General features: G+C 37.8%; 3 protein-coding genes and 2 long non-coding RNA genes across 7 annotated transcripts; 3 read left to right on the top strand and 2 right to left on the bottom strand.

Annotated features, from left to right (window-relative positions):
• Window positions 1-3,973: 3,973 nt before the first annotated feature.
• Window positions 3,974-4,577, bottom strand: LOC122197988 (uncharacterized). Its single transcript, XR_006191784.1, has 2 exons — window positions 4,331-4,577; window positions 3,974-4,175 (listed from the first exon to the last, which is right to left on the bottom strand). It is a non-coding gene; the product is annotated as an uncharacterized LOC122197988 (long non-coding RNA).
• Window positions 4,578-4,786: 209 nt separating this feature from the next.
• On the top strand, window positions 4,787-6,359 carry LOC122197987 (uncharacterized). Its single transcript, XR_006191783.2, has 2 exons — window positions 4,787-5,233; window positions 5,340-6,359. It is a non-coding gene; the product is annotated as an uncharacterized LOC122197987 (long non-coding RNA).
• A 38,001-nt stretch (window positions 6,360-44,360) lies between these two features.
• On the bottom strand, window positions 44,361-46,552 carry LOC111892355 (uncharacterized). Its single transcript, XM_023888409.3, has 2 exons — window positions 45,772-46,552; window positions 44,361-45,044 (listed from the first exon to the last, which is right to left on the bottom strand). The coding sequence occupies exons 1-2, from the start codon at window positions 46,353-46,355 to the stop codon at window positions 44,600-44,602; spliced, it is 1,029 nt and encodes a 342-aa protein (XP_023744177.1). The 5' UTR covers window positions 46,356-46,552; the 3' UTR covers window positions 44,361-44,599.
• A 42,320-nt stretch (window positions 46,553-88,872) lies between these two features.
• Window positions 88,873-94,495, top strand: LOC111894346 (uncharacterized). 3 transcript variants are annotated; one of them, XM_023890422.3, is made up of 12 exons: window positions 88,873-89,060; window positions 89,152-91,625; window positions 91,720-91,848; window positions 91,938-92,093; window positions 92,155-92,488; window positions 92,574-92,713; window positions 92,794-93,009; window positions 93,112-93,408; window positions 93,488-93,635; window positions 93,717-93,850; window positions 93,940-94,026; window positions 94,165-94,495. In XM_023890422.3, exons 2-12 carry the CDS (start codon window positions 89,169-89,171, stop codon window positions 94,249-94,251), a joined length of 4,185 nt encoding a protein of 1,394 aa, XP_023746190.2. In that variant the 5' UTR covers window positions 88,873-89,060; window positions 89,152-89,168; the 3' UTR covers window positions 94,252-94,495. The 3 variants fall into 3 exon arrangements, with proteins under 3 accessions (XP_023746190.2, XP_023746189.2, XP_052620112.1); XM_023890421.3 differs by having other exon boundaries at window positions 89,132-91,625; XM_052764152.1 differs by having other exon boundaries at window positions 88,873-91,625.
• A 7,897-nt stretch (window positions 94,496-102,392) lies between these two features.
• LOC111894349 (HIPL1 protein) lies at window positions 102,393-104,913 on the top strand. Its single transcript, XM_052771541.1, has 6 exons — window positions 102,393-102,483; window positions 102,930-103,453; window positions 103,540-103,756; window positions 103,851-104,032; window positions 104,102-104,343; window positions 104,431-104,913. Exons 1-6 carry the CDS (start codon window positions 102,393-102,395, stop codon window positions 104,816-104,818), a joined length of 1,644 nt encoding a protein of 547 aa, XP_052627501.1. The 3' UTR covers window positions 104,819-104,913.
• The last annotated feature ends 39,266 nt before the right edge of the window (window positions 104,914-144,179 follow it).

Raw genomic sequence — 144,179 nt, 5'->3', positions numbered from 1 at the left:
AGCTTGAAACAATAAAGCTCAAATCGAGCCGAACTCGAGCTCGAGCCCCTCATAACTTAAACGAGCCCGAGTCAAGTCTGGCCAAGCTCTGGTTCGGCTCGACTCGTTTACCCCCTTAGATATCATATCACTAATTATAATGTCATATCATAATAATTATGCAAAGTCATCATAAATTAACCTGCAAGAGTCGGTTATTAGTTGGTAACATTTAAATAAAACGTATAGGTTGCTGATGTTTTTTGTACAAATACCTTATTTGGATGGTGTTTTTTTAACATATCATACTTGGTGTTTTTTGAACGATTTTAAAACATAGTTATCCTCCTAAGTTATTTTTTCTCTTAATTAATTTTTGCCGGTAAATACTGATTACCATAAAGTTACATTTAAACAAAATACGTAGTTCGTTGGTTTTTTTTTTATGAAAGTCTTCTTTAGATGTTTTTTAAATATACCAAACTTTAATGATATTTTATGAATGATTTTAAAATATAATTATACTTATATTTCTCTTTTGTTTGAATGATTTTAAAACATAATTATAGTTATATTTCTAATTTGTTAACGAGGCAACCAAAAGGGTTTATCCACTTTGTCTTGAATTTGTATGGTTACGTTTTAAGAGTGTAAATTGGTACATCTAAAGATACACAAAGTACAAGTTGAAAATGAAAAAGAAGAATATCTAAAAGACATGATCCGTAGAAATTGAATGCTTTAGGGAGCAGTGACACATGGTGCTCACTACACCCATGGTCCTGCTTGCTATCTAAATTATTGCTCATTAAAGGTAGGCCTATCAAACAGAAAGAGAATGCTACATTTATCTTAATAATTATTTTAGAAATCTTTGTAATATTATTATGTTTTAAATGTTTAAATATCCTGTAATTCTTAAAAAAAGATTAAGGATATTTTTATATATAGAGAAATACATATGGTTAAAAATAGCAAAATGATTGATGTTAATCATAAGTCTTATAATAAACTAAAAAGATTAATACGTAACGTTGTTATTATTTTAAACCAAAATAAAAGTATTTATATCAAATGGTAATATCTCAATGATATGTTAGAGCATTGAGTATGGACAACAAGATGTAACACCAAATTGTACGATCTCGTATGCCATATAAACAAATGGTGTTATAACACCAAATGGGGAAATGGACAACAAGATGTAACACTAACTTTTTTAGAATAAATATGTTTTATTTTTGATTTTTTTTTTCGAATTTGGTTTTTTTTCTTTTTTTGTTTTTTTTTCTTTTTACGTATTTTTAATCACTAAAATAAATATATTTTTATAAAATATAAAATTTTAAAACAAAACAAAAAAAGACATAATATTTAAAATTCAAAATTACGATTACAATTAAAAAAAACATAATGTCAAACCTAAAATCATAACTAAAATATCATTCAAATTACTCAAAAAATCTTAATTAACCCAAATATTTCTTCTTAATTTGTTCCTTCATTGCTTGTAGCACCGCTAGATTCTCAGACACCAAACCTTCATCGTTCGTCCGAAGAATTGACAACTGATGTGTCATTAGTTCCCTCTCTTTTTGTTCATGCTTCTCCCATGTCTGTCTTTCTAGTAATGTTTTAAAAACCGGTTTTTTAGTTAAATCGGTGTGGTGATCGGTTCCCTATTCAACCGATCCAACCGGTTTCAATATTTTTAATATTTTTTCCTATTTTCTTATACATACATACATATATAAATCATGAATTTGATGTTTACAAACACAAATATTAAAAAAAATACACATAAAAATAAGTTGTAAATGAATCTAAATACATTAAAATAACATATAACCATAAGTTTTAGTGTTTTACATCAACTCATATACGTCAAAAAGAAAATAAAATATAATACCGAAACAAAATATAGTTGTAGATGAATACAAACACATAAAAAACTTTATAACATTTATCATATGTTTTTATTTAAAGAAAACTAAATAGATTTGAAAAAAAGTTACCAAATTTTATTTTGTAAATGGTTTTTTTATGTGTTTTTATTCGGTTTAACCGGTTCAACTAGTTTATTTTGAGCGGTTCAACCAGGTTTTTCTAAAAACCGGCCGGTTCCATCTGGTTCAAAAATCAACATAAAACCGGTGATAGTTGAACCGCTCCCTCCCCCGGTTCCCGGTCCAACCGGTTCGACCGGCCGGTTCAAACCGGTTTTTAAAACATTGCTTTCTAGGAACTCCAATGACGACGTTTCAAGTCATTTTTTTCTTTTATTAATAAATTGTGTTCGTCGAATTTCGCTCTCATTTCCGTCGCGTCTTTTGCTTTCGCCTCAACCTCCTCCGCGGGTCTGGGCGGTCGTCATAGTGGGGATATCTCGTCGATATCATTTTGGATCTCATCGTTGTCAGCGTTTAGGTCGATGTGAGTCTTTGCGTCTGACACGTCGACCGAGCTCGAATTGCGAGACCTTTTGGATTGAACCTCCGACGATGTAGGCGTTTTATTCCACTTTGGATCCGCTCACAACAACTCCCATGATTTTTCAAACTCGAAAACATGTGCCATTTCGACCCGGTATTGTTCTTTTGCAGCTTTGAACAAATCAAAGTCGTTGGTTCCGCTGTGCTGTTGCGCCTCAACCCGATTGTAAATACCATTGAATTTGCTGCGCCGCTTAGTTATTTGACCTCATTTGCTGCTCAACATGTCATTGTTGCGATACAGTTTTTCTTCAAAATAGCATGAAACTTGTCGCGCACCGCCCCCCAATAAGCTCATTTTTTCATTCCATTTCCGCGGAGTTCGGTTTGAAGTAGTACACCAAGTCGCCGTCAAAGCATATTCCTCCTCCAGTGTCCACCATTATGGAATGTCTGCATTTTCTGTTTCAACCGTTATCGATTTCCCTTTCGATTTTCCTTTCCCTTTCCCTCTCCTACTACCTCTCGCTTCCACTTCAACTGATGGTTGTGTTGTAGGTGGTGGATGGTTGGTTGTTTGTTGCGTCGAAGCAAAAATAGGGAAAATATTTTGTTGTAAATTTGGGTTTTGACCGACTAGATTTTGTTGAAGGTATGGTGAGTTGAGAAATTGCAGTGGTGATGAAGCGGGATTGAAAACGACGTTTTGGTATGGGATTTGTGATGATCCTTGAGACGATAAAATGTTGAAATAATTTTTATAACCCGCAAATCCGAGAGACAAGATTGTGCTTGGTTGTGTGTTTGGGTTTGATGATAGAGGTTTTGCTTCATTTTTTGATTGGGGTTCGCCCCGTCATAACATTGTTTCTGGCGTCCAACTCAGTCACCACGAGCATGAGATGTGCCCACATCGAGCACTCTTAGCGATGGGTTACACATAAATAAAAATATATAATTTTTTTATCCATAACTATTATTAATTATGTTTATATTTATATTAATTTAATTTTAAACAACTTTTTGGTCTTTTTAATCATAATGGGTTTTCAAATTCCAACCATAATTTTTAAAATAACCTAAATTTTTTATTTTATGTAATATTTTATTCTATTTAATTTTTAGTTAAATCTATTTTTAATGTAACTTATTGCTATTGTAAATCAAGTTACAATTACTCATTTGAATATTTTTATTTATTTAAAGATAATCTTTAAGAAATTTTTTAGTTCATTTAACATCGTGTTTTTATCCGTGGTGCACACTAATAAAAATATATATAAATTTTGATTTAATGTATTGTTATATTGGTATTTTCCAATTTGGATCATGATGGTTTATCAAAAATCGATTTAGTTAAATACTTTGATTTAATGTTATTTATTCGATTGAAGTAAATAAATTGTTAAAAAATATATTTTTATACAGTAAATATTTATTTGATAAAAGTAAAATTACTGTTAGAAAATATGTATTACTCCATAATATTTATCTGATTCTTTTCCTTGTAAACGGTTAAAAACCATAGCAATATCATATATATTGAGTAAAAAACCATAACGAGAAGCTAAAAACTAGAATAGTGATTACAAGGAAAATGAGAGAAATAAAGTACATAAGACATTGCATAAAAAGCATGAACCAAAGCCAAACAACCATAAACAATAGTACTATATATCAACAGAACCTCCAATGAACTGTCAGTGCCAACTCAAACAATATGAACCCGTCCCATATAACCTCCAATAAGCCGTCAAAATCAAGCTATAAGTACGAAAGTTGCAAGCGATCAAAATGAAACATCAAAGTCAACATGATATTAACATCGAGAATAACATCCAATGAATATGAAGGAGCACCACCGATATATGTAAGAAAGATTTAGTACATGTATTTGTGAAAATAATCAAAGTACGTACATTCATAACTCGTTGAATGATCTAAGAGTGCAATGAAAGGCACACGTAATAACCATGCCATATGCGTCAATTCCAATGTAACTTTTGTTTTGAATACATTAGAGGAATCGAAGTACCTTCGCATCTTGTTAAATGGCTTAGATCTTCCACATCAGTCTCTCAATACTCTTGCAAAGAAAAAACGAAAGGTCACACGTGTATTCTTTTTTCAAACTGTGAAAGCCTTTCAAAAGGCTATGTGGTCCCACAATTTATTAAATCTTTTATTTCATATTTGTTTTTATATTGATTATGGGGTATTAAAAACTTATTGAATATATATATATATATATATATATATATATATATATATATATATATATATATATATATATCTTACTACCTTATAAAAGAAATTTTACTATTTCCAAAAATAGATTGAATATAATAATATTATTTTTTAAGACGTCCAAACCATTAAGCTGATAGTACAAGTAATCATCAATAAAATAATAATATTTTTTAAGTCGTACAAAACATAAAGAATGAAGTACAGTTAACCACTGCATATCGGTAATTAGGAGGTTTGACCAAGTTCTTTAGTCCTCATGATAGTCGTGAAGAAACCTAAGATCTCGGCAAAAATCTTTCATTTCATGGCCCCCTCCCCTATATCCGTCATTCTCCGTCGCAGAAATCATCTCGTTTCTTTTTCTACTAAACGAGTTTTCTTCCTCCAGTAAAAGAAACCCTAAGACCACTCAAATCTTCAACATATTGATGCCGCCTCCCCCACCTTCGTCTTCTCCATCAATGTCCTCCATGTCCCACTCAAGCTTTTGTTTAATCGTCTCTATCGGATTCCTGAAGCCATCACCTCTTCCATCGCACCTTACTATTCTTCACGATTATTCTTGGTTTCAGGTATTGGGTTTACCATTCCCTCAGTCAAAATAAATATTTTTTCTAATAGATCTAGCCATTATCTCAAGTAAGTATTGGATTTTTTTTTCTTTTTTTTTTTTTGTAGATCTAACAATTCCGTTTAATAGTTAGAGGTAGCTTTCTTTACAAGTTTATACAACATTCACTCCGCTTATCCGACTCTGCCATGATCATTGCAATTTCGTGAACAAATGAAATTATAAGTGATGGTGGTGTAAGATACCATAACCCCTTATAAAATCATTTCAAGAAGAAGATGAAGAGAAGAAGACAAAGAGAAGAAGACAACAACATTGAGCGATGGTAGTGTAAAATCTTGAATCCCCCTTTCAATCGCTTTCTCTCTCGACTCATCAAATCATCGACGACCTGGTAAGATATACTATATTGTTTGTCGTTAGTAATGGCTTGGATGGATGTTACGATGGGAGGTCTTGGGTCTGTATGAAATTTTGTTATATCTGTGTATCCATAATTTCATTTGTAATTTTATCTCAAATTTCTTTGTATTCTGATTTCTTGGTATTTTGGTTTTTTTCATATAAACGATTTAGGTCATTCGGTAGACTTTGGATCTGGATGGAGGTTAGGAAGATAGATATAAGCACATCGAGAAGCACCAACATGATCTAGAGGAGAAGTAATGGACTCGAAATACGAAAAGAGAAGAGGGGAAGCAGATCTCTGTTCTTTCTTCTTCTTCTTCTTCTTCTCTGTTTTATCTTTTTGTTGACATAAACACAAACACAGATTTGTATTGAAAATCTAATTACACTTGGTTCACTGTGTTTTTGTTTATGATTTTAGTCCTCTCTTACGTAAATTAGGGCATTTTTTAATTGTCAATACTTATTTTTCTTGCATTTCAGGATTTAATAATGAAGCTGATGGTGAAAAGAACAAAAATATATGTACCAGATAATTAGAGTAGGTAATTTCATATCCTGGTAAGAACATCTTTGATCATTGCACACTCTCCATCAATTTTTATTTATTTTTATTTAAGTTTATTTTCCAAATATTTGTTGGTACTGAAACATGTTTTGCATACGTGTGTATTGTCACTCAGTTACAAGATATGTGAATGAAATATTTTTAGAACTGATTGCATTTTGTATAATTTTGTAGTGGCAGATTGTGAACGATTCATTGTTTGAAATAATTAGTCTATGTTGAAGCAAATTTGATTGTTTAATGTTGCAGGTCATCAATTTCTCTTGCCTATTCATGTGTAGAAATGGTTTTACTACATTTTATTAATAAGGTTTAAGGGTATGTCAAATTTACGTTTTTAATTCATAATTTTTCCAAAATGGTGGATGCCTTATACAAATGGCATGACCAAGTTGCAATCTACGATTTTTGGCTGACCAGTGCATTGCTTTTCTAAGATGAATGAGTTTTTTCACAAGAATATCAATTTTTTGTTAGATGGGTACGATGAGTTTGACATTTTGTAACCTGTTCAAGTTCTGAAAATTTATTTAAAATTTGGTATCAAATTTGGAAGTTAAAGAAGTTTTGATGTTGATCAAAAACAGTGAATAAAGTGTTTAGGTAAATATTTCAAGGTTAAATTTGACTTTTTCTATAATCCATGGCATGTATAAGTTTTCATTTGGTTTTAAAGGTGAATAGGAATTTCAAATTGTAGAAGAGTAAGTTTGAGTTTGGTCTTAACAGTAGCTGTCATGTAGTGAGCTCTAGATGATTCAACAAATATGATTATTGTTTCTTCTAAGGCCATTTTCAAATTTAATTGGTTTTATAATGATTTTGTAGTATTCAAATTTCCTACAAGACGGTGGTGCTATTCATTTACATTGTTTTACTTATTTTTGATGGTTTACTTTCATCTGAATAATATTTAAATTGTATCATCTGTTTTTTCCGTGGAATATATACCACCTTTGTAGACATGGGTGGAGAGCTTCATGTGGGTTTTTACCTTTGGAAAATGACACATAAAGCATGTTAAAAGGATATCATGTGAGCTTTTAGTAAATTGCATTTTGATTTACTATTTAAACATTTTAGGAAACTGTTGGAATCAAATATAATATCTCTATAACGACAAATTGATATTCGATATAATATGGTACATGAATATAAAGAGAATTCGTAGCAACTTTAAAAGAGCATGTGTAGATTTATAATAATATATAGAAATCAAAGTATGATTACATCCACAAATTTTATTCTAAAAATTACAAAAATAGTAAAAAATTATGACCATCATAAATGCATAATGGTTGTTGAGTTTTGATTGAATATTTGTTTCTTAATGTTACATATAAATAAAACTCATTTTTAATTATTTTCAACACAAAAAATAATTTTTGTTTCAATCCTTTATAATAACTTATTTTTTTATTTAACCGAAAACATTAACATATTTTATGAAATTTAGCAAAAAAAAAAACATTATTGCACCACCACTTTCAAAAATCAATATCCCTAATAGTTGAAATGAAACTAATTGTCAAAAAAATTATTTTCCGCCACCGCATCATTAAATAAAACCGAAGCAATTCATAACCTCAGAAAAGAAACTATTCCGCCCCTGCTTCTATATATTTAGCTTCAAACTCTTCGTCAAAAAGAACAATTCGACACAAAACAATTTGCCAAAAGGATAAAACGAACTATCTGACATGAAAATAAAACTAATTGTTGCATGAAAACTATTTATCGAAAGGAACTATTTGGCGCCGCTGCATCGCGCGGGTATTCTACTTGTGTGTGTGTATGTGTGTATATATATATATATATATATATATATATATATATATATATATATATATATATATATATATATATATATATATATATATATATATATATATATATATATATATATATAAGTAGGTTCATGCGAAAAAATAAATATCTTGCGAAAATGCGAAAACATATTTTCTCTTATAAAAATCAAACACATGCACTTTAAAAATTAAATTTATTAGCAATAAATTAAAGATAATAAATTTACATTTGAAGGTGTTATGGCAATATTGATTTTAAGGTGATTTTTACAACTGTTTTATTTTCGTATCATTCACCATTTTTAAATTCAAGTTTTCATAATAAAAATATCAAAAAAACATGTTTTGCTTATATGAAACAATTTCTCATGTATCATCGATTATCATTATCTGTTCAAAGTTCAGATGGATTCTTGTCCAAAATATAAGGTTAATGTGACACAATCTCATAGGTTTTCCTTGTTTTTGCAAATTATTTGCATTTTCGCATGAGCCCTCCCATATATATATATATATATATATATATATATATATATATATATATATATATATATATATATATAGAGAGAGAGAGAGAGAGAGAGAGAGAGTTGGATTTATATATAAATTATAATTATTGTATGAGTGTTTGGCTAAATCTCAATCATTTGGTAGGAGGTACTTTCGAAATTTTCTAATAAACCAATTTATTATCCGTAATTAAGATACTAAGAATTTATTATCAATTAAATAAATAACCTAAAATAAAATCTATATTTATGGAATAGTAAAACATCGTCATCCCCTCGTCACAACCTTACCATGCCACCATTAACCACCACAACAGCCAATCACCATTACCTACGGCAACCACCTCAAAATTGTTGGTTAAAGATAGAACAAATACAAGCATACATAAGAAGGATAAGATCGTCACCATGGCCCAACATCACCCTTGTTCGTTATTATTCTTTGAGTATACACCTGTAATCTAGAAGAAAAATATTCTCAATGTTTGATGGCTCGTGTACCGAATTGATGGTTTATGTTCTATGATTCGTGTATTGTATCAAAGCAATATTCTCTATGTACTAGGTTAAATTCTAATCGACAATGAAGTAAACGATTTTATGATTCAATGAGTATGAAACCCACTCTACCTCAAATTCCTGATTCCGCGTTTGCAATTTTCGATTGCCACAATGCTCATGTTTGATTCTTTTCTGATTCAAGTTCTATTTTCTGCGTTAAGTTCAAATTCATGCCCCTAGGAGACCGAAGACTGGAGACTACCTTGTATTCTTTTCTTTCATTGAGAGTGAGACCAAAAATTCCGACTTCTTTTCTTTCCCTGATCGCATGGTCTCTTTTTTCTTTCCCTAACATCAATTGAAGGTATTTTTATGATTGATTCGTGATTTTGATATTATGAATTCCAGTTTTATGAATTTATAGCATTGTATTTCAATCTACACTACAATTATACGCATAAGATTAGTAAACTACATTCACTCTTTGGGGCTTCAAGTTAGAATTATGTTTGAACTTTCAGCAGCTTGTTTTCAAAAAACATTGTATTTGATTTTTTTTAAAAGGCTTATTTGTAGTGTCTTTTAGACTAATAAATTTGATTATAATAGGATAGAGCATTAAATTTTCTTTCTAGCATAATTATTTTTTTAGAAGTTATTTATCATCCAAACCTTACCTCGTTGAGGAAGTTAGTGATGAATGCATCTTTAAATTTGCTTGTAAATTCAATTTGTTTGTAGATGTATTGTTTCTAAACCAAAGCTACTAAGCATTTTGTTTTAGTACGTTATTTGAGATGTCCTTTTATTGAAACTAGAAATGAGGCCCGTGCGTTGCACGGGTCGGATCTTTTTTATTGGTGTTTTGTGCGAGTTACGAAAGTAAGATGCTATAATGTCATTCAAATACAATACAACTAGATAAATTGAAGAGTATAATGTCCTAATGTAAGAAAAGAAAGTAATCAAATAAATTAGTTTACGTTGTTGTTTTTTGCATTTAACGCTTTTAGCTGATAGTAAAAACATTTTGAGTCGAAATGTCATTCCTCATAACTTGAATAAAGCCACCTGAAGAAAAAAAAACATACTTTCTATTATTATCGTATTGACATTTTTGTTGGATGCAATTGTGCATACTAATAAAAAGGTTACGATATCCACCCTTATCCTGGGACCATTTTCCCAATTGCCATTTTTTAAATTAAAGCTAACGTTGCTGGTTTTGTCAACTTGAAGCCCATGTGGCTCAAATAACTACAGCAAAAACAATAATTATTTAGGGAAAATTATAAAATATAAAGTACAATGCCCATACTGGTGGCAAAATTTAAGTACATTGCTGTTTTTGTAGAGACATGTAAGTACATTACTGTTTCATTAATTACCACATTATAGATTGCCTTGAGTTTCAAAAGCTTCTTGAGCGGTATATAACTGACAACAAAACTCTGTTAACTACTCCTATGTGTAAACTGTAAAAATTCACATACATAATATTTATAATCATCATAAGAATTTGAAAAAAGATAATGAAAAATACCAATATTGTATACCATACCCCTGAAGGGTGGTTGTGTGTTTGACATGAGGTTATTTATCATCATACGAATCCATCTGAGAATATAAAAGGAAATATAACAACAAATTATCATCATGAATATTGTATGATATGATTTAAGAAAATGACTTTCAGATGTGCTTTTTACCTCAACATGAGTTGTAGCTATATTCAATCTGGTTTTCTATTTGTTAAAGTAAAAAAAGATATAAACTTTATCATAAGCCCAAGATTTAAAAGAAAATGTCTGAGAGGGGTATTTGTGTAATTCACCGTAGTTGGTAGACTGGTTTTTTGACATTCTGTTGGACATTGAGGGATAAGAAGTACTTGAATAGATTTACGAAAAGAGTGCCGATATTAAATGCGACATTATATATAGGAAAAGTTGAAGAATCAATTGAATGACATGAATTAGAGGGTGTTTCGGATTGCTTGTTTAAAATGTTTATTAGCTTATTGCGGGATGATACCAGTAATATTTATTTCGGTGTGGTATCAGAATTTTTAACTTATTAGAAACTCCTTATAAATAGGGAAAGCTAAATTACAATTTTGCCCTTAATTTAAATAACAAAAAGGTCAATAATATGAGAAATATCTAATTTGGTTATTTTACATCTATAAGCAAAATTGTAAATTGTCAAATACTGAAAAACAATTTATCAATTTATTACGTTGTGGAATTGTATAAGTCAATCCGGTAATAAATAATGAAAAACAATTTATCAATTTATTAATTTTTGAATAATAATTGAGAACTAACTGAAAAAAAATGTACTCACTGATATCATACATTCCAGCTTTAATAGCTGCAGCTAAATCAGCAACTGTAGGAAGACCAGATGAACAGAGGAACAATCTGTTGGATTAGTGTCTAAGTCCATAACTATTTTGGTATGTACTTGACCTGATTATGAGCATAGTCCTTTTGGGTTGCCTTCACCATAGCAATATGTAGGATGAATTAAGGAGAGAAAGGTTTAAATATGATTTATTAATATATTATGAGAATAATATATTAAAGGAGAAATCATATTGTTTAATTAATATTAGTCAAGAATTAATTAAGAATTAATTTTGTGGCTAAAAGAGATTAATTAAATTCAGGGGACTGGACTGCAATTATTGGATAATTAAGTTATTGGGCTAAGGAATGCTAAAGGAACAAGGGGTGAACGAAGTTATGATGGGAGCCCATCATATTTTCGTCCATGGCCTTATCCAGAAGGTTCCATGGGATGCTTAGAGTTTAAACTGTCCATTAGGGTTTTGACTGAAACCCTAGCAGCCCACACAAGTATATAAATGTAACGCCTGTGTTTCCAGGCTTGCCATTTTTAGCAATGTAATGGTCTAGGTTAACCTTTGTAACCCGTTGTGAAATAATAAGATTGTATTATTTGAGTATTGTGTGTTTTGTGTTTAATTGCTTAATTATGTGGTTTGATTAATTAAGAATAAAAATAAGCGTCAAAAATTTAAGTGTAAATAAACTTAATATCTTTGGTTAATGTTGTAGTAGTTGAAACGAGGTTTCCGAATATATATAGAACGCCCAAATCTGACTTCGTATGAGGAAGTTATGATTCATCGAAGTTCCGGCTTAGCGGTATGCAGCCTGAAATACTCGATTTGAGATCGAGCGGTTTTTAGCCGAAGCAATCTAAATGAGAATCGAAGATCTCATTGTTGGTATCAAAGCGATAAACAGTTAGGCGAGAACGGACGTCAAACGAAGAAGTTATGAAATTATAACGAAAGTTTCTGTCCCGGCCTATTAAAAATAATTAATAAAAATAAAGTCAAAATTAGCCGACGAAGTCTAAACGAAAGTTGTAGAGCGTGGTCTCACCTTTCCGTGGATATAAAGAACGTCGAAAACGGAGTTCGTATGAAGAAGTTATGAATTTCCGAAGTTTATTAATCATTTTGTATTTAAATTTAATTATAAAATCGGAAGCCTTATCCGAAGACGAGTCACCGGTGTGATCCGGAGTACGCCCTGCGTACGAGGGTACGCTACCGCGTACTCAGCATAGTGTCGACACTTCGGATGACGCATGCAGTGACGATTTCGGAAGCAGTACGCGCTGCGTACTGCAGTACTCCCCGCGTACTCCGAGGCTCCAGCCTCTATAAAAGGGATCCGAAGGCAGCCGAGAGTTTTGTTCATTTCTTCTCTTCTCTCTCCCGTTTTGCATCGTTTTGCGTGCCAGAAATACCCCGAAGCCCCGGTATCATACTCTAGCCCCGAGGCAAGTCCCGAGATCCCGAAGATCCCGAGAAGTGCGGTTCCCGAGTCGAAGCTCTGCCCGCGAAAAGTTCGATTTTTGTGAAGATCTTCCAGATCTGTGGAGGATTACTACTTCTATAAGCCGTAGTGCTGTCGGATCATCTTCTGATCAAGGGAGTGTGTAGTTATTTTCTTCCAAATACAATAATATGAAGTATTTTATATAAAATACGTGCTATGTGTATATATTTGGTTGTGTTATGTGTGAATGTGTATTCACTCTCTTCTATCTTATAGATCTGATTATTTCTCTATGAGATATGTGTTATGTGTGTGTGCCTCATCTGTTATGTGATATATGTGTTGATTAAAGCATGCTATACAGGTTTTTAAACTATGTATACAAATGTATATTTTTATCTACTAATATGTTGGGTAGAACATGGGTAGATAGTTGGTGTGTAATAAACAGATGAGAGGCCTCGTTGTTGTTTGATTTAGTCATCTAGCGGAGTTTAGATGACGACCACATACTTTTCTAGATAGTCTTGTGGAAACATTAGCAGGTTCGCCACCTGTAGGTGTTAATGAACTTGGGTGTTCATTCGCTGTACTCCATCCCCCTCATGGTTGCCTTATTTGACTTATATTGCTGAGGTACCCCCGAAGCATGTGTTGTCGCCCCGATGAAATATTCTTAGACTAGGTCCCTTATGTTAGTTGTTTTAGGGACATTAAAGTGAGAATAACGGGAATGGGTAATTGGGTTATTGTTGGTTGGTGAAAATTAAATATGATATTTATTGTGGGTTGAAAACCCTATATGCTCACCAGGCTCCCAAGCCTGACCCACTCAGTTTTAAATTGTATTACAGGAAGTGGCGGAAGGGCATGAGATGGATGAACCATCAAGTTGTTTTGTTTACAAGTCTACATATGTTTATATTTGTTATATGACTTGTAATGTATTCGTTTATGCTTATTGGTCTGTATCGAAACATGACACCCCGAGTTTTGATTATAATGAAAATACATTTCTTTTATGAAATGCTTCGGTAAACATTGTTTTATCATGTTTTGTTTTTGGGAACAAATTACGCAACTCTTTCAAATCAAAAGGATTTACTCTAAACATATTTAAAAGCATAAATGAAAATCGGTCTTTTCTGGCCGAGATTTTGGGGATGTCACAGTTGGTATCAGAGCATTAGTTTAAGCGAACTAGGAATTTGTAGGATTTCTAGACTTAAACTTAGAATGCTAAGTGAAATTTTGAGATGTGTGTCTGTTGTGATTTAGACACGAGCACTAGTTATTTTAGGAAAGTTGCCTAAAATGCTTTTATGTGCTAAATGTTATATGTTGCCATATATGATATTATTTGTTCGGATCTATGGTCTGTTGCCGACCGGATCTAGAAACCTTATGTGTGTAGGATTCTAAGCGTACGTCTACGATATTAGAACTAGCATGTAAACGTTTCGGAGTGATAAGGATGATTTGAATATCAATCGTGATTGAGGATCTAATTTCACCTTATTCGGTGTGTAGATCAAAATGGTGAGAACAAGAAGTGGAGTTGGAAATGCTGACGAAAACAGGAATCAACCACCAGTGATTGAGCCAATACCTGTCGTAGCAGCAGCACCTGAGCCAATGACCATGGCTGGTGTGCAATTGATGATTCAGACGATGTTGGATCGTCAGATGGATGAAACGAGACGGTTGCTTCAACAGAATCGTGAAGAACTGTCGATTCGTGTGGAAGAGCCTGAATTAAATGAAGGGCACTCGGAAGGTGGAAACTTCAGTGGGTCTGTTGGTCCAGCCAACCCACCGATAGTTAGGCAAGATAACCGTGAAGGAAGGAATGATGGAATGGGATGCAAGTACAAGGACTTTTTGACTTGCAAACCATCGACCTTCAATGGAAAGGAGGATCCGATTGGGGTTATGGATTGGATCTCCGAAATGGAGCTAGCCTTCATGACATGTGGCTGCAAAGGTAAGTTGCAAACTATCTATGCTGTGCGTCAATTCCGAGGTGGAGCCGTTCGTTGGTGGAACACTCTAGGGAAGACCTTAAGCCCTAATGAGCCACTGTAATTGTCATGGTCAGAGTTCTTGGTGCAGTTCAAGCGCAAGTTCTGCTCGGCTCAAAATCTGTTGGAGTTGGAGAACAAGTTTCTGACATTGACGAAAGGCAGCATGTCAATTGATGAATACACCAATAACTTCACCGATAAGATGGAGTTTGCCTTGCGTATCGTTCCAGATGAGCTGACAAAGGTGGATCGGTATGCGAAGGGACTCCCATGGGAGTACGAGGTGCCAGTACGTCAGGCACTTACTCTAGAGGCAGCTATCTGGGCTGCCAAGTCTGTGGAGAACATGATCAAGGGGAGAACCACCGAAAAGGTTGATGTTGGTGAGAAAAGGAAGTTTGAAGGAACATCTGGTTCCGGTAAGAAAGGAAAATTTTCAAAATCTGATTCGAAAAAGTTTGGGGGAAAAGGAGGCGAAGCAAAGTGGTGTGATAAGTGTAAGAAAAAGCACTTTGGGACATATAGCGAGGATGTGACCTGCTACAAGTGTGGAAAGGTCGAACATTTTGCCAATGAATGTCCGAACAACAAAAGGATGTGTTTTGGGTGTAATGAAGAGGGGCATATTTTGAAAGACTGTCCGAAGAAGAAGGAGGCAGCGAAGCCCAACATTCCACCAAAGCTGAAGGCGAGAGCCTTCCAGATGACACTTGAGGCTGCGAAAGATGAAGCTGGTGTCGCTTCAGGTACCTTTCTCGTAAACAAAGTACCTGCTCATATATTGTTTGATTCTGGAGCCAACTACTCCTTTATTTCGCATGAGTTTGGTAGAAAGCTAGCTTTGCCTATTGATAGACTAGATAATGCTTTATTAGTCGAAGTAGCTAGTGGCAAGTTTGTACCTGTTAGCCATCGTATGAAAAACATCTTGATCGACCTTAATGGGAATAAGTTTCACGAGGCGTTATTGCCTATCGAACTTAATGGTTTCGACATCGTCTTGGGAATGGATTGGCTTAGCGCCAATGATGCCGAAATTTTATGCAAGAAAAAGATAGTTAAAGTAAACCCGCCTGGAAAAGATTCGTTTATGGTGTATGGGGACAAACGGCGAGTGAATTCTGGGATCATTTCTCTAATGAAAGCCAGAAAGTGTTTGACCAAGGGATGTACATCATATTTAGCATTTGTGATTGATGCTAAGAAGGAAAAGAAGGTGATGCAGAGCATTCCAGTGGTGTGTGATTTTCCGGAAGTGTTCCCCGAGGATCTTCCTGGATTACCACCTGATAGACAAGTGGAGTTCAGAATAGACTTGTTACCAGGAACCACGCCAATAGCAAAAGCACCTTATCGATTAGCACCGACGGAGATGAAGGAGCTGATGATGCAACTTCAGGAGTTGTTGGACAAGGGTTTCATTAGACCTAGTTCATCGCCCTGGGGAGCTCCGGTGTTATTTGTGAAGAAGAAAGATGGAAGTATGAGAATGTGCATCGATTACAGAGAGCTGAACAAGGCAACAATAAAGAATAGATATCCGTTGCCGAGGATTCATGACCTATTTGATCAATTGCAAGGTTCGAGCTATTTCTCGAAGATCGATCTAAGGTCAGGATATCATCAGCTAAAAGTAAGAGAGCAAGATATCGAGAAGACTGCATTCAGAACTAGATATGGACACTACGAGTTCTTGGTTATGTTGTTTGGACTAACCAATGCTCCGGCAGCGTTCATGGATTTGATGAATAGGGTTTGTAACCCGTTCCTTGATAAATCTGTGATAGTGTTCATAGACGACATTTTGATTTACTCGAAAAGCATGGAGGAGCATGGCAGACACTTGCGAGAAGTGTTAGAAATCTTGAAGAAGGAGAAGTTGTATGCTAAGTTCTCCAAATGTGATTTTTGGATTCGTGAAGTCCAATTCTTGGGTCACGTGGTCAACCAAGAAGGGATAATGGTTGATCCAGCGAAGATCGAAGCTGTGACGAAGTGGGAACAACCGAAAAGTCCCACGGAGATTCGAAGCTTTTTGGGATTAGCCGGATATTACCGCAGGTTTATCCAAGGCTTTTCTTCGATTGCTACTCCATTGACAGCTTTGACCCACAAAGGAGCTACTTATGCTTGGAGTGAGAAGCATAAAGAAGCCTTCGAGAAGTTAAAGAAGAAGTTATGCGAGGCACCGATACTTTCTCTACCCGATGGAGTTGAAGACTTCGTTGTTTATAGCGATGCGTCTGGTGTTGGATTGGGTTGTGTTTTGACCCAAAGAGAAAAGGTGATAGCATATGCGTCTCGACAGCTGAAAGAGCATGAAAAGAATTACCCGACTCATGATTTGGAGTTGGCAGCGGTAGTTTTCACTCTGAAAATATGGAGGCATTACCTCTATGGCACGAAGTGCAAACTTTTCACTGATCATAAGAGTCTCCAATACCTCTTTAATCGGAAAGAATTGAATATGAGGCAACGACGCTGGCTAGAATTACTTAAAGACTACGACTGCGAGATACTTTACCACCCCGGTAAAGCTAATGTTGTTGCCGATGCTCTCAGTCGGAAGGTCAATCTTGAAAGGAAGAGGCCAAGAGTGTTGAGAATTGAAGTTGTCTCGACCATTGTGGAAAGTATAAAGAAAGCTCAAGAGGAAGCTTCTGAGAAAAATGACCGAAAGGAGGAACGTTTGGGTAAAACGTTGGTGTTTGGTACTAACGGTCATGGACTGAAGGTATTTCAAGATCGTATTTGGGTACCTAAGTCAGGAGGAATTAGGGATCTTCTGATGGAAGAAGCTCACAAAACCATGTACTCAATTCATCCAGGTAGCACTAAAATGTATAGGGACCTGAAACCCTACTACTGGTGGCCGACGATGAAGCTTGATGTTGCAAAGTATGTGGCCGAGTGTGTGACTTGTGCGAGAGTCAAGACACAACATCAGAAACCTTACGGGAGTTTAGAACCATTGTCTGTGCCTATGGGTAAGTGGGAAGACATTGCTATGGATTTTGTCACTAAACTACCCAGAACAAAGAATGGTCACGACACGATTTGGGTGGTCGTTGATCGATTCACTAAGAGTGCGCATTTCATAGCAGCCAAGGAGAAATGGTCTATGGAAAAGCTTGCAAATTCTTATGTGAAGGAAATTGTGAGGCTTCACGGTGTTCCGTTAACGATTGTATCGGATCGTGATAGCCGTTTCACCTCAAGGTTTTGGAAAAGTCTACAAGAGGAAATGGGTACCAAGTTATGTTTAAGCACAGCTTACCATCCGCAGACTGATGGTCAGAGTGAAAGAACAATACAAACACTTGAAGATATGCTGAGAGCATGTACCTTGGAATTCCTAGGTAATTGGGATGAACATTTACCGTTGGTAGAATTTTCCTATAATAATAGTTTTCACTCGAGCATTAAGATGGCACCTTATCAAGCTTTGTATGGACAGAAGTGTCGTACGCCGACTTGTTGGCTTGAGGCTAGGGAAAAGCAGTTTATGGGACCGGAGATGGTTCATCAAACTGCTAAAAAGTTGAAAATAATTAGGGAAAGAATGTTAGCAGCTCAAGATCGTCAAAAGAGCTATGCTGACAAGAAGCGAAGACCGATGACTTTTGAGGTTGGAGATTCGGTTTTGCTTAAAGTCTCGTCGTGGCAGGGACTTATAAGATTTGGTAAAAGGGGAAAGTTGAGTCCAAGGTTTATTGGACCGTTTAAAGTCCTTCAGAGGATTGGGAACCAAGCTTACAAGCTCGAATTACCCGAAGAACTGAATGGAATTCACAACACCTTTCATGTGTGTTATTTGAGGAAGTTCACGGGAGAAGTTCCCGATATAATTCCAATTTCTGAATTGAGAATTGTTGAGAACAAAAGGTTGATTGAAGAACCAGAGGTAATTGTTGACCGAAAGACTAAGAAGTTGCGACTCAAAATGGTTGGGTTAGTGCTTGTCCAATGGAAACACGCGAATGGGTCGAATCTCACCTGGGAGACGGAGGGTGATATGTTGAGTCGCTATCCGCATTTGTTTGTCGATGTGTGATTCCGGGGACGGAATCATTCTAAGGTGGAGAGAATTGTAACGCCTGTGTTTCCAGGCTTGCCATTTTTAGCAATGTAATGGTCTAGGTTAACCTTTGTAACCCGTTGTGAAATAATAAGATTGTATTATTTGAGTATTGTGTGTTTTGTGTTTAATTGCTTAATTATGTGGTTTGATTAATTAAGAATAAAAATAAGCGTCAAAAATTTAAGTGTAAATAAACTTAATATCTTTGGTTAATGTTGTAGTAGTTGAAACGAGGTTTCCGAATATATATATAGAACGCCCAAATCTGACTTCGTATGAGGAAGTTATGATTCATCGAAGTTCCGGCTTAGCGGTATGCAGCCTGAAATACTCGATTTGAGATCGAGCGGTTTTTAGCCGAAGCAATCTAAATGAGAATCGAAGATCTCATTGTTGGTATCAAAGCGATAAAAAGTTAGGCGAGAACAGACGTCAAACGAAGAAGTTATGAAATTATAACGAAAGTTTCTGTCCCGGCCTATTAAAAATAATTAATAAAAATAAAGTCAAAATTAGCCGACGGAGTCTAAACGAAAGTTGTAGAGCGTGGTCTCACCTTTCCGTGGATATAAAGAACGTCGACAACGGAGTTCGTATGAAGAAGTTATGAATTTCCGAAGTTTATTAATCATTTTGTATTTAAATTTAATTATAAAATCGGAAGCCTTATCCGAAGACGAGTCACCGGTGTGATCCGGAGTACGCCCTGCGTACGAGGGTACGCTACCGCGTACTCAGCATAGTGTCGACACTTCGGATGACGCATGCAGTGACGATTTCGGAAGCAGTACGCGCTGCGTACTGCAGTACTCCCCGCGTACTCCGAGGCTCCAGCCTCTATAAAAGGGATCCGAAGGCAGCCGAGAGTTTTGTTCATTTCTTCTCTTCTCTCTCCCGTTTTGCATCGTTTTGCATGCCAGAAATACCCCGAAGCCCCGGTATCATACTCTAGCCCCGAGGCAAGTCTCGAGATCCCGAAGATCCCGAGAAGTGTGGTTCCCTAGTCGAAGCTCTGCCCGCGAAAAGTTCGATTTTTGTGAAGATCTTCCAGATCTGTGGAGGATTACTACTTCTATAAGCCGTAGTGCTGTCGGATCATCTTCTGATCAAGGGAGTGTGTAGTTATTTTCTTCCAAATACAATAATATGAAGTATTTTATATAAAATACGTGCTATGTGTATATATTTGGTTGTGTTATGTGTGAATGTGTATTCACTCTCTTCTATCTTATAGATCTGATTATTTCTCTATGAGATATGTGTTATGTGTGTGTGCCTCATCTGTTATGTGATATATGTGTTGATTAAAGCATGCTATACAGGTTTTTAAACTATGTATACAAATGTATATTTTTATCTACTAATATGTTGGGTAGAACATGGGTAGATAGTTGGTGTGTAATAAACAGATGAGAGGCCTCGTTGTTGTTTGATTTAGTCATCTAGCGGAGTTTAGATGACGACCACATACTTTTCTAGATAGTCTTGTGGAAACATTAGCAGGTTCGCCACCTGTAGGTGTTAATGAACTTGGGTGTTCATTCGCTGTACTCCATCCCCCTCATGGTTGCCTTATTTGACTTATATTGCTGAGGTACCCCCGAAGCATGTGTTGTCGCCCCGATGAAATATTCTTAGACTAGGTCCCTTATGTTAGTTGTTTTAGGGACATTAAAGTGAGAATAACGGGAATGGGTAATTGGGTTATTGTTGGTTGGTGAAAATTAAATATGATATTTATTGTGGGTTGAAAACCCTATATGCTCACCAGGCTCCCAAGCCTGACCCACTCAGTTTTAAATTGTATTACAGGAAGTGGCGGAAGGGCATGAGATGGATGAACCATCAAGTTGTTTTGTTTACAAGTCTGCATATGTTTATATTTGTTATATGACTTGTAATGTATTCGTTTATGCTTATTGGTCTGTATCGGAACATGACACCCCGAGTTTTGATTATAATGAAAATACATTTCTTTTATGAAATGCTTCGGTAAACATTGTTTTATCATGTTTTGTTTTTGGGAACAAATTACGCAACTCTTTCAAATCAAAAGGATTTACTCTGAAAATATTTAAAAGCATAAATGAAAATCGGTCTTTTCTGGCCGAGATTTTGGGGATGTCACAATAAAGGACCCCTTAGGCCCCAAAAACGTGGACAACTGATTCTCTAGGGTTTCTAGCCGTTTTTGGGCAGCCTCCTTTCTTCTCCTCTTCATCCAAGTTGTATATGGTGTTTGTGACTCCATTAGAGGTGCAGCACTTGAGGCACTAAGCTTTTGAAGTCAATCCAAGCAAGGAATTGATTGTTATTGCTATATAACAATCAAAGGTAATTCTCTAAACCCTAATTCAGTTTATAATATGTTAGATCTAAGTTTATTAGTCTTGGATTCACTGCATGTACAATAGAGAAACCTAGATCCAAGCATTAGGGTTTGTATGAGCACATAGGATTGTTCTTATGCCTAAAACCCATCACAATCCTAATTGGCACGGTTTCTGAAACAATAGTTGATTCAAATGGGGTTTTTGGTTAATCAAATAAGTATGAAGGAAAGAAACCTACCAGTTGGTTTGGTGCATGATGTGCAAAAGCGGTTAGAAGAAGCAACAGCAGTTGCAGCAATGGACAACGGAGTTAGGTGACGAAACCTGCCGAAATATCAACATGAAATGTATTATATTGTCTAAGGAAGTTTTTTTATGGTGTTCATAATAGTCGGGAATGACCCACTTAAAGATTATTTTTCAAAAACGAAAATATTTTTGGAATATTTGCTTTATTATTAACTTTCAACATGATTAGTTTAGTTAGTTTCCCGAAAATAAATGCATATAATCACCGGAAGGTCACCCTTGCCCAAATCGAAAACGATCAAATGGTTTTTGATCTTATTCAACTTTGTGCAAGATCATGGAGAACAATCTCTCTGATACCCCCAAAAAAATTAGGTTACAAATTAGATCTGGAAAGGTAAAAAAATATAATAAAAAACCTGGAAAGTTACAAATTAGACTCTTATCTGCAAATAAAAATTCAGCCTATACTTAAATTGACATTGTTTAACTGCATACAAACATCAAAAACTACTACAAATGAGCATACGGAGGATCCAAGAAACGAAAGGTAAATTTGCACCAATGTAATTTTCTAAATCTGTACTAAAAAAACACTTGTTGTCAATAATTACGTCAAATTAAAAGCATAAGATTGAAAATTACCTCAACAGAAGATTTTGTAGCGTGTTCAAAAAACCCCTGCAACCTCCTCCAGAACTTGTGCAAGAGATAACATAAATCAAATATGAAACACATAACAATATAAGAATTAAAAACGATACTATGGATGAAGAAAAATTTAATAGTTGAGTACTGAGATAGAAACTCTAACGAATGGTTATAGGTTCTTACTGTCAACTCAGTGCATCTCTCTTCTTCCTACAGCCTCTTCATAAACTGCATCAAGTTTGTTTCTGGCATGTTCCTAAGAAGAACATGAACAAAAAAACTTTAGTTTAGCAAACCTTCAATAGTGCAGTTGTTAAGGTACTGCAAAGTGAAAGTCATCCTTGAAATAATTAAAAAGAAAATTCATATACTGATTAAAAGTCTGAAGAATTTAAATAGAAATTTATATATTGAAAGATCAAGGTTACCTTTAAGAAACCCTAAAAATATGTGGTGGTGGCTGGAATTAAGGTTAAGACAAATAGTCTTCAATTACTGTACACAATGGCAACTCATGTCATTAGAAGCTATAACAAATCCTACATTCCAAATTGAAATGGATGAGAAATTGTAGAAATTGGTCAACTATGGTATGGATCAACAGCATATTTGACATACAAATGTAATGACCGTAGATCCGGGCTAGTCAATTTAGAGATAATAGGGGTCGAAAACGAATTTTCGACAAAAGATTATTTAGAACAAATAATCTTAACCAAGTTGTAGAATATGTCTCAAGGGTTCCGTAGAAATAAAGAACGCCGAAATCCGAGTTATAACGAAGAAGTTATGACCCGTCGAAGTTTCACGACAAAACCGGCACGGCACCAAGAAGCGTAAATAGTGAATTTACGATAGAGTGACTTTTAGCCTTAGCGATCTAAACAAAAGTTGTAGAAAATGTTAAACCGAGAGTGTCCATAAAAAGAACGCCCAAATCTGACTTCGTATGAGGAAGTTATGATTTTTTTAAGATTTGGCATAGCGGTGCATGGCCCGAAACTCGAAATTTAGTTTGAGCGGTTTTTGGCTTACACGACCTAAATGAGAGTTTAATATCTCATTAATAGGAACTGAACGACAAAAAGATAAACGAAAACGGAGTCCGTATGTAAAAGTTATGAATTTTACGCGGACATTTAACAATGTAATCACCTCCTACTGTTAAATTTAAGATCGGTCGAGAATTAGCCGACAGAGTAAAAAGGAAAGTTGTAGATTTATTTTTACCTATGCGTGGATATAAATAACGTCAAAAACGGAGCTCGTATGCAAAAGTTATGGACGAAGCTTAGTCTCCACTTTTCGAGCGCTGCAAATTCGATACAGTTTTGTAAATCAGAGATAGATTGAGAATTAGCCAACGTGGTCTCAATGAAACTTGTAGTACTCGTAAATACCAACACATGGATATAAATATCAACAAAAACGAAGATCTTATACGAAAGTTATGGACAAAGCTTAGTCTCTACTTTTCAAGTGCGACGAATTCGATACAGTTTTTGTAAATATGAGATAGAAGGAGAATTAGCCGACGGGGTCTAAATGAAAGTTGTAGTACACGTAAATACCAATGCATGTATATAAAGAACGTAGAAAATGGAGCTCGTACGCGAAAGATACGGACGATGATTGGAGACTACTTTACTATAAAATTCCTATAAATAAGAGATGAAATCTTCATAATTTCTTCACACCATAAGCCTTTCTTTCTCTCTCTAACTTCTATCTAACCTCTCTAAACCACTCCCAAGTCTAGGGAACCTCCCTAGCACGAGAAGAAAGCCCCGAAGCGCCCGACGGCTCCGAGAAGAAAAGCTTTCGGCTCAGAAACGCTGCTTCAGCAAAGCCCGATTTCTAATAAAAACCCGATGTTTTGTCGAGGAAAATTATTTTGAGATAACGAAGCGTTGTCTGAGTTTGGAATCACCACCTAATCAGGTGAGTGCGTGGTCCCTTTCATCTTACACATAGATATGAAGTATTCTATATAAATTACGTGTTATGTGTGCGTATTATCTGAATACTTGTTGTCTATGATGGATGAATGATTTTATACATGTTTTAAATGATTTAAATATATATTTATTTTATATCTACAAATATGTTGGGATAAAACATGGGTAGATGAAATAGTTGGTGTGTGGTGAAATAAAATGATGAGAGATAGGTGATGATAGGAAGGTGATGATAATTAGGAGATGGATAGGTGATGATGAATCGGTGATGTAGGATGAAAGATACTATAACTTTGTCTGGCAATTTGGAGATGTAGTCATCTACTAGAGTATAGATGGCGACCACGGACTATTCTAGACAACCCGTGGAAACACCAGCAGACTTATAACATGTAGGTGATGAATTACGAGTCCAGGTGATGTTGTGACTGTATATTCATGTGATGATACTCTAACCCTTACTATGAATTACGAGTTCAGGCGATGTTGTAACTACGTATTCATGCGATGATGCCCTAACCCTTGTTGGGCATGTATTGAAGGAGTAATCCCTGAATCAATATTGTCTATGCGATGTAGGCGATGATCCTTAGGGAGAGTCCTTAGGAACAAACATATAAGGAAATGTGATGTAAGGAGATGATATGATGTAGGAGACGATCCTTAGGATAAATCCTTAGGGAAGGTACTTAGGAATAAAGAAGATAATGGGGATGGGTAATTGGGTTAATTGTTTGATGATTAAATATAATAATTATATTATTGTGGGTTGAAAACCCTATGTACTCACCAGGTTTCCCAACCTGACCCACTCAGTTTACTTGTATCACAGGTCACGAGGTGAAGTTACATTACACTGAGAGATTAAGGAGATATAGATCACTAGTGTAAATGACTGTAAGTTCTGTTTATGCTTATGTTTCTGTATTGATGATGACATCCCAAATGTTTTAAAATGAATAAAAATACATTTCTTTGGAAATGCTTTGATAATGAAATTATCATTTTTTTCTGGGACCAAATTTCGCAACGCTTTTATTAAAAGAGATACTCTGATTTTTATAAAGAATAAACAAAATCGGTCCTTTCTGGTTGTGAAAATGGGGATGTCATAACAACCATGTAGATAGAAAGAGAGGAAGAGAGAATCGATACCATGGGGAGAGTAAGCAAAGTAACCTCTGTAAGTGCAGATGTGATCGCCTGCTTTAATCGCACCCTTTTAAACTCTATCGGGAAGAAGCCCTATATTTCTCCTTCCTTCCATTCATCCTCTTGCAAATTGTAACCAAAATCCAACATAAAATAAAACGATGCACTCAACCACGTTGAGATGTGGCCAGATTTCAACAAAAATTACACAAATGAATAAACCATTTGCACCGTTTTCCATGTGTTCTCTCACACGCACAGTTGGACAGATATTATTGGTGGGTAAGACACAAATCTACAACCAATTAGGGTTTAAAAGCCATTAAGCTACCTGAGAAGATGGAGGCGACAACAATTTCCAAAGGGGGCTAACCACGACGATGAACACCTAGGAAACAGAGAAGATGAACGACAATCAGAACGAAAACATTTGAAGAGCTCAACAAAACATAACGCCGACAATAGGAAATCGAGGAGCCGACGACCATTCAGATTGGGAAGTGGAAGCAATCGGCAAACATCCATGAAAGAAGAGATATAGAGAACTCGTCAGAGTCTTATGTGGTAGAAGCGGACTCGCCGGCATCGGCTACAGCGGAATCGAATAGTTGAATAGCAGATTCGGTGGTGGGCTCCGATGATTCTGAAACTCGGTGTTTATGGTAGGACTTGGTGGAGGTTGATGATTCTCAGAAGAAGAAGAAACGTCGGAGAAAGCGGAGGGAAGATGGTTAGGCAAGAATAGGAGAAGAGGTTGTAATAGAGGTCGATGAAGTAGTCAGGATCGGTGAAGAAGAAGATAGGAGAAGATCAGAGGTTTTGTGCTGAGGAAGATAAAGCGAATGGAAGGATCGGGAACAAAAAGGCCTAACCCCTGTGGTAACCCGAGGAACAGTACCCTGGTCAGGTACTGTTCCTAACTTTCATTTCCTTAATATATATATATATATATATATATATATATATATATATATATATATATATATATATATATATATATATATTAATAATCTAAACACAAACGTATAAACAGAGGACCATTCTTGCCAAAAGCCACATAAGTTTATTATATATATATATATATATATATATATATATATATATATATATATATATATATATATATATATATATATATTAATAATCTGAACACAAACGTATAAACAGAGGACCATTCTTGCCAAAAGCCACATAAGTTTATTATTCCTAAAAAGTGCTCTCCTTTAATATATATATATATATATATATATATATATATATATATATATATATATATATATATATATTAATAATTTGAACACAAACACATAAACAGACGTCCATTCTTGCCAAAAGCCACATAAGTTTACTATTCCTAAAAAGTGTCCTCCTTTTATATATATATATATATATATATATATATATATATATATATATATATATATATATATATATATAAGAATTTATGTACCTTGTACTTGCATCTTTAGATATTTAGGTCTTATTTTTTCACTTCTCTACATGATAAAAACAGGAAAAAGAGATGTTGGTTGTGATGTAAGGTATTCTTTAAGAATAGAATACTACACCAGTGTATTCTTTAAGAGAGTTCTGCTTTGTTTGTTTTTTTTATCAGAGATTCTACTTGTTTCAAACTATCAAATGAAATATTTGAATATATTAAGCGATTTTTGAAATGTTCTCATTATTTTATGTGATGAAGTTAACAAATGTTGTGGCCTTGTATGGATCCGCTGACCAATCATGCTCTTTTTTTTAGAATGAGCATTCTTTCATAATGTTCTCTCCAGATTTGTGAACTAGATGATAGGAAAAATATGTTTTTTTTGTGATTTAAATTTTTTTCCTAATTAAAAAATATATAATCTTGGTACAAGATGTTCTAATTTTTCTCTTTCTTGTTTACATGGAGAAAATAGAAGTTTTAATGGAATGATTTGTTGGTTTAGGTTCAAATGTGAAAAATATAAAGATTGATCATCAAACAAATTCTTCAAGAATGATGACAGATTATTCAAGAATAATGACAAAAAATTTCAAGACTGGTGATAAATTCTTCAAGAATAATGACAGATTTTTCAAGAATATAGTATATATTATAATTTTTTTGTACATTTTTTTATGAATGATGACATATTCTTAAAGAACGTAATGTATTATAGAAGGTTTCTATATTCTTCGAAAATGATTTATATAAATATTCTTGATTTTTGTTATAAAACTGGTTGTTTTTTATGTGTTTTAGGTAAAACAAATAAACCAGAACACAATTCCTAAGTTCACATGCAACCTACTTTGGATCTATGTTTTAACTATTGAACATATAACTTTGTATTGCAAAACAAGAACCCTAGAGGAGAGAGGCTATTTTTGAAAATAACAAACTAGGGTTTAGGAGTTACATACCTTTCAATTGTTATAGCAAACAATTGATAATCCTCTTGATCTTGATCTTGATCTTGATTTTCTTGGAAGCTTAGCACCACAAATGTAATGCCTCTAATGGAATCACACCCAAGAACTAGCAAGAAGGAAACTAGAAGGAGAGAGAGGGAGGGAGTATGCAATTTTCGGCCTAGGGTTTCTTCCAAGGTACGAGTGGCCAAATTTAGGAGCTGGGAGGCTCCTTATATAGCTGAGGGATCTAGGGCTTAGGGAAAACCCTAATACTCCTTTGCTTGGGGCCTAAGATAATCCAAGGCCTTATCCAAGCCCCCTTGGACGAAATCCTTAGGGTTTCCCCTATATATTTCGTCCACCTCCTTCCAAGGAGGTTCTGGAGCCTTCCACCCAACTATCTGATAATTGCAAACTAGTCCCTGCACTTTATAATTAATACTTTTAACCCCAAAATTAATTCTGATTAATTTATGGCTAACTATTAATTAAACATAATGATTTGTAATTAATATATCATTTTCATAACATATTAATAAATCATTTATATTAATTTATTAATCTCATAATAAATTAATATCTATCCTTTTATGATATCCTTGTCCGGTTGCTAGGTTTAAGGGCAACCCAAAAGGACTGTGCTGCTATCAATTCAAGTACATACCAATTATAGTTATGGGCTTAGACACCTAATCCAACAATCTCCCACTTAGATAAGTCTATAACTATAATTGCTAGTATGACTTCTAAATTTGACCAGTAAATTATAGCTTCCAAAAGCTGCTACCGAACTCTGACCCAGTCAGTTACGTGTCCTAAGATAAGTGATCACATGACCCTTCGTTCTACTAGATATCTCTAGACATAAGACATGGAATACAATCAATCTCTTTGTCCAAAATCTATGTTTCCTGATTTCTGATTTGTGATGATATAGGACTTCTAATCGAACACATCAATTTAGTCCTGGCTAGGCCCAGCACAAAAGTCAACACCAAATCATCGAGGGGCCCATAGATATTGCTTTTTCCATTAGGGCAAAAGGAACGAATAAACATTGAATCATATGATTGTATCTTTTACTCATCAAACCATACATGACAATATGTTTTATAACACCAAGTTACTGATGCGTTTTCGTATCACCAATGCATAGCCGACTTGCAAATTACAACTCATATATCTCTGTTTCAAGATCATAGATATTATCATCTCAGTATTACTCGTGATGAATTCCATGAAGTAATACTCTAAGCGTGGGTTTATCCAATACTCAAATCTTACTCTTTGAGTACTCATGAACATTGCAGCAATTCTATTGCTATGTCTAATTGTCTATCCTTAGACAATCTGCAATCCAATTCATGATAGTCTTAATTCACTACTTACTTCCAATAGTACGACCGACTATAGAGGTTCAAATAACCCAGTTATCCTGGAAGTCAAAACATGCAAAGTGAAACGCAATAATAATATTAATCTTATATGGCCCCAAAGCATTTGAGCATAAATAAAAAACACTTTTATTTAAACACCATATTGATTACTCATTATTCATTGCTTACTGTTTCAGAAAATCAACTCATTACTTGAATTACAACAACAGTTGTCTCATGCTCCAAGCATGCACACTTTGGTTTCCTATGGTCCATACTTTGTGAAATAGATCAATTGAAAAACTTTTCATCTCACAATCCCCAATCCATATTATTAGAATAAGAATACCAAATTCTTACCACTTATAGAATATGTCAGATTCTAACATTTTATGCAATGATTCTTTCGTAAAGTCATAGCACAAAAGTTACCAAGACTCGACTAATAAAATTACAAGGTATTCTATCGGAAATTGTTACAAGACAATTCCATAGACGTGAAGTCTCACATTCAAAGTATATTCCTTTGAACATCCTTCTCGCATAAAAGTTTCTAATCTAGACATATTTCTTAATATCTAACTCCCATTAATGGAAACATTTCCATATTTGCCATATGACAACTCATTATTAATAGAATCTTATCTATTCATAATAATGTCAATATAGTCCATTCAGTACTATCCTTCCAACTACTCACAAGCGACAAATCCTCAGTGAACCTCAGATTGTCCTTTGATAGTTGTTTAATTATTTTAGTCAAAACCAATTCTAGTCCCTTTTTCCCTCTTAATGCCCTAGGCATTTGGAAAATTTTAGAATGGTCAAGTATTATAGCATTTTCAATAGATCCTATACCCAAAGCATATGGGACACGATGCATAATGTCTTACATAAAGATATGATACTTTATCAATCTTCTGCCATAATATTTTATGTGTCACGTTCTCACAATTCAAACTATGAAGAGGGATGTCGTAATCATAATCGAAATTTGAGAACACACTATGTATCCTTTGACTAAATTTATTAAAATTTCTCAATCTAAGCTTTAGATTTTGAAACAAAGTATAATATTCTCTCCCTTAATTATAGCAAAACAACTTTTCAACCATTTCAACTTTGCAAAGTGAATCTTTATTTTCTATAATTAATATTTCTAACTTGCAATACTTACCATAATAATCATGCTCCCACTAACATGATGATTATTTTCTTACCAGCATAACACTTATGCTCCCACTAGCTTTGACATGTATTCAGAAAAAAAAAATAAACTTCCAGAGAACAATGCTTATTGAATTCCTTAAGTTCATATTTCTAATGCCTAATGCTTTGATAAGCCTTTATCAAAGCTTCTTAAACTCATACACCTTTTCCTTAGAAAGCTCATATGTGTGTCTAGACAAATTCAGAACTTATGTCACTAAGTCCCAAATGTTCAGACTAATTGCCAAATCTCACAATTCGAACAATGGAAAGGGATGTCGTAACCATAATCAAATTTGAGAACACAATTTCCACAATCACTATCTTCTTAAAATCTCTCTCAGTGAAAGCATTTCCTCATAGTCATTTTCATGAAGGAGGTAATCTTATGACACTTAGATTTTGTGGTGTATAAGTTCGTATCCATGTGAATTTGTCAAAACCAAAGTTTGTGACAAATCCAAACTCATATGGACTGAACTTTCTTAATCTTGATTTCTTGCCCTATGGTAACACGAGTGCCCACCATGTCTTCCAAGTGATTTAGCAACTCATCCTTACTTATCAATGTACTTTCCATTGATCATGGTGCTTTGTCTTTATGCATTCACATGAGAACTCATAGAACTCACATGCATAATTAACTCAATTGGAATGGCACAGAAAAGGAGTATGTCATCCACGATAGGCTGTAAACCTCAAGTCGTGTGTTAGTGATGATTGATAAGGTTTTTTCTTGATTTGTTCTTGAAATCCTTTTCAAAATCATTAAAACTCCCACTGACCTCTTGACATATATGATTCTCTTGTCAGGAAACTTTCCTAGACAAAACAAATATTCAAGAGTTAGTGTAGTTCTTATCAAGACAAAACACTTCACAAAATTTGTCCTAGTTGGTCTTTGTCTTATCCAAGACATCACAACTTACCAATTTTAAATGTGCAAGAATAAGAAAACTTTTCAAAATTCCACATTTGATGAGTGTTATAAACCTTCTCGAGACTTGTCACTCAATTCACAATCTTGGAGTATAACTCTAAGACTTGATGTTGGAACAAAGTATGATTGACTTCTTGATTTTAACTATTTCCACAATTCTCGATTCCTCTTCTTAGACATGCAAATGCACTAAGACTCACTTAAAGGATCAATTGAGATATGGTTCCTAATCATTAAGACTTATCATAAAACACAATAAAAGGTACTCTCTCTTCTTCTTAGAATAGAGAAACTTTTATCTTTCTGCCTACTTGATTCTTCTTATTCATTCTGCTATTGTTTGAAACTCTTTCGATCAACTCAGAATTATACTCAGTCTTATAAGTATAACCATATTTACTAAACTTTAGTAAATCATGATGAATATTTTTATCACTCTTGTGGTGGACTTGATCAACGCACAACCTAGTGTACTTGATCTCCTAGTCCTTCTCTTGAAACTTTGCCAAAGAATTAGTCTAATTTCCAAATATGAAGTTTCTCATTCATCATCCAACCTAGTTGTATGATTTCAATTTTCTGTCCAATTAAAACTTGGGCGATGAGAATCTTTCCTCATTTGGCAAATTCTCGACATTTCCACAAATAACATAATTAAGAATCAAATCCATTCATTGTAGTAATACATAAATATCAACTTTTCACAACGATTTCATTGCAAGGATATATATAAAATTATTCAAACCAAAATTTCTTTTATTCATAAAAGCAGCGGAAAACATGTCCTTACAATGCAAAATCAACTGAAAAAATATGTATTCAAATATTCCTAACAAATCTATCATAACTTTCTAAGCTCAAAATCTGATCTTCGAATCCATGCGACGGTGATCCATTTCTTCGTGATCAGACTCATCTTGCTTTTCCATCAAGCTTCCTCTCTTTTCTTTGATCCTGCAAAACATTCAAATGTAATCTTATCACATTACATATTAAGAATCAATGAATAGGAACTTAATGGAGTTAGACAGTGGATTTTACCTGAAGCAGAGCCATATTCCTTGACTCTCCCATCTCTTGGACTCTTCAGGTTCTCAGGGCAGATTTGTATCCAACTCCCCTTCTCTTGGCAGCAGAAACAGGTGGGTTCTTTTGGAATGTCCTTGAAAGCATGGTTGGTTGATTCACCAAACAATTATGATCCATTGCTTTTCCAAATCATTTCTGATTCAGCAGCAATAAGCATGTAAGTTAGGTCAATGAGGGTGGCGTCAAGATCCATCATATAATACTCTCTTTTAAAGTTATTATATGATTCAGGGAGTGACTGAAGAACCCAGTCCACAGCCAACTTCTTGGGAAAGGTCTCACCTAACATTATCAACCCATCGATGTGTGATTTCATCCCTAGGACGTGAGCACACATGGGTTTACCATCTTCATGTTTCATTGCCAATAGGGCTTTAGTGATATTGAACTTTTCAATCCTTCGGTCTTGTGGGTTTGGGAGAACATCGGGAGGAGGTGGAGGAAGTGGAATCAAGTTAGTGCACATGGCAGGGATTGATCTTTCACCTTCATTGTGGAACAGACTTTGAGCAGGAATACCTTTTCCTTTAGATTCGAGAAGACCATGGTTAGATTCAGACATCGACAAAAGCGGGAGAAAATCCAAGTTAGTTGATAAGAATCCTTGATGTAACACCCAAATGAAACATCGAGGCTAGGATCCATCACAACATTCCACAAATTGGAAGAGGGATGCCGTAATCCAATTTGCAGAATATTTGAAGGTAGGTAAATGACGATTTACCAATTTCCACCATGAAAAACGAAAAAGAAGGTTAAGTTTTAAATGTATTGGAAACTCCTAGATCTTTTGAGATACATTGAAACTATTCAATGACATGTTTTAATCTCGGATTATGCTCTTCTATTTGTGACTGGGATGCCGAGGATCACAAACAAGATGTGAATAACCATGCAAATGTTCTGGGTAACCTCATTGTCTTTATCATTAACTATTGATGTGTTGATAAACCACACACGCTCCATCAAAATGACAATTATGAGATACCCATTACTACTCTTTATTAGTGCCTTTTAGTGTGCCGGTTAACCACACACGCTCCACTAACGACCAATAAAGCATAATGTGCAATTTCATGGATTAGCATACTTTTCACATATTTCCTAAAGTAACTAGAGTTGGGATTTTGTAAAATAATGTTCTAGTACTTTCTTTAATAACATTATACTTTTAATGAGATGTAGATGTCCTATCAAATCCGTTCTGCTAACGACCCTCCACTAATCAAGGAAGCGGTGGGTGAGAGTGGACACCCATTCAACTACCATTTTATAGGCAGTTTCCTTATACTCCCCTTATAGACTAGCTTCGTGAAAGAGGCATACTAGCGATTTGACTGACCATATTCTTATACATATATAATATTTAACTCTTAACTATAATATATAAGGTGTGTTTTAAACTTTTTAAAACTTTAAGGTTTATATATAAATTTCGAAAATTAAGACATTAATTTTAAATTTAAAATAAACCAAATAACTAGATTTAATATTTATCTATTAATTAACTTTTAATTAATTAATTAAATCTTGTAAGGATTATCTAATTAAATTAAACAATTAATTTAATCCTAATCCATATCCCTTCTAGATTTCGAAAATATGGGGATAGGATAATTTCCTTATTTTTCTCAAGTATCCAATAAGACAACCATTATCCAAAACAAAGAAACCCTAATAGGGACTAGCATATTTCGAAATTTTAAGGGAGGAGGCAAGGGTTTCCAAAACCCTAACCCTAATTTCGATTAGGGTTCATGGAGGCTAGGGTTTTTCGAAAACCCTTTGATCCAAAACCCTAAAATCGAAAATTTTGGCCTTTAGGGTTTAATGGCTATAAACCCTTGGATCTTCATATTCACCGGCCTTGGTTCTGGTAAATTCAACTTCTTAAAGAATGACAAAGGCATCAAATTGATGCTTGCCCCTGAATCAGCTAATGCTCGGGTGAAAACTTCATTACCAAATTGGCACGGAATCACCATATTTCCCGGATCACCCTTCTTTTCAGGTAGCTCACTCATCAATATTTCCGCGATTTCAGCCAAATCTTTCCTAGCAGCAAAAAGGCCCTTAAGCAAGTTGAAGTACTTAGGTGTTTGTAGCATTGTTTCCACAAATGGCACATTAACTTGTAAAGCTTTAACATGCGTCATGAAGGTTCTGTATGCTTCAACTTTTTCTGCAGGCATGGCTTTGATTGGGTATGGCAGAGGAGGATTATAAGGCTTCAAAGAACTGGCAGTTTTCTCATTTACGCATGGACTCGTCGAGTCCGTTGGAGTGACTCGACGAGTCGGATTGGGTTTTGCTGGGTCCGATTCTTCTACCTTTTCTGCCTTCTTCTTGGAGATTCTCAGTGCTTCTGTAACTGTTTCTTCACTGCTGGAGGCTATTACACTTACATTCTCCATTCTTGGATTGGGTTTGGTGTTACTCGGAAGTTGACCCGACCTTCTATCATTCACTTGATGCACAAGCTGCCCCAGCTGTTTCTCAATGTTGAGAATTGATGCTTGCTGATTCCTAAGCATGTTTCTGGTCTCGTGTATGGCAGCATCGTGATCATTGTGTCTTTTTTCGAACGCAGCTATGAATCTAGTGAATAACTCTTCTAAATCGGGTTTCTTTTCTACCGGTTCTTCCTTTTGATATAGTCCCCTCTCCTTCTGCTTGTATTTCTCCTCCTTTGCCTTCTTATACTCCTCGTATGGTAGCCAATCCTTCTTAGGTTTCTGCCAATTTTCATCATATCGATCACCACTTGAATAAAACACTTGAGCTTTCTTATTTCCATTCTCATCCAAATCACAATCCTTTGTGAGATGGGGCCCTCCACAATTTTGTCATCCTACCCTAATAGCATGGATTGCTTGATCCATTTTTGTCATTCTTCGATCTAGACTATCAAGCTTTGCTATCACCGCCGCCATGCTATCATTTGCCGCGTTTACTACCCCTCGACTTACTTCGTTTCTCGGATTGTGGTATTCTCTAGAGTGCTTAGAGAATTCTTTAATTAATTCTTTAATTACTGGGGGCGCCTTCTTTGTGAGCGGGCCTTGAGAATCAAGTAATTGCCTTGTGGTGACATTGACTCCATCATAGAAAATGGAGACCTCTTGTTGGCTATTAAGGTCATGGTGTGGGAAATTTCTAAGTAGGCTCTTGTACCTTTCCCAAGCTTCATAAAGAGATTCTCCGAGTTGTTGCTCGAAGTTGGCAATGGCTTTCTTTAGCTTGGCTATCTTGGAGGGCGGGCAGAAATGGTCTATGAACTCTTCTTTCATCTTGGCGCATGTGGTGACCGATCCGGGAGGAAGTGACTTTAACCAATCTTTTGCAGCTCCTTTAAATGTGACAGGAAGCATGCGAAGAAGCTGGGTCTCGCGTGGAACATTCGGGACGTTGAAGTAATCGGCGACATCATTCACTTCGTCCAAGTGCTTGTAAGCGTCTTCGTGATCCTTCCCGTAAAAATAAATCTTCTTGAGTTGGGCGAGAATATGGCCTTTTAGTTCGAAAGTTGCGGTCGCGGGAATTGCGGGTTGCACAAGTTCCGGCCCGGTGTCATCACGCATCCTTTTCTTCCATTCCCCCATGGGGATTTCATCAATGTTAGCCATTGTGATAGCTAACTCTTCCTCGGAATCGGTTTCGTGCTCGTAAGTATGCTCTTCTTCTTCCTCGGTCTCGTAATCGATATCTTCTTGAATTGGTTCTTCAATTGTGAACGAGGCACTGGATGCTCCTGATTTGCTGCTCTTCTTCTTGCTGAAAATGGATTTTAAGTTTTTGAGTGGTGAGTTCTTTGAAGATGTGGTTTCTCCTACGGCTTTTCCTTTGCTTCTTCTTAGTGCGGATTCCGGGTCTTCCAAAGGAGGTACCAGAGGTGTATCAGATCCTCGGGTCATGAAACAACAAAAAAAAAAACGAAACAAAATAAACGAAACGCGTAAAAAGAACAAAAACGGAATAAAAAAAATAAAGCTGAAATAGCGATGTACTCGCCGAGTCGGCACGAATGCACTCGGCGAGTTCAAAGCAAAAACTGAAAAAAATTCTAGTTATCCTAAAAACAGAATTTTATTCAAACTGATTCTACTTACTGAATTACTTTGTAAATAACTTTGTGTAAGATAAATCTCACACAAAGGATCGATTAAACTAGAATTTAATACTAATTTTAGAACCGTTCCCCGGCAACGGCGCCAAAAACTTGATGTGTGCAAACTCACTTAGTTTTAAACCTACTTTTAATTATCAAATAACACACAAAAGGCAGTGAACCTATCAATTGTGGTATAGCTAAATAAGCAGGGTATCGAACACAGGGAACGGCAAATTAAACTAAAAACTAATTTAATCTAAGTTAATTAAGAAGTAGGGGTTTTTCTCTAGTTTTACAAGACTAGAAACTTACTAACTATTACTAATTTAAGACTAGAAAATAACGACTTAACTAGATTCAATAATTGGAAAGGAACTTCTGTTTAGTTCAACTTGGTTAACTCTATGGTTGATTTTAGGGTAATAGTGCAATGGATTAATTCTTTCGTTGTTTACCGATTCAAGTGATTAGATTCGTATTCACTACCCTAATCCTTAGCAAATAAACTAACTTAAACAGTGGCCAATTGTCTAATTTAATTAAATTCACTAGATTAATTATTCGGGTTAAGTTAGACTTGCAATAGTTAACTAATTCATTCTTTTAATTAACTTCTTGTTTGATGGTCATCTTACAAGCTTGCACATGAATTTACTCAATTTTCTTATTAATTCTAGTTTCATATTCATTAATCCTAGACATATAGCATAGTGATCACATAGCATATGAGGTCAATAATCAATAGATGTCCATGCTAATCAATTATCTTCCTATTAACAGAAAATTAATTATTATTCACACACAAGGTTCTTTAGCAAGCTAAAATAACAAATATTCACCAACTTGGAATTAATCCTACCAATCAATCAAACCATATTGTCAACTTTGTATCCCCAAACAGAAGTCTAAAGGTTTTAGCTCATAATTAAAGTAAATAACAACAAACAAACAGAGTCAAGTTGCTTAATCATAATGATAAAACAAAAGAATAAGTGGAATGATGAAATTTTGCCTTAATTACTCTCCGGATTGAATTCTAGCTTCCTTCGTCGTCTTCTAGGGTTTTTCTGGCTTCTCAATCGTAGCAAAGTGCTTCTGAATCGTCCCAGAACTCTTTCCATTCGATCTGTGGAATTATCTTTAAATATACGAATCGACTCGTCGAGTCAAGTGGTGACTCGTCGAGTCCCTCTCACATTCCCCGTATTGCGATAACTCTCTGGGATCCCGAGTCATTATCGTCTCGATTTTTCGATTGGACTCGCCGAGTAGTCGATTTGACTCGCCGAGTAGGTGCCATTTTTAGCGTTTTTCTTCTTTATTTCATTCTCGATCTTCTAACTGTTTCTCCCGCTTCCTTTCGCTTCCGAGCTTCATCTTTGGACTGAAAAACATAATTTAACACTTTTAAGTACCTTTTGTCCATAATATGCGATAATTAAGCTAATAAATGAATATAAATGTATACTTAATATGAACTAATTATGCACATATCAGTATGCAACAATGAGAATTCAGGAAATAATTAATTATTAAATAAATTAAAAAATGGTATAATGGTAAACTTAGTATATCTAATTATGGTAAAAAAAATAATTCAGTTAATCTCTCATTAATTTGTTAAACCCTACAAAACCATATCCCTGGTCGATTACAAAATCATCTCGTCTCAAAACCCTAAGCCTCTCTATCAAATGTCTGAAATTACAGAGGTGGCAGTGGTCAAAGTTTGGCGATTTTTACTGATCTTGGTCGAAATGGGTAAGCATTGTTGATCGTCTTTTCCATCTCCTCGAGTATCGTTGGTCGTCTTTGTTATGTTGGTGGTGAAGCACGGCAGCATGTGGGCATCCGACGAGAGCAGTGGTGCTCTGTTTCCATCAAATTAGATTGCCCCGATTCATGTTTTTGGTGCTCCGATTCTTGTATACTAGGTACGATTCTTGCAGTAATCAATTTTCTAATTTCTACATATTTCCATCGACTTACACTTACAGTAAACAATTTCGAATTTTTACTTCAACTTCTCTTCTACTCTTCTATTTCTATTTTGTTAGTTATTGAGAATGGCTTTTGGCACTAGTATTCATCTATCCTGATGCGCCTACTACTTCCTGATACGCTTACTTCTTCCTGATGCGCCTATTGGAATTGAGATTGTAGACATACTATTGTTGGAATTCTGCTTCTAAATCAAATATATTGCTGGAAATTATGTTTATAGGTAAACTATTGCAAGTAAATACAATACTTTTGAACCTTGTCGTATGCATTCTAAATCAAATATATTGCTGGAAATTATGTTTGTAGGTAAACTATTGCAAGTAAATCAAATATGGTTTTTGGCTTGTTTGATGATAATGCCTAACAAGTGTTTGTTGAAATCCCTGAAAGAGAATCTAAATCATTTAACCTTGTGGTATGCATTCTGTCAGAATTGCTAGCAATACATGTTTTATGTAATTGTTTAAAAATGTAATTAATTTGTCTGTGTATTATTTTGGTTCAATTTGTGATTTTGAATTCCAATTTCTATTGTCCCTCATTATTGTATATTTGGAATCTGAAATTATATTAACAGTAAATACAATACTTTTGAATGTATTTTATGTATTCCATCATAATGTATTTTGACAGAATAAATTCTATGTATCCTGCCAGAATATATTTTATGTATTATGTCATATTCTATGTAGGGATGAGCATTAGAACCGCCGGAACCGAACCGGAACCGGAACCGGAATTGTAATAGGTCCGGTTACCGGTTCTCCATTTTTATGAAAACCGGTCCCAGTTCTAAAATCCGGAACCGGTTTGAATTCACCTTTAACTATAATTTGCCGCAAAACTTTTGTATACATGGTGATAACAGAGAAAATATGACCTCGACATCTTTATTTAGCTATTAAATAGATATTCTCATTAGTTCAAATAAAAACTTGTCAAAAGTAGAACCTAAATGGTTAAACAAATAATACAATATGACATTCAACGATAAGAATGAAATATGAAAATTTAAGACACCAAATATTTCAATCATCATGATCATAAAATCAGGGATAAGATACATGAAATGTAGAGACTGAATTTAATGATAGCTAATAGATTGTAAAAGTGAAAGATTGGTCAGATTATATGAAGAAAAATCGAGCATGCTAAAAGAATAAGTTCACTAATATTATGATTTAGCAGATTAAATCTCAAGAACTCAATTCAAGCTTGATAAATCATCATTTAACGTAATTGGAGATTGGTAAGAAACTAAGAATGGTACCTAAATTCCTAGTTATTCAAGTTTGTCCCTAAATGACTCTGACTTATCAACAAGTTTTATAACTACCATTATTACACTAGATGGTTACTATTTTAATATATTTATTCTAAATTACAATTAATTAAATTATAGTAAAGTTATACATTAATTTCCTTAATATGTAAGATTGGTTTCTCAACATTCAGATTTTCTATTTAGCCTAAGTTGACCTTCTATGTAACATTTCAAGTCACTCGATATCTATTTAACCTAAGGATGAGCATTAGAACCGCCGGAATCAGAACCGGACCTAATGAGCATTAAAATTGGCATAACTCACTCATATGAAGTCGGAATTACTTGATTCTTTTTTCATCATGTAATTTAGTGTTTGTACTTCAATTTAAAATGTAAAAAGTCATAATTTGGTTAAATATTGAATCATTTACAAGCTCTGTAAGATAACATATCATCTATAGTATTTCAACCGGTTCTGCTTTGAAAAATAACCAAAAAACCGAGACCGGAACCGGTGCTAGAACCGGTGGTCCGGTTCCCGGTTCTTATAATATAGGAAAACCGGCTCCAATTCCGAACCGGTCCGGTTCTAAAGCTCATCCCTAATTCTATGTATTATACCAGAATATATTAAGTGATAGTTAATTGCAAGTAACATGTTTTAACCATTATTAGTTTTTGTTGTATTTGAGATTGGAATGGCTGGAAGAATGCGTTGAAGACCTAATAGGAATAACTTGAAAAATGAATAAAGTTTGATCATACTCACAATTTTAGAATGTTGTTATTTTTTAAGAATTGTATTCATTTTTATTGATATTCTTTTAGAATATGTATAATTATATTAAAATGTATAAGACTGAATTAATTAAAAAAATTCAAATTTTTAAAATTAGGAGAATTAATCATCCCTAAAAATCTGAAAATTTCCTTTTATAAATGTAGTTAATTGTCCAAAATACCCTTTTACTAAAATTTGTGTGATGATATGGTACATGTTATCTCATTGTAATAGCATACATCCTCAAATCATGTCCACTGATTTTCCATCCGTTGGTTCAAATCTTTGCATTCTGACACATAGTAGTTAGTAAAAACAATATAACCTAAGCCTATATATATATATATATATATATATATATATATATATATATATATATATATATATATATATCCCTATTCTAATAAATGAATAGTTTTAATCTCCTTGTGACAAGTGTCACTCTAATACAAGTCATCATTAATATTATGTCATGTGTCATGTAAATATATTAGACAACCCATTTCAAAATTCAAATTTATATTTTCTAATTATATGTTAAATTTGAATTTATAATAACTTTAAAAATTTGATATATCTCTTAATTAATAATTTATTTAAAATGATTTATTTAAAACAATTGATTAATAATTATAAATTTTTATTATGAAAGTTTAATTAATTCTATAACCATGGTTTCCACGGGTATAAACTAGTGTGTATATATATATATATATATATATATATATATATATATATATATATATATATATATATATATATATATTTGTTAAAGATATAAAATGGTTGTTGATATGTTGGTGAGACCATTTTTGAAAGAGTTTTTTGTATTGTACAAATGTAGATGGTAATGATAAAAGTTAATGTGTCTCAATTGAAAGATAAATAACATTTCATCGTGTCATAGAAAAAATAAATAAATCCATCAATTTCAATATAATAGTTATAATAGCTATAGTACCTAAAATCGTAAAAAAAATAATTATAATAATTAATAAATAACTATGTACCTCCATAAATCACTTAAATGAGCTAAGGGTGCTAATGAAAAAGCAATTAGTGTGACCGAATTATCAGATTTCCCCTGAGGACTATTTGAAATTAATCTTTGAAGTTATTATCATAAAATATATATATATATATATATATATAAAGATTACGAACACAAATTCTAAACGGTCAAGTTCTTAAGAATACAAAATGCTAAATATGTCGAGACATACAATGGTATAACAGAATGATCAAGAGACAAAGGTAAAATAAACGACATTAAATACGTCGTAACTCTTAAATACAAAATATTCTAAAAGTTCAAATGTTAAATCCATCAAGTTCCTCGACTATGTTTTCCAATTTAAATACATGTCATAAAAAATTTGTTAGGCTTGAAAAGCCTAGTGAACATTATCGGAATCAACTGTTAAGTGTTGGACAATGTCAACGATTCGAACCGAAAATCAAACTTCTAAAAAGGTTTTTAAAACATCAAAATACTTCGGTGAAAACATTTTAAAGATAAGCATTGCTAAACAATATCGAACTCATTAATAATAGTTGAACAATTTCAAAAAGAATGTAATATGCTTCTAATCCCCATCCCAAGCCAATCTCAAAGTCAAACATATCTCAAGTCTTTCTCTCTCTTGTTCTTAAAGGACTCCCAGTGAGAATGTAACAAAGGCAAAATAGCTAGAAAACATATGTAAAAAATAGCCATAACACGATCTCTATATGAGGCTCCAATAAATCTCGTTGTATTGAGTACAAGACTACAAGTGAACCATGACACAGGATATCAAGACCTAACATTAACATGCATGTGAAAGTTTCATTGGGAACTATTTACAACATTCATAACTTTTGCATGTAAACGTTTACTTGGAAACCATTCTCAAACATCCATAACATTTGTATTGAAATATTATTTATCTTCTAACAATATTAATTAAAGGGTTTTGACATAAAAGTTCTTAAGTTTATCAAGTTTTGTTGGTTTTGTCCCTGTGACGATTTTTTGTTCGTTAATGTCCAAAATTTGTCAAGTTTTTTTTCATTTTTGTCCTTTCTACAAATCTTTTATGTTTTTATCTTAATTATGTTTTTCAAATTTGCAAAAAAAACCCCTTAAGTTTACAAATCTTCTATGTTTTTATCCTAATTATGTTTTCCAAATATGACATGAAAATCCTTAATTTTGTTAAATTTTGTTGGTTTTGTCCCTGGACACCTACTATTATAGGTAGCAAGGACAAAAAAAAAACCTTACAAAATTTGGACATTAACGAACAAAAAATCGTCACAGAGACAAAACCTAACAAACATAAGGACTTTTATGACTTTTATGTCAAAAATCTTTAATTAAATGGGTTCATCTAATATATTATGACAGTTAACCAATATAGTGAATTGTTTTTATGGTTAAAATGATTTTTATTTTTAAGTTATTTTTGTTACGAATCTGGTCCGACTTTGTTATGAATTGGTTTAACTCTTTTATAAATTTCTTCCAAATTTGTTTTTTTATAGTTTTTTATAAAAATATATATAATATTTTATAGACTTTTTACTATATATTTTTACACTTTTTTAGAGCATATTATTTATTATAAACCATTTATATTTTTATATTTAAAAAAATTAAGCCTTTTAGTACATTTTTTAAAAACTTTTAACGTTTCAAGCTTTTAAAACTTTTTTACAATTTTTTTACCCACTTGTTTTAATGTTTTATAACATTTTCTTTTACTTATAGCTTTTCTAGGTTTTTTTTTTCTAAATATAACGTTTTAAGCTTTTTAATTTTTTTTCTACATAATTAATTGGATTTGTTGACCCTTGTTTTTATAAGATAATCAACAAGGTGTTTTGGCGTTGTTTTTAAGAACCAGTTTTCTTTTTTTCTTTTTTTCTTTTAATTTAAATGGTACAATGACTAGTTCCTAATTCCACCGCCAATTCAATTGGGTTTCTAATTTTTTTTCTATTTTACCTACAAACACAAATATACAAATTCAAACAGTAAAAATACATATAAAAACAAGTCGTAGATCGTTCCAAATATATTAAGAAAACATAACTATAAATTTTACATTAATCCATATAAATAAAAAAAATAAAGTATAACACTGAAACAAAATATAGTTTTAAGATGAATACATACGTTTCAAAAAGATTTCATAACATTTACCATGTATTTTTATTCAATTTAAAAAAAAAATCTAAATAGATGTGAAAATACCACCAAAGTATGTTATGCAAAATGCCAAAATATTTCATTTTGGTGTGTTTTTTTTTCAATTTAACCGGTTCAACTGATTTTTGGTAAAAATAAGTTGATTCGTTCGGGTCCAGAAATAGACATAACATATATACTAGTTGAATTGTTCACTTGACTAGTCCAACCGGTTTTTTAAAACATTGGTTTTTTGTTTCTCATATAAATATGTCTGGATGAATTGGACAAATTATTCGAAAAATATATATTTAGATGCTTAATTTTTGCTTAATATAATTACACAGTAAAAATATATATGTTGTAACAATAAACGTGCCATTGAATTTAACTATAAAATAATAAGTTCATACTAATATAATATAAAATATTGTAAATATTTTAAACTGTATAACACGTAACAAGGTAAACTTCTATTAAAACCATATATATCAAATTATCAATGTATAAGAAAAAAAAAATATGAATATAATAGTCCATTCATGGTTATTTAACCTCTCACTTCTGGTTCAGTTGGTGGATTGGGTTAAACATATTTCAGTTTTGTATCATGTAACAATTTTTTCAATAACTTCAGGTAATCCTATGTTGGTCTGTGCGATTTGTGAGTGAAATACACTAGTGTTACGAATTATGAAATTATGATTAATGATGATATAATATTAATAGCAAAATTATCTTTTATGGTAGTTGTATTCAATTCATAAAAGCAAAGTCCAAGTCAATATCACGACTTCAGTAAACCAAATTACCAACAATAAACTATCTATCCATGAATCTATGAATTATCATATGATTGGATACGAAACGAAATCAACCAAAAACAATTGCATACAAGCAACAAAGTATATGTACTTGAAACCAGAAAATGTAGGTGTATATCTTGACATCTTCTTCTTGATCAAATGGCTCCACCCAAGACTCTTTTTAAATCCAACTTCTGTTCATTTGTAAGCCTTGTTGGGTACCTAACATCAAATTTAATTATGAGATTTCCCTTCTTTCTTGGTTCCTTTGAAACCGGCATTCCTTCGTTGGGGACAGTTAATTCGTATCCCGGTTTCACGATCTCGGTTACGGGAATTCGTAGGATTCTGGCATCGAGCGTTGTGATTTCGAGGGTTTTTCCTGTCAGCGCTTCTAGAAGCGGGATTTCTTGATTCATGGTCAAGTCGTTACCATCTCTTGTGAAAACTTCATGAGGTTTTTCATCGATTACAAATATCAGATCCGCTGCTATCACACCGGGTTCTTGGTTTCCCTTTTCGGGAAATGTAATCTTTGTCCCCTTTTTCCAACCCGGTTTTATTTCAATCGTTAAGATCTCCTCAACTGTTCGAATCTTACTGCATGCAAATAAATACTAAGAAATAAATAACTTTTGTGACAAGTTTCTAATCATCATGTTGTGTTTGCGCGACTTGTTTAATCAAATCATCACGCTGTCTTAGGGTTAGGGGTACACTACTAAATATATCTTTCCTCTTAAAGGCCGAATCATATTTATACGACTCGTATTAACTCTATAAAGTTGTATTATTCAATCATATGGCAATTACTACCATAAAAAGGCTCTTGTCCTTTAAAACATATATGCATGTGTAAGTGTATGTGCATAGCTACTATCAAGGTTATGAAGAAAGATAAGAAAGTAAAATAATTGGAAGCATGAGAGCAGCTAGATTTTGGTCCTGACCAAAAAGGCAACCTACATAATTGATTTTCATGAGGTTGTTTCAATGGTTTTTCCCTATCTCTATATACATGTATTCAATCAGAATGGATATCAGGGACTTGAATCTAGGTTTTAGAACATGATGTTGCATATGAGAGCTTACTGAATCAACTACGACTGTGATATATAGCAAAGTTTATTTCGAAATTTGGCATTATGAGGATTAGGTGAGGGTGATCTAGTCAAGTGATCAGGGGTTAAGCAGCAAAACTCAGAGGAAAATCAAATCATCCATTGATATCCAAATGGTATATCATCCCATCATTACCCTACTCATTTGCAGAATTGATGAATAGAATTTTAGATAAAGAAATGGCAAAATACCAGAAAAGACGTACCCTGCAGAATTGGCTACAGTCCTAGAGATCTTCATCTTCTTCTTGGCGCCTTTATAAAGATCCTCCAAGCTACAAGGCAACAAATTCTCCACAGCGGGAGCCTTCCTGGCCGATGAACTCTCCCCACCGTTTGGAACCCTAAAAGCCCCATCTTTGAACGCCCTCCCCGCACTCCGCCCAGCAGCGCCACCGCCCGCGGCATCAGATCCTCCAAACAATTCCGCATAAATATCCTCAGCGTCCCTAGGGTTAAACCGAAACGAAGGATCAGGATGCTGGTGATTATTGGTATGATAGTGATGAGCGGTGTAACCTCGATTGGAGGAAAAAGGATGGGGCGGAGGGACTTGGCCGGACTTCAAAGCTTCTTCCCCATAAAGATCGTAGATCTGACGCTTCTTGGGGTCGCTTAACACATCATACGCTTCAGAAATCTGCTTGAATTTGGCTTCCGCTTCTCCTTTGTTACTGCTAGGGTTTCTATCCGGGTGCCAAATCATGGCGAGACGACGGTAGGCTTTTTTTAGGTCTTCATCACTAGCATTTCTGTTCACTTTGAGGATGTTGTAGTAATCGATTCCCATTTTCTTCTTAACCGATGGCCAATTGGTTAAATAACCATGAATCAACGAAACCAGACGACGCAGATCACCACCACGACGGCGCCGGCTGGTGATTATCTACAGTTGACCACCGATTTTCCTCTCCGAAAATTGAAAATGTTGACCGGAAGTCGGTGATGTGATTCGATGGAGAAGAAGGGGTTCAATGGAAAAAAGACGTGTTGGTGTGTATGAATCTATGATGAAGCCGGTGGTGGGACCAAAGGATCTAGTGGGTCCACAAGAATGTAATTACTTCCTCAATTGGGAAAATATATTTTTGTATTTTAAAATGTGGCAAAAGATAATATTAACATGAAAACTCAAATGAATATTCTTTAAGTTTAAGGTGCCCTTTCTTTAAAATAAGACCATGAGCTATAACAGAAAACATACGAGGATCGGAGTCGATATTGGGATAAGGTATTCGTCTTTGGATACCAAGTTTTTTCCAAACTACCAATAGTTGGATACCAAGTTTTTTAAGTTGATATGACTAAAAGTATCAATTTCTAAAATTTGGAATTGATTTTAACATGTCTTGTTGTTTTATTTAAATTCTTATCTATTATGTGTCATACAGTATTGATATTAACTGCAGAGGACAATCTAAGTAGATATTTGTGGTTGTATTTAATTTCCATTTGTTTTTGTTGGTAATACATCGTTTTTGTGTTATTCAATTGAGAGACTTGACATGGTTTTTGTGAGTATTTATTTTTTACTATGACTACGATCATTAATAAGCAAAATACTTTACGTTTATTTAGGAAATGGATGAAGTGAAAGGAGTACACATGTAAGGATCTGGAGTATATTTCCACACCATCTCCCTCAACAACGTTCCTTCCACCTCACCATTATCTCCTTCCACAACCTTCGTGGTGTACCTACAACATAGTTGAACCATCATAGCGTGTAGAAAGAAGAGAGAGCAACAAATAAGTAGAACAAAACGATTCGGTGTGGTCTTCTATTGTAAACACCATATGAGGCCACAAATCGATCGTGGCATTTGGGATGATGTGCAAGGTCGTGACTACCCTGCCACCTAGCCATGAATACTTCTCGTAGCAACCATGTCCTTTGGCCTAAAGTGAACATGACTCATAAGTTGTGGTTGTATGTACATCTCGTCCACATTCATTGGGTAAAGCAAGTGCATGGAAGATAGCTTATCATTAGTTATGCCTCAAAAATATATTGAAGTTATAAATCGCAAATGTATTAAAGTTATAAATCTTGACATTTAGCCCAAATAATTTAAACTTTTTTACAAGTAAATGTTCAATATAGATATTCAATATCAGAAGAATCTCTAATATCATAATTGTCTTCTCGATTTTGAATTTTAAAGAACCAAATTGGTTCTGAGATCACCCAAGCATTTGGGAAACATTGGAGTCGTTTCAAGAATTTTTGTGTAACGTCACAAAAATCACAACCAATTTTAAACTTCGGCATGACTGAATCACCTCGCGGGCCCTTTTGTACTACGATCTATATTAATAATGAATAACGAATGTTATACTTTCTAAAAATTCTAAGAAAATTTGTTACAATTTAGATAATAATTTGAGGAAATTTCATGATCTAAGAATTTGTCTAATAACGACGTTATTTTATAATCTAAACTAGAACCGGTTTCGCGAAACGATAGACTAAAAATTCGGTGTTCAAAATATTATATTTACATGGCTTCGGGTAATGAATTTTTTTATAAATGTGACGTGTGATACTATCAATGGACAAATATACGGAACTGAAATTTATCAAACTTAGTTGTTTATGAACAAAGACGGCGGAAAATAAATGACAATTATTATCTTAACGTTCGTAATTATGCTTTAATCTATAATCCCTACAGTTAGTTTATAAAATAGGACGTGAAATTTTGGGATAATTAATAATACATTAAACATCTATGAATAATATTAGAATAAGCCTAAAAATTTCCAACATCTATATTCTACATTGTGATTTTAGTGTCAACATTTCTACATTGTGATTTTAGTGTCAATATATATATATATATATATATATATATATATATATATATATATATATATATATATATATATATATATATATATATACCTTAATAAGCATTTAACATGTTTTCCTGAATTTTAAGAGGTACAAGGCTTATTGCATTATTTACAACAATTTTATGTATTGAAATTATTTGTTCGGCTATTGAAAAAGTCAAGGAACTCTTATTTCCCCTCTTATTAAGGAGCTGTTGTTTTGACCTGGTTCATTCACTTATCTCGGCATTTCCTCATATGTTGCAGTTTCTGTTCATTTGGTTCATATAAACTTGAAGAGACATTCTAATAGAAGCTCCCTTGAATCCATCATCAAATTGATCTATCATGGGTCTCTCCAGAAACCCTAGCCGCCGATCTTTATCACCAGTGATTACATCATCTTTAAAAACAACCCAACTCTGGCCTCCTACTACGTTGTCATTCACTGTTCCACCTCGCACACCTTCGCATCTCCTTCATTACCCTCCACACCTCCGACGACAACATATGTCGTTTCAGGTATATATTGTTCTTTTGTTTTCCTTTTTTCTCTCCCCCAAATGCACTGAAATCGTCGATTTCTTGATGAAATCGGGGTATTATTTGCTATTTTTTTGTTGAAACCACAAATCACCTATATAATTTCAACAAATGTTATAAAGCCTGCATACTCCACACAATCTAATACCAAGCAATGCATACACATGTCCTTCTACAGTAAGATTTTGTCTCACCATTCACCACCATCCTCCGCCTATATCTTCATAAATGAACCTCAAATCTGTAAAATCTGCTTCTCCCCCACCCTTCCATCTTCCTATCTAATAAATTTAAGGTATACGTTTTCCTTCTATTCTAATTCCTCTCCTTTTTCTCGATATTCTCTCTATGGTCTAAGATATCAAACCCAAATGTATTCAGGTCTCCATCTTAAATGTGAAAGTGATATTTGGTCTATTAACTAAAAAAGAGCATCTGTAATATAGGTTTTATATTTTCTTTATAGTGTATGCTTTATTAATCGTTTTTTATGTTCTCTGTCACCACGAATCACCCTAGAATAGGTTTTCTCTATGGTGTCTGTCTTTACGACTTCCCGACGAAAAACAACCAAAAGAAAGCTAATTTTTTTTTCTCAGGTCAAGGTTTCCTATTCCAATTGTCAACCACCTCCTGTTAGAAATTGGGGTATAGTAAGGCTTGGAATTCTGAGAATTGTGTAAAATACTTTCAGATTAAAGCATTTGGGTGGTACTCCCGGTATTCTTTAATCAGATAAGACTCAGAGAGACAAGAATTTAGAATGCTTTGATGATAGTTTCGTCTGTACCAGAAAAATGAGACCAAAACCGAATTTATGATATTTGTCTGAAAACTGTCATATGACAGTTTCAAACTGTCATAAACTATAAAAACCGAAATAAAATGGAAGTTTGGATAAGGGTCAAACAATGGTCAATTCTCGGAAAATACAATTTTCTGATGCATTTTTTTATATAGCAGCATACCCTATATACTCGACCCCAGCCAGGGGCTGCCCCCCCTTGGACCCCGCTCCTAGGGGCGCTGCCCCCGGACCCTCATTCGTTTAGGGTCTTCGCCCTTAAATGACAGTGTACTTTGAAAACTTGATCAAACTTAAACAAGTGTGTACTCCACACCTTCCTTACTTATTTAATATTAATCAAGATCAACTTTGGTCAACAAAGTAATCCCATTACACTTAAATAATATTGATGATAACAAATCACCAACAAACCTCCCCAATTTAAGTGTAATCTTGATTAACTTAAAATGAAACATAACACCAACAAACCGAGGCATAAATGAAATATCGTGACGATTGAATGTCACCTTAGTATATTACACAACCCAAATATTTGAATATCAGGGTGTCACAAAGGATTGAACCCTTTCTATCCATAGTGAATACATGAAGATAATGTTGGATATAGTGTCTAAGTCCATAACTTTATTTGGTATGTACTTGACCCGACCCGGCATGGTCCATTTGGGTTGCATGGCATTGCAATACTTGGATAGACAAAATGAGAGAAAGTACACTTGTGATTATTAATATATTATAAGTTCTAATATATTAATAATAGTATTATTTAATTAGTATTGATCAAGTATTAATCTAGTATTAATTTGGTGATCAAAGTGAGACTAATTAAATATATAGGGTTGATTAAGACAATCATCAATTCTTTTATGGTGGATTAATGATCCATGGTTTATGGGTTTGGTTATAACCATATGGAGCTCCAGGGATAGTCCATGGGAGTTACAAACTCATGGGTCATGAGAATGAAGAGTCATGACAATTAGGGTTTACATTTGTAACTCCTAACTATGACACATTATAAAAGAAACCTTATAGCATGCAAAATCGGCACTAAGGGTATTCATAAGAGGGCATAACCGATTTTTGAGGCTAAGTGACATTCTGTCAAGTTATTCCAAGTTTGTAGTGTTGTGTGAAACATTTGAGGCACAACATTTGGGGTGCTAGGCTCACAAAGTCTTGAAGGAATCCAAGCAACAACAAGGTATGTATTTCTACTAGTTTCTATGTTTTATGTAATCCCCATGCCATGCTAGTTAGGAAATAACTTTGAAAAAGAAATTTGCATGTATATAGAGAAAACATAGATTCAAGGTTATTAGGGTTGCATGTACACTTAGGAAGTGTTAGAATGCTCAAAACTCATCAGTAGTGTAACACCCCAAAGTTTGGAAAGTCAAGAAAAGAAAGAAGACCTCAATTTTAAGAAGAGACTCGGCGAGTCCAAGGAGGGACTCGGCGAGTCCGAGCGGGATCCGGGTTGTGGTGGAAGCGACCGACTCGGCGAGTCGGCCAAGGAGACTCGACGAGTTGGGTCTGATCGAGGAAAACCCTAAATCTGGGACTTGGAGACTATTTAAGCGTCTCATTCTCCTTCCTAGGGTTCCTCTACTGCCTCTCTACCCCAGAACACCAAACCCTAGCCGTCATATCTCCTAGTTGAGCCTTGGAAGGTGCTTTAAAGCTTGGAAAAAGGAAGAAGGAACTTGGAGGAGCAAGAAGGAGCCATAGATCTGGGATTGTGAGTTCATTTTGAGCACTTGGAGGTAATAAACTAGTTCCTGGACCCTTTTTGCACCTAGATCTATGTGTGGTTGTTGGGGCTCTTTTGCCATAATGTTATTATTTTGGGTTAGAAGCCGGATCTGGAGTTGCTACTTCAGATTCAAGTGTTTTAGGGCCTGGAGAAGCATAAAGTATCAGTCATTGTGTTGATTTTGAAGTCCCTTGGCCTTACACCCTAGTTAATGGCGTGTCTTGCTTATATCTCCTTCTCTACACGTAAAGTTTGCAACTTTACGTAAGGAATAGACCTTAAAAGAGTGGATCTACAGTTTGGAGTCCATGCATGACTCAAAGGTCCTCTGCATGTATGTAGAATCGAGGGGACTCGACGAGTCCTTCGAGTGGACTCGGCGAGTAGCTTGAAGATGAGGAGGAACTCGACGAGTGGGATGAACAGCTCGTCGAGTCGGATGAAGATGGGCATGAACTCGGCGAGTTGGATGAACAACTCGTCGAGTTGGATGAAGTTTGTCGTGTGCTCGGCGAGTCTGTTCTTAGACTCGGCGAGTCAGGTCGAGTGGTCCCAAACCCTTCGAGTTAAGACTCGAGTCAGCGAGTCGAGCCAGGACTCAGTGAGTTGGTCAGGACAGGAATCGGAATCGGTAAACTCGGCGAGTCAGGGGCTGACTCGGCGAGTAGAGTCACGAGTGGAAGGACTCTGGATTTATGAACTCGGCGAGTCAGTGAGGTGACTCGGCGAGTAGGGTTGACCTGGAAGGTTGACTTTGTCTAGAGTTGACTTGGTTAACCTTTGGAGGTCAGTTGGACTAAGTGTTATATGTATATTGATAGCTCGGAGAGCTAGAGGAGCAGCGGTTCGGGGGATTGTCGAGTAGCAGCCAGAGGTTTATCAGCAGGGCTCAGCAGTTCAGGTGAGTTTCCTTCCAGTAGGAACGGGTCTAAGGCCACAATGCCGGCCCGTTTAGCTAGCAGTAGTTTCGGATGTTGATATGATACAGCAGTTAGTATGTTTGACGCCTTCGTGGCTCAAGCAGGAATTATGTGTTATGTGTTCCGGGCTACGGCCCGACGTAGTATGCAGTATATGTGAGTTTATGTCAGTTAATAGTAGTTTCCGGACTTCGGTCCGATGTAGTAGTTCGTATGTTTGATGCCTTCGTGGTTCAGACACGTTTTATGTGCTAAGTGTATGTGTTTATGTCCCGGGCCACGGCCCGACGCAGTATGTAGTATAAATGGTTATGATATGCTATGCTATGTGCAGTCGGTCCCGGACCTCGGTCCGATGCAGGGGACACGGTCCCAGTCAGTTCCGGACTTCGGTCCGATGCAGTCAGTTCCGGACTTCGGTCCGATGCAGCCAGTTCCGGACTTCGGTCCGATGCAGTTAGTTCCGGACTTCGGTCCGATGCAGGGGACAAGGTCCCAGTCAGTTCCGGACTTTGGTCCGATGCAGTTTCCGGGCTTCGGCCCGATGCAGTGGGCAAGGCCCAATATGTGTTATTGTGTTATCGTATGGTATGTGGTAGTTTGGGGGAGCTCACTAAGCTTCGTGCTTACGGTTTTCAGTTTTGTTTTCAGGTACTTCCGGTAGTGGAGGGAAGAGCTCGGGGTGATCGCATGGCACACACCATAGATTAGTCAACCTGGGAATGTTTACTCTGATAATGATATTATGTTTTGAATTTAATACTCGAAAATTACGTTTAACTTATGATATGTTTTTATAAATCTAGTTTTAGTAAGGTTTTAAAAGAAATTTTTTTTAGTCGTGATTTTTGGGTCGTTTCAAGTTGGTATCAGAGCCTTGGTTTGAGGGATTCGGGCGCACTCCTGAGTGTGTCTGAACTCAAACTAAGGAAGTGGTATAGAGTTTTCAAAAGAAAAATCGTAGTTACAAAAGAATTTTGAGAAAAGAAAACAATTTTAGAAAAAAAAAAAAAAAAAAAATGTAAAGAGAAGAGTTTTAGAAAAAGCAAAAAGAGTTTTGAAAAGAGAAAAGGGTGTGGTGCATGCAATCAACCGAGCTCAAGTAAGTACTCCCAATTTACCTATACAAGTTATATTATGATTTTCAGTATCAGTTTCAGTATCAGTTTCAGTTTCAGTTTCAGTTCCAGCTTCAGTAGAACAGCATGCTAGAATAGGACTAAGGATCTAGGATGATGCCTTATGTGCCTGCTTTATGTGTTCAGCTTTATGAGAATTGCATGCTAGTATTGAGTAGACAGCAGTAGGATAGCCTGTGTAGGTTATGCCTGATAGCATGAGCCTAGCATTGTATGCTAGTACAGTTTCTTGTTATGATAATTGTTTTGCCTGAGTATGTTTCCTTTATCCGAATGCTGCTTGCTTTGTGCTTTGTGGGACTCTGAGTGATGGGAGTTAGCCATTAGGTGAATACGTCACATCACATGTGATCAGGGTTGGATAATCTCAGAGTGCTGGAATTGGCCCTACTGCGCAGCTCTCGTCTGAGTCCAACCGTTGTAGGGACGAGACTTTTACTCGAAGGATTATCCGAGCCTCATTATATGTGATGGTATTCAGGTGGTGGCTAATTGGCATTACAAGGAGGCCTTCAGCAGCTGAGGACTGTTTGGGTAGAGTCAGAGGTTCCCTAGGGCAAGCCTAGGATGAGAGTAGCAGAGATCAGTAGAAGAGTAAAGGGGACTGTGTGGAGTCGAGGTAACTCTTGAGGAAAGTATGGATAGATGTGGAAGGTAGTAGGGGCCCATACTACTGAAAGCAGAGGATCCGTACTCGATTCAAGAGGGGCCAAGACGAAACCAGGAATGGGGTAGTGAGTGAGAAATTTCTCAGCAGTAGTAGGTAAATTGATCAGGATTTTGTTATATTTTCAGCATGGTGACGTTGCGCGAGATACCAGTTAGCAGTTCATGTGTCGAGGAGGGGTCTGGCTCGGGCTTCAGAGCCGGGCAGCTTGATGATCAGATGAGGGATTTCATTTCTGCAGAGATTACGCGCAGCATCATTGATCAGACTCCAGTGATTTTTGGTTCAGTTAGAGAGGCCACCGTGGAGCTTATGGACAGTCATCTTGAGGCCTTTAGGCCCGGGATAATTTCAGGGCAGTTTGGGGCTCGTCTAGAGCCCGGTTCTTATGGAGTTCAGGGATCCATCAAGGAGGGAGATCCTATTTCTAGTTCCTGCCATCAGGGGTCAGGAGTGAGTGGGGCACCCTGCCTCCGAGAGAGACCCTTGCATGATTGGGTATCTAATGAGGTTTCGCTAGTCATTCGTGAGGAGTTACCCAACATCATTGAGCGGGTCACTAGTCGTTTGGCCGTTAAGTCCCAGGGGCAACCAGCTGCTCTTCATGCGGTTGATGGAGTAGTCGGGGTCACTCAGGAGCAGGAGATTGGTTTGGTTGGGCAACTCGGAAAAAGGAAGCGAGCATGTGCCGCAGGGAGATTGGGGAGAAGTGTGGAGTCCTACTCAGCTGACTTGGGCGCTGAAGGTCAAGAGGATCTAGAGGTGTGTAGTAAGTGTGGAGGGACTCATGGGTTTGCTTGTCACAAGTTCAGGTGTTTCAAGTGCGGGGAAAGGGGGCATGTGTATCGGGATTGTAAGCAGGATCAGAGATGTTTTCATTGTCATCAGCCGGGTCATTTCAGGTCTCGCTGTCCCGTCTTGGTGGTGGAGAGAGTTCAGGGTCAGGCACCCATCGTTTCACAGGAAGTCAAGATCGAGCCGCACTAGATCTCAGGTATGATGTTGAATTCCTTCTTTTGTAGTAACTCTATGGTTATGGTATTGCATCGATGTTAGTAAGCATGTATCTATGAGTATTATGCTACCTGTTGGTGAATGAGTTATATGCCATTTGCATACCTTGGTTTTAGATTGATAGTCAGCGGTTGTTCCCCAATAGAACAGGTTATCTAGGTTGCGGTAACTATAGCATGGTTGGAAGAGATTTGGTTCGTTTCGCGAGTTCGGAGTGGTTAGTGTTGGGATGGATTGGTTAGATCCCTAGCTATGGCAGGCTTGGGCTCCTTAGCGGAATGATTATAGAAGGGCAGCAAAGATCGGGATCTCTTTTGAGTGTGAAGCAGCAAGGGGTAAGCAGGATCGAAGTGGGGGAGAACCCTCCGGGGATACATGGATAAGAGACACGTAGACCCAGAATGAGTGCGCAGCCTCTGAGAAGAAATGGTAGTAGCCCAGTGATGGATGGATTGAGAAATTCAGAATTAGGAGTTCGAGAACTTTTCCCAGCAGTTAGTTCATGTAATCGAGATGGTTAGAAGCTGGTTGGAAATCCAAGATTGGAGGACCACCTGTCGGACGCATGAGAGTCGGAATGAAGATCCTGAGAGCGGGTAACAAGAGATGTTTTCGTATTAGTAGCCAGTGGCAGAGTTAGCATGCAGGATTGCGTGGATTCAGGAGTTGGGAGTTTGGAAACTTCCCAACAATAGCTTCTTGTATCTGGATTAGTGGCCGGTTGGGTTGGGAACCAAGCCGAAGAGTTCCTCGACGAAGCGCTAAGTATTTCAAGGATGTAGGATGTCGAGGATGATGCAGTAATTCAAGACTGGGAGCGGGTTTGAGAAATCGGGATGAGGAATCACTAGCAGGACTAGGGATAGTCAGGATGTTCTCGAGATAGTAGTAGTGTTGTAAGTCTGCGGGGGTAGCCGTAGCATTCACTAGCAGTCAGATAGCAGTAATAGTGTTGTAAGTCTGCGGGGGTAGCCGTAGCATTCACTAGCAGTCAGATAGCAGTAGTAGTGTTGTAAGTCTGCGGGGGTAGCCGTAGCATTCACTAGCAGTCAGATAGCAGTAGTAGTGTTGTAAGTCTGCGGGGGTAGCCGTAGCATTCACTAGCAGTCAGATAGCTGTAGTAGTGTTGTAAGTCTGCGGGGGTAGCCGTAGCATTCACTAGCAGTCCGATAGCAGTAGTAGTGTTGTAAGTCTGCGGGGGTAGCCGTAGCATTCACTAGCAGTCAGATGGTAGTAGTAGTGGTGTTGTAAGTCTGCGGGGGTAGCCGTAGCATCCACTAGCAGCCAGATAGTATTAGAGAGTTGTAAGTCCGCGAGCGTAGTCGCAGCCTTTTATCAGATTGGTAGGTAGCATGAGCGCGTGATAGACGCGGGAAAGCAGTTGTACCCACCAGTTCGGGTGTAGCAGTGAGGATATGGGAATCCTCGGGATAGATTTCGGATTTCCCAAATGGATCAGTATTGGCTAAGTCAGCAATTTCGGCTATAGATCGTCGCATCAGTTATGAGATCAGAGTAGCAGTGGACCGTTAGGGTTCGGGTATGTTGCGGACTACCGTCAGTCTGGGAACCATCATGTTGTTAGTCGTGGAATTGATGATGTCAGGATGTGACGTATGGACCCGATCGGTTGGATCGGAAGGTTGCTAGAGCCACAGTGACAGGATAACCAGTGGAAACTAGTCCTAGAGGAAGATTTCGTTCCGAAGTCGTGGAAGAGACTAAGTGAGGAGTCCCTTGACTCCACAGTTGGGTTGGAGTTCAGTGTTTCAGGTAGCTCAGTGTTTCAGTCAGTTCAGTGTTTCAGGCAGCTCAGTGTTTCAGTCAGTTCAGTGTTTTAGGCAGCTCAGTGTTTCAGTCAGTTCAGTGTTTCAGGCCGTTCAGCGTCTCAGTCGGTTCAGCGTTTCGGGCAGTTTAGTGTTTCAGGCATGTTCAGTATTGCAGGCAGTTCAGTGTTTGGAAGGTTTCAGGGTTCTGGGTCAGTATTGTTTTTGCGTGGGAATGCAAGTGCTGACGGTATAGTTGGTTGATTTGGAATTGGCAAGTCCCTCTCAGCAGGATCAGTTGAGCCTTTTTCCGAGTATAAATGATCTGTAAGGATAGCTAGGCAGGTAGCTTTTCATTCAGGAGGGAAGGCTCGAGTAAGTAGGAGATGAGTAATCAGGTGGGATAAAAGCAAGCTGGTTCCAGCAGCATCGTTTCAGTATGAGCGGCAGGATGGGTAGAACAGTTATAGATAATCGAAATGTCTTTAGGAGTCGCTGGAAGAGACTAGGAGTTGCGATGGAGTGTAGTGACCGGTGGAAGTCCGGTAACTCAGATATAGGGAGATTGGTTAGACCAGAGTAGTCTCAGTACATCCGGTAGGCGGATGGGAGGCAGCAGGATTTTCAGTCGGAAGAAGCAACATTGAGGAGATTATGGGAAAGAAAAGGATTTAGTATGTTCTATCGGAAGTGATCGGCACTGTGAGTGGCCGGAGTGATGGGCAAAAGAGTGAGGGATTTCCCAGACAAAGAGTTGGAGGCAGTTCGCAGGCAGTTGATCATAGCAAACTTCGAGGACGAAGTTTAGTTTAAGTGGGGGAGAGTTGTAACACCCCAAAGTTTGGAAAGTCAAGAAAAGAAAGAAGACCTCAATTTTAAGAAGAGACTCGGCGAGTCCAAGGAGGGACTCGGCGAGTCCGAGCGGGATCCGGGTTGTGGTGGAAGCGACCGACTCGGCGAGTCGGCCAAGGAGACTCGACGAGTTGGGTCTGATCGAGGAAAACCCTAAATCTGGGACTTGGAGACTATTTAAGCGTCTCATTCTCCTTCCTAGGGTTCCTCTACTGCCTCTCTACCCCAGAACACCAAACCCTAGCCGTCATATCTCCTAGTTGAGCCTTGGAAGGTGCTTTAAAGCTTGGAAAAAGGAAGAAGGAACTTGGAGGAGCAAGAAGGAGCCATAGATCTGGGATTGTGAGTTCATTTTGAGCACTTGGAGGTAATAAACTAGTTCCTGGACCCTTTTTGCACCTAGATCTATGTGTGGTTGTTGGGGCTCTTTTGCCATAATGTTATTATTTTGGGTTAGAAGCCGGATATGGAGTTGCTACTTCAGATTCAAGTGTTTTAGGGCCTGGAGAAGCATAAAGTATCAGTCATTGTGTTGATTTTGAAGTCCCTTGGCCTTACACCCTAGTTAATGGCGTGTCTTGCTTATATCTCCTTCTCTACACGTAAAGTTTGCAACTTTACGTAAGGAATAGACCTTAAAAGAGTGGATCTACAGTTTGGAGTCCATGCATGACTCAAAGGTCCTCTGCATGTATGTAGAATCGAGGGGACTCGACGAGTCCTTCGAGTGGACTCGGCGAGTAGCTTGAAGATGAGGAGGAACTCGACGAGTGGGATGAACAGCTCGTCGAGTCGGATGAAGATGGGCATGAACTCGGCGAGTTGGATGAACAACTCGTCGAGTTGGATGAAGTTTGTCGTGTGCTCGGCGAGTCTGTTCTTAGACTCGGCGAGTCAGGTCGAGTGGTCCCAAACCCTTCGAGTTAAGACTCGAGTCAGCGAGTCGAGCCAGGACTCAGTGAGTTGGTCAGGACAGGAATCGGAATCGGTAAACTCGGCGAGTCAGGGGCTGACTCGGCGAGTAGAGTCGCGAGTGGAAGGACTCTGGATTTATGAACTCGGCGAGTCAGTGAGGTGACTCGGCGAGTAGGGTTGACCTGGAAGGTTGACTTTGTCTAGAGTTGACTTGGTTAACCTTTGGAGGTCAGTTGGACTAAGTGTTATATGTATATTGATAGCTCGGAGAGCTAGAGGAGCAGCGGTTCGGGGGATTGTCGAGTAGCAGCCAGAGGTTTATCAGCAGGGCTCAGCAGTTCAGGTGAGTTTCCTTCCAGTAGGAACGGGTCTAAGGCCACAATGCCGGCCCGTTTAGCTAGCAGTAGTTTCGGATGTTGATATGATACAGCAGTTAGTATGTTTGACGCCTTCGTGGCTCAAGCAGGAATTATGTGTTATGTGTTCCGGGCTACGGCCCGACGTAGTATGCAGTATATGTGAGTTTATGTCAGTTAATAGTAGTTTCCGGACTTCGGTCCAATGTAGTAGTTCGTATGTTTGATGCCTTCGTGGTTCAGACACGTTTTATGTGCTAAGTGTATGTGTTTATGTCCCGGGCCACGGCCCGACGCAGTATGTAGTATAAATGGTTATGATATGCTATGCTATGTGCAGTCGGTCCCGGACCTCGGTCCGATGCAGGGGACACGGTCCCAGTCAGTTCCGGACTTCGGTCCGATGCAGTCAGTTCCGGACTTCGGTCCGATGCAGCCAGTTCCGGACTTCGGTCCGATGCAGCCAGTTCCGGACTTCGGTCCGATGCAGGGGACAAGGTCCCAGTCAGTTCCGGACTTTGGTCCGATGCAGTTTCCGGGCTTCGGCCCGATGCAGTGGGCAAGGCCCAATATGTGTTATTGTGTTATCGTATGGTATGTGGTAGTTTGGGGGAGCTCACTAAGCTTCGTGCTTACGGTTTTCAGTTTTGTTTTCAGGTACTTCCGGTAGTGGAGGGAAGAGCTCGGGGTGATCGCATGGCACACACCATAGATTAGTCAACCTGGGAATGTTTACTCTGATAATGATATTATGTTTTGAATTTAATACTCGAAAATTACGTTTAACTTATGATATGTTTTTATAAATCTAGTTTTAGTAAGGTTTTAAAAGAAATTTTTTTTAGTCGTGATTTTTGGGTCGTTTCAAGTAGTATCAAAGCCTAGGATTGTTTTCTGTATACTTGATGCAATTTGCAGGAAAATCGTTTTTTTGGAATCTGCCAGTTTACTACAAGGTGGTAAATTTTACCACGAGGTGGTGACTGTTCAGTGAAAAAAAAATTGTTTTTGGCATGTTTTGGATTAGAATCATTACCAGAAAGTGTTTTTGTTCTTAAAACTTGATTTTGATGTTATGGTAATGTTTATTCTCATCCAAATAAATGGTTATTATCAAAATTTCAAGTTTTATATGGTTTATTTATGATTCTTGAAATTGTTGATATGAATATTTGTTCTTACGAGTTTTAGAAGATCATAGGAATTGTTTGTAACTTACATGGTTGATTAATTCATGATCTTAATGGCAATGATGGTGTCCATAACTTGTCCTCAAGTTATGGATAACCAAAATTCATTTCTTTAAATTGTGATTAAAGAACTAAAGAGGTTTCATAAAATGAAGAGTCTTCATTTTTATGAACCATTAAAACTCATAAGTTACAAATTGAAGAGACTTGGAATAGTTTCAAATCTTGCCATCAAGTTTTGGAATTTGTAAAGTCTTACACTTTAATTCGAAATTAAATCTTTTTTTAAAAGTTAAAAAAATTCAAACTTTATGGACTTCATTAAATTAATTAAAGTGTTTAATTAAAAGAGTTAATAATTCCATAAAGACATGGTTTAAGTTTAATTAAATTAAGAGTATAGTTTAACTAATAGATTAAACCACAAAGTAGTTTAAATGTTTAAAATACACCCTTATACTATTATTATAATTTTAATTATATAGATATGTATAAGAATAAGTCAATCTTACCATTAGTAGGTCTCATTCACAAAGTCGGTCTATAAGGGGGGTATAAGGTTACTGCCTATAAAATGGCATTTAATGGGTGTCCACTCTCACCCACCGCTTCCTTGACTGGTGGAGGGTCGTTAGCCGAAAAAGGTAGGATAGGACCTTAATCCTCATTCAAAGTATAATGAAATTATAAAGTAACTATACCTTAATAATTCCTAATCTTAGTTACTTTAGGAAAATGTGAATTTGGTGCTAACCCATAAAATTACACTTTGTACCTTACCAAGTCGTTAGTGGAGCGTGTGTGGTTAACCGACACACTAACAAGAACTAGTAAGTGTGGCAAGGGGTAACTTGACCTTATTATAGATCGGTGGAGCTGTGTGGCTAACCGGCACATCGATTAGGTGATAAAGTTAAGGGTACCAAGTCAATTTGTATGGTTATTCACACCTTGTTTGTGATCCTCGGCATCCCAGTCACAAACTTGAGAGGGCACAATAGAGATTTAAACATGCCATTGAAGTTCAATGTATCTCAAAAGATCTAGGAGTTTCAAAACCAATAAAACCTAATAATAAAATATTTCGTTCTTATGGTGGAAATTGGTAAATCGTCATTTACCCACCTTCAACTATTTTATAACTTGGATTACGGCATCCCTCTTCCAGTTAAAAATAGGTTGTTGGAACCTAGCCTTAATATTTCATATTGGGTGTTATATTAAGGACTTTAAATCAACTAACTTAAATTTCTCCCATTATAGATGTCTAGTTTAGACAGTTATGGTCTTCCCAAATCTTTAGGAACAAGCTTCCTAATGAAGATGATATCCCAAATGGCAACCAAGGTGAAAGATCAATCTCTTTGTTGTGCATTAGTGGGACTGGAAATCATACTTCACTTCCTCCACCTCCTCCAATAAATCTCCCTATCCCACAAGTTTCGAGACTTGATAAGTTTTAAGTCACTCAATCCCTATTGGCAAAAAAAGTCTATATGTGCTTAGGTCTTGTAGATTAAGTCCCATATTGACAAGATGGGAGAGTTGGGTGTCGAAGTCTCGAGGTAGCTGGCTGTTGACTTGGTTCTTCAGTCACTACCTGATGACAGATCACGACGTGACCCTTAATGATCTTACCTATTTGCTTGATGATGCTGAATCAGCAATGATTTGGAGCATTGGTAAAGCAAAATTTAATTGGAAGATCAACTTCCCAAACTTCCATGGACATTGACAATGGTAACATTGGAAGTCCAGAAAACCTTTCTCTTCCCAATTGAAAGGGATTGGCCATAGTCAACTCGGTTGACCAAATTGTAAAGAGAAAGGCTAAGTCTGTTTCCAAAGAGTCCATATGTTTCTGTTGCCAAAGGAAGGGCATTGGTTGCGAAGCTGCCAAATTTACCTAAAAGTCCATAAGGATAGTAAAGTCAAATGTTTGACTCTACTTTAGGTAAAGTCCATTATCTAACTTTATTAAGTTTCTATTCTGAGATTCTTATTGCATGATGTGACTGGGTCACATGTTGATGTTTTAAGAATCAAAGAAGAGTGAAGAAACTTAAAGGAAGTATATGTTGATTCTGATCGTGAAGATGGATTTCGATCGCATGGTTTGGTGATCAGAATTTTGAGTTGTTACTTAAGAGTTATGATATGATGATTAGGAATAGATAACAACAAGTTTTCCATATGGGTTGTAAGGATAAGTTTTCCGTAAAGTTTTAAAATAAAAGAAAATGGTTTTGATTTTATTTATTTTAAGTATCCTTACAATGGCATTTGTGAAAAGGTTGTTGCTTATATGTTTCCATTGATAAGCAATATGGGTAAATGGATTTGATTCTTTCATTAGTGGCAGTGTCATAATTTACCAAATAAGGAAAGATTCTCATCACCCAAGTTTCAGTTGGATAGAAATTTGGAATCATGGAAGTTGTATTGTGTGATGAATGAGAATTTTCATCTTTGGTAAATTAAGACTAATTCCTTGTTCACATTCACATGTGAGTCAAGCGAAGGACTAAAGGATCGGGTACATTAAGATGTGCACTAGTCAGGTCCACCACAAAGGTAGATAAGATTATTCGTTATGATTTACTAAAGTTTAGTAAATATGGTTATGCTTACGAGTTTAAGTGTAATTCTGAAACATTGGAAAAGTTTCAATGTATGGTAGAATGAATAAGAAGAATCAAATAAGGCAGAAAGATAAAAGTTTCTCCAATCTGAAGAGATGGGAGAGTACTTGTGTATTTTGTTTTATGATTATCTTAGTGATTATGGAACCATATCACAATTGATCCTCTAAGGACACCTTAGTGTGTTTGTTGCCTGAGGAGAGGAATCGTGAATTGTTGAAATGGTTAAATCAAAAGATAATTCATACTTCGTTCTAAAAACAAATCCTGGAGTTATACTCCAAGATTGTAACTTGAGTGACATAGTCTTTAGAAAGTTCATAACACTTGTCAAATGTAGAGTAAGATGTTTCCTATTCTTGTACATTTGAGATTGGTAGGTTGTGATGTTTTGGATAAAACAAAGACCAGCTAAGACCAATTGTAACAGCCCGGAATTCCAGGTATCGTTATATTTATGATTTTGGGTGTTTTAAGAGGGGACTCGGCGAGTTGGAGTTCAGACTCGCCGAGTAGGATCGCGGATCTGGTCGCGGGTTCGCGACTGGACTCGACGAGTCCGGATATGGACTCGGCGAGTCCGCGCTGTTTAGCGAAACCCTAACCGTCCAAGTTTGGGACGTATATAAGGGGCCTTATGGCCGTCATTGTTCACCCTAGTCCTCTGAGAGAAACCCTAATTTGATTGTGAGCATCTGGAGCAAGGTAGAAGGCCATTATTGATTTTGGAAGTATTATTTTGCAAGGAGGAGGAGGCTTGGTTAAGGGAACAACAAGAGAAGCCACATTCTGAGGATTTGGGGATACAGAGCACGTTATTCATGTAAGATTTCGAGTTGCATTCTTCTATGTTGATGTGTATATGGATTTAGGGTTTATTGAACCCTTCTGTGGCTAGATTGAGTGTTACCTTAGTCCCCCAAGCGATTGGAACCCCGTATTGGGACCCTTGGAAGTCCAGAATGTCCCATGCCTGAGCTTTTCGGGAATCAATGGAGGTTTTGGATTGGAATCCTTATGCCTTAGGTAAAAATGTAAATTATGAGTCATGGGGTGTATTATGAGCACCGAAATGAGGACTTTACGTGATGAACCAGTCTAGGAAGGCCAGACCTATGAATGGTCGCAGCAGATCTGACCTTAGAAAGCAGTTTGAGCGGTTGCATGGCATGGACTCGCCGAGTCCGATGAATAGACTCGGCGAGTAGCTTGAAGATTAACTGGGACTCGCCGAGTTGTTCTTCAGACTCGGCGAGTTGAGTCGGGGTGGCCCCGCGATTCTTCCAGGAGGAACTCGTCGAGTCAAGGGGGATAATCGACGTGTAGAAAGGGAATCTTAGAGGATTGATGAGAACGTGTAGACTCGCCGAGTCGCCCTAGCGCTCGCCGAGTCCGGTCAAAGTTGACCGTTGACCGTTGACCATAGTGGACCTGTGTTGACTTCTTGGGGATAGTCAACATTAGAGATATAAAGTGTTAACTGGGGACATATGATGTTATAGGAGGATTGTAGCTTGGCGGATTGAGCACGAGAGACTTCAGGATTTGCTAGCTTTCGATATTCACAAGGTGAGTCTTCTCACTATACTGTACCCGGAAGGGTTTGACTGTGTGACCGGAAGGTCGGATATGATATGAGATATTTGTGCTATATGTGATAAGTTGATTGTTATATGTGCTATGTATGTTATGTGGGCCGGAAGGCATTATGTTAAGGGCCGGAAGGCGATTATGTTAAGGGCCGGAAGGCGATTATGTTATGGGCCGGAAGGCGTTGTGTTGTGAACCGTAAGGTTGGCGTGGGTAGGACCGGAAGGTTTACCCAGCAGGGACGGAAGTCCCCTGAGACACATGGACCGGAAGGTCAGGGCCTGGAAAGGCGTATGTGCGTAAGTCGTATCTTGGGGAACTCACTAAGCATTTATGCTTACAGTTGTTGTGTATGTGTTTCAGGTACTAGCGAGGACCGTGGGAAGGCGCCGGCATGATCTGTACGCACTGATAGATGTTTTGGTGATCTTGGGATTCATATGATTTGTATTTTGACATGACACTTGAAATGTTTATGCCTTGTTTTGAATGAAAGTACTTTATTTTTAAATGAAAAATTTGTTTGAAAATTTACGTTGTTACAAATTGGTATCAGAGCTTTGGTTTGAGGGATTCGGGTGCACCTTCGGGCGTAACTGAACTCAAACCGAGGATTTGAGGAAAACTTTTAAAATAAAGGCATAAACTTTTATAAATAATTTTGTGGTAAACAAGAAAGAAGCAGTGTGTACGATCAGTCAGCGCCCGAACGGTAAAGATCCCCAAAATACCTTACAATGTTATGTTAAGAGATAAGATATGATATGAATTGTTATGCATGCTAGAAGACTAGGTATTCATGATAGGACTAGAGTGGCCTGATTTGTGATGCCTTAGTCTAGGGAGGTTTGCCGATATGAGATGCCTTGATAGCGTGCGGGTAGATAGTGCATAACAACAGTAGAGTGCTCACTATCCGGGGTTTGGGGAGGAAGACTTGGGATGAATGCTGATGCGGTGTGGTCGGTAGTATTGGGCCCGTACTACCGAAGACACCGGGTCAGTGGGAGACCCAAGTAAGAATCCCTAGATATCGGAGACTGAGTAGGGTTGAGTTATCGAGTGCGATTATACTCGACGGAGTCTCTGATAGTTTTATATTGTATTTCAGAGACATCATGGTTAGACCACGCCACGGAGTGAGTACGAGCGGGGTGAGTGACGAGGAGATTCGTCAGATGATTCATGAGGAGGTGGCTGCAGCGATCCGGGCTGAGATTCCGGAGATGTTTGGGTCTATTAAGACCACCTTGATGGAGACTTTTGATGAGCGGTACGCCGCATTGACCGAGGCTGCAACTACCGCAGCTGTGGCCGCTGCCAGGCCACAGGGGGGTGACTCGTTGCTGTTTCGGGAGTTCAGCAACACGAAGCCACCGGAGTTTGATGGGACGCAGGATCCGATTGTTGCGATGAGGTGGATCGCTGATATTGAGGGGTGCTTCTACACTTGTTCATGTCCGGAGCATCTGAGGGTACGGTTCACTTTGAACCAGCTCCGTCTGGGAGCGAAGGATTGGTGGAAGTTCGTGACGGCGAACTTCACTTTGGCAGAGGTTTCAGCAGTGACATGGGAGGGGTTTACCTCTATGTTCAGAGACGAGTACGTTCCCCCGGTGGAGAGGGAACGATTGGTTCAGGAGTTCTTGACCCTCAAGCAGGGTACTGATTCGGTTGCGGTGATCACGCGGAAGTTTCATGAGAGGGCGATGTTCTGCCCCGAGCTGGTGTCCACAGAGCAGGCTCGGATGAGCCGGTACTTGGGTGTTTTGAGGAGGGATATCCGGGAGTTTGTGTCAAACTCCACCTATCATACCTTTGCTGAGCTTCAGGCGAATGCCAGAAAGCGCGAGATCGAGTTGGAGACCCAGGCCAGGGAGGAGGCCGAGTCTCAGCGGGTGGACCGGGGGCCGGCTCAGTCTCAGCCGGCAGCCAAGCGGACTAAGTCCGCCGATTCGAGGACGGGAGGTCCGAAGGGCCGCACTTGCGGAAAGTGCGGCAAGGGTCATGAGGGGGCATGTCGATCTGGTGCTTGCTACAAGTGTGGCAAGGAGGGGCACATCGCTAGGGATTGCCCCAAGGGGTTTACGGTTTGCTTTCATTGCAACCAGACAGGCCATCGGAAGGCCGAGTGCCCTCAACTTCTTCAGGGATCTGCACCTACTGCCAGGGCTACTGAGACTCGACCGGTGAAGGCCGAGGCCCCGAGGGCTCATGGGAGAGCCTTTCAGCTGACTGCGGAGGAGGTCCGCGCTGCACCCGATGTTGTGGCAGGTATGCCTTATTTCATGTATTTATTTTGATGTCGAGATGTTATGCTTATGTTATGATATGCGTAGGTACTTTCCTTGTGAACTCCGTGCCTGCTTTAGTGTTATTTGACTCGGGTGCGAGTAGGTCCTTTGTATCTTTGGCTTTTAGTCAGCATATCAGCGTTAGTCGTGAGTTGTTGAGTCGGCCTCTGAGAGTTTCTATAGCTGACGAGAGAGTGATTTGTGCCACGAAGGTTCTCCGGGGATGTGTGTTAGAGATTTTCGGGGTTGAGTTTCCGATTGATCTGATTCCTATTGCGATGGGTGATGTCTGTGTCATTGTGGGCATGGACTGGTTGAGCCGATTCGGCGCCGTCATCGATTGTGAGCGTCAGCTGGTGACTATACGAGACCCTAGTGGGGGAGTTCTTTCGGTGTACGGCGAGGGTACCCGTTCGGGATCAACTTTTTGTTCGACCGCTAGGGCGAGGCAGTGTCTACAGCAGGGCTGTAAGGGTTTTGTGGCGTATGTGATGGATACGCGGGAGGTTTCCGAGAGACCGAGATCAGTTGAGGAGGTCCCAGTGGTGCGTGAGTTTCCAGATGTTTTCCCCGAGGAGCTGCCGGGAGTACCTCCTGTGAGGCAAGTAGAGTTTGGTATCGATCTGGTTCCAGGAGCCGCGCCTATCGCTAAGGTGCCTTATCGTCTTGCACCTCCAGAGATGCAAGAGTTGTCCTCGCAGCTTCAGGAGTTGCTGGGGAAGGGATTCATTCGGCCGAGCAGCTCGCCGTGGGGAGCACCTATTTTGTTCGTCAAGAAGAAGGATGGTTCACACCGGATGTGCATTGATTACCGGGAGTTGAACAAGTTGACGGTCAAGAACCGTTACCCGTTACCGAGGATCGATGATTTATTCGATTAGTTGCAGGGAGCATCTTGGTTTTCCAAGATCGATCTGAGGTCGGGGTACCATCAGGTGAGGGTGCGGAATGAGGACGTCCAGAAGACAGCGTTTAGGACGCGATATGGGCATTATGAGTTTGTGGTGATGCCTTTCGGGCTCACCAATGCCCCGGCTGTGTTCATGGATCTCATGAACAGGGTATGCAGGCCGATGTTGGATCGGTCAGTGATTGTATTTATCGATGATATTCTGGTGTATTTGAGATCCAGAGAGCAGCATGAGGAACATTTGAGGGAGGTCCTTGGGGTTTTAAGATCGGAGAAGCTTTATGCAAAGTTCTCCAAGTGTGACTTCTGGTTGCGGGAGGTCCAATTCCTAGGACATGTTGTTAATCAGGAAGGGATATTGGTCGATCCGGCCAAGGTTGAGGTGGTGATGAGTTGGGAGGTGTCGAAGTCACCCTCTGAGATCAGGAGCTTCCTTGGGTTGGCAGGGTATTATCGGAGATTTATTAAGGATTTCTCCAAGATCGCAGTGCCGCTCACCAGACTGACCCGTAAGGGTGTTGCATTCTCATGGGGACCCGAGCAGCAGACCTCCTTTGAGACACTTCGCCAAAGGTTGTGCGAAGCCCCGGTATTAGCTCTCCCGGAAGGGATGGAGGATTTTGTAGTATATTGCGATGCATCGATTTCGGGGCTAGGTGCAGTGTTGATGCAGAGGGGTCATGTGATAGCTTATGCGTCGAGACAGCTGAAGCCTCATGAGGCGAGATATCCCACGCATGATTTGGAGTTAGGGGCAGTAGTGTTCGCTCTCAAGATTTGGCGTCACTACTTGTATGGGGTTCGATGTACGATATACACGGACCATAAGAGCTTGAAGTATTTGATGGATCAGCCCAACCTAAATATGCGTCAGAGGAGGTGGTTGGATGTGGTCAAGGATTATGATTGTGAGATCCTGTACCACCCAGGCAAGGCTAATGTGGTAGCCGGTGCATTGAGCCGCAGGGCGGAGAGCACTCCACTGCGAGATGTATGTTTGAGATTGACTGTGATAGCCCCAGTATTGGATGCTATTCGTGGGGCACAGGCCGAGGCTGTGCGACCAGAGATGCAGAAGAGAGAGCGGGTCGTTGGTGTGGTTTCAGAGTTCGTTACGGATGGATGAGGGCTTATGATGTTTCAGGGTCGGATTTGGGTACCGTTCGTGGGTGGTATGCGTATTACTTTGATGAAAGAGGCTCATCGATCGAAATTCTCGATCCATCCCGGGGCTACGAAGATGTATTTGGATTTGAGGAAAGAGTATTGGTGGCCCTGTATGAAGAGGGACGTCGCATGGTTCGTTGAGAGGTGCTTGACCTGCCGTAGGGTTAAGGCCGAGCACCAGAGACCGCATGGCAAGTTGCAGCCATTGGAGGTTCCCGAGTGGAAGTGGGAACAGATCACTATGGATTTCATCACCAAATTGCCGAGGACTGCCAGAGGAGTCGATGCAATTTGGGTGATTGTGGATAGGTTGACGAAGAGCGCTTACTTCCTTGCCATCAGTGAGAGTTCTTCAGCGGAGAAGTTGGCGGAGATATATGTGAGAGAAGTGGTATCTCGGCATGGGGTGCCGATCTCGATTGTTTAAGATCGTGATGTGCGCTTCACTTCCAAATTCTGGAAGAAATTCCATGAGGAGCTGGGTACTAAATTGCATTTTAGTACCGCATACCATCCCCAGACAGACGGTCAGAGCGAGCGAACGATTCAGACGCTGGAGGACATGCTTCGAGCGTGTGTGTTAGATTTCGGGGGTAGCTGGGATGCGTATTTACCCTTGGCAGAGTTTTCCTACAACAACAGCCATCATTCGAGCATTGGTATGCCACCCTTCGAGCTGTTGTATGGTAGGAGGTGTCGGACCCCCATTTGCTGGGGAGAGGTGGGACAAAGAGTGATGGGCAGTACAGAGATCGTGCTTCAGACGACAGAGCAGATTCAGCAGGTTAGACAGAGGTTATTGACCGCCCAGAGCCGACAGAAAAGTTATGCAGACAGACGCCGGTCCGAGCTTGAGTTTCAGGTCGGCGACTTCGTACTCCTGAAGGTCTCTCCTTGGAAAGGAGTGATTTGATTCAGGAAGAGGGGCAAGTTGGGGCCCCGGTATATTGGGCCTTTTCGTGTGATTGCGAGGGTAGGCCGGGTGGCCTACCGTTTGGAGTTGCCAACGGAATTGAGTCAAATCCACGATACTTTTCATGTGTCGCAATTGAGAAAGTGTATAGCCGATGAGTCGGCAGTGGTTCCATTAGAGGACATTCAGGTGGATGCGAGCCTGAATTATGCCGAGAGACCAGTGGCCATCAGAGATCGGAAGATCAAGGTTTTAAGGAATAAGGAAATACCTCTGGTGTTAGTTCAGTGGCAGCTCCGGAAGGGATCGGAAATGACCTGGGAGCCAGAGTGTGAGATGCGGGAGCAGCATCCGGAGTTATTTTCAGAGTGAGACTTCGAGGGCGAAGTCTAGTCCTAGTGGGGGAGAGTTGTAACAGCCCGGAATTCCAGGTATCGTTATATTTATGATTTTGGGTGTTTTAAGAGGGGACTCGGCGAGTTGGAGCTCAGACTCGCCGAGTAGGATCGCGGATCTGGTCGCGGGTTCGCGACTGGACTCGACGAGTCCGGATATGGACTCGGCGAGTCCGCGCTGTTTAGCGAAACCCTAACCGTCCAAGTTTGGGACGTATATAAGGGGCCTTATGGCCGTCATTGTTCACCCTAGTCCTCTGAGAGAAACCCTAATTTGATTGTGAGCATCTGGAGCAAGGTAGAAGGCCATTATTGATTTTGGAAGTATTATTTTGCAAGGAGGAGGAGGCTTGGTTAAGGGAACAACAAGAGAAGCCACATTCTGAGGATTTGGGGACACAGAGCACGTTATTCATGTAAGATTTCGAGTTGCATTCTTCTATGTTGATGTGTATATGGATTTAGGGTTTATTGAACCCTTCTGTGGCTAGATTGAGTGTTACCTTAGTCCCCCAAGCGATTGGAACCCCGTATTGGGACCCTTGGAAGTCCAGAATGTCCCATGCCTGAGCTTTTCGGGAATCAATGGAGGTTTTGGATTGGAATCCTTATGCCTTAGGTAAAAATGTAAATTATGAGTCATGGGGTGTATTATGAGCACCGAAATGAGGACTTTACGTGATGAACCAGTCTAGGAAGGCCAGACCTATGAATGGTCGCAGCAGATCTGACCTTAGAAAGCAGTTTGAGCGGTTGCATGGCATGGACTCGCCGAGTCCGATGAATAGACTCGGCGAGTAGCTTGAAGATTAACTGGGACTCGCCGAGTTGTTCTTCAGACTCGGCGAGTTGAGTCGGGGTGGCCCCACGATTCTTCCAGGAGGAACTCGTCGAGTCAAGGGGGATACTCGACGTGTAGAAAGGGAATCTTAGAGGATTGATGAGAACGTGTAGACTCGCCGAGTCGCCCTAGCGCTCGCCGAGTCCGGTCAAAGTTGACCGTTGACCGTTAACCAGAGTGGACCTGTGTTGACTTCTTGGGGATAGTCAACATTAGAGATATAAAGTGTTAACTGGGGACATATGATGTTATAGGAGGATTGTAGCTCGGCGGATCGAGCACGAGAGACTTCGGGATTTGCTAGCTTTCGATATTCACAAGGTGAGTCTTCTCACTATACTGTACCCGGAAGGGTTTGACTGTGTGACCGGAAGGTCGGATATGATATGAGATATTTGTGCTATATGTGATAAGTTGATTGTTATATGTGCTATGTATGTTATGTGGGCCGGAAGGCATTATGTTAAGGGCCGGAAGGCGATTATGTTAAGGGCCGGAAGGCGATTATGTTATGGGCCGGAAGGCGTTGTGTTGGGAACCGTAAGGTTGGCGTAGGTAGGACCGGAAGGTTTACCCAGCAGGGACGGAAGTCCCCTGAGACACATGGACCGGAAGGTCAGGGCCTGGAAAGGCGTATGTGCGTAAGTCGTATCTTGGGGAACTCACTAAGCATTTATGCTTACAGTTGTTGTGTATGTGTTTCAGGTACTAGCGAGGACCGTGGGAAGGCGCCGGCATGATCTGTACGCACTGATAGATGTTTTGGTGATCTTGGGATTCATATGATTTGTATTTTGACATGACACTTGAAATTTTTATGCCTTGTTTTGAATGAAAGTACTTTATTTTTAAATGAAAAATTTGTTTGAAAATTTACGTTGTTACACCAATAGTGAAAAGTGTTTAACTTGATAAGAATCCGCACTAGCTCTTGAATATTTGTATTGTCAAGGAATGGTTCTTGACAAAGAGAAGTCTTATATGTCAAGAGGACAGTGGGAGTCTAAAAGATTCTGAAACAGTTTCAAGAACTAATCAAGAGTTTTGTTAATAACTAGCCCACGACTTGAGGTTTGTAACATGTCGTGTTGACATATTCTTATTTCTGTGTCTATTCCAGTTAAAAGTTGATTATGCTTGTGAGTTCTATGAGTTCTCAATTGTTTGCATAACAACCCGGAAGCAATGGTGGGCATTATGCTACCAGGTGGCAAGAAATTAAGATTGAACAAGTTCAGTCTATATGAGTTTGGATTTGTCACTAACCTTGTCTTGTGATTATGACAAATTGTAACACCTGGTTCCTGGTACGTATGACCTATCTAAGTAAGTTACATTTTAGCCTTAAACTCGGCGAGTTGTAGGCCCGACTCGCCGAGTAGAGCCGGGATTTTAGACTTCTCTTTGTCAATAACCATTCCTTGACAATAAAAATATTCAAGAGATAGTGTGGATTCTAATCAAGACAAACACTTCACACAATTGGCCTAAGTTGGTCTTTGTTTTATCCAAAACATCACAACTTACCATTTTAAAATGTACAAGAGTAGGACACTTTTACTCTTACATTTGACAAGTGTTTTAAACCTTTCTTTAAGATATGTCACTCAACTTACAGTCTTGGAGTATAACTCTAAGACTTGTTTTTTTGGAACGAAGTATGAATCATCTTCTTGATTTAACTACTTCAACAATTCATAACTCCTCTTCTTAACTATCATAATGCACTTAGAGGATGAATTGTGATAAGGTCTCAAAATCATTAAGATGATCTTGAGACATGATACTAAAGTACTCTCCCATCTTTTTAGATTTGAGAAACTTTTATCCTTCTGCCTAATTTGATTCTTCTTATTCGTTTTGTCATACATTGAAATTTTCCAATGTTTCAGAATTATACTTAAACTTTTAAGTATAATCATATTTACTAAACCTTACTAAATCATGATGAATAGTCTTATCCATCTTTTGTGGTGTACTTTAACGAGTGCACAAGAAAGTGTTCTTGATCCCTTAGTCCTTTCTCTTGAGTCACATATACATGTGAACACGGAACTAGTCTTAATTTTCCAAAATTGAAAATTTTCACACATCACACTCAACACCTTGTATGATTCCAAGTTTCGGTCCAACTTAAACTTAGGTGATGAGAATATTTCCTTATTTGGTAAATTTAGACACTACCACAAATGAAAGAATCAAATTCATATTTCCAATATTGCTATAAACATACAAACATCAAGTTTTCATGAATGTCATTGTAAGGAGATAAAAATAAAGTAAAACAAACTTTTATTTATTTTAAAATGCAGGAAAAACTTTTTCCTTACAATGTAACTTGAAATGAAAACTATGTTATTACATGTTTCCTAGCAACCTATCATAACTCCTAAGAAGTAGCTCAAGAATCTGATCTTCAATCAAGCAATAGAAATCCATCTTCGCTGTCAGATTCAACATACTCTTTCTTTAAGTATCCTTCATTTTCCTTTGATTCTTAAAACATCAACATGTGAGCCAGTCACATCATGTAATAAGAATCTCATAATAGAGACTTAATTGAGTTTGATAGTGGACTTTACCTGAAGTAGAGTCAAACTTATTGACTTTACCAGCCTTATGATCTTTCAGGTAAATTTGGCAGCTTTGCAACCAATGCCCTTTCCTTTTTGGCAATAGAACCATATGGATCCTTTGGGAATGGTACATGGGAGTTAGTGTGCCGGTTAACCACACACGCTCCACTAACCGATTTAAACAAAGTGCAAAGTGTAATTTCATGGATTAGCACCTTATTCACATTTTCCTAAGTAACTAAGATTGGGTATTTATAAAAGGTTTAGTTACTTACTATTTATCATTAATACTTTTAATGAAGGGAGAATTTATAGTCTTTGTCCTACCCGTTCGGCTAACGACCCTCCACCAGTCAAGGAAGCGGTGGGTGAGAGTGGACACCCATTAAACTGCCATTTTATAGGCAGTAACCTTATACCCCCCTTATAGACCGACTTCGTGAATGAGGCCTACTAACGGTAAGACTGACTTGCTCTTATATATATATATATATATATATATATATATATATATATATATATATATATATATATATATATATATATATATATATATTAACTTATAATATTATAAAGCATAAGGGTTGAATTTTAACTTTTAAAATTCTAAGGGCTAAACTTGGAATTAAAGTATTCATAAGAGAAAACTTTTCAAATTCCAAAACTTGAGGGCAAGTTTTGTAACTTTCAAAACTTTTCTATTCCATAACTTATGTATTTAAAGTAGTTTTAATTAAAAAAACTCTTCAAGCTCCATAACTTGAGGACAAGTTATGGAAGACTTTAAACTAATTAAGAAATTGACTCTTCATAATTCATAACTTATGGAAGCTTTATGAGATTAACTAATGTTACACATATTTTATTTAATGAAGAGACTCTTGAACCTCCACAACTTGAGGACAAGTTATGGAGTCATAAAACCATTTAATGAGAACAAGACTCTTCATTTTGTAACCTATGACATTTTTTTATGAGTTTTAAGGAACTTAAATGTGACTTTTCATGTAACTTGAGGACAAGTTACACAAACACATTCTAGAATCAACTTTTAGTTAAAATGGATTGAAAAAAACTATTCAATTAACTTATATATTAATCTAAGCAACTCATATGAACAAAGATAATACACATCAAACTTTTTCATGTAATTAGCATAACTTTTAAACTAATACAAAACATGAATCTATTGACAATCATCTTTGAAATTGGATTAGCATGAACATTACCACATCAAAAACAAGTTTATAAGTCCAAAAACATCTTAGGGTAATGTTTCTAGTCCAATTCCAGCCAAAAAAAAGTTGAATATATGCTGTCTGGGGGTCCAACTCGTCGAGTGCATGAACAAACTCGGCGAGTTGGATGCATTTTGCCTTGGACTCGTCGATTCCATTTATGGACTCGGCGAGTCTTCTGTGCAGACAACACCAAAATTCGATTTTTAAGCAGTTTAAGCAAGTATAACAAGAAAACAAGCCTAGGCTCTGATACCACTGTTGGGTTTTGAGCATTCTAACACTCCTATGGTGTACATGCAACCCTATAAACCTTGGATCTATGTTTTCTCTATTATACATGCAAATAAGAACTTTCCAAGGCTTTAATCCTAACTAACATATTATCAAGCAACTATACTACAAAGACTAATTAGATGACATACCTTTTGGTGTAGCTTGATGTCTTCAAGCTTTAAGAGTTTAGCCCCAATAGTGTGGAAGCCTCAAGTGGAATCACAAATCACCAAAACACCTTGGAAGACTTTGAGAATAAGAATACTTTGGTTCTCTCTAGTGAAATCGGCTAGCCCTCATAGTGTACCCACACTAGTGCCAATTTCACCAACCAAGGACATCTTTATATAGTGTGGAGACTAGGGTTAAACCCATGACCTTTCATTTCATATGATCCATGGGTTAAACACTCCATGGATTATCCATGAAAGTTTATCCCAACCTAAATGAACTTGGCCCATTCCATATATATATAAGAGTCCATATTAATATATTAGAACTTATAATATATTAATATAAATCATAAATATACTATTCTCAAAAGACTATCCATATAAATTGTGTCGGTGAAGTGCAACCCAAATGGACCATGTCGGGTCGGGTCAAGTATATACCAAATATAGTTATGGACTTAGACATTAATCCAACAATATCATATGATTCAAATTCTCCAAGGTCGGTCATATGTTGGAAGTAGATATGAATCAAGACTGTCATGAAGTTGGCTTGTAGATGTCTAAGGTGTTGGACATAGCAAGAGTTGCTACAACACTCATGAGTGCTCAAAAGTTATGAGTATTGGATTCAACTCACGCTCACTTATATCACTTCATGGAATTTATCTCGAGTAATTGTGAGACGGTAATATCATATAAGTCTTCAAACCTAGAGATATGAGTTGTTGACTATGAGTTGGTTATACATTGATTGTACGAAAACGCATTGGTAACTCAATGTTATAAAACGTGTCGTTGTGTATGATTCAACAAGTAGTAGAACAAACATATGAGTCGAAGTTTATATGTTCCTTCTTGGATTAGAAGCGATATCTGGGCCCCTCGATGATTTTGTGTTGACCTATGTACCGGGCCCGGTCAGAACTAAATGATGTGTTCGATTAAGTTCTATGTCAAACAAATCAGAAATCGGGAAACAATCTGTTAGACAATAATTACGACATTGTTCCATGTATTTGTCCGGTTGATATCTAGAACAGAGGATTATATGATCACTTATCTTAAATGGCGTGTCATCATCATCTCAGTTCCGCGAGACCTTGAAAGAGCTACGATTGCTGATCGGTTCCTGAAGTCATTCTTGCAGTTATAGTTATTAAACTTATCCAAGTGGGAGACTGTTGGATTAGGTGTCTAAGTTCATAACTATTTATGGAATGTACTTGACCCGGTTAGCATGGTCCATTTTGGGTTGTATGGCATTGCAACACTTGGATAGACTAAATGAGAGAAAGGACACTTATGGTTTATTAATATATTATAAGTTCTAATATATTAATAATATTATTTAATTAGTTTTGATAAAGAATTAATTTAGAATTAATTTGGTGATAAAAAAGGAGACTAATTAAATATATGGGGTTGATTGTGTAAATCATCCATTCTTGTATAGTGGGCTAATGATCCATGGTTTATTGAATTGGGCTAAAACCCATAGGGTGCTCCATGGAGTTTACAAACCCATGGATCATGGAATATGAAAAGTCATGTCAATTAGGGTTTACATGTGTAACCCTACTTGTGACACAACTATAAAAGGCCCCGATGGCTAGCAAAATCGGTACTACTAAGGGTAGAACAAGAGGGCTAGCCGATTTTGCGTGACAATGTACTTCTCTCAAAGTTATTCCAAGAGTTGTGGTGTTGTGTGAAACATTTGAGGCATCACACTTGAGGTGCTAGGCTCACAAGGTTCTCAAGGAATCCAAGCAACAAGAAAGGTATGTTCTTCTACTAGCTTTTATGTTTCAAAGTTCCCCATCTCATGCTAGTTAGGTTAAGAACCTTGGAAATCAAATTTGCATGTATCTTAGTAATGTTGGATTAATGTCTAAGTCCATAACTATTTTGGTACGTACTTGACCCGATGGTGCATGGTCCTTTTGGGTTGCCTTCACCAAAGCAACTTGATAGGATGAATTATGGAGAGAAAGGATTAAATATGATTTATTAATATATTATGAGAATAATATATTAAAAGAGAAATCATATTGTTTAATTAATATTAGTCAATAATTAATTTGTAATTAGTTTTGTGACTAAGAGAGATTAATTAAACTTAAGGGATTGGAATTGTAATTATAAGATAATTGCAATTTGGGCCATGGATTGCCTTATATTAAGGAGTGGACGAATTCTATGGTGAAACCCATGAAGAAATCGTCCAAGGCTTTAAGGAAAGGGATCTATGGGTTGCTTAGGGCTTAAGCATCCAATTTAGGGTTTCCTTGTTAGATAACCCTAATAGCCTCCTATATATAGATCCCTCATGACCCAAAAACGTGGCTAAGCATCCTTCTAGGGTTTCACACGTTTTAGGGAAGCCTCCATCCTCTCTCCTCTTCATCCTCTTGCTCTTGGTGTTTGTGAACCATTAGAGGAGTGACATTTGTGACTCTAAGCTTTCTAAAGCCAATACAAGGAGGAATTGGGATTGTTATTGCTATATAACAATCAAGGTAATATCTTAAACCCATTCTTATGTTAATATGATTACTTGTATGCTAGAATTAGGGTTTATAGTCTTGGATAACTTGCATGTACAATAAAGAAACCTAGATCCAAGCATTAGGGTTTGTATGAGCACATAGGATGTTCTTATCACCAAAACCCATCAGTGGTATCAGAGCCTAGATTGGTTTCTATTGTATTGATGCCTTGTATGTTGAAAAAATTTGTTTTTTGTGGTTCTGCTTGCTGAACTCGCCGAGTCTCTAGATGAACTCGCCGAGTTCATGCTGACTCGACGAGTCCATGCCTGACTCGACGAGTCGGCTAGTCAGAAGGAGGGAAAACCGGGATTTCTTGCAGTTTTTGCTTGAGGATACTTGCCTTATCATATTAGATCAATATAAATCCGATTTTTTGATATATATGAGTATATTCTTGATCTAATTGAAGATATTTATCAATTAATAAAATATTTGTTTCTTTATGTGATAATTGATTAATTATTTTGATTAAATTGATAAATTGTTTTGCAAGAAATCATTAAATAAATCAAATATGGATAATTATGTGATTAATTGTTAATTTAGATTATTTGTTATTTGATCATTGTGTTATGAAAAGTTTCACATTTTCCCCTTTAGGTTTTATAGTTTAAATTTAACCTCAAAGGTTTTGTTGTTTTGAAATTTAAATAGTTGAAACCCTAATGTTTTGAAAAAGGTTTCAAAACTTGCCCTCAAGTTTTGGAATTTAAATTTTGATTAATTGTTTAATTTTGATGTATATTTAAATTCTAAACCCTAATGTTTTGAAATGTTTCAAAACTTGCCCTCAAGTTTTGGAATTTAAAAGTTGATTAAAAGTTTAATTAGGAATGTTAAATTCTAAAACCCTAGTATTGTTTTGAAAAAGTTCAAATCACACCCTTATGGTTTTATTAATTAATTAAGGTGTATAATTAAAAGAGGTTTAATAAATCCATAAAGGTTTTGGTTTACAATTTAATTGAATTAAAGGTATAATTATTAAATTTGACCACCTAGTATTTTAAAAGTGTAAAATATACCCTATACTATATATAACATTAAAAGTCTAACATTATATATATATATATATGTATGAGTAAAAGTCAGTCTTACCGTTAGTAGGCCTCATTCACGAAGCTGGTCTATAAGGGGTGTTTAAGGAAATTGCCTATAAAATGGCGATTGAATGGGTATCCACTCTTACCCACCGCACTCTTGACTAGTGGAGGGTCGTTAGCCGAACGGGTAGGATAGGACGGAACCTTCCATTATAAGTATATTGAAGTAAAAAAGTTGCTAAATGTTTTCAAATTCCCAATCTTAGTTACTTAGGCAAAGTGAATTGATGCAATTCCATGAAATTACACTTTGTGCCCTTGCGAAGACGTTAGTGGAGCGTGTGTGGTTTACCGGCACACTAAATGGTTCTAAGCAAAGGTAGCAAAGGGTGACTCAATGTTTGTCATGGTTCGGTGGAGCGTGCGTGGTTTACCGGCACAACGAATAGGTGACTGTAACATGTGGGGGCACCATGTAGTTTGCATGGTTATTCACACCCGCTTTGTGATCCTCGGCATCACAGTCACAAACAAGAGGGGCATATCGATATTTAAACATGCCATTGAAATGTTCAATGAATCTCATAGGATATCGGAGTTTTTATAGATTTAAAACTTAAATTTCTTTTTCATTTTTCATGGTGGAAATTAGTGAATCGTCATTCAATTACCTTCAAATGTTCTGCAATTTGGGTTACGGCATCCCTCTCCCGAGTTGTAGAATATTGTGTTGGGTCCCAGCCTTAGTATCTCATTTGGGTGATTTACTAAGGACTCAATCAATCAACTAACTTGAATTCGTTTTCTCCCGTTTTGTAGATGTCAAAGTTCGACAACTATGGTCTTCCCAAATCCCGTGGAACAAGCATTCCACATGAAGATGGTATTCCACAATTCGATCGAGGAACAAGAAATCATGCTTCACTTCCTCCACCTCCTCCAATTGTTCTCCCTAACCCACAAGATCGAAGAATTGAAAGGTTCAATATCACTAAAGCCCTATTGGAAATGAAACATGAAGATGGTAAACTCGTGTGTGCCCACGTTCTAGAAATGAAATCACACATTGATAGGTTGATAATGTTGGGTGTGTCATTCCCGGATGAGTTGGCTGTGAATTGGGTTTTGCAGTCACTTCCTAAATCGTATAATGAGTTCAAAAGAAAGTATTATATGATGGATCATGACGAAAACCTCATTGACCTAACTTACATGCTCATTGCTGCTGAATCAGAAATGATTTGGCGAAGCAATGGAGCGTATTTGTTGGGAAAGTCAACCGACCATGCTTCCGAGGACGTTCTAGGAGAACCGACCTGCGTTTGCTGCCAAAAGAAAGGGCGTTGGATACAAGTCTGACCAAGGAGCCTGAAGAGTCCAGAAGATGGGAGAGTCAAAGAGTATGGCTGCGCTTCAGGTAAAAATCCACTATCTAACTTCGTTAAGTTCCTATTCATTGATTCTTAATACATGATGTGATAAGATTACATTTGAATGTTTTGCAGGATCGGTGAAAAGAAAGGAAGCTTGATGAAAGAGCAGGATGAATCTAATTACAATAAATGGATCTTGATCGCATGGACTTGAATATTAGATTTTGAGCTTAGATAGTTATGATAGAGTTGTTAGAAAATTTTTCTTTTTGAAATACATAGTTTTCAATGGATTTTGCATTGTAAGGACAAATGTTTTCCGCTGCTTTTATAAATAAAATAAATTTTGGTTTGACTTATTTATTTATTTGTTTATTTCCTTGCAATGAAATCGTTATGAAAATTGATGTTTGCATATTTCTACAACAAAATGGATATGATTCTTATTTATGGTGTTTATGGAAAAGTCAAAGATTTTACCAAATAGGGAGAGTTTCTCATCGCCCAAGGTTCAATTGGACAGAAACTTGGAATCATGCAACTTGGTTGCACGATGAATGAGAAATTTCATATTTGGAAATTAGACTAATTCATTGACAAAGTGTCAAGTGAAGGACTAGGAGATCGAGTACACAAAGTTGTGTGTTGATCAAGTCCACCATAAGAGTAACAAGATATTCGTCATGATTTACTAAAAGTTTAATAAATATGATTATACTTATAAGATTAAGTGTAATTCGGAATTGATTAAAAAAGGTTTAAATCAATAGCAAAACGAATAAGAAGAATCAAGTAGGCAGAAAGATAAAAGTTTCTCCATTCTAAGAAGAAGGGAGAGTAGCTTTTATGCTTTATGATAGGTCTTAATGATTAAGAACCATATCTCAATTGATCCTCTAAGTGAGTCTTAGTACAATTGTATGTTTAAGAAGAGGAATCAAGGAGTGAAGAAATGGTTAAATCAAGAAGTCAATCATACTTTGTTCCAAAACAAGTCTTAAAGTTAAGATTGTGATATTGAGTGACAAGAATTAAGAAGGTTTATAACATTCGTCAAATGTAGAATATAAAAAGGTTTTCTTATTCTCGCACATTTGAAATTGGTAAGCTGTGATGTCTTGGATAAGACAAAGACCAACTAGGACCAATTTATGAAGTGTTTTGATAAAAGCTGCACTAACTCTTGAATATTTGTTTGTCGAGAAATGTTTATTGACAAGAGAATCTTATATGTCAAGAAGTCAGTGGGAGTCTTAATGGTCTTGAAAAGGTTCAAGAACAAATCAAAATAAACCTTATCGATCATCACTAGCACACGGGCTGAGGTTTGCAACCTATCGTGTTGATACTATTTTGTTTCTGTGCCAATCCAATCGAGTTAATTATGCATGTGAGTCCTATGAGTTCTCATTTGAATGCATAGAAGGCAAGGACCTTGATCAATGAAAAGTACATTGATAGGAAAAGGTGAGTTGCTTAACTACTTGGAAGACATGGTGGGCAGATGTGCTACCATAAGACAAGAAATTAAGATTAAGAAAGTTCGGTCCAAATGAGTTTGTCGTAAACTTTGGTTTTGACAAATTCACTTGAATAGGAACACATACACCGTTTAAATCTAAGTGTCATAAGATTTACTCCTTCATGAAAATGATTGTGAGGAAATGCTTTCACTAAGAAAGATTTTAAGAAAAATAGTGATTATAAAATTGCATTCTCGAATTCGATTATGGTTACGGTATCCCTTTCCATAATTTGAATTGTGAGGTTTGGCAATTAGTCTTAATTGTTTGGACACACATATGAACTATCTAAGGCAAAGGTGTATAAGTTCAAGAAGTCTTGATAAAAGATTATCAAAGCACTAAGTATTAGAAACATGAACTTAAGAAATTCAATAAGAATTGTTTTTCTGAAAGTTAAGCTGTTTCTGAATACAAGTCAAAGCTAGTGGGAGCATAAGTGTTATGTTTATAATAATCATCATGATAGTGGGAGCATAAAAGTTATGATTGTATGATTATTAAGGCACGTATTGCAAGTTGGCAATATTAATTATAGAAAAACAAGAGTTGCACCTTGCAAAGTCGTAAGAGTTGTAAAGTTGTTTTGCTATAATTAAGGGAGAGAATATTATGCTTCATTTCAAATCTAAACATTTAGGTTGTGGAATGTTAATAACTTAGTCAAAGAAACATAGTGTGTTCTTAAAATTTCGATTATGATTACGGCATTCCTCTTCACAATTCGAATTTTGAGAACATAGCAAATAAAATATTATGGCAGAAGATTGATATAGTATCAAATCTTTATGTAAGACATTATGCATCGTGTCCCATACGCTTCGGGTATAGGATCGATTGCAAATGCTATAATATTTGACCATTCTAAAATTTTCCAAATGTCTAGCGCATTTAGAGGGAAAAAGGACTAGAATCGGTTTTGACTAAAATAATTAAACAACTATCAAAGGACAATCCAAAGTTCGACGAGGATTGGTCGCTTGTGAGTAGTTGGAAGTATAGTATTGGAAAATATGGAAATGTTTCCGTATTGGATGGACCATATCGACATTATTATGAATAGACAAGATTCTATTAAGAATGAGTTGTCATATGGAAAATATGGAAACGTGTCCATACTGGGAATTGAATATTGAAAATCTATGTCTAGATTAGAAACTTTTATGCAAAAGGATGTTCAAAGGAATGTACTTTGAGTGAGAGACATCATATCTAAAGAATTGTATTGTAACAATTTCCGATAGAGGGCTTTGTAATATCATAGGCAATAGTCTTTGTGACTTTGGTGCAGTGACATTACGAAAGGATCATTGCATAACATGTTAGAATCTAGCATATTCTATAAGTAGCAAGAATTTGATATTCTTTCACTTATGAAAAAGGTTTTGGAGTTGTGAAATGAGAATGATTGAAAGTGTGTTTAATTTGATCTATTTCACAAAGTAAGAACCATAGGTAAACATTGTGTGCATGCTAAGAGCATGGGACAAGTGTAATAATTCAAGTAAGAAGTTGATTACCCGAAACAACAAATAATGAGTAATCGATATGGTGATAAATAAAAGGTGTTTTATTTATGCTCAAAGGGTTGAGGCCATATGGGATTAGTATTATTCTTGTGTTTCACTTTGCATGTTTTGACTTCCTGAATAATTTAATTGGTTAAGAACAGTAAAATTATTCGAACGGGCCACAGTCGTTCATATGTTGGAAGTAGGTATGAATGAAGATTATCATGAATTGGTGTGTGGAATGTCTAAAAGAGTATTAGACATAAGCAAATGTTTGCTACAACGTTCATGAGTGCTTATGAATACGAATTTAAGCATTGGATCAAACCCACACTCACTTGGATCACTCCATGGATTGTATCACGAGTGATTGGTGAGACGATAACATCTTATATTCTTGAAACCGAGATGTGTGAGTTGTATCTTGTAAATCGGTTGCACATTGATAATATGTAAACGCACTAGTAACTTGGTGTTATAAAACATATTGTTGTGTGTAATTCGGTGAGTGAGTGCAAGCAAGCATTGTATCAAATTTTATCCGTTCCTTTTATCCAAAGTAGGATAAAAGCGATATATTTGGGCCCCTTGATGATTTAGTGATGACAAACGTAAATGCTCGGCGGGGCTAAGGCTAATTTGATTTGTTCAATTAGTCAGTCGTCATAAATCGGAAGTCGAGAAATAGTACAAAGAGAATGATTAGAAATCATGTCTCATACGATATCTAGAATGGAGGAATATATGATCCCTTATCTAAAGGACACGCGTATCTGATAGGATCAGAGTTGACAACGGCTTTGGAAAGCTACGATTGCAGATCAGGATCTGAAGTCATACGCATAATAGTTATTAGACTTATCCAAGTGGGAGACTGTTGGATTAGTGTCTAAGTCCATAACTATTTTGGTATGTACTTGACCCGATGGTGCATGGTCCTTTTGGGTTGCCTTCACCAAAGCAACTTGATAGGATGAATTATGGAGATAAAGGATTAAATATGATTTATTAATATATTATGAGAATAATATATTAAAGGAGAAATCATATTGTTTAATTAATATTAGTCAATAATTAATTTGTAATTAGTTTTGTGACTAAGAGAGATTAATTAAACTTAAGGGACTGGAATTGTAATTATAAGATAATTGCAATTTGGGCCATGGATTGCCTTATATTAAGGAGTGGACGAATTCTATGGGGAAACCCATGAAGAAATCGTCCAAGGCCTTAAGGAAAGGGATCTATGGGTTGCTTAGGGCTTAAGCATCCAATTTAGGGTTTCCTTGTTAGATAACCCTAATAGCCTCCTATATATAGATCCCTTATGACCCAAAAACGTGGCTAAGCATCCTTCTAGGGTTTCACACGTTTTAGGGCAGCCTCCATCCTCTCTCCTATTCATCCTCTTGCTCTCGGTGTTTGTGAACCATTAGAGGAGTGACATTTGTGACTCTAAGCTTTCTAAAGCCAATACAAGGAGGAATTGGGATTGTTATTGCTATATAACAATCAAGGTAATATCTTAAAACCATTCTTATGTTAATATGATTACTTGTATGCTAGAATTAGGGTTTATAGTCTTGGATAACTTGCATGTACAATAGAGAAACCTAGATCCAAGCATTAGGGTTTGTATGAGCACATAGGATGTTCTTATGACCAAAACCCATCAAGTAAAACATAGATCCAAGGTTTCTAGGGTTGCATGTACAACTTAGGAGTGTTAGAATGCTCAAAATCCTTCAACCCAACTCCCAACCACCGACTAGGCGGCTGGTGACGTTGGAACAAGTTGAAGTGGCGACCAAAAGCCATTCCTAGCGGCAACGACGGGCCTGACGTCGAACATATAGGGAGGAACAAAGAAGTGAGATGTTGTTGGCTTACCAAGAGCATTTTGATCACTCATGGCCCGTGCGACGACATCCCCAACTTCAATCTTCGGTCTTCGGTGGCTCCTCTGGTTGCATGACGGTGAGGTTACAGGTGGATGAATGGCGGTTGGACTCGACACCGGTGGTGGTAGCTGGGATAGCTTCTCATGGTGGCGGCTGAAGAAGAGGTTAGGTTTAGGGTTTGGGTGATGTCACGAGAGGGAAGGATGACATCGAGTTTAATCTCGTGTCCATTCAAACTTTTGCACATGAAACAAGTCTAGTCCTTCCCCATAGAATCTTTTCCAAATTAAGGTTAATAGTTACCAAACAATCCTTCGCTTTGAGAATTATTTGCAAAACTAATCCCGGAATTACCTTTTAATCCCCAAGATCTCAATTTTGACATATTCAGTCCTTCCTTCTCTAATCGTTACCATATAAATCCCCATTTTACTCTTTAGTCCTTGTTTCCCACAATTTATTGCAATTCAAATCCAATTATTAGAATAAAGATTCCAATTTCCAGAATTTACGTCATTTAGCTCCTTATGTCAAACACTGGTAACTTTTTATGGATTTAGGGTCACTATTCGTTTATTAATTTTATCCATTTAATTATTTAATAAACGGGATGTTACAACCTTAGAGACTCCAAAACGTCTGAAAAGGCAATCTGTTTGGTCTAGAGTATGCAATACTCAAGAACATCATTGTTTGGGGGCAAAAAGACATAATAACATCATACAAGCTAGATCTAACCAAATAAGCATCAATGTATAAACTTTATACCTTCTGGAGATTGAGGAAGGTGCAAAACTTCCAGATCCAAGGTTGCTCTAAGCTTCCAATATGTTATCCTTTTCTTATCCTTCCTCTATGAACACCAAAACACATACACTAATGGCTCAAAGGATGCTCAAAAATGGATTAGGGTTAACTAGGGTCGAATACGGAGGTGGAGACTGAAGAAAGAAGAGGTATCAATGAGTTAAGGATGTTTAAATATGGTCCAAACCCTAAAAAATTAGGGTTTGACCCCTGACCACGTACGCCCAGCGTATGGATGCATCCCCCACTTTTCATTTAAATGCCATTTGTGACCAATTTGCAAGCAATTCTCATACTAATGGTCAAAATGTAAATACCTAGAAATCGAGATGTTACACATGCCCACAAATTAAGGATTTTTATGGTTCTTTTGGATGCAAAGAAGCCTTCTGGAAAGTTTGAGCAAGGGACTTAACGTATTAATGACTTAATGGAAAAATAAAATTACCAATGTGACTACGACGTGGCCAAGGCCTTGCCACGACATGGTGGACATTTCCATCATGTTTTCTGATCGAGCCGACCATGGTATGGCAATGGTCTTGTCATGATGTGGTGATCTGTTGAGTTGACTTTGACCGTTAACCTTTTGACCAATCAGACTTTTGGTCAAACTTGGTTAGAATTGAGTATTTGACTAAGGATTGGTCTCACTTTGGCTTTAGGTAGTTTGGGTTAGTTGTTCTATTTCTAAGTGTGCTATTAAGCTTCTGTTGAGTAGTTCATGTGAGTCTTCTCACTATACCATATAAGATGGTAGTTGTCTTTGTGACTCTTATATGAAAGACCGGGATTTGGCCCATGAAAATTGTATGAAATATCAAGATCTGGCCACTGTCAATGGTATGAAAGATCAAGATCTGACCCTTGGAAAATACATAAAAGACCAAGATTTGGCCCCTGACACTTGTATGTAAGACCAGGATTTAGCCATTGACATTGCATGAAAAGACCATGATTTGGCCCATGGCAGCAAGTGATTGTAAGACTATGACTTGGCCCATATTATTCACTTGGGGTTGAAATATGGTTGTTATATTATGTATGGTATGTGGTATATTGGGAAACTCACTAAGCTTTGTGCTTACGATTTTATGTTTAAATGTTGCAGTTTTTCTTATATCAAATAAAGGGCGCGACTTAATTGTATCGCATCCATTGGAGATTTCCACACTTAATAACTCTTATGTCTATACTCTGATAAATGTTTTGAATCAAATGGTTTTATTTAGATATTTAAAGTTGTAATTGGAACAAATGCTTTTATTTTTAAATGAAAATTTTTGTTTGAAATTTGGGACGTTACAAAAATATCATTTAACATAAAATTTTCTATGATAACATTACAAGATTTGTCTCTGGTTCAAGAGTCAAATTATGCGTTTAGTTTATATTTTCAAAAATTAACCCGATCCGTCATTGATATGTTTAAAAGTTGCACGTTCATCCTTGGATTCGTTAACCATACCTAAAAAGACTATTTTATCCTTATCTATTTTTTGGTTTATTTTTTATTTTTTTTATTATTAACAATTTAAAAAACAAATATGACCCACTATTACAAACCCATCATATACACGCTACTAACTCCTTTGACCCCTTTCTCTTATTCTCTCATATAGAACCTACCACCTAAGGTAGAAGGTTAGGGATGAGGGGGGGGGGGAACTCGAGTTGCAGGTTTCATGGCAGTGGAAGTATATGGTGGTAAAAGGTTGTTTCTCTAATACCCTATTACCGGAATGCAATCTACTACCCTCTCGTCGGAAAAACAAGAGTTGGCTAGGGTTTGGTGCACTAATGATAGAGAAGACAGAAGAGAGGTGTAGTGGTGTGCTAATATTTCTGGTGGGTCTTCACCATCGTAGATGTGCATATATTTTTGGCGAGTCTTTGCATTCCAACTTCAAAGATGTGTGGTGATATTAGAGGCAATGTTTTAAAACCCGGGTTTTTAGTTGACCCGGTGTGATGATTGGTTCACGGGTCAACCGGTTGAACTGTCGGGTTAACCCGGTTTATGGTATTTTTCTATTTTCATATATTTTTACTTTTCTGCATAATGTATAGACATATAAAACCAATAATTTGATGTCCACAAAGTTTAAACATTGAAAAAAAATATCAAAACATGTTATAGACCAATCTAAACACAATAAACAACCACATAGAATATAAATAACAAAACAAAACATAGTTTTAGACGAATCCAAACGCGCCACAACCAAACCAAATCATGGATCTTGAGAAACTGGAGTATTATAAGCATCGATCTCGCGGTCACTTAGTAATTGAAATTCACTATTAACTTCATGATCAACATGGTCACCTTGTGATTAAGAAGCCGGTTCGACACAAACGGTTCAATCCAGTCCATATTTGTATCCACGCCCTATTAAAACGGGTCAATCCGATTTTAACCGGTTCAACACAAACGGTTCGACCGCGATTTAAAGGAAACCCGACCAGTTCGATCCGGTCCGTATTTTTACAAAAAATCGGTCTCAATTGACCCGTCTTCTACCCTGGGTCACGATTCAACTGGTTGAACCGGCCGGGTCAATCCATGTTTTAAAACATTGATTAGAGGTGTAGTCATAATTTAATTAATATTTTTTATAATTAAAAATAATCAACAAACTTAAAAATATATGAAATAGAAATAGAAAAAGATAATACAATCATTTCATGAAAAGTATAACTTACCAATATTAAAATTTTATTATTACAAATAAAAACAAACTGTTTTTACATTTCTTACATGAAAATTGAAAACTGTACAAGGGCGAGGCTAAATATCGCATATTCGAATCAAGAAAAAGGGTCAATGTCAAAAGCCACATTTGAAAACCACCGAGAGATAAAAAAAAGCCCTCTTTTGATAGACCTTCATACACAACATCGCCGATCGCTGCGGTGGGACGCCACCACCCACCACCGCCTTCTGTAACCTGGGGATTCGAACTCATACCATCACCATTTCTCTCTCTTTGTCTCCATATATCAGTAAGCATCATCTTTCTCTATCTCTGTCTATAAATCTCAATATTTCAATGTATCAACGCATATGAAATTAGGTGTGGGTTTTGCTTTCAAGTAAACTCCAATTGACACATGGGTCGTAAGAAGCGAAACGTCGCTACTCGCTCCAAGGCGGCGACACCTGCTGATAATCCTCACCAGCTGCAGCTTTCCGTGGGTAATGACCACGATGGTGATGGTGATGTTAGCTCACTCACTACGGAACACAAATTGAGTGTGAATTCGTCGATTGTTCATGAGATACAGCCGAACCTAGAAAACGAAGTCTCGTTAGCGATTGAATCAGATGGTTACTCTGCTGTGAAAATCGAGTGCGAGAAAGCTCTAAATGCGCTTCGACGTGGGAATCATACCAAAGCCCTGAGGTTGATGAAGGAGATGTGTGCGAAACATGAGAACAAGGCTTACTTGGCGTTGATTCATCGAGTTCAAGGGACTGTCTGTGTTAAAGTTGCTTCCATCATAGATGATCCCAATGCTAAGCAGCGGCATTTGAAAAACGCAATCGAGTCCGCTAAGAAGGCAGTGATGCTATCACCAAATTCCGCAGAGTTTGCACATTTTTATGCAAATCTGCTGTATGAAACAGCTAATGACGGAAAGGATTACGAGGACTCGGTGCATGAGTGTGAGCGTGCTTTATGTATCAAGAATCCAATAGATCCTGGGAAGGAGAGCTTGCAGGATGAAAGCCAGCAGAAGATCTCCTCAGCAGATGCAAGGATCGGGCATGTCCAGAATGAGCTTCGTGCATTGCTTCAGAGGGCCAATCTTGGTACTATTTCAAGTTGGATGAAGAATCTAGGGAATGGGGAGGAGAAATTTAGGATTATTCCTATCAGGAGGGCTCCCGATGACCCCATGGATGTAAGAGTAGTTCAAGCCAGAAGACCAAATGACATCAAGAAAGCAAGCAAGACAGATGAAGAACGAAAGAAGGAGATTGAGGTTAAAGTGGCTGCAGCAAGGCTGTTGCAGCAGAAACAGGAGTTGTCCCTATCCCAAACAGAAGGGGATAAAGCTTCAGAACCTTCTTCAGGGCCTGGTCAACGAATTGAACGTAGGAAGAACGGAAAGGTGAGGAAGAATGCATCTAACGCTGAGAGAAAAGAATCTATTCTCCCTTTTTGGAAGTCCATGAGTGTGGATTTGAAGAAAGATATGTTTAAGATAAAGATATCGGATATCAAGGCCCATTTTAGATCACTAAAAGATGGGTTGGCATATGAAATCATTTCTGAAGCTTTATCCTTTGGTGTGAGTAACAATGATTGGAAATTTTGGATGTGTTGTCGATGCAATGAGAAATTTTCAGATCCTGAATCACACAAACAGCACATTATACACGACCATGTGGACAGTTTACCCCCAAAATTACAGGCAGTGTTGCCTCCCATTGTTGATAGTGAATGGTCAGAAATGCTTCTTACCTTTCCTTGGAAACCATTAGATGTGAATGCTTCAGTCAGAATGATTGAATTGCAACCAAATTTTGATTGTGTCCCAATTGAATGGGATGAAGATGAAGTTCACAAGGGAGATTTCAACCCTAACAGTTGGCCTTCATCTAATGACATCGAGCGAACAAAGCTTCTTGAAAAAATAAAATCTTTATTCCATTTGCTTATCAAACATAAATGCCTTGCAGCTAGTCATCTTACTAAAGTTATACAGTTTGCAATTGAAGAGCTACACCCTCAGCTTCTTAACTGTAATGTGGAGCAATCACCCATTTGTATATGCTTCCTTGGAGCTATAGAGCTTAAAAAAGTGCTTGTATTTCTTCAAGAACTTTCTAATTCATGTGGGGTAGGTAGGTATTCAGAGAAAGGTAATGCCATGGAAGAGTTACACTTGCAGAGTGTCACACAAGGGATTGGAATGGCTGAAAGAATAGTTTTCAATGAAGACAGTTCAACTCTCTTGTTGGATGAGAACAGGTTATCACATCATGATGATGATGATGATGGTGATGATGATGATGAAGATGATGATTCTTTTTTGTCCTGGATATTTTTGGGTCCCACAAGTCGCGAACAGTTGACAAACTGGACAAGAGGTAGAGAGGAGAAGGTGAATCAAGGAACAGAGATTGTACAGATGCTTGGTAAGGAATTGTCCCATTTGCAAAGCTTATGTGATAGAAAGTTAGAGCATATAAACTATGAAGAATCATTACAGTTAGTTGAAGATCTTTGCCTACAAGAAGGCAAGAGAAGAGAGAATCCAACAGAATTTGTTTGTCAAAGTTACGAGTCTGTATTGAGGAAACGAAGAGACGAGCTTGTTGACCATGACAATGAAGTCAACTGTGTTAACAGATTTGAAGTAGATGCCTTGACTAATATTCTAAAAGAAGCAGAATCTTTGAATGTTTATGGTGGTTTGAGTGTGAGTGTGAGTATGAGTTCTCATGTATATGATTTGGAATCCGGTGAAGATAATTGGAGGGTGAATGACTATCTCCATCAGTTAGATTCTTGCATAGAAGTTGCAATCCAGAAACAAAAAGAACAGCTGTCTGTTGAGGTTAGTTACATTTATAAAAAAGACTTTGTTTTTCACATTAAAAAAAGATAATTTTTTTTTTTCTCCACTTCATCTCACTTTCTCAGAAATGCAGCTTAGCAAAATCGATGCAAGAATCATGCGAAATGTGAGTGGAATGCAGCAGCTTGAAGCAAAGTTAGGTCCTTTATGTGGTCATGATTTTGCACTCATAGTTGTGCCTCTTGTAAAATCATATTTACGGGTTGGTAGACAAATTTCCTATTGTTATTACACATGCTTTATTTAAGTATGAATGTTTTTTTTTTTTTTTTTTTTTCATGTTTTGTTTAGGCACATATAGAGAATTTAGCAGAAAAAGATGCAACAGAGAAATCGGATGCTGCTAGAGAAGCTTTCTTGGCTGAACTTGCTTTAGATTCTAAAAAGGGGACAAAGCAAATTAATAAAAGAAAGAACAAGGAATACAGAAAGATGAAGGATGCAAAGGTCTGAATTAATTTTTTATAATCTTTTAGATTTTTTAAAGAAAGTATTGTTGTATTTGCAGGCTACAAGCACTTGTGACAGTGAAAGTGTTGATGAAGATGGTGTTGATATGAATAAACATGAAGATGAAGCTATGAGAAGAAAAATGGAGCTTGAAGCTGAAGAAAGGAAGCTTGAAGAAACATTGGAATATCAAAGAAGAATTGAAGATGAAGCTAAACAAAAACATCTTGCAGAACAACAACATAAAAGTAACTCAAGAGTACAAGTTTTTGATGTTTTCAAGAATCAAACAAATGGACATGTGGAAGATTCTTCTAGAAAGACTAAAGCAGAAGATGTTGATGAAAAAAGATTCCAAGCTGACCTGTCAAAAGCCGTCCGCCAAAGCCTTGGTATTTATTTATTATAATAAACATATGTTTTTTAATTTTTTTTTGCTGACATGTCAAAATTGTTTTTTTTTTTGAAATATTCCAGATGTGTTTCACTCACACTATGAAGGTGGGGAAGAAGACTCGTGTGTGACATCTATTGAAGCTGTTGAAGACAATGTATATGGTACAGGATTGAAGAATGAAGTTGGTGAATACAACTGCTTTTTAAATGTTATTATACAGGTTATTTTATTTTATAATAATAATAATAAAAAAAAAAAGATTTACTTCTACAAATCTCTTCTCACATATCAATTACACAGTCTTTATGGCATCTGAGACGTTTCCGCGAGGAGTTTTTGAGCACGTCCACGTCAGCACATGTCCACGTTGGCGATCCGTGTGTGACATGCGCATTACATGACATATTTAAAGCTTTAAACACAGCTTCTACAGACTCAAAATCCCAAGCTGTTGCCCCTACTGCTCTTAGAATCGCTCTCAGCAACTTGTATCCACACAGTAGCTTTTTTCAAGAGGTAAACGATTTACTAAATGTAGCTTATATATTTGTTTTGTATATTTAATTAAGTGTTATTATTAAATAAGCTATAAGATTATTTGATTATGTGATTTGTCAGGCACAAATGAATGATGCTTCTGAAGTATTGGGAGTTATATTTGATTGTTTACACAAATCATTCATATCATCTGGTTCTAGATCTAGTGTTATTTCTGATATTGAGGAAAAGGAAAACAGTAGAATGGGAATGGGGGAATGGGAGTGTGAAAATAAAGGGAGGTGTACAGCTCATTCGCTTTTTGGAATGGATATTTTTGAAAGAATGAATTGTTATAATTGTGGGTTGGAAACAAGACGTTTGAAATACACCTCTTTCTTCCATCAGATCAATGCCAATTCCCTTCGCACCATGAAGGTATATTATATAATATACCCTTTAATTACTTTTCATGCATAAAATTAATTTATTTATATGTTGATATTATTTTATTTAGGTTATGTGTCCAGAGAGCTGTTTGGATGAGCTGTTGAATCTTGTTGAAATGAATCATCAATTAGGTTGTGATCCGGAGGATGGTGGCTGTGGGAAGCTTAACTACATTCATCATATTCTTTCTACTCCGCCACACATTTTCACAACAGGTTTTTCTATTTTTTTTAAAAATTTTTCTTGAAATTTGTTTTTATGAATTTTGTTAAACAGTTTTGATTTTGTTTTTGTAGTACTTGGATGGCAGAATACTTGTGAAAGTGTTGAAGATATAAAGGCGACATTGGCAGCCTTATCCACTGACATTGATTTAAGTGTTCTTTATCGTGGCCTTGACCCAAACAACAGGCGCAACCTTGTTTCAGTGGTACTCTTTTTTTAAATTATAAATTATAATTAAAAAAAAATATATATATTTTTTATAAAGAATTATTTAACTATTGTTATTCTTTTAAGGTATGCTATTATGGGCAGCATTATCATTGTTTTGCATACAGCCATGTTCATCAACGATGGGTCATGTATGATGACAAAACTGTCAAGGTGTGTATATATGTATGTGTTTTACAATCGTTTTATGGAATGAGACTTTCTTTCAAACATGTTGTTTGTTATGTACAAAATGTTGGTTGAAATGAAAAAAGTGACGACATGTTTTGTGATTGATGTTGCGTGTAACAGGTAATTGGAAGATGGGAGGATGTGGTTTCAATGTGTGAAAAAGGGCATTTGCAACCTCAGGTTCTCTTTTATGAAGCCGTAAATTAGTATTTTATATTTTTTATATAATATATAATATATAATATAGTTGCGGAAGCTGTGTATGATTATTATTATTATATATATAAGGAAATTTTGTCCTAGAGTTGGTAATTTTTGTTTCGAGGTAAATTAGTCATAGTTCTAGATAAATATGAGTATATCACCTTTGTATTTTTGGGTTATAATTACATTACATTTGCCCTATAAATCAACAACCCCCAAAACTGGAAAATGGGCTTTTATCTATTAATGTTATGTTTTTGTAGTGACTATAAGTCAATCCAATATTTAATTTATTTTGATCAAGTCGTTTGTTTATTTTTATTTGGTGGGTGTATCTACACTACTCTTTAGAGTAGTAACATCATAGTTTTAACTTAAGTCTAGCTTTTATCCAATTTAATAATTTCTGTTATTACTGAATACCAAATCTATTCTATTTCTATGACATGAGTGTGAATGTTACCAAATCACCACGCTTTTATCCAATTAATGTCTCTACATGTAAAGTATGAAATGTTATTTATCTCTAAAATGATAATGTTAACAGTATATTAATTGAGAAAAAAAAAAAAAAGCTTAGCTATTATGGCTTAGAAAAAATGGCAAATCACACTGGGATGAGCATTTTAATTGAAAAACCGAACCATAATATAACCGAACCATTAGCAAAAGATATGGTGTGGTTTATAATTTTGATTAATTGAATACATATGGATATTGTTCGGTTATGGTTTTTATCCGAACCGAACCAATATTATTAATAAATATTTTTAATATAATACAATATCAAATACTCCCTCCTCATCCTATATTTATTGTCCACTATAGATTTTTAAAATTTTTATTCTTCAACTTTGACCATAAATATTTTTGTTTTTGATATATAATACTTGATGTAAAATATATGAATGAATTGTGTTTTAAATGTTTTTTCATTGTTATAAATTTTATCAAGTAATTTATAACAGAAATAAAAATATTTCAGATCAAAGTTGATAAATAAATACTTAAAAAGTCAAAAAATAGACAATAAATATGTGATGTATGAAGTATCTTGTATGTAATTAAAAGGAAATTATTTGGAATTATATATAAGTAATCTCTCTCTCTCTCTCTCTCTCTCTATATATATATATATATATATATATATATATATATATATATATATATATATATATATATATATATATATATATATATATATATATATATATATGTTTTGTTGAGATTAAACGACTAAAACCGTTATCCAAAACTAATATTAATCGCTACTAAATGGTTATTGAAATATATTAACCAATTGTAATGATTGTGCGGTTTTGAGCAATAACCAAACCAAACAGCCCTATACAAACCTCTAAATCGCAAAACACTAGCTATATGATTTGTCATACTATAAAGACTCAATATAGCAAATATTTTTACAATGGGCCATGAGATATTTACTGTTTTCTATTTTTTTCTTCCTAATAATTCCCTTTCAAGCTTAGTTGTGGGCTTCCACATTAGTTTAAAACATGCCGAGTATTCTACCGTAGACTTAACAATGTAGTTATGTAGATAGGAAATGACAATTAAAATAAAAAATGATGAAAAGGTAAAATGTAAAGAAATATGCACTTTTTTTAATCATATGCGTCAAAAGACGTCTGTATAGTTCCATTTTTTTTTTTTGACAATAATTAACATATTTTATCGAGATTTTTTTTTTTATTCAAGAGGTTGATCGCAAGATCTCGAATCAACATGTTGGTCCTATGATATATATCTGTATCGAGCATGATACCAAAGCTCTTATTTTTTTTTTTTTTTATAAACTTTCTTGGTAGATGGGTAATACCAATGTATGCCTCAAAATAAAACCTTATTTATGCATAACTGAGATGTCTCATTTAGAGGAGAGAGCGGTTTATGAAGATCCCTAACAAAAGTGCATCAATATTTTTTTATAAACATAATGATTTTTATTAACATATGAACATTTTTATAGGATATGAAAAGCAATTTACAGCATATGAAAGAAACTTCCTTAATATTGGATTTTTTGTTTTTCAATATTTTTTTTGTTGGACCTACCAAAAACCAATTCGGCAGCGAATAGTGAACTTTGTCAGTGGTTTATTGCGAAATTAATTGTTTTTTGTGTAAAAAACGTAACATAAAGGTTATTTAATGGCAAAACAAAAACTATAATTACTAAATTAATGTTTTTCTCATATTATTTATGTCAAAATTAGCTTCTGTTCAAGATTGATATAATTCAACTGTTTAGATCATACAATCTCTCTCTATATTTCTGTTTCAATTTTGTTAAAAACGTTTTGCTTGTTTGGAAAAAAAGCATTTTTCATACCAAAATCCTTTTCACCTTATATTATTGTTCCAAAATAATTAATTATATATTTTATAAAATTTTATTTAAATATAATAATATATATAACTGAAAATATAAAGTACCATAACATTTTTATTTATTCATAGATATATTATTACCATATGTTTTAATTATTTTGGGTTGTATTGTAAAAGGGGAAGAATTAAACAAGAGTGGACATGTAAGTTGTAACTTGGTATCCATTTCAAGCTTTCATCAGTTGTAAAGCTCATATGGGGTTGATGTTAAATGACCATTATCACCATGTCATAGCATCGCCTGACACCTGTGGCCTGAGTGTTAGGTGAGGATAAAAATGAATAAAGTCATTGTATGAGATTTCACTCCCCTTGTACTTAGATTATACGCCCTCATATGTACAAGTGTATGCAATTTATCTATATACTCTTATTTATATTATACAACTCTTATAATATAAATCAACTGAAAATATATTTATCATTTAATATTCGATAAAATAATTCATCTCATAAAATAGTTCTGATTTGTTTCCACCTAATTAATTAAATATATCCACGACTTTATATAATCAACTTGCTCATTTCTTATTTCGCAAAACATCTATCTAAAAAACATATAGTCATCTAGATCAACGTTTTTATATATTTTTATTTGGTTTCCAGAAGTAGCTGAAAAACTAATTAGTTTTTACAAACATAATTTATACTTAATCTGGATGGTTTATGATTTATGGACAAAATATAAATTAAAGCTATGTACTTAGTTTTTATTTATATACCATATTGCAAAATCATTATTTAAGTATCTATGTTATAAAAACCTGACACCTAACTTTTAATAAGCGTGTCACTTATTCACATAACATAGTTTATAATTTAATTAAAAACTTGTAACATAAACAACTAAACATTCATCTTAACAAAACTTTCCAAAAATAAATTTAGTCGAAAGCAAAAAAAAAAAAAATCATGCAATTTGTCGTATTATTTGGTGACTACATAGTACTGACCTACTTATTGCTGAGTAAAAGAATTATTTTTTTCTGTCATCATATTATTGTACATTATGTATTAAATAAAAAGTTGTATATAAAATTTTCGTAAATAATATATTTAAACAAATTTCAACATTGTGGTACTCCTATATATTTAAGTTCCATGCATCTAAACATCCACCATTGACACAATTTTTGCTAACCACTTTCACTCAACAAACCGAACCAAAATGACCCTCAAGGGTGCGACCACCCAAGCATGTGCCGCCTGCAAATACCAACGCAAGCGGTGCACCCCTGACTGCACCCTCGCACCACACTTCCGACCCGAACACCCAGTAGTCTTTAAAAACGCACACAAGCTTTTCGGTGTAAAGAACATCTTAAGAATCCTCCAACAAATCGAACCACACCACGAAACCGAAGCCATGCGGTCCATAATCTATGAAGCTAACATGCGAGACCAGTTCCCAGTTTACGGTTGCCTCACTGCAATCTACGACCTTCGGTACCAAATAAGACAAGCAGAGGAGGAGCTCCATGATGTACTCACTCAACTTGCCTTTTGTAAACAGTGTCATCAAAAGCAACATGCGACAAACTTGTCCAATGTTGTATCCCATGATTCGTTACAACTTGGCATGACTGTAGTGCAACCAGATAATGCACCACTCATACACGACCATGAGGAAATGCTCCCGGTCTTTGATAATATTGAAAACTGCAGTCATACATAGGTTCGGAGGAGTGAATAAATCGACAATAACGACCATAAAAGTGTTGACTTCTACGAAGAATGTCTGTATATGCACGTTTTAATGGGTTTTTGGTGATTGTCTAGCTATATATGCATGTATGTATATGCCATATGTAATTTGGGGTTCGTTTAAAGGATTCAAATCTTGTTTAAGATTCCTATACTAATCCGCTTCTATATATGTTATGTTGAAGTCTATATTTTTATAGTGACATTTTTAATAGAAGATATAGAATTTCACATATTAAATACCTAACTAACATGGTGTCAAAGCTAACTATTAGCATCTGGATACTTAAAAACTTTTTTTGTATTTTTATAACTAGAGTTGTTATAGTTTTTTAAAATCAAAATACACAATCTTATTTTATGTTCATACAAGACATAATCTTATTTTATGTTTTATTAAATCGATTTATGTTTATTAAATCAATTGATTAACTAATAAAAAAATCTAACAAGGATATAAAATACAACTTTATTAAATATAGGGATCAAATATGATAAAGTTTGAAAAAAGATTAGAGAATAATAAGTGTTTGGAGAAACCTCTCAACAAAGCTTTTGTTCTCTAATGGTAAAAAGTTTTCCAAAAACTTATCAAATAGTAATTTAAAAAAAAAAAAAAAAAACTATGATTAAAGAACTCTAATGTTGATTAAGAGATATATTGTTATTGGTAAAATCAAATTTAACTTCTTAAACTCTAACCATAATCGTTATAAATGCAAAATTAGAAAGAAACTTCTTTCATGCGAGGTCATAGACTATATGGATCATATGAAGGTATAGGCACAGTGAGTATTTTGATTTTTGAGGAGCAATATTTTTGAAGCATTGTTATTGGTTGCTAATAGAAATAGTAGAAGTAGAATTAATTGGACTGGTTACAAAATTCAGTGTTTCATGACTCTTTGTAATTGTTTTCGTTTCTAGCTACTCGTAATAATAATAATAATAATAATAATAATAATAATAATAATAATAATAATAATAATAATAACTTCTTTAAAAAAAAATTACGTATTTTGCGTTTTGTCTCCAAATCCGGCGATTGTAGGATGATAGACGAGAGATCACGGGACAACCATTTTATGATGACAAAACTGCGAAAATGGTCCCTATGGTTTCTCATTTTATGTGATTACGGTCCAAACGTTCATATCCTTAAAATGACAATTTAACTCCTAAGGACCATTTTCACAGTTTTGTCTTTTACTATACTATAATGACCATTTTTACATATATTCTTTTTTATTTTAATGAAGTATTATATATTAATAGATATTTTTTTAATATATAATATTATATATTAATAAATATTTTTTTATTGGATTATTAATTTATTTTAGTAGATTTAAAAAAAAATTGTTGGAGTAGTTCTTTTTTATTAAATTATTATATATCAATACATATAGTTTTTAATATATAATATTTATATCATAATAAATATTATATTATTGGATTATTAATTTTTTTAGTCAATTTTTGTAATTTTTAATTATTTTTTATTGTATTGTTACTTTTAATTTATTATTTTCTTCATATATTAAATGTAGTTTTATTGGATTATTAATTTATTTTAGTTAATTATTTTTTTAAATTTTTCTGTCGAAGTAATTATTTTTTATTGAATTATTATATATCAGTACATATAGTTTTTAATATATAATATATAATATTTATATCATAATAAATATTATATAATGAGATTATTACATATTACGAAACATTATTTTATTGGATTATTAATTTCTTTTAGTTGGCTCTTTTTATAATTTCTTTTTGTTGGAGCAATTCGTTTTTATTAGATTATTATATATCAACAAATACTATTTTTAATATATAATATTTACATCATAATAAATAATACATTATTGGATTATTAATTTTTGTAATTTGTTTTTTTGAATTATTAATTTATTGAAATATTACTTTTAATTTATTATTTTTTTAATATAAATATTGTCTTATTGGATTATTATTTTATTTTGAATGTATACTATTAATTTTTTTAATTTTATTAGTTTCACCACAAAGTAGCCGAAATACGTGAAAGTGTCGCTTATCATCGTCAAAAAATTAGCAAGATCTGGGGTTGTTCGGTATTTGGATAAAACCGAATTGTGTAATTGGACAATTCGGATTGGACTATTTGGTTCAGATATTTGGATTTTTGGATTGGTTTTCGACAAAACCGAATTATTATTTTGGATTTCGGATTGGTTATGGTTTATAAAATAAGAACCGAATACTAAAAAAAAATGAATAATAGTTTATTATTTATTTATTTTTAATATATATCTATAAGTATTTATTAATTTTGTAATTTATTTTTTGAAATAGGTGCGAAAAGTTTCACCTAATAAAATATATTACTATGCATTTTCTTTCAAAAGTTTTTTTTATCTATAAAATATTAAAATATAATATAGCTTCTTAATAGTTGTGTATAAATTTCAAATCGTAACTAAATAATTTGTTTTTGCTTCTTGTCTAAAATTCAGTAATATTATAATTATGTCATTTTAAAATGTTTTAGTTTTTCTTAAAAACCGAATTATAAAAACCGATCCAACCGAATTGTAATCGGATCGGATCAGATTTGAATTTAGTTTGGACCATTCGGATCCATGTTTTGAAAACCGAAATCAATTTGGATTCACTTAATTGGATTGAATCAAACTGATCCATCCAAACGAACATCCCTAGCAGGATCACCTCCAAACACCTTCATCGGAGGTTCAATAGAGTTGGTAGCCACCTGCGACAACCTCTTCATAATCCACTGGAATCCTTCATATCTCACATAATGCGCAACAAACCCCGATAACATTCATAAGTGGTGGTGGTATTTTCCCAATGATTTCTCATTGTAAGCTAGATGAAATGAAAGTGTTTGGCAACTATCATAACGATTTCGATGATGAGAGACGACGATTTTGCGTATCCCATGACTTTGTGGTGGAACCAATAAAATTAACGAGAACTATTATTATAATCCGATAAAATAATATTTAGTATATGAAGAAAATAATAAACTAAAAGTAATAATCCAATAAAAAATAACTTAAAAAAAAAAGAAATTACAAAAATTAACTAAAAGATAATAATAATCCAATAATATAATATTTATTATGATATAAATATTATATATTAAAAACTATGTGTATTGATATACAATAATTCAATAAAAAATAATTACTTCGACATTTTAAAAAAAAAGAATTAACTAAAATAAATTAATAATCCAATAAAACAATATTTACTATATGAAGAAAATAATAAATTAAAAGAAATAATCCAATAAAAATAATTTTAAAAAAATTAACTAAAAGAAATTAATAATCCAATAATATAATATTTATTATGATATAAATATTATATATTAAAAACTATATGTATTGATATATAATAACTCAATAAAAAGAATTACTCTAACAAAAAAATTAAACAAAATCAACTATAATAAATTAATAATCCAATAAAACAATATTTATTAATATATTAAAAATAATATTCATTAATATATAATACTTCAATAAAATAAAAAAGAATGTATGCAAAAATGATCCTTATGGTATGGTGAAAGACAAAACTGCGAAAATGGTCGTTGAGGATAAAATTGTCATTTTAAAAAAGTTAACAGTCAACCGGTTAAACTTAACGGATGAGGGACCAAAACCACAATAAAATTTGTTGTAAATGACAAAATCTGCAACTTTTTCAAACATTTGGTTTGGGCATAAGAAACTACATGGACCATTTTTGCGATTTTGTCTTTTATGGTTTACGCGAATCCACTCGGAACGATTAACGACGTTCAACTGACCGGAGGCGGAGATGGCCGTCGATTGGTGACTCAACTCTCAAGGCGGAGGTCGGAGGAGTACAGTCCTCCTCCTCCTGTCTATGCAGAGGCGGAATGAGAGAATGGTTCAACCAATTCGCTAGGTAATTAGCAACTACGCATTTCAGTATGTTAATTCAGAATGTTCTAGAAAATGTACTAGACCATATACTTAGTCTCGATGAAAATGAAGAACATTCTTCCATTGTTGAAGAAACGTGGCTGTGTCGGGAAATTACCAGCACAATATCTCCCAAATCCGGACCTAGGGTTTCTCTGTTTGTGTTTATTAATTTGTCAGCCTTCGTTAGTCTTATGCACTAGAATCTAGGCGAGACTGTGCTTGAGATTGCTGCTTTTGCACAACTTAGAACGTTGTGCTTGTTAATCGTGGACTTGAGATCAAAAAAAGGGTAATCTGGATGCAATCAAGTGATCATTGCTAATTAAAAGAATAATATATCTAATCAGACATTCATCTGTTTTAACTTTTAATGTTAACCTCAAGAACTCCTTTGACGTTTCATTGTTCAAATGTCATTGCATGGAATCATTGATATCCTCTTCATCTTCATTCTCTTGCTTCTTCTTCATCATTCTTCTCCATCTCCAATTTGCACCAACTCAAGTCTGATTCTACTTCTCTCTTTAAATCTATCTGATTATGTTCATCTCAAGGTTTAATATTCTTTAATCTGTGTTGTTTTCTGGTTTTGGTAAACAGGCCAATTGAAGCCATGCTCTGATAATGGAACCAACTGTTGCAACTCAAATGACCTTCAACCTCCTAAAGGTCTATGTCTTGAAAAACTTGGAAACAGTTCCTATGTCCACATGGCTCCACACCCTGATGGCTCAAACCGAGTTTTTGTGTGCAACCAACAAGGTAAGATATGGTTAGCCATGGTTCCTGAAGTGAATGGTGGTTCCACTTTCACCCAAAGTTTACTGATAGACGAATCAGACCCTTTTCTTGATTTAAGTGATCAAGTGCAATTCGCAACAGAAATGGGACTCATGAGCATGGCATTCCATCCAAACTTCACCACTAATGGCAGATTCTTTGTTGCTTATAACTGTGATAAGTTTCAACAACCTGGATGTGAAGGCAGATGTTCATGTAATACAGATGTAAATTGTGATCCTTCAAAAGTCACATCTCTTCAAGAAACTTCCCCTTGCCAGTTTCACATTGTAGTTTCAGAGTTCACTACAAATGGCACAACCGCTTCTTCAAAACTTTCATGGGTAAGTAAGTAATTATAAACTTGATTTGTGTGTTTTTGTAAATATAGCCACACTTTGACTTTTAAAAAGTCAAATCTTGTGTACAGAAGGGGCGTGTGAATTCAGTTGAAGTGAGAAGGATTTTCACAATGGGGCTTCCATTCGAAGCATATCATGCTGGGCAGATTCTGTTTGGCCCTGATGATGGATTTTTGTATTTCATGATTGGTGATGCTTCACATGATAATGATCCATACAATTTTGCACAAAACAAAAAATCATTACTTGGAAAGATACTGAGGCTCAACATCGACATCATCCCAAGTAAAAAAAAAAACATATCTTGATTATCAATTTATCACCACAAACAAAGTTTTTCACATTCAATTCTGAAAAGGGTATATTTGTCATGTTTCAGGTGAAGAAGAAATAAGTAGGCTTGGTTTATGGGGAAACTATTCAATACCAAAAGACAATCCATACACCACCACGGATAAACAACTTGGGCCTGAAATTTGGGCCATGGGTTTTAGTAACCCGTGGAGGTGCAGTTTTGATTCAGAAAGAGCTTCTGTTTTCATATGTGGAGACATTGGGAAGGTACATTTTTATTTTTATAAACATATAGTAAATTAACACTAACTTATATAAAAATTATAATTTTTATAGAATCAATACGAAGAGATTGATGTAATCAAGAAAGGCGGGAATTACGGGTGGCGTGTTTACGAGGGTCCGGATCCAGTACATGTACCCTATGCTCCTGGAGGGTACACCCCACCAAGCTCCATAACTCCAGTATTTCCTGTAGCAGGATATGGTCATGATAGTGTTGATACAAAGAAAGGTCCTGCTTCAATTATGGCTGGCTATATTTACCGTTCTGCCACTGATCCATGCTTGTATGGCTGGTTAGTAATACTAATAATATGCTTGGTTGAATAAAGATAGGGATAGTTAGGTAATTTCATACTATTTTTTTTTAAAAACTTTTGCAGGTATATATACTCGGATTTATATAATTATGCTATATGGGCAGCTATTGAAACGGGTAAAAACAGTGAGAGTTTCAAGAGTTTTAGTGTTGCTTTTGGGTGTGCACATGACTCACCCATGGAATGTGGGTTCAAGCCAGGGGTGCACCAGGTTCCTGATTTGGGGTATGTGGTGTCATTTAGTGAAGATAATAATAAAGATGTGTATCTGTTGACAACTAGTGGTGTGTATAGAGTTGCAGCCCCGAGTCGATGTGGCTACCCTTGCTCCAAGGAAAGATATTCGAATTTGACGAAAATGCCCTCGTCTGGAACGTTATTGTTAATGGCTGCAGATTTAGTGGCATCTTTCGTCTCTCTTATGCTGTTTGTTTTGTTATTGATTTCTTGATGGAAAACAAGATATTTTGTTTAATTTATGCAAATATGTTGACGTGTACCAAATTGATCTTTAATCGGAAAGCATAGACGGTATTTTAGTTGTTCTGGTTTTTTATTTAACAAATTAGTTGCTTGGTTTGACTGCAAATGGTTATCAATTATTCATTGAATCATTGGTGGAGGCATATCATATCATATAAATTATAAAATACTAGTGCCAAACAAGTGGAATGAAATTTGATAAAAACCACACAATTAAATTTTTGCTAGTAACAAATGACATCTCTGAGTCGAAGATAACAACTCAAAATCTTGTGTCATGTGATTTAAGAAACTACGAAATAACCACAAAAACGAAGATGTCATGTTGGTGTATGCTTTTTGCTGTTTGGCGGCTGAGTCAACAACTAAAAGTTGAATGGTCAGTGGGATGAGCGGACCGGAACCGGAACCAGTATTAAGATAGTATAAGAACCGGTAACCGGACCGCCGGTTCCAATACTGGTTCCGGTTCCGGTTTTTCTGTTATTTTTCCAAACAAGAGCCGGTTAAAAATTAGGTGAAATTAATGAGTTTTTCGGTTAAAAAATTAGATGCAACTAATGACAATGCGATTCATAATACTTACATGTTAAGTTGGCTTCCAAAAAAACATAATATTCAATAATCAAGTTTCAAAAAAAACATAATATTCAATAATCAAGTTTCAAAAAAACATAGTAGTGTTTAAAAAACAAACTCATTCCCACATATCAAATTTAAACAATTCAATCAATCAAGTTTCAACCAAAACAATTCTTTCTAACTATCATCTACTTCTCCGTTGGTCTCTTTTCATTGTTTTGTCATTGTGTAAAGCTTCCTCAATCTCTATATAAAACACAAAACAAAAATGTTGTTAGCATTTATTAAAATGTAAAGGTCGTATAAAAATATGACAAGAATTGAAAGTACAAAATACTCATAGCTATTTCATCGTCATTTAAAATGTCTGTCCATATTGTCTATTATAGGTTTTCTACTCTTTCTAACCCAATCTTGGGTACACAACAAAGCTTCAACTATCACGTTCTACAAGTTAGCACGATAGTCGGTTAAAACTCTACGACTTGTGCTAATGGCAGACTCCGATGCTACAGTTGAGATTTGTATCCCCAAAATATCTATTAAAAATAAATTATTGTTAAATGTAACATCATTAATTGTTAAAAGAAATATGAAATATTGAAAAAAAAAAGTCAATACCTTTTGCCATTTGAGCAACTATCGGGAATCTTAACCCGTTAAGTTTCCACCAACTTAGGATATCAAAACTTTTGTTGTACGTAACCCGGGGCTTCTTCAAATATATAATTAATTCATTTTCCACCGCATCCTAGTTGTCTCCTCCACTATTAAGGAAGTTGCCAAAAAAGTCGTTATCATCATCACAATCAACGACTTGTTGAGAACTTTGTTGTTGAGAAGACCCGCCCATGTCGTATTTTTCCAAGTTGGTCTTAAAAAATTTCTCAATCTTCCTCTCGACCTCATAAAGCATTTCATATGCTTTCAATTCTATCTCAGATTTTGATAACGTTTCATCCTTGGAACCAATCATTTCTTTAAAAGTATACAACAATAACTGAGACTTCATTGTAGGATCTAGCAAGATCGCAAAGTAAACATAATCACTTATCTTTGCATAGTCGCCCCAATATTTGTCATATTTGTCCTTCATGTCGGGTATCCAATGAACAAAGTTGACTTTGGTTGACCATTTTTTAAGATGTAGGTTCACATCTAAGATTTCCCGGATTAATCGATGGACTAAAGGTTTTGTTAAAGCCGAAACATTCTCCGTTTTCGTCTTAAACTTTTCAAGGAAATCCGCCATCTCTTTTATCGCCTCGAAGTCCAAACGATCCGGTACTCTTTGTAGATCCTTCTCATATGATTTTTCTATCAAAATTCAAAAATAAAAATCAATTAAACTTTCATATATAAATAAATGAAAAAAATGTTGCATTGATATGTTGTCTTTCCAGGCTTGTATCTAATTCATTATTTAACAAAAATATGATTTTTAAAAGTGTAAACTGAAGTATAAACATTAAGCTATATGTTGAAAAAAAATTAAATGATTCCGACTTTATATGAGTAAGTTATGCTATTTTAAAAAACTGTAACACAATAATAAAATGTGTTGAAACAAAAAAAAAAGTAATACCTTTGATGCCAAATTCCACAAAAGCTTCCTATAACTCATAGGTGGTTTTCAACAACTCGAATGTCGAGTTCCATCGGGTTGGAGAGTTGCCACACAAAAATTTATTTGTTTCCAACCCCACATCTTTGATGGCTTTTTTAAACTTCTTAATCCGTTGTGTTGAACCTCTAATATACTTCACTGCCTTTTGTATACATTCCACATGATAGTTATGGTATTTAAACCTGTGACAACTGGCAGTTATGGGTCAATCAAAGTCAACAAGTCAGCAAAAATCAAACAAGTCAACAAAAATCAACTGATTAAGACATAAATTTGTGGTTTATACTTTTTTTTAGAGTTCTCAGTTTAGGACCGAAAACACTATGATCTTGCTTTTAGAGTTCTCGGTTTAGGACCGAAAACACTATGATCTCGATGATACTTGGACCGAAATCACCATGTGATTTCGGTAGGCTTAATGATATTTCCGGTTGAATAAAAAAAATCCTACTTTTGGATTAGCAACATTAATTTCGATAATTCCAACATATATTATTTTAGTATAAATAATATTTTGAACACATTGTGCTATTATCTTTATTGATAATACTTCCTTTATAATGATTTGAATATTCATAATTCAAATTAGGTAATTAGAAATTATTTTTACCATTTTTTTTATAAAACATCCATCTTTTTATAAAAACTTTTAGTTTTTATAAAAGATAGAAGGGTTGACTTTGGGTGCATGGAAAACCCTAAAATGAGTCAAATCCTACTCCAATTTCCCAACAAAACTAATACCCAACATACACCCAAGTATTGTCCAACATGTAACCAAGCAAACATCCCATCACCCCACCCACCCCACCCCACCACCCTCCCTCCCCCCTCCCCCATAAATTTCGTCCAATCCCCCTCCCCCTCTCATTTCACCATCTTCATCTTCTTCATTCTCTCAATTTCTCTCAAGAACACTCCATTTTTCTCAAGGTTAATTCTCCACAAATTGGTTCTTCAAATTTTGGTAAGTTTTCCTCCACACATCTAGTGTTTTTACACACATTCATACTAGTTTTATAACATTTACACACATTTATGTGTGTTATTATCCATAGGGTAATACCATATTCAAGTGTTCTAAGCTTGAGGATCTTCATCTTCAACTTTTTATCCACTAAGAAATCCACTCAATGTGAGTTCATACCCCATATTTTCAAGTTTTTCATATTTTAGGGAGGGGGGGGGGAGATACAAGTAAATTTTGGTTTATCATACAAATACTTGCAATATTTCATCTTTCTGTTAAGAATAATACATTATTTGCATGAAATATGATTATCATTAGCTTTTGGACAATTATTTGTGATACAATAGTTTTGAAATGCAAAACTAATAAAAACAAAACATAATCTATGTTGTAAAATCATAAGAAAAATTATGATTTGTAAAACTATAAGGTTTTTGGAAGCTTTTTACCAAAATATAGTTTTTTTTTAACAAAAAGGGTTACATTCTATTTATTTCACCATTTTGTGGGTTACAACCCAAAAATATGATGTTTTGAGCATACATTTTTGACACTAGACAATATAACTACTATGTATTTATATAAATGATTGTATAAATAGTCTCAACAAACAAACAAGATAAACTATAATTTGTATACTTTGGGAGTCACAAACACTACACTATCATTTCATAAGAAATGTATAATTATTTAAAGGTATAATTATTTCATTTACAAGAAAAACGATTTCATGTACGCTACATGTAAACCCGTTGATACAGACTTGTGAGACATTTGGCTTCACTGTAGCTACCAGAGTACACAATAAAGTCCTAAATATAACCAGAGTCTCTTGTAGGGAGAGCGTGACACTTGTGTATAGATCTATACAGGATTGACAACCCCACACCTAAGCTGTTAGCTACAGTTAGACTGATCAGTCTAGGGTGACAAATGTCGTAACAGTTCTGATGCCTGAAGAACGTCGTTCAAGCCACTAGTCGCATTAGTATGGTTATAATAGCTCACATGGAGTATTAGCAAAACATTTGGTTTATGGAGCTAACGTACATCCAACAAAGTTCGTAGAAATATCTAACACTATTTTTCCAGTACAATACTACTTACATTTTAGTCTTGGGTTAAAAGTTACAAATCATTTTTATAGAAAATATTGGATTTTCTGGAAGTATACTCTATCATTTTACAAAGAAAAACTACTGATTTCTCTCATACAAAACGCTTAGGAACTCACCAACTTAATTGTTGATACTTTTTAAAATAACTTATATTAGTAAACATGTATTCAAAGAGTTTTGGAGGATGAGGCGTTGTCGTATCTCGTTATTTATTTTTGTCATATACATTTGATGTCAAGTAGACAATGTTTTTGAGTACAACGTAAATGTAACACCGTAAAAATTTGAAACAATTTTTCACTTTTGAAAACCATATAATATCATTCACATTCATTTTAAAAACATTGTATCAACATTGTATCAGTACAAAACCCCAAGATCAGAATATATATAAACTCCAATGTGTGTGTGTACGAATCATGTCGGCGCCTTCCCGCGCTCATCACTGGTACCTGAAACACATAACACAACAACTGTAAGCATAAATGCTTAGTGATTTCCCCAAAATACCACATACAACACATACGCCACTCGAGGCTATAATGCGACCTTCCGATTGATGTGTCTCAGCGGGACCCTCCAGTCCCGTAGCTCGTTGGACCCTCTGGTCCGGTCATAGCTCGTTGGACCCTCCGGTTCGGTCTATATCATCATACAACATACATATATCACATATCACATAATCTCATACGTAACACATAAGACCCTCTGGTCATCGCATAATACCACTCTAGGTAACGTATAGTGAGAAGACTCACCTCGGTGTCTCGGTAAATATCTGACTCGGAAGAAATGTGATATAGCCTCCGCCTAATCACATAAAGTAATACTCTCATAAATACAAAATACAACTGTACTCAACCCTAAAAGTCAACAAGGTCAACGGTCAAACTTTGACTTGACTCGTCGAGTGCACTAGGGCGACTCGGCGAGTCTACACGTGTCCACTGACTCTCTTAGTCCCTCTCTTGGCACGTTGAGTACTTCCCCTGACTCGACGAGTTCCACCTGGCATGAATCGCGGGGCCACCCCGACTCAACTCGCCGAGTCTCAAGAACAACTCGGCGAGTTCCGCCTTGAACTCTAGTCCCCCCGACTCTCCCTGACTCACCGAGTTATTTCCCAACTCGGCAAGTCCACTCACTGAGTGATTTACGGGAAACCCTCATCCTACTCGCCGAGTCTGTTCTTTGGACTCGGTGAGTTCATGCCATGCACAAACTCCATAGGCCTCCTGAGGTCAGATCTGTTCCATACATTCATAGAACTGGCCTTCCCAAGCATGATAATCACGTAAAGTTCAGACCTTGACCCTCATATAACATCTAAATGGTCTAACTTGGTGATTTAGCCCCAAAAATGACATCCCAAGCTCATGGTTCCAAAATAACTCATAAAGCTCCAAGGGTTAAGGTCTCTGGACCTCTTTGGGTCCAGATCCATAACATAGACTCGAGAAGGGACCAAATGCTCCACTTATTCATCCTCTAAAAGGGTTAGAAAACCCTAACACTAAGAATCAACATCAAAACTGAAGAAGGTCCGAGCAAAATACCTCAATATGATCTCTAAGAACTCAGAAATCACCACAATCGCTCCTCCTTCAGCCTCCTCTTGCATTGGTCACCTCCTTCTTGCAAAAACACCCACAAAAGGATCAAGAATGACCTCTCCTTCCTCACAAACGCTCTAGATCTCTTAGGGTTTCTCTCTGGGGGTTGGTGGCCGCAAATGACGGCCCTAAGGGCCTTTAAATAGGTCTCAAACCCTGGAAATTAGGGTTTCATTAAACAGCGTGGACTCGCCGAGTCCACTCATGAACTCGCCGAGTCCAGCTGTGAACTCGCATACGAATCCGCGACCATACTCGGCGAGTTTAGGCGCCAATTCGCCGATTCTCCTCACAATTCCCAAAAAGAAAAGAACAAATTAGGATACCTGGGAATCTGGATGTTACAATTCTCCCTCACTAGAATCAGACTTCACCCTTGAAGTCTCATTCTGCAAACAACTCTGGATGTTGCTCCCGCATCTCACGCTCCGGTTTCCAAGTCAACTATGACCCTTTCCAATGCTGCCACTGGACCTGAACCAGAGGCACCTCCTTGTTCCTCAAAACCTTGACCTTCCGATCCCTAATCGCTACCGGTCTCTCAACATAATTTAGGCTTGCATCCACCTGAATATCTTCTAATGGCACCACTGCCGACTCGTCGACTATACACTTTCGTAGCTGCGACACGTGGAAAGTGTCATGAATCTGACCCAACTCTGCTGGTAACTCCTAACGGTAGGCTACCCTGCCTACCCTCGCGATCACCCTGAAAGGACCAATATATCGGGGCCCCAACTTGCCCCTCTTCCTGAAGCGAATCACTCCTTTCCAAGGAGAGACCTTCAGGAGCACGAAGTTGCCGACCTGAAACTCGAGCTCAGACCGGCGTCTGTCCGCATAACTCTTCTGACGACTCTGAGCGGTCAACAACCTCTGTCTGACCTGCTGGATCTGCTCTGTCGTCTGGAGCACAATCTCGGTACTACCCATCACACGCTGCCCTACTTCTCCCCAGCAAATGGGGGTCCAACATCTCCTCCCATACAACAGCTCAAAGGGCGGCATGCCAATGCTCGAATGATGGCTGTTGTTATAAGAAAACTCCGCCAAGGGAAAATACGTGTCCCAACTGATGGGTTTTGGTCATAAGACATCCTATGTGCTCATACAAACCCTAATGCTTGGATCTAGGTTTCTCTATTGTACATGCTTTGAATCCAAGACTATAAACCCTAATTCTAGCATATGGAAATCGATATTAACATATAATTAGGTTTAAGATGTTACCTTGATTGTTATGTTCCAATAACAATCCCAATTCTTCCTTGATTTGACTTTGGAAGGCTTAGAGTCACAAGTGTCACTCCTCTAATGGCTCACAAACACCATAAGCAAGAGGATGAAGAGGAGAGAGGTTAGAGGCTGCCAAAACTCGTGTGAAACCCTAACAAGAAGCTTCTCCACGTTTTTGAGCCTTAAGGGTTCTATATATAGTGAGGCTATTAGGGTTATCTAACAAGGAAACCCTAATTTGGTTGCTTAAGCCCTAAGCAACCCATGGAGCCCTTTCCATAAGGCCTTGGACGATTTCATATGGGCTTCCCCCATAGAATTCGTCCACCTTATGATATAAGGCAATCTATGGCCCAAATTGCAATTATCTTATAATTACAATTCCAGTCCCTTAAGTTTAATTAATCTCTTTTAGTCACAAAACTAATTACCAATTAATTATTGACTAATATTAATTAAACAATATGATTTCTCCTTTAATATATTATTCCCATAATATATTAATAAATCATATTTAATCCTTTCTCTCCATAATTCATCCTATCAAGTTGCTTTGGTGAAGGCAACCCAAAAGGACCATGCACCATCGGGTCAAGTACATACCAAAATAGTTATGGACTTAGACACTAATCCAACACCAACTCCCACCGAAATCCAACACATATGCTCGGAGCATGTCCTCGAGCGTCTGAATCGTCCGCTCACTCTGCCTGTCAGTCTGTGGGTGGTATGCGGTACTAAAATGCAGTTTCGTACCCAATTCCTCATGAAACTTCTTCCAGAACCTGGAAGTGAAACGTACATCTCGATCTGAGACAATCGAGATCGACACTTCATGTCGCGATACCACCTCTCTCACGTACAATTCTGCCACCCTCTCCGCGGAAGAGCTCTCACTGATGGCCAGGAAGTGAGCACTCTTCATCAACCTGTCCATAATCACCCAAATTGCATCGACACCCCTCGCGGTCCTTGGCAATTTGGTGATGAAATCCATGGTAATCTGTTCCTATTTCCACTCGGGAATCTCTAATGGCTGCAGCTTACCATGTGGATGCTGGTGCTCGGCCTTATCCCTGGGACAGGTCAAGCATCTCTCTACAAACCATGCGACATCTATCTTCATACAGGGCCACCAATATTCCTTTTTCAGATCCAAATACATCTTAGTGGCCCTGGGATGGATCGAGAATTTCGATCGATGAGCCTCTTCCATCAAAATGGTACGCATTCCGCCCACGGACGGTACCCATATCTGACCCTGAAATGTCATAAGCCCCCGGCTATCGGTAACGAATTCCGATACCAGCCCGACAACTCGCTCTCTCTTCTGGCTTTCTGGCCTCACAACCTCAGCCTGGGCCCCATGGATAGCATCCAACACCGGGGTCATCACTGTCAACTTCAAACAAACATCCCGCAATGTGGCGCCCTCCGCCCTTCGGCTCAGTGCATCGGCTACAACATTAGCCTTACCCGAGTGGTACAAGATCTCACAATCATAATCCTTGACCACGTCCAACCACCTCCTCTGGCGCATATTCAGGTTGGGCTGATCCATCAAATACTTCAAGATCTTGTGGTCCGTGTATATCGTTCACCGAACCCCATACATATAATGTCGCCAGATCTTGAGGGCGAACACTACCGCTCCCAGTTCCAAATCATGAGTGGGATATCTCAACTCATGAGGCTTAAGCTGCCTCGATGTATATGCTATCACATGCCCCCTCGGCATAAGCACCGCTCCCAATCCGGATATCGATGCACCACAATATACCACAAAATCCTCCATCCCTTCTGGAAGGGCTAATACTGGTGCCTCGCATAGTTTCCGGCGAAGTGTCTCGAACGAGGTCTGCTGCTCCGGACCCCAAGAAAACGCAGCACCCATCCGGGTCAACTCGGTGAGTGGCACAACGATCTTGGAGAAATCGTTAATAAATCTCCGATAATAGTCGGCCAATCCCGGAAAGCTCTTGATCTCGGTGGGTGATCTCGGCACCTCCCACCTCATGACTGCCTCAATCTTGACCGGATCGACCAATATCCCATTCTGGTTAACGAGATGCCCTAAAAATTGAACCTCTCGTAGCCAGAACTCACATTTGGATAACTTGGCATAAGCCTCTCCGATCTCAAAACTCCAAGGATCTCCCTCAAATGCTCCTCATGCTGCTCTCTGGATCTCGAATACACCAATATGTCGTCGATGAACACGATCACTGAGCGATCCAACATCCGTCAGCACACTCTGTTCATGAGATCCATGAACACCGCCGGTGCGTTGGTGAGTCCGAAAGGCATCACCACGAACTCGTAATGCCCATAACGAGTCCGGAATGCTGTCTTCTGGACGTCCTCCTCTCGCACCCTCACCTGATGATACCCAGAACTCAAATCGATCTTGGAGAACCAAGATGCTCCCTGCAACTGATCGAACAAATCATCGATCCTCGGCAACGGGTAACGGTTCTTGACTGTTAGCTTGTTCAACTCCCGGTAATCAATGCACATCCGGCGTGAACCATCCTTCTTCTTGACAAAAAGAATAGGCGCTCCCCACGGCGAACTGCTCGGCCGAATAAACCCCTTCCCCAGCAGCTCCTGGAGCTGCGAGGATAACTCCTGCATCTCTGGAGGCGCAAGGCGATAAGGCGCCTTGGCGATAGGCGCAGCTCCCGGAACCAATTCAATACCGAACTCTACTTGCCTCTCCGGAGGCACACCCGACAACTCCTCTGGAAACACATCCAGAAACTCACGCACTATCGGGACCTCATCAACTGACCTCGGTCTCTCTGAATCGACCCTCGCATCCATCACATATGCCACAAATCCCTTATAGCCCTACTGTAGACTCTGTCTCGCTCTGGCGGCCGAGTAAAATGCTGAACCCGTACGTGTACCCTCGCCGTACACCGTAAGGACTCCCCCACTAGGGTCTCGAATTGTCACCAATTGACGCTCGTAGTCTATCACAACTCCATATCGGCTCAACCAATCCATACCCACTATAACACACACGTCCCCCATCGCGATCGGAACCAGATCTATCAGAAACTCCACACCGAAAATCTCAAGTACACATCCTCGAATCACATCTGAAGCATACACTGCTCGCTCATCAGCTATAGAAACTCGCAGAGGTCGATCCAACGCCTCTCGACGGATACTAATGTGCTGACTAAAAGCTACTGAAACAAACGACCGACTCGCACCCGAGTCAAATAATACCAAAGCAGGCACAAAACTCACAAGAAAAGTACCAGCCACAACATCGGGCGTCGCGCGGACCTCCTCCGCGGTCAACTGAAATGCTCTCCCATGAGCCTTCGGGGTCTCGACCTTCACCGGACGAACCTTGGTAGCCCTAGCAGCAGGCGCAGATCCCTGCGCGGACCCCTGAAGAAGCTGAGGGCACTCGGCCTTCCGATGGTCGGTCTGGTTGCAATGAAAGTAAACCGAAAATCCCTTGGGGAAGTCCCTCGCGATATGCCCCTCCTTCCCACACTTGTAGCATACTCTAGCCCTGCACGACCCCTCATGACTCTTACCGCACTTCCCACAAGTGCGGCTCTTCGTGCCCCCAGATCTCGAATCAGCGGGTCTAACCCACTTGGCTGCCGGCTGAGACTGAGCCGGTCGCCGATCCGCCCTCTGTGACTCGGCCTCCTCCCTGGCTTGAGTCTCTAACTCAATCTCCCTCTTCCGAGCATTCGCCTGGAGCTCAGAAAATGTCCGGTATGTCGAGTTCGCCATGAACTCCTGAATGTCTCTCCTCAGCACACTCAGATAATGACTCATACGAGCCTGCTCAGATGACACCTGCTCAGGGCAAAACATCGCCCTCTCATGAAACTTCCTGGTGATCACTGCCACAGAATCAGTACCCTGTTTGAGGGTCAAGAACTCCTGAATCAACCGTTCCCTCTCCACCGGGGGGACATACTCCTCTCTAAACATAGCGGTGAACCTCTCCCAAGTCACCTCAGAAATCTCAGCCAATGTGAAGTTCGCTGTCACAAACTTCCACCAATCCTTCGCTCCCAAGCGGAGCTGGTTCAGGGCGAACCGAACCCTCAAGTGCTCTGGATAAGAACACGTATAGAAACATCCCTCGATGTCAAATATCCATCTCATAGCGGAAATCGGGTCCTGCGTCCCGTCGAACTCTGGTGGCTTCGTGTTGCTGAACTCCCGAAACAACAACGAGTCACCTCCCTCAGGTCTGGCAGCAGTAGCTGCAGCTGCAGCAGCCTCAGTCAGCACAGCATACCGCTCATCAAAAGTCTCAATCAATGTGGTCTTGATGTCCCCAAACATCTCAGGAATCTCAGCCCAAATGGCAGCAACCACCTCCTCGTGAATCAATCGTCGGATCTCTTCTTCAACGACACCACTGCTCTCAGGTGTGTGTCGAGTCCCAACCATGATGCCTCTGAAATAAAACAATAATTATCAGATACCCGATCAAGCATACTCATACCTGATAATGCAACCCTACTCGTCCTCCGTTGTCCAAAAGATTCTTACTTGGAATGCCCACTGATCCGGTGTCTTCAGTAGTACGGGCCCAATACTACTGACCACACCGCATCAGCATTAACTCCAAGTCCTCCTCCTTGGATCCTGGATTACGAGTACTCTACTCTCATGAGCTCCTAACTGCTATCTACTCGCTCTCAAAGCATCTCAGTAGCAGAAATCTCCTAGGCTAAGGCATCACAAATCAGGCCACTCTAGTCCTAATATGTATACCTAGCCTACTCTAGCATGCATAATGTAACATAATATATCTCATAACACATAATGTAAGGGTACTTTTGGGGATTCATCGTTCGGGCGCTGGCTGATCGTACACACGGCTCTGCTCTGTTTGTCTCAAAACTCTTTTTACTCTTTTCTAAAATTTTACTTCATTATCAAAATTTTCCTCAAATCCTCAGTTTGAGTTCAGATACGCCCGAAGGTGCATTCGAATCCCTCAAACCAAGGCTCTGATACCAACTTGTAACACCGTAAAAATTTGAAACAATTTTTCACTTTTGAAAACCATATAATATCATGCACATTCATTCTAAAAACATTGTATCAACATTGTATCAGTACAAAACCCCAAGATCAGAATATATATAAACTCCAATGTGTGTGTACGAATCATGATGTCGCCTTCCCGCGCTCATCACTGGTACCTGAAACACATAACACAACAACTGTAAGCATAAATGCTTAGTGAGTTCCCCAAAATACCGCATACAACAAATACGCCACTCGAGGCTATAATGCGACCCTCCGGTCGATGTGTCTCAGCGGGACCCTCCAGTCTCGTAGCTCGTTGGACCCTCTGGTCCAGTCATAGCTCGTTGGACCTTCCGGTCCGGTCTATATCATCATACAACATACATATATCACATATCACATAATATCATAAGACCCTCTGGTCATCGCATAATACCACTCTAGGTAACGTATAGTGAGAAGACTCACCTCGGTGTCTCGGTAAATATCTGACTCGGAAGAAATGTGATATAGCCTCCGCCTAATCACATAAAGTAATACTCTCATAAATACAACTGTACTCAACCCTAAAAGTCAACAAGGTCAACGGTCAAACTTTGACTTGACTCGTCGAGTGCACTAGGGCGACTCGGCGAGTCTACACGTGTCCATTGACTCTCTTAGTCCCTCTCTTGGCACGTCGAGTACTTCCCCTGACTCGACGAGTTCCACTTGGCATGAATCGTGGGGCCACCCCGACTCAACTCGCCGAGTCTCAAGAACAACTCGGCGAGTTCCGCCTTGAACTCCAGTCCCCCTGACTCTCCCTGACTCACCGAGTTATTTCCCAACTTGGCAAGTCCACTCACTGAGTGATTTACGGGAAACCCTCATCCTACTCGTCGAGTCTGTTCTTCGGACTCGGCGAGTTCATGCCATGCACAAACTCCATAGGCCTCCTGAGGTCAGATCTATTCCATACATTCATAGATCTGGCCTTCCCAAGCATGATAATCACGTAAAGTTCAGACCTTGACCCTCATATAACATCTAAATGGTCTAACTTGGTGATTTAGCCCCAAAAATGACATCCCAAGCTCATGGTTCCAAAATAACTCATAAAGCTCCAAGGGTTAAGGTCTCTGGACCTCTTTGGGTCCAGATCCATAACATAGACTCGAGAAGGGACCAAATGCTCCACTTATTCATCCTCTAAAAGGGTTAGAAAACCCTAACACTAAGAATCAACATCAAAACTGAAGAAGGTCCAAGCAAAATACCTCAATATGATCTCTAAGAACTCAGAAATCACCACAATCGCTCCTCCTTCAGCCTCTTCTTGCCTTGGTCACCTCCTTCTTGCAAAAACACCCACAAAAGGATCAAGAATGACCTCTCCTTCCTCATAAACGCTCTAAATCTCTTAGGGTTTCTCTCTGGGGGTTGGTGGCCGCAAATGACGGCCCTAAGGGCCTTTAAATAGGTCTCAAACCCTGGAAATTAGGGTTTCATTAAACAACATGGACTCGCCGAGTCCACTCATGAACTCGCCGAGTCCAGCTGTGAACTCGCATACGAATCCGCGACCATACTCGACGAGTTTAGACGCCAACTCGCCGAGTCTCCTCACAATTCCCAAAAAGAAAAGAACAAATTAGGATATCTGGGAATCCGAATGTTACAGTAAACTTATTTAATATTGAACACAATGGTTTTAATGCTTTGATCGCTACTAATCAAATGTTATGATACTGTACATGAAAGTCATCCGCCTCCAGACGTTTTCGCCATTCTGGTTTTGGGGTGTGACATAACCCAACCTTCACGATAAGGTTTAGGATGTAAGCAATACAATGTATGTGGAAATGTTTTCCACCATCGTAAATCGTGGGAAACATTTTAACCAAAAATTCGATTTCCGTGTCGTTACACGTGGCATTATCGATGATCATTGCAATAACATTTTTCATACCCCACCCATGTATGCATGCTAGTAACTCTCGTCCAATTTCCTCACCTTTATGTGTATCTATCTCCCTAAAATTGATGACTCTCTTCTGCATGACCCACACTGTAGCACCTGGTTCATGGTACGTAAAATTTATCTTAGTGTTTTTCATTTTTAGCCTTGGACTCGGCGAGTTGTAGATCCGACTCGCCGAGTAGAGACGTGATCCAGAACACATTTAAGTTGGCGACTCAGCAAGTCCATATTCTAGACTCAGCGAGTCCCCGCTGTCTGATGAAACCCTAAATTTCAAGGGTTTGCACCCTATTTAAACCCTCTTATCCGCCCCAAGCTTGCCCCCTTCACCCTCAGAGCTCTATACTTCGTTCAAGCCTTGTTCCTTGTGAGTTTGAAGCATTTTGGTGTGTTTTCTTGAAGATTTGGAGAGGGAAGGAGAGTAGATCAAGAGGAGAAGAAGGAGGCCAGGCATTCTTGCGTTATCTCAGTGATTTCCTTGAGGTATAACTCAGTTTCCCTCTGTTTTCATGCTTATTGTCCCTTGTAGCTCCATGAAAGTGCTTCTTGAGCCTTTCCCAAACTTGTTTGTGTATTAGAGTTGGTAATAAGTTGTTTAGCCTCTAGATCTAGGCATGATTGAGCTCCAGGAGCTTGGATCTACTGCCTTTATGGAGCCATATTGCATGAAAGCCCTAGATCTACTCTTTTGGTGCATTTTAAGCCCTAAAACCCTCATGGGTGTTTATTTACACGTAAAGTTGGAAACTTTACGTGTTAATCAGGCCCTAGAAACCCAGATTTATGAATGACATGAGCTGGATTCAAGCAGAATCGCGTGTATAGTTTTTGCATGTGGCCGACTCGGCGAGTCGAGTCGCGAGTCCCCGAGTTTTCCCCCTTTTCGTATTTGTGGGTTGGAGTAGTGAGTCATTGGGTGGGACTCAGTGGGTCGGAAGCCATACTCACTCATGAAGTAACTCAGCGAGTCAATGCCATGACTCGGCGAGTTCAAGGCAATCTTCTTGCCTCAAGAACAGACTCGGCGAGTTGTTCATACAGCTCGGCGAGTCTCAGCATAGAGTGTTCTTCGGATGAAGATGAACTCGGCGAGTTGTTCATACAACTCGGCGAGTAGGATGAAGGACTATTGGCCTTTGGTTTAGAAGGAAAAATCGTTGAGTCAATGCCTAACTCGACGAGTAGAGACGGGTTTATGGTTAGACAAAGGGATAAGGACTCGGCGAGTCGGGTCAACTGGCAGTGACTTTGACTTTGACTCTTGGTTTGGTTGGGGGTAAATGGTCATTTTACCCCGAGGTCGGTTAGCAGTATTTGACTAAGGGTTTTGTGGGAATTATAGCCGGAGGATTTCCGGAGCAGCAGCAGCAGAAGACAGTCAGTTCCCACGCAGATCAGCAGCTACTTTGAGGTGAGTTACCCTCCAGTAGCGGTGGGTCTACGGCCACAATGCCGGCCCACCAGTAGGAGTTGTATGATAGATGATTGTCTCTGTGATATTCATCTAAGGTTGCTACTACCTATGATATGCTTATGTGCTAGTATGATATGCTGCTATGTGCTAGTGTTAGTAGAGGGAGATAGTCCCCAGATTACCGGTCGATAGGGCCGAAGGGGCGGTCGTGCCCAGCCATGCTAGATAGATTATGTGATATGTGTTATGTGGTAGTAGTAGGGGGTGAAGTAGTCCCCAGATTCAAGTCGAGCGGACCGAAGGGGAGACCAGCACCCAGATATGCTAGTCAGTATCCGGTCGAGAGGACCAAAGGGGAGGCAAGCTCCCAGATATGTTGGTCGGTATCCGGTCGAGAGGACCGAAGGGGAGGACAGCTCCCAGATGTACTAGACAGTATCCGGTCGAGAGGACCGAAGGGGTAGGTCGGGCACCCAGATATGCCTGACAATATATGTACGTACGTGATTGTATGGCATGTGGTATGTTGGGGGAACTCACTAAGCTTCGTGGTTACAGTTTTCAGTTTTGTTTTCAGGTACCTCTTCTTCGAAGGGGAAGGAGCTGGCGCGGTAGCGGTACATCGCACACATGCTTGTATTCCGCATCATGAGATCTTCCTGGGGATTTGTACTCTGACACTTTTATGTTTTATAAAAATGTTTTCCAGACATGCACTATCTTTTGTGAAATGATATGATCGTTGAACGTTTTATTCCTAATGTTTTGCTAAGTACATGTTTTAAAAATGAAATTTTTGGCTCGTATTTTTGGGATGTTACAAGTTGGTATCAGATCCCTGGTTTGAAGGATTTGAACACACCTTCGGGGGTGTTTGAACTCAAATTGAGGGATTAAAAGATTTTGGAAAAAGAAAATGTTTTCTAAAAGGCTAAATGAAGGGTTTTAAGAAAGAACAAAGTGTGTGATGTGCGCGACCGGCCAAGCTCAAGTAAGTATTCCCCAAAGTACCCATACAAGCTTATGTTATGCTTATCAGTTTCAGTAGAACAGCATGCTAGAATAGGACTAAGGATCTAGGAGTGATGCCTTATGTGCTGCTTTATGTGCTTCAGTGTATGAAAAGTTGCATGCTAGAATTGAGTAGACAGAAGTAGGATAGCCTGTTTAGGTTATGCCTGATAGTACGAGTTTATCATTGTACGCTAGTTCAGTTTTCTCTACGAGGATAGAGTTGCTTAAGATTGTTTCCTTTTGTCCAAATGTTGTTTGCTTTGTGCTATGTGGGCTTTGAGTGATGGGAGTTAGCTGTTAGGTGAATACGTTAAAGTCACATGTGATCAGGGTTGAATAATCTCAGAGTGTTGGATTTGACCCTATTGCGTAGCTCTTGTTTGAGTCCTAATCGTTTTAGGGATGAGTCCCTTACTCGAAGGATTATCCGAGCCTCGTCGCATGTGATTGTATTAAGGTAATAGCTAATTGGAATCACAAAGAGACCTTCAACAACTGAGGACTGGGTTGGGGGAGTCAGAGGTTTCCTAGGGAAAGCCTAGGATAAGAGTAATAGTGATCAGCGGTAGTGAAAGGGACCTGGTGGAGTCAAGGCAGTCCTTGGAGAAGGTATGGATAGATGTGGAAGGTAGTATGGGCCCGTACTACTAAAAGCAGAGGATCCGTACCCGAACCGAGGAAGGCCAAGATAAGACTAGGGAACTTGTAGTAGGTGTGATCCTTCCAGAGGTATGAGTATCGCTAACAATTGTTATTTCTTTTGTATTTCAGAATGGTGGTACTACGATCGAGGCCAACAGTTGGCAGTACAGGAGAAGGATCGGGTTCGGGATCAGGTTCTGAGCCAGTAGATGAGGGGCTACGCGGTTTCATCGCGTCTGAGATCACCAGAGGCATCCTTGAGTCGACCCCCATTATCTTCGGGTCGATCAAGGAAAGGATATTGGAGATGATGGAGGATCGCCTCAAGGCATTCAGGAGCAACATGGCATCTGGCCAGTCAGGATCTCGCACACTGTCATTCAAGGACTTTCGGGGCAGTGGTGCGCCGGATTTTCACGGGGTGAAGGACCCCATAGCTGCCAGGCGATGGATTACAAACATTGAGTCTGCACAGTTGACTAGCTTCTGCCCTGAGGGGTCGAAGGTGAGATATGCAGCAGGATGTTTGAGAGATCGAGCTAGGGATTGGTGGGAGTCCGTTGGTGACTCGTTGGGAGCCTTAGCTGTTGAGGCTATGACCTGGTCGGACTTCATGACCAGGTTCATGGCAGAGTTTGCGCCGGCTGTTGAGCTTCAGCAGCTGGCCAGGGAGTTCCTAGATATGAGACAGACGACGGAGACTGTGGCGGAGATCACCGCCAAGTTCCAGGAGAGGGCGTTGCTGGTGCCCCAGTACGCTGGTGACGAGGATATGAGGAGGACCCGCTATCATGACATGCTACGAGTTGATATTCGGGAGCATGTCAGTTTTTCAGCTTGCCCTACCCTGGAATCTATGATTGCCAGGGCAAGGGAGAGGGAGATAGATCTGGAGCACATCCGGAAGAGGAAGGCGGAGGAGGGGCATGTTATGGGGGCTTCGGGGAAGAAGCCCAAGGGATCAGATGCGGCGCCGAAAGGCAAACAGGGGCGGGGCTGCTGCAGGAAATGCGGCAAGATGCACGAGGGAGCGTGCAAGTTGGGATCGTCAGGCTGCTACAAGTGCGGCAAGTTAGGGCACTTCAGCAGGGATTGTACCGCCCCTGCACCTGTGATTCAGACATCGGAGTTGCTGTGTTTTCAGTGCAACCAGAGGGGCCACAAGAAGGCCAATTGCCCCCAGTTGACAGCATCGGCGCCGGTTAAGGCGCTGACTCCAGCTACCCTGCGGATTACAGATGGCCGGCAGGGCAAGGCAGAGGCTCCAGTGGTGAGGAGCTGGGCGTTTCAGTTGACGGCAGAAGAGGCACGCGCCGCACCCGATGTGGTGACGGGTATGATTCTTTCCCTATACTTTATTTTTTTGATGTTATGATATTGATATGTGCTCTGTGTATATGCATTAGGATCGTTCCATGTCAACGATATTCCTGTTCAGGTGTTGTTTGACTCGGGTGCCACCCGATCATTTGTTTCCTTTGCGCTTAGCAAGAGGTTTACTGAGTCTTCGGGCATGTTGGACTGCCCTTTAGAGGTAGAGATTGCCGATGATCGATCGGTGCGAGCGTCAGCAGTATTCAGGGATTGTGTCCTAAGGTTATTTGAGGAGCGCTATTTGGTGGATTTGGTTCCCATCCCTTTGCGGGGGAACAAGGTGATTATAGGCATGGATTGGTTGAGCCCTAATGGGGCAGTGATAGATTGCGCACAACAGCTAGTGCGGGTCAGGACCCTAAGTGGGGGAGAGTTGGTGATCCACGGCGAGAGGCCACAGCGTGGACCTATAGTATGTTCAGCAGCGAGAGCTAGGCGCTACTTTCAACAGGGTTGTGCGGGATATGTCGTGTATGTTATGGATATCCGGGAGACGGGTAAGGTGACGGTGAGCAAGGTTCCAGTGGTGCGAGACTACGTTGATGTGTTCCCGGAGGAGCTTCTTGGAATACCTCCGGAGCGTCAGGTGGAGTTCAGGATCGACCTATTTCATGGTGCGGCTCCGATAGCCAGGGCACCCTATTGGTTGGCTCCTCCCGAGATGCAGGAGTTGTCTACGCAGCTACAGGAGCTTCTAGACAAGGGATTTATTCGACCGAGCAGTTCACCCTGGGGAGCCCCGATCCTGTTTGTAAAGAAGAAGGACGGGTCGCATCGGATGTGTATAGATTACCGGGAGCTGAATAAGGTAACGGTGAAGAACCGTTACCCATTCCCGAGGATTGATGACCTCTTTGACCAGTTGCAGGGAGCATCTTGGTTCTCCAAGATAGATTTGCGTTCAGGTTATCATCAGATGAGGGTCAGAGAGGAGGATGTGCAGAAGACCGCGTTTCGGACGCGTTATGGCCATTATGAGTTCGTGGTGATGCCGTTTGGGCTCACCAATGCTCCTGCCGCATTCATGGACCTCATGAACCGCGTGTGTAGACCGATGCTGGATCGGTCTGTGATAGTTTTCATTGATGACATCTTGGTTTATTCCAAGATGCGGGGGGAGCACGAGTAGCATCTGAGAGAGGTTTTGGAGACCTTGAGGAGGGAGAGCTTGTACGCTAAGTTCTCCAAATGTGAGTTTTGGTTGCGCGATGTGCAGTTTCTTGGACACCTCGTCAACCAGAACGGAATTTCGGTAGACCCGGACAAGGTGGAGGCCGTGATGAGATGGGAGGTTCCGAAGTCTCCATCCGAGATTCGGAGTTTCCTAGGATTGACAGGCTACTATCGGAGATTCATTCGAGATTTCTACAAGATAGTTGTACCCCTGACACGGTTGACTAGGAAAGTCGTGGTCTTTCGATGGGGGCCTGAGCAGTAGGCACGTTTGAGATTCTGAGGCAAAGATTGTGCGAGGCACCGATCTTAGCCCTGCCCGAGGGCGTAGAGGATTTTGTGGTATACTGTGATGCGTCGATCTCAGGCTTAGGCGCAGTATTGATGCAAAGGGGTCATGTCATTGCTTATACCTCGAGGCAGCTGAAGCCTCACGAGGCGAACTACCCGACGCATGATTTAGAGTTGGGGGCGGTGGTCTTCGCCCTCAAGATTTGGCGGCATTACCTCTACGGGGTTCGATATACCATTTACACGGACCACAAGAGTTTGAGGTACCTTATGGATCAGCCGAATCTGAACATGAGTCAGCGTCGGTGGTTGGACGTGGTGAAGGATTATGATTGCGAGATCCTTTACCACCCGGGGAAGGCCAATGTGGTGGCCGATACGCTTAGCCGCAAGGCGGCACCGATCAGGGATATTTGCATGAGGAGGACTGTGGTGACTCCCCTGTTGGAGCAAATTCGGGAGGCTCAGCAGGGGGCTATGAAGGAGGAACATCGGAAGAGTGAGCGAATAGTGGGTCAAGTCACCTCCTTCGATTATGATAGTCGGGGGTTATTGACACTACACCATAGGGTGTGGGTGCCGTATCACGGAGGCGTGCGCCGGATCTTGTTGGAGGAGGCACACAAATTCCGATTCTCTATTCATCCAGGGGCGACGAAGATGTATAGAGATCTTCGTCTAGACTATTGGTGGCCCTGCATGAAGCGGAATGTGGCGTGGTACATCGAGCGGTGCTTGACCTGTAGGAAGGTCAAGGCCGAGCATCAGAGACCGCACGACAAGATGCAGTCGTTGGATATCCTGTTGTGGAAATGGGAGGATATTACGATAGATTTTATCGCAAAGATTCCCCGGACGACGCAAGGAGTAGATTCGATTTGGGTCATCGTGGATCGATTGACCAAGAGCGCCCATTTTATTCCGATTCAGGAAAGTATCTCGGTCGAAAAGTTGGCCGATATCTACATCAGGGAGATAGTGGTGCGGCACGGGGTGCCAGTGTCAGTGATATCAGATCGAGATGTGCGGTTCACTTCCAGGTTTTGGAAGAAGTTTCATGATGAGTTGGGCACTCGTCTGCACTTTAGCACCGCCTTTCACCTACAGACGGATGGTCAGAGTGAGCGGACCATCCAGACTTTGGAGGATATGTTGCGGGCATGCGTGCTAGACTTCGGTGGTAGCTGGGATACCTATCTTCCCTTGGTTGAGTTCTCGTACAACAACAGCTACCACGCGAGTATTGACCGTCCTCCATTCGAGATGTTGTACGGTCGGAGGTGTAGAACTCCGATATGTTGGGGTGAGGTTGGCCAGAGGGTCATGAGGAGCACCGAGGTGGTGCTCAAGTTGACCCAGAGAATCCAGCAAGTTCGGAGCAGGCTCCAGACTGCGCAGAGTCGGCAGAAAAGTTATGCCGACAAGCGTCGATCAGACCTGGAGTTCCAAGTCGGGGATATGGTTCTCCTGAAAGTGTCGCCTTGGAAAGGCGTCATTCGATTCAGGAAGCGGGGCAAGTTGGGCCCGAGATACATTGGTCTGTTCAGGGTTGTAGCCCGGGTGGGCAAGGTGGCATATAGGTTGGATCTGCCAGCCGAGCTCAATCAGATCCACAGCACCTTCCATGTCTCCCAGCTGCGGAAGTGTCTCGTGGATGATTCAGCGGTGGTGCCGTGAGAGGATATACATGTTAATGACAGCCTGAATTACATTGAGCGCCCAGTCGCAATCCTCGACCGGTAGTCGAAGGATCTAAGGAACAAGAGGGTGGAATTAGTGAAGGTGCAGTGGCAGCACCGAAGGGGGTCAGAGTGGACTTGGGAGCCGGTTGAAGAAATGATAGCATTACCCCGAGCTGTTTCAGGATCGAGCAGCGGACTTCGAGGACGAAGTATAAGATAAGTGGGGGAGATTTGTAGCACCTGGTTCATGGTACGTAAAATTTATCTTAGTGTTTTTCGTTTTTAGCCTTGGACTCGGCGAGTTGTAGATCCGACTCGCCGAGTAGAGACGGGATCCGGAACACGTTTAAGTTGGCGACTCGGCGAGTCCATATTCTGGACTCGGCGAGTCCCCGTTGTCTAATGAAACCCTAAATTTCAAGGGTTTTCACCCTATTTAAACCCTCTTATCCGCCCCCAAGCTCGCCCCCTTCACCCTCAGAGCTCTATACTTCGTTCAAGCCTTGTTCCTTGTGAGTTTGAAGCATTTTGGTGTGTTTTCTTGAAGATTTGGAGAGGGGAGGAGAGTAGATCAAGAAGAGAAGAAGGAGGCCAGGCATTCTTGCGTTATCTCAGTGATTTTCTTGAGGTATAACTCAGTTTCCCTCTGTTTTCATGCTTATTGTCCCTTGTAGCTCCATGAGAGTGCTTCTTGAGCTTTTCCTAAGCTTGTTTGTGTATTAGAGTTGGTAATAAGTTGTTTAGCCTCTAGATCTAGGCATGATTGAGCTCCAGGAGCTTCGATCTACTGCCTTTATGGAGCCATATTGCATGAAAGCCGTAGATCTACTCTTTTGGTGCATTTTGAGCCCTAAAACCCTAATGGGTGTTTATTTACACGTAAAGTTGGAAACTTTACGTGTTGATCAGGCCCTAGAAACCCAGATCTATGAATGACATGATCTGGATTCAAGCAGAATCGCGTGTATAGTTTTTGCATGTGGCCGACTCGGCGAGTCGAGTCGCGAGTCCCCGAGTTTTCCCCCTTTTCGTATTTGTGGGTTGGAGTAGTGAGTCATTGGGTGGGACTCAGTGGGTCGGAAGCCATACTCACTCATGAAGTAACTCGGCGAGTCAATGCCATGACTCGGCGAGTTCAAGGAAATCTTCTTGCCTCAAGAACAGACTCGGCGAGTTGTTCATACAGCTCGGCGAGTCTCAGCATAGAGTGTTCTTCGGATGAAGATGAACTCGGCGAGTTGTTCATACAACTCGGCGAGTAGGATGAAGGACTATTGGCCTTTGGTTTAGAAGGAAAAATCGTTGAGTCAATGCCTAACTCGACGAGTAGAGACGGGTTTATGGTTAGACAAAGGGATTGGGACTCAACGAGTTGGCAAGCCAACTCGGTGAGTCGGGTCAACTGGCAGTGACTTTGACTTTGACTCTTGGTTTGGTTGGGGGTAAATGGTCATTTTACCCCGAGGTCGGTTAGCAGTATTTGACTAAGGGTTTTGTGGGAATTATAGCCGGAGGATTTCCGGAGCAGCAGCAGCAGAAGACAGTCAGTTCCCACGCAGATCAGCAGCTACTTTGAGGTGAGTTACCCTCAAGTAGCGGTGGGTCTACGACCACAATGCCGGCCCACCAGAAGGAGTTGTATGATAGATGATTGCCATGCTAGGTAGATTATGTGATATGTGTTATGTGGTAGTAGTAGGGGGTGAAGTAGTCCCCAAATTCAAGTCGAGCGGATCGAAGGGGAGACCAGCACCCAAATATGCTAGTCAGTATCCGGTCAAGAGGACCGAAGGGGAGGCAAGCTCCCAGATATGCTGGTTAGTATCTGGTCGAGAGGACCGAAGGGGAGGACAGCTCCTAGATTTACTAGACAGTATCCGGTCGAGTGGACCGAAGGGGTAGGTCGGGCACCCAGATATGCCTGACAATATATGTACGTATGTGATTGTATGGCATGTGGTATGTTGGGGGAACTCACTAAGCTTCGTGGTTACAGTTTTCAGTTCCGTTTTCAGGTACCTCTTCTTCGAAGGGGAAGGAGCTGGCGCGGTAGCGGTACATCGCACACATGCTTGTATTCCGCATCATGAGATCTTCCTGGGGATTTGTACTCTGACACTTTTATGTTTTATAAAAATGTTTTCCAGACATGCACTATCTTTTGTGAAATGATATGATCGTTGAACGTTTTATTCCTAATGTTTTGCTAAGTACATGTTTTAAAAATGAAAATTTTGGCTCGTATTTTTGGGATGTTACACACACGTCATCAATAAAATGGGTTGTGACAACCATGTAATTGACCTTTTTACAAGAGGATGTCCAAGTGTCGGTTATCAATTGTATAGCGGTGTTTGCATTACTAAAATACTTGAGAAATTTATTCCTCTCATCTAAGTAAAACATGCCCACGTCTTGGGAAATTTTATGTCTAGAAGGCAAGATCACCCAACCATTAAGCGCGTTACTATATTCAATAAATGCTTCATTTTCAACATACTTGAATGGTAGTTCACCAATGGTAAAAGGTTCTAGTAATGCTCGTTTGATCCCAAAGTCATCATGTTTCCATGTTTGTACACTAGTCTCACCATTTGGCTCCTTCTTAAAATTCAATTTGGCTTGCTTTTTAACATTCTTTTCTTTGTTGTCCGGGTTTAACTTGCAATTCCTCCAATGTTTGTTCATATTAGATGTCTTGTTTCTTTCCATATCGGCTTTAAGTATTGTTACAATGAATACATTCCACATTTTTTCTTTCAACACCATCATCCTTTATAATCCACATTGGCTCGAACGCTAAACAACAAGGAGCAGTTCCTTTACCATTATTCCTTGCTCTTTCTCGTTTGCTAGTAATTGGTTTTGGCACGTCTCCATTCCTTTTTCGTTTCTTAGGACTTGGTTTTGGCACATCTTCTTTTTCAGATCCGTCACTAATATTATTAACTACCGATGGTGTATCATCAATAAAGTCATCTTCATGATCCTATATTTGCAAAATGAGTTCAAAAAAATATTATATATCATCTACCAAAATGAGTTCAAAAATATATTATATATCATCTAACAAACCAAGCCTCATTCACTTCAAACCAATTAGGAACACAATAATGACATAATCAAGTGACATTACAATAACTCATGGATTCGATAATATTAAACAAATCAACATTCTTAAAATTTTCCATTAAAATGTCTTTTAAAAAGGAATATTTGTTTTGTTTTTATAATATCAAGTTTTCATGTAGAAATATACACATAGACAATGCATGTACATAGGTTTTAAAGAGACATTATACACAAGGCATGCACATACCAATTACTTAGATAGGTTCAATTTTTTTCCAAAGCTTAAATCAAACAGTTTATATATTTAGTATTCACTAGAATTGAAGCCATAAAAGAAGTTAAACCAATTTTTAAAACAAAACAAATACTTACTTGAGTTTTATCCAATTCCGTATTAACCTAATTACTTGATCTTGGCTTCACCATTGTTGATATTCGATGAATCGATCGTGATTACCCAAGGCCCAAGCAAGAACCGAGAGTCGAGATTAGGGATGAGTTGTTTCCTGTGGATTGCTAATTTCATGAACTTGAATCTGTGAATGAGTGAATCTGTGATCGTCGATTACCCAAGGCCCAAGCAAGAACTTAGATTATTAATTTGTGATCAAGTCGATAGTGATTTTTTTCCTCACTAAATGCCGATTTGCATCTGTAATGGTCGATTAATTGATCGAACCTTTTTCTTAGGTAATTTAGGAATAGATTTGGTTAGTTAGGATTTAAGATAATCAAGAAATATAAAAAAAGATTTGCAATGTTTTTTTTGTCTTTAAAACTTCCGGATCGGTTCTGGTTTTTTTAACCGTTTTTTTGTGGAACCGAACCGGTTTTGTTAAAACTAAAGAACCGCTAACCGAACTGCTATATTAAATCATAACCGGTTCTGGTACGGTTCTAGTTCCAGTTGTTCCAACGCTCATCCCTAGTCAGTTCGACACCTGAAGGTCGTCGTTTGAATTGAAATAGCTATGAATCAACATTGTTAAATCAAAGTATCTTTAATGTAATTTCAGGGAGGAGACAAAATGAGGAAGGAGTACACATAAGCATTAGGGAGCAAGCTCTTTCCCTTGAGGAGAAATTCAATTAGTTGGGGTCTATGATCTACAAAGGAGGGGTGTATAGGTAGATGTCACCCATCGTATAATGACAGGTTGGTTGAAGTGAATGAAGACATCAGATGGTGTTTTGACAAGAAGGTTCCGTTGAAACCGGAAGGAATATTTTATAGGGTAAATGTTAGGCTTGGGATGATGTATGGACCTGAATGTTGGACGCACAAGAAGAAGAATAAGAGGAAAATGGAAGTAGAAAAAATAAGGATCTTTAGGTGGACTTCTGATAGAACTTTGTTGGATATGATACCAAATGTGACTATAAAAGATTCATTGAGGGAAGGATGGTTAAGATGATATGGACATGTATAGAGGAGGCTACCGACTTTGACTGTGAAAATGTTAGATCAATGTCGATTGATGGTAAAAGGAAGAAAGAACATCCCACAAGGAAGTGTAAGTATAATGTAAGCCAAGACATAAAGGAACTTGCTTTTTTCAATGACACAACCTTAAATATGAGTGTGTGTGGAGGCTAAATACCAAGGTCCATGAGTATCCTAGTGTTGGGTTTTAGCCATAAGAACTTTCCTATGTGCGCATGCAAAACCCTAATGCTCGGATCTAGGCTTTCTAATAAACATGCATTGAATCCAAGTCTTCTAATGACTAATTAGGTTAAATAACAACATTGAAACAGATCTAGAATCATACCTTTGAGTTCCTTGTTGATCTTGAGGTCTTGGAGCTTCTAGAGTCACAAGTGTCACTCCTCTAATGGCTTACAAACACCAATGGCAATAAGAATGATTTAGGAGAGAGGAGAGGGGAGGAATTCGACCAGAGTTCTCTTACTTTAGGTCAAGTGTCGAATTCCATCAGCCATGGGGTCTATTTATACTTGTAGACTCCTTAAGGATTACAGATAAGTCCCTATCAGATAATCTTCTCTTAAGGCTATCCAAATCCATTCCTAGATAACTCTAATGGACGATTTTAGCTATCCTAATTCTCCTAGAATTCGTCCATAACTTATCCAAATGGATTTACAGTCTAAAGCTTAACTATCAAACAATTGACAGTTTATACCCCTTTATTTAATTAATCTCTTTAAGTCACCAAATTAATTCTAATTAATTCTATGACTTATATTAATCAAATAACAAATATATTATATTATTCCCATAATATATTAATAATATTTACTCTCTCTTAATCATCCTATCAAGTTGCTATGGTGAAGGCAACCCAAAAGGACCATGCACAACCGGATATAGTTACAGCCTTAGACACTATTCCAACAGTCTCCCACTTGGATAAGTCTAGTAACTATACTAGTACAATTCGGTTTGCAATCATAGCTCTCAAAGACGCTGTCAACTCTGATCTAATCAATCTTGTCCTTTAGATAAGGGAACGTATAGTCCTCTGTTAGATATCATGCTGACAATCCTATGGAATGGTTAGTCAAGCATTTAGGTTTCTCGATCTCTGATTTATTCGACATAGAACTTAATCGAACACATCAATTCAGTTCTGACCGGGCCCGGCACATAAGTCAAATCAAATCATCGAGCGGCCGAGATATCGCTTTTACCTTCTTTAGATAAAAGTTACAGATAAACTTCGACTTATATGCATTTACTTATTCATTAACCAACTATACACAACAATACGTTTTATAACACCAAGTTACTGATGCGTTTTCGCATTATCAATGTACAATCAATTAACAAATAATAAACCATATATCTAGGTTTTAAGACTATATGATATTATCGTCTTGCGATCACCTTTTACATCGTATTCCATAAGGTCATTCCAGCAAGCGCGGGTTTATTCCAATGCTCAAAACTAGTTCATAAGCACTCATGAACGTTGCAGCAATCCTTTGCTATGTCTAACACCATTTAGACATTCTACACACCAATTCATGACAATCTTCTTTCATATCTACTCCCATCATATGAACGATTGTGGATCATTTGAATAATTCGATTATTCCTAATAACCTCAATTATTCTGGAAGTCAAAACATGCAAAGTGAAACAATAGCTTAAACAATTAACATAAGATAGTAACATTACTCATAAATAAAACTCCTTTATTTAATCATCAAATGTCAATTTACATTTATCTATTACATGTTTCTAATACTATCTAATCTATGCTAATATCATCCTTCAGCCCAATACTCCTAGCATGCTGTAAGTGCTTAACCCTACTCAGTCCCTTCGTAAGCGGATCTGCTGGGTTATCTTCTGATGATATCCTCTTTACTACGAGTTGTCCTTCTTCTACACGATGTCTGATGAAGTGATATTTTCTGTCGATATGTCTTGATCTACCATGATCCCTCGGTTCCTTGGTTAAGGCAACCGCACCTTCGTTATCACAGAAAATCTCCATGGGCTCCTTTATGGCAGGTACGACTCCAAGATCACCGATGAAGTTCTTTAGCCATATTGCCTCCTTCGACGCTTCGCTCGCTGCAATGTACTCTGATTCGCACGTTGAATCAGCTACGGTCTCTTGCTTGGAACTCTTCCATGTCACTGCTCCTCCATTTAGGGTAAAGACCCAGCCCGACTGCGAACGGTAGTTGTCCCTGTCGGTCTGAAAACTGGCGTCACTATACCCTCGCACCTTCAAGTCATCACTCCCTCCGAGGACTAAGAACCATTCCTTTGTCCTCCGAAGGTACTTAAGGATATTCTTCACCGCAATCCAATGTGCTTTGCCAGGATTCCCTTGATATCTGCTAACCATGCTCAAAGCGAAGGCTACATCAGGGCGAGTACAAGTCATAGCGTACATGATTGAGCCAACTGCGGAAGCGTATGGTACTCGGCTCATTTCTGCTATCTCAGCTTCGGTACTCGGACTTTGAGTCTTACTCAATTTGGCATTACTTTGTATCGGTAGTTCTCCCTTCTTTGAGTTTTCCATACTAAAACGTTTTAGTACCTTCTCTAAGTAAGTATTCTGACTAAGTCCAATTAGTCTCTTACTTCTTTCTCTTATTATCCTTATTCCCAAAATGTAAGAAGCTTCTCCGAGGTCCTTCATAGCGAAGCACTTCCCGAGCCAGGACTTAACTTCCTGCAGAGTCGGGATGTCGTTTCCTATGAGCAATATGTCATCAACATATAGGACGAGAAAGCTTACTATACTCCCACTGGCTTTGACATATACACAAGACTCGTCTTCGCTTCGTACAAATCCAAACTCTTTGACTTTCTCATCGAAGCAAAGATTCCATCTGCGAGACGCTTGCTTAAGTCCATAAATGGACTTCTCAAGCTTACACACTCTATTCGGATGCTTCGGATCCACAAACCCTTCGGGCTGAGCCATGTACACATCCTCAGCCAGCTTCCCATTAAGGAAAGCGGTCTTGACATCCATTTGCCAAATCTCATAATCATGAAATGCGGCAATAGCTAGCATCACTCTAATAGATTTAATCTTCGCAACTGGTGAGAAGGTCTCATCATAGTCAACTCCAGGAGTTTGAGTAAAGCCCTTCGCAACCAATCGTGCTTTATATGTGTGTACGTTTCCATCCACGTCGGTCTTCTTCTTGAAGATCCATTTGCACCCAACGGTCTTACGTCCGGGCACATAATCAACCAAATTCCAAACTTGGTTATCATACATGGATTGGATCTCGCTATCCATTGCCTCTTTCCATTTCGCAGACTCCGGGCCTGCCATGGCTTCCTTATAGCTATTAGGTTCATCAAGGTTTACTAGTGTACCATCACTAATATACGTGTCCCCTTCGGTAGTAATATGAAAACCATAAAACTGGGGTAGAACTCTAACTCTATCGGAACGTCTAAGAGGTAAGGATTCGTCAATCGGTTCAACCGGAGTTTCCTCCTCGGGTTGAGTGCCAGCGGTAGAGGTTCCTTCATCTATCGACTCTTGAATCTCTTCAAGCTCGATTTGCCTCCCACTGTCTCCTTGGCTTATGAGTTCTCGCTCTCGGAAAACTCCTCTCCTTGCAACGAAGACAACATTGTCCTTCGGTCTATAGAAGAGATATCCAAAGGATGTCTGCGGGTAGCCGATGAAAATACATCGCTCACTTCGAGGTTCAAGCTTGTCGTGAGTATCTCGTCTTACGAAAGCCTCGCAACCCCAAACCTTGATATGTGTCAATGAGGGAGCTTTCCCTGTCCACATCTCGTGAGGTGTTTTGGCAACCTTCTTAGTAGGGACTCGGTTAAGGATATGGGCGGCAGTCTCTAAGGCATACCCCCAAAAGGAGATTGGTAGTGAAGCACGACTCATCATAGAGCGAACCATATCCAATAAGGTTCGATTACGCCTTTCTGCCACACCATTCAACTGCGGTGTCCTAGGAGGCGTCAATTGCGAAACTATTCCACACTCCTTGAGATAATCGTGGAATTCAAGACTTAGGTACTCTCCTCCTCGATCGGATCGAAGCATCTTGATTTTCCTGCCCAATTGATTCTCCACTTCATTCTTGAACTCTTTGAACTTTTCAAAGGTGTCTGACTTTTGCTTGATTAAGTAGATATACCCATATCTACTATAGTCATCGGTAAAAGTCACATAGAAGCGGTTCCCCTCCTTCGTGGTTGATCTAAATGGTCCACATACATCGGTATGTATTAGGTCCAATAGACCCTCGCCCCTTTCACAAGTACTTGTGAAGGGCGACTTAGTCATCTTTCCAAGCAAACAAGACTCGCATGTGTCATCTTCCCTAAGGTCGAATGACTCCAACACTCCATCCTTTTGGAGTTGGGCTATGCGTTTCTTGTTGACATGTCCAAGACGACAATGCCACAAGGAAGCTTTATCCATACTAGTGGAAGAATCAATATTCAAAACATCATTTCCAAAGTCATCAACAATCATAACAGTTTCATATATTCCATTACATGGTATAGCTTCAAAGTAAAAGACACCATTTAGATAAGCCAAAATAGAACCATTCTCATTATTAAAAGAAAATCTAAATCCTTGTCTATATAAACCATGAAATGAAATGATGTTTCTTGCCATTTCTGGCGAATAGCAACAATTGTTCAAATCTAAAACTAAACTATTCCTAAGCACTAAGGAATACACTCCAATCTTGGTCACAGGCGACGATCTTCTGTTCCCCATGATTAGATTGATCCTTCCTTGCTCCACATCCCTACTTCTTCTTAGTCCCTGCACATTAGAACAAATGTGATAACCACAACCGGTATCAAGGACCCAAGAAATAGCATGATTAGAATCGTTAGATTTGATTGTATATATACCTGCGAAAGATGGCTTGATCTTTCCTTCTTTGATCGCTTGCAGGTAATCCGGGTAGCTTCTCTTCCAATGTCCTATCTTGTGGCAGTGGTGGCACTCTGCCTCCTTCGGGTTAGAGCAGGGCTTGGCGGGATCAACTTTGGTCCCACTAGAGGAGGCACCATCTCGGGCTTTCACCTTGCGATGGTTCTTCGATGAAGCTTTCCTCTTCTTTCCCTTCCCTTGTCCAATAGCCAAGACAGGAGCAGCGGGCGGATTGGGAGTGGGTGCAACAGACTTGTCCTTGAAGTTGCTCTCAGCAACCCTTAAGAGACCTTGGAGCTTGCTTAGGGTGACCTCTTCTTTGTTCATGTGGTAGGTCATCCTAAATTGGTTGTACATCGGAGGCAAAGAGTGAAGCACCATGTCGATCGCCAAGTCTTCACCGAAGTCAACATTTAACTTGCGGAGGCGGTCAACATACCTTTGCATCTTTTGCAAGTGCACGGTAAGAGATTCTCCATGACCCATCTTCGCGGAAATCATGTTAGTGAAAATCTCGTACCTCTCTTGTCTCGCGTTTTGGTGGTACCTCTCCAATAAGTCTTGATGCATCTCGTACGGGTACATGTCCTCGTAGGACTTTTGGAATTCGGAGTTCATGGTGGCGATCATGATGCAATGTACCTTCGTTGCATCTCGCTCATGAGTTTCAAAGGCGGTGATTTCGGCGGGAGTAGCAATTTCGGGGTTGATTTTCTCGAGCTTCTCATCGAGGACATACTCCTTATCCTCATAGCGAGCAATGGTGCGAATGTATCTTATCCATTCGCTAAAGTTCGTTCCATCGAAGGTGACCTTTTGGCAAAGGCTCATCAACGTGAAAGAACTAGCAGCAGCGTTGTTTGCGTTTGACATCTACAATTAGAAAAGGACAAAGATAGATTAGAATAAGAATCCCTAATTATCACCCAATAAGAAAATTAGGGCTAGGATCCAACAATAACATTTACATGCTAGAAAAGGGATGCCGTAATCTAACATGCAAATAAATTGAAGGTAAGTGAATGACGATTCACTAATTCTCCATCATAAAACTTACACTATTAGTCCTAAGTGTTTTTGAGAATTCCTAGGTTCGGATGAGATTCATTGAAACTATTCAATGGCATGTTTAAATCTCGATATGCCCCTCTCGTTTGTGACTGGGATGCCGAGGATCACAAAGCGGGTGTGAATTACCATGCAAATTCACATGGTGCCTTCATTGTAACAATCACCTATTCGATGTGCCGGTAAACCACACACGCTCCATCGAACTATGATAAACAATGAATCACCCTTTGCCACCTTCGCTTAGAACCAATTAGTGTGCCGGTAAACCACACACGCTCCACTAACATCTTAGCAAGGTGCAAAGTGTAATTTCATGGGATTGCATCAATTCACTTTTCCTAAAGTAACTAGGATTGGGAAATTTTAAAATATGTGTAGTTACTTTGTATTTCTTATTATACTTTTAATGAGAGGATGAGGCTGCCCTATCCTACCCGTTCGGCTAACGACCCTCCACCAATCAAGCAAGCGGTGGGTGTGAGTGTACACCCATTAAGCGCCATTTTATAGGCCGCAACCTTATACCCACCTTATAGATCGGTTTCGTGAATGAGGCCTACTAACGGTAAGACTAGCATTTAGTTATACATATATATTATTCTAGTAATATCATATTAGTATAGGGTTGTATTTTAAAACTTTTAAAATCTAGGGTTTGAAATTTAAGTTGTCTAAATTAAACTTTTAATCACAAAGGTAAATTTCAAAACATGAGGGTAGGTTTTAAACATTTAAAACATGGAGGATCAAATAACAAATAATTCCAATTAACAATTAATATCCTAATTATCTATATTTGATTTATTCAAGATTTCTTTGAAAGATAATTACCAAAATAGTTAAATAATTAATTAATTATCATATAAGGAAATTAAATATTTAATTAGTTGATAATTACCCTTAACTAGATCAAGATAATAGTTATATTTATCAGAAAAACGAATTAATGTTGATCTAATTAGTTTATGGTAAGTTAAGATAAGATAAACACAAAGAAATCCCGAATCTGGCCATTCCTGACGCCTGGACTCGCCGAGTGCACAAATGGACTCGCCGAGTCAGGCCTACTCGCCGAGTCCACTTTGAGACTCGCCGAGTCCATGACTCAGAAACCAAAAATTCGAATTTTGCAGGTTTGTTTCAGTTAATCAAGCAACAATTTACAGAAAACCAAGCAAGGCTCTGATACCACTGTTGGGTTTTAGCCATAAGAACTTTCCTATGTGCGCATGCAAAACCCTAATGCTCGGATCTAGGCTTTCTAATAAACATGCATTGAATCCAAGTCTTCTAATGACTAATTAGGTTAAATAACAACATTGAAACAGATCTAGAATCATACCTTTGAGTTCCTTGTTGATCTTGAGGTCTTGGAGCTTCTAGAGTCACAAGTGTCACTCCTCTAATGGCTTACAAACACCAATGGCAATAAGAATGATTTAGGAGAGAGGAGAGGGGAGGAATTCGACCAGAGTTCTCTTACTTTAGGTCAAGTGTCGAATTCCATCAGCCATGGGGTCTATTTATACTTGTAGACTCCTTAAGGATTACAAATAAGTCCCTATCAGATAATCTTCTCTTAAGGCTATCCAAATCCATTCCTAGATAACTCTAATGGACGATTTTAGCTATCCTAATTCTCCTAGAATTCGTCCATAACTTATCCAAATGGATTTACAGTCTAAAGCTTAACTATCAAACAATTGACAGTTTATACCCCTTTATTTAATTAATCTCTTTAAGTCACCAAATTAATTCTAATTAATTCTATGACTTATATTAATCAAATAACAAATATATTATATTATTCCCATAATATATTAATAATATTTACTCTCTCTTAATCATCCTATCAAGTTGCTATGGTGAAGGCAACCCAAAAGGACCATGCACAACCGGATATAGTTACAGCCTTAGACACTATTCCAACACCTAGTCACCTTATATGTTGTATAGATTTTGTTTTTTTGATCTTTATTGTTTTTACGTACTTCGCACTTATATGCTTGTATTGGGTTTTGTTCCTATGTATGTTTTGCTGTTCACATCAACTTACTCTTCTGTTAAGTACCTATAAGGTTCATATGTTTCGACCATGATTTATTCTTTATTTTTCATTTTGCTCATTGACTTACTCTTCTCTTGTTTACCTCATTTTCTAGGTCCTTGTTTTTGCTCTTGTCGAAGGTCTTCTATGTGATGCAGTCGCTCTACCCCTAATAGAGATACAACTGTCAACATACACCTCCTCTAGCCCTTTAACGGGATCCCCGGGATCCGTTGATGCTGTTGAAATAACCAAAAAACAAAATTGTCTTTGTTTGTAAACTTCAAAATACCAAACAAGAGTCTAAAGAATTTTGAAGTGTTGGTTCGGTTGGAAAGATTTGGATTCTTGATAAATTTTATACGAGTTAGATTCTTAAAAAAATCATGTCTGTTATTTGAATGTAACTGAAAATACTAAATTCCGCCCACTTTATAGAACGAAGGGTTTTATGTCAATCTATTAAAATAGTTGGACTCTAAAATATTTCTATAAAATTTAAAAATGGTTAATTTTGATACATTTTATGCAACATTGAAATAATGAAACTAGGTGGATATTACTAAACGAGTTTGTCCTACGATTGTCATGAACACTTTTACACATGGTTGTGTTATATTTGATCTGTTTTAAGTGATCAACAAATTATATCTGATGACTAAACTAAATAATAAGAGAAACATAATATTATATATTTTATTGTCCAAACTAAAATTTTAACCCATGGATTTGTTTGGGTTAAAGTTCATAAGATCAAGACTTCATTTATGTCCCATACATAGATCATACTAGGATATCTATTGACTATATAAGTAGATCTTTATTTTTAAAAGCATTAATAATTTTTATGATTGAGAGGTCAAATATAAGAACTAGCAATAAGAAATATAATGACCTTTAAATTACACTTATACATGGACCATTTAAGTTATATTATAATATTGACTAAACTGCATATATGGTCCCCGTGGTTTGCTCAAAATTGTCACTTTGGTATAAAAACGTTTGGACTAGCACCAGAGGTCTAAAGTTTTCATTTTGTTGCGAGTTTGGTCCAATTTAATTTAAACTTTATTAGAATGACGATTTTGCCCTTACTTTTTGCTTTTCTTTATTTATTTAAATACATTTTACAATTTTTATAATTAAAAAATACAACAAAAAAATACCACCCCACCCTCCCCCTCCCTCTCTCATCGCACTACTAGTTATGATATCACCACCACTGTCACCGTTACCACTACCGTTGGTCACCAACAACCGCCACTACCACCGCCCCACCAATCACCACCAACACTACAACAAGATAAATTGAAACTCAAGAACTACCACCACCATTTGATGAATTAAATTTTTTTTTTTAGATTTGAAAAATAAACATTACATCTTTCCTGATCTGCAACCATAAAATCAAGAACTACCAGAATTTTAAACGCACAAGAACAATTAGATTTGTGACAAGAACAATAAGATAGAGTGTTGAATGCATGAGATAATTATAGGTAGAGATCAAATGATCTTCTTCCTATCTATGGATCTCTCTCTCTCTCTATCTATCTCTCTTTTTCTCTATCTCTGATGTTCTTCCTTCGAGAAACCCTAGAAGAGCTGCACCTCTTCGCAAAACCCCTAGCTTCTTCGAGGATCTACTTAAAACCCTAATAATTGGCAGTGTATGGTGCCCTTCCCATTTTGGCTTCACGTTTGCAGATCTCTAGCCGCAGTGGTGACCCTCAATTCTAAAAATCTTTCGGTCGAAACCCTGGTTCGTTGTCTTCCCTAATTTGGCTTCAAGCTATGGAATCATTCGCCACCATTTTCTTCATCTTCGTCGAGGTTTCAGTTGGTATCCAGATCTGTTATCTGAAGAAGACGATAGCGTTCTCCCTCTCAAACGGCGAAGACGATGTCGCATTCTCCCATCGGACCACCCTTCGTCTTCTCCATTTCCTAGATCTGTTCACCAATCTTTAACGATGAAGGGAGAGAAAGAATGGGAACCGTTTGTCTTCTCAAGTTTCTAGCTCCAATCTATGTGTGTCTCTATGCCTCTCCGACTGTTTCTCTTCATCTCCCTTCTACCGGCTTTAGGTGGTGGTGGAAGTGCTATTGGCGGTATCCTTGGTGGTGGTGATGGTTTTGCTTTGATAAAAAAAAACTTGATAAAAACAAAAAGGCAGATAAAGAAGGAGGGGTGTTTAAATTTTATTTATTTATGTATTTCAATAACTAAACTTATTTAAAAAAAAAAGAAAAAAGAAAACACCAAGGGTAATTTTGTCATTTTAGATATTTTCAAAATACTTTGGACCAAACTCGCAAAAAAATAGACAAAACTACAAATTTGGTCCCTGTGGTATTCAAAAAATTTTGGATAGGGTCCAAAAAGTTTTCAGCTTACATGAAAGGTCCAAAATCAAGGTTTTTATGAGTTTTTGGTCCTTGATACACTTGAAAAGTCTATTTTACCCTTTTCATTTCTTTTTTCTATTTTCTTTATTTATTTTGGTATTTCAATAATTACAAATAAAAAATAAAAAATGAAAAATAAAATTTCACCAACCTCTCTCTCTCTCTCTCTCTCTCTCTCTGATTTCTGGGTGTATTTGTCAAAACTCAAGAACACATACATACAAACTCCGTATTTTCTAGGGTTCTCCAAAAAAAAGAACACAAAACACAAAACAAACACACTCATAGATTTGGACATGTTTTTGTTTATGTTTCACTATCGGGAATGCAAAATCCGTTTTTAAATCTCGTTGAAACACCCACATACAAATCAATTTCTAGGATTAACACCTACACACAAGTCGATTCCCAGAAATGAAAAAAAAACACACATATACATAGTAAAATTAATGAGACTCCAGGTGAAATCGGACATAGAATTCGACCAAATCCGATTTTAGGTGAAATGGGTTTCTCTCATTGTTAATTAGTTCGAAAACTAAATCCGATTTTAGGGGGTCTTCCGTACATCTCGTGATCTGTTGGGATCGATCCTGAAAAACCATTTCTATTGAGCTTCAACTAAAAGAAATCTACATGGAAAGAGGGTACGAGATCAAGAAAGAAAACTACATGTGTGTATGATATACCAAGGGAAGGAAGCTAGGAAAGACAAGAATGTATGTGTGAGTTATAAACCATAAAAGAAGAAAGAAAAGAAATCAGATGCGTGAGACTAAGAAGAAAGAAAGAAATCAGATACGTCTAATCTGGTAGCCAAGTAGTAAAAATTTGGGTTTTTTTCCTGTATTAATAAATGAGGAAGAAGAAGATGGAGAGAGAGAGAGAGAGAAAGAGAGAGAGAGAGAGAGAGAGAGTGTGTGTGTGTGTGTGTGTATGGTGGGGGTGGGAGTGGAAAATTCTTTTTTTTTAAATCATAATAGCATTAACATACTTATAGAATAAGGAAAAAAGAAATCAAAAGGGCATAACTGTCTTTTTAAGATTTTTTGGACTAAAAACCTAGAAAAACCTTGATTTTGGACATTCCATGCAAGTTGAAAACTTTTTGGACCTTATCTAAAGTTTTTTGAATACCACAGAGACCAAATTTGCAGTTTTGTCCAAAAAAATAAAAACTTTGGACCTCTAGTGCTAGTCCAAACATTTTTGGATCAAAGTGACAATTTTGAGGAAACCAAAAGGACCATTTGTGCAGTTTAGTCTATAATATTCAATTAAGTAGAAAATGTAAAGTTTAGATAATCCAATCGGATGATTTAGAGAGATAAAATGGTATAATATATACTTAAATATATTCATTGTCTTAAAAATATTTTGTTTCAAAATAAGAAGTTATTTTTGATGAAGGATGATACAATTTTTAACATTAATTATAATTATAAGACCGGAGGGAGTGCGAGGGAAGTTTCCCTGACTTTTTGTGGGTCATACTACATTTTCCTTCACTTTCATTTCCTCACCTAAAACCCAAGGAATGGGTGGGAAGGGCTTCCCTCACTATTTTTTATTATTATTTAAATAAAACTATTTTTTATGATTTATAATTTTTAAATTAATACTAAACATAAAATTTAACTAAAAATAAAAAGCATTTCATTAATTAAAATAAAAAATACATTATATATTTAAATAAATTGAAAATTAAAAAAAATGCAAACAAAAAATTAAAATACGTCAATCGGAATCATCGTCATCGTCCTTGACCTCATCTTCTTCCTCATTCTCCCGAACGTCACTCTCGTCATCAGAATCTTTGCTCTCGAAGAACATATCAGAATCCTCGTCTGATTCGTCAAACAAATCATCACGAGAATACTCTATTGAGGGCTGGATATGAGCCCAATAAATGTGCTCCACCAAATCAACGCGAAGGGCGTGATGAATGTCGCGATTGTGTACTTCTCTTCTATTCGACCTATACTCTTGTGCACTAATGGCTACTCCTTCGACATTTGGCAAAACTTCATTTTTGTTGTACCGACATATCGCTCTTCCTTCGTCTTTAAGAATCATATTATGCAATATGATACATGCATACATTAAGTGCTGTAACCTTTTCACTTCATATGATCTTGCTCCGATTGCTAGTACTTGCCAACATCTCTTAAGTACACCAAATGTTCGCTCCATATCCTTCCTAGCTGACTCTTACACCTCTTTAAACTTTTTTGTTTTCGGGTCATTAGGATGTGTAAACGATTTCACAAAAACAGACAAAGGATGATATATACCGTCAGTAAGATAGTAGCCACGCTTATATGCTACCCCATTTGCTTGAAAAGGTACATCGTGTGACTTTCCAAGGTAGATATCGTTGAATACCGACGACTGGTCTAGCACATTGATGTCATTGTTTGCACCAGCTGGACCAAAGAATGCATGTTATATCAAAAGATCAAGTGCTGCGATACCCTCTAGAATGATCGTCGGCTCTTTGTGGTCGCCTCTCATGTACTGACCACGCCATGCGTTGGGGCATAATGACCAACCCCAATGCATGCAATCGATACTACCAAGCATTCCAGGGAATCCATGCTTGCCTTCATGCACCGTGTATAATTGGTGGATATCGTTG

The sequence above is a fragment of the Lactuca sativa genome, chromosome 5 (assembly GCF_002870075.4).
Source record: "Lactuca sativa cultivar Salinas chromosome 5, Lsat_Salinas_v11, whole genome shotgun sequence".
Classification (NCBI taxonomy): Eukaryota; Viridiplantae; Streptophyta; class Magnoliopsida; order Asterales; family Asteraceae; genus Lactuca; species Lactuca sativa.
The sequence above is the reverse complement of the archived record's forward strand: the minus strand, read 5'-3'. Positions and strand labels throughout refer to the sequence as shown.

Coding starts and splice junctions, on each gene's coding strand:
- LOC111892355 (XM_023888409.3), bottom strand. CDS start 46,355: ATGGGAATCGATTACTACAACATCCTCAAAGTGAACAGAAATGCTAGT. Junction 45,045..45,771: donor ACTGTAGCCAATTCTGCAGG/GTACGTCTTTTC, acceptor ATTTGCATGCAG/TAAGATTCGAACAGTTGAGG.
- LOC111894346 (XM_023890422.3), top strand. CDS start 89,169: ATGGGTCGTAAGAAGCGAAACGTCGCTACTCGCTCCAAGGCGGCGACA. Junction 91,849..91,937: donor TTGTAAAATCATATTTACGG/GTTGGTAGACAA, acceptor TGTTTTGTTTAG/GCACATATAGAGAATTTAGC. Junction 93,636..93,716: donor GCCACACATTTTCACAACAG/GTTTTTCTATTT, acceptor TTGTTTTTGTAG/TACTTGGATGGCAGAATACT.
- LOC111894349 (XM_052771541.1), top strand. CDS start 102,393: ATGAAGAACATTCTTCCATTGTTGAAGAAACGTGGCTGTGTCGGGAAA. Junction 103,454..103,539: donor CTTCTTCAAAACTTTCATGG/GTAAGTAAGTAA, acceptor TCTTGTGTACAG/AAGGGGCGTGTGAATTCAGT. Junction 103,757..103,850: donor CAACATCGACATCATCCCAA/GTAAAAAAAAAA, acceptor GTCATGTTTCAG/GTGAAGAAGAAATAAGTAGG.